At 42.4% G+C, this 144,179-nt stretch overlaps 1 protein-coding gene and 1 long non-coding RNA gene across 9 annotated transcripts; one reads left to right on the forward strand and one right to left on the reverse strand.

The window, feature by feature from the left end:
- Nucleotides 1–30,925: 30,925 nt before the first annotated feature.
- Nucleotides 30,926–56,916, reverse strand: LOC123800149 (uncharacterized). 8 transcript variants are annotated; one of them, XR_015721783.1, is made up of 7 exons: nt 56,744–56,916; nt 54,513–54,586; nt 37,845–37,930; nt 36,784–36,908; nt 33,239–33,335; nt 31,618–31,771; nt 30,926–31,122 (listed from the first exon to the last, which is right to left on the reverse strand). It is a non-coding gene; the product is annotated as an uncharacterized LOC123800149 (long non-coding RNA). The 8 variants fall into 8 exon arrangements; XR_015721784.1 differs by having other exon boundaries at nt 31,618–31,733; nt 36,784–37,930; XR_015721782.1 differs by having other exon boundaries at nt 36,784–37,930.
- Nucleotides 56,917–57,107: 191 nt separating this feature from the next.
- NUF2 (NUF2 component of NDC80 kinetochore complex) lies at nt 57,108–86,582 on the forward strand. The gene is made up of 14 exons (XM_045809719.2): nt 57,108–57,225; nt 60,718–60,852; nt 62,071–62,145; nt 63,407–63,483; nt 63,987–64,048; nt 67,553–67,650; nt 68,844–68,917; nt 69,949–70,045; nt 71,508–71,570; nt 74,127–74,264; nt 76,240–76,380; nt 77,295–77,470; nt 78,413–78,548; nt 86,192–86,582. The coding sequence occupies exons 2-14, from the start codon at nt 60,730–60,732 to the stop codon at nt 86,324–86,326; spliced, it is 1,395 nt and encodes a 464-aa protein (XP_045665675.2). The 5' UTR covers nt 57,108–57,225; nt 60,718–60,729; the 3' UTR covers nt 86,327–86,582.
- The last annotated feature ends 57,597 nt before the right edge of the window (nt 86,583–144,179 follow it).

Here is a 144,179-nt window from a genome sequence, read left to right on the forward strand (position 1 = left end):
TCCATTGGTGTGTAAGCAGAGGTTCTCAAAGTGTGACCTAGGGACTCCTGGGTCCTGGGACCTTTCCAGGATGTCCCCAGGGTCGAAAGCATTTCATCTGCCTTTTCTTTCTCATTCTCTAATGAGTGTACAGTGGAGTTTTCTAGAAGCTACATGGTACTTCGTACACTCCCGTTTTTAAAAATTTCCCTGTTGTAATTTCCACTATGGTAAGTATTAATAAATATAACCCACATAAAGCTTCCTTGGGTTCTCCAACTGTTTCTTAGAATGCAGGAGGTCCTGAGAGCAAAAAGCTTGAGAACCACGACTGTAATTGTGAACTATACGATGATTTACTTTTCTGTTCCATTGTTGATGAACATTTGTGTCTTTTCCAGTTCTGGGCAATTATGAATACTACTTCTATGAACATGTCTTTTGATGAATATATGAACCTATTTCTGATCGCTATGTATACCTAGCAGTGGAATTGCTGGAACACGAGTGTATATTTAGTTTCCAGTAGATACCCCCAGACAGTTTTCCAGAATGCCTACATCAGTTTCTAGTCCACCAGCCATTGCTAAGTTTCAGTTGGTCTACATTCTCACCAGCAGGAAGTGTGGTTTATCATTCCAGCTCTTCTGTTGATCTCGTAGTGGTATTGTATCAAGGTTTTAATTTGCATTTCTTGGATGACAAATGAAATTGAATGACTTTATATATGTATATTGACTATGTAAATACTGTTTTGTAAATTGTTCACTTATGCTATATATTTTTCTACTGGGCTGTCCATCTTTTATTGATTTGTATTGATTTATTGTTGTTTTGGAAAATCAACACTTGTCTCTTTTTTTATTTATTTTTTTAACTTAAATTCAATTAATTAACATATAATGTATTATTTGTTTCAGGGGTACAGGTCTTGATTCCTCAGTCTTATATAATATGCAGTGGTCTTTACAACCCATATCCCCCACAATATCCGTCACCTAGTTACCCCATCCCCGCCTCCTCCTCCCCTCCAGCAACCCTCATTTTGTTTCCTAAGATTAAGAGTCTCTTCTGGTTTATCTCCCTCTCTGGTTTTGTCTTGTTTCATTTTTTTTCTCTATTCCCCTGTGATCCTCTGCCTTGATTCTGAAATTCCACATATCAGTGAGATCATATGATAATTGTCTTTCTCTGATTGGCTTATTTCGTTTAACATAATACCCTCCAGTTCCATCCCTGTTGTTGCAAATGGCAAGATTTCATATTTTTTGACGGGTGCATAATATTCTGTTGCGTCTATATACCACATCTTCTTTATCCATTCATCTGTCAGTGGACATCTGGGCTCTTTCCATACTTTGGCTATTGTGGACATTGCTGCCATAAACGTTGGGGTGCAGGTGCCCCTTCGGATCATTATATTTGTATCTTTGGGGTAAATATCCAGTAGCGCAATTGCTGGGTCAGAGGGTAGCTCTATTTTCAACTTTTTGAAGAACCTCCATACTGTTTTCCAGAGTGGCTGCACCAGCTTGCATTCTTGTCCTTTTGATAATAGCCATCATGATAGGTGTGAGGTGATATCTCGTTGTGGTTTTGATTTGCGTGTCCCTGATGATTAGTGATGTTGAACACCTTTTCACGTCCCTGTTGGCCATTTGTATGTCTTCTTTGGGAAGAGGTCTATTCAGAGCCTCTGCCCATTTTTTTTTTTTAAAGATTTTATTTATTTGAGAGAGAGAGAGAAAGAGAGATCAGGAGCAGGGGCAGAAGGACAGGGAGAAGCAGACTCCCTGCTTAGCAGGGAGCCCAATGTCGGGCTTGATCCCAGGACCCTGAGATCATGACCTGAGCCAAAGGCAGACTCTTAACCAACTGAACTACCCGGGTACCCCTCTGCCCATTATTTAATCAGATTTTTTGGTCTTCAGTTGTATAAGCTCTTTATATATTTTGGATATTAACCCCTTATAAGATGATTTGCAAATATTTTCCCTCATTCTACAGTTTTCTTTATAGGAAGATTTTAAATAACAGATTCAGTGTTTTAGTAAATATCAGGCTATTCAAATCTGATTCCTCATCTGTTTTAATATATTGGCTCTTTGAGGAAATTATTTTATCAACATGATCAAAGGTATTTGTATAAAATTCTTCATAATATCCTCCTTTTTATCTTTTTAATGTTTATGAGATCTGTAGTGATATTGTCTTTTTATGACTGAAATTGATTATTTGTATTTTTTCCTTAATATATTTTTAGTTTGAAATGTTTTCAAGCCTACAAAAAGTTACAATAATAATAAAAGAATTCCCCTGTGTTCTTCATTCAGATTCTTTGTCGTTTTCCCACATTTGTCCTCCCCCCATTCTCTTCCTCTACACACACACGCACACACAACTTTTCTCTGAAATGATGCCCCAGCAGTAAAAATACTTCAGCATGAGACCACACAAAGCAAAAGGCTTTCTACTTTACACCATACCACCTTCCTAATGAGAAAATCAATTAAATATAACATTATTATCTAATTCACAAACTCCGTCCAGATTTTACTACTTATCCAAACAGAATCCTCTCTGTGTTCCAGAATGTTTTGTGCGTGTGTGTTATATTTAGTCATCACGTTTTATCAAGTTCCTTTGATCTGCAACAGTTCCTTCCTTCCTCTCCTCCTATCTTTTGACAATCTTTAAGAGTTCAGCTCTTTCATTCTACCTGGTAACTTTCAAACCTAGCCTACCTGATATTTTCACAAGGCCAATTCCATGGAAAATCATGGAATTAATGCTGTGCTCTTGTGGCAATCAGAATAATGTGCCCCCAACGATGTCCATACGCCAATCCCCAGAACCTGTGAACGTGAAACTTTACATAGGAATTTGCAGGTGTAGAGACATTTGGTACCTCGAGGCACGTCAGCAGGCACATTAATGCCATCAATCACAGGTAATTTGAATCCGTGTGACACCACTTAATCATTCCACAAATTACTAGCATCCCATGTACCATGGCCAGAGGCTCAGCACTGAGTTCAGGCCCAAGGCTGTAACCAAATCAATTTCCAAATTCCGTCTTTGAGGGACCATTTCCGGGGACAATCTTGGTTTCGACTTCTGATTCAATCAGGGTCCCAGAGGGTAAAAATTACAAGTAACTTTGAAAGTCTGACTATAATACGAAGAACTCTTAATTAGGTATCAAAACTGTTTACTGGATATATTTAAAGGCAAAATAAAGGGCACCTTATTTTAAAAAATTAGCACTGAGGTAGAAACCATGGGAAGCAGCTGTTTCCTTCAGGAGTGGGATCGCAAAGGGATATGGTTGGCCTGATTCAATGTAAAGGTTGGGTGAACAGTGTCGTGGCCTCAGCCCACCCCTCTGAAGAGGGACACTGCTAAGTGCGTGCTGGTGTCCCTGGGCTGCATGGAGGGGCACTTGGGCCTTGAACCAAGACCTCTGAGGGGCAAGCCTGTCTCGTGAATCTATCGTGGTTTCTGAGCTGCATTCCCACCTTGGTAAATATGCTTAATGCGTTGGCCACAGAATGTTCTGTGACTTGACTTTCCCGAGAAGCAAATACCAATCATGTGTCCAAAGAACAGCTAAACTGCACAATTACTGTCTTCTAATCAACAATAGAAAAATGATTGCAGATGACACTGAGTTTTACGTGGTAGGTGACTCTTTCAAGATGATTGCTAGCACATCCAGCTGAAAATAGGGTTTCAAGCAATTAGGGTTTTGTTATCCGTGCTTAATTCTCCTGGGAGAGAAAACTAAATGAACTGCTTGCTTACCCATGACTGCCCTTCCAGGACAAAAATGGTTTTGTTTTCTTCATCCATTTAGTGTTTTTTTTAAATCATCCTTATAAACACTGTATGTTAGTGATGTGAGTGACAATGGAGCAGGGGCGACAGTCCTAAGCCATAACCAGAACAGAACACTCTCCCTGCCTCCACCACTGGCAGCCTGGCCCGCGCCGCCAGCATCTCTCACTTGAGTTAATGATTTAGGCTAAATGGTTTCCATTTCTACACACTTTCAGTGTCCCGTTTTATCTGTTGTTAATGCAGCCACCCGAGCGCTCGTGCTGTGTTAAAAGCTAGGTCAGAGTACGGTCACTTCTCTGCTCAAAACATCCTGATGACTTCCGGTGTTTCTGCAAGGAGGGCACCGCTGGGGTAGCAGCCTTCAAGCCTCGCAAGACTTCCCGTCTCCCCGCCATCCACAGGCCCAGGGACTGCTACCTTTGTGAGCTCACTTTCAGCCCTTCTGTCCTCCCTCCCTCTGTCTCAGCCGCAGAACCTCTTGCACCTGCCAGCATCTGGCCTCACACCTCCCTCTCCTGGAATGCGCTTCCCATCTGCGTGGCCTTCCTCCACAACCTCCTTCAGAGTTTTACTGAAATAGGATCTTTTCTTAGTGAGACTTTCTCTGCCATTCGAATTAAAATTTCAACACAGGCACAGAACTTCTGTCCTTACCTGCTTTCTCATCTGAGCCTTTCATGAAAATCTGGGCTCCAAGAGGGCAGGGCTTTCCATCTTTTTGTTCACTGCTTGACCCCCAGCCTCTTCCAGACACTGGGCTCCCAGGTCATTAACAAATATTTATCAAATTAGTAGTTAGATGAATGAATGGTGCACAAACAAACAGATCTAATCATTATCCGATGGGAAGTGGCTCTTTTCATGTCTTTGTACCTGAACTCGTTCCTTCATAAGAGAAAGGTCTTGATATTCTCATCTAACTCATTGCTTTTTTGACCATTGATAATGAATTCCTGTTTACAAAGGCCTTCAAATTTCTGAATTAAAAGCATTGAAACATGAGATATTTGTTTTTAGAGGTAAAATTGAAAACAGCTTTTGTCCAGGGGACAGAAGACCGGGGCCTAAGGCAGGAACGAGTCATCTTGGGCGCCACTTTCTACTTCATGTTAACATAATCATGACTTCCCTTCCTACCCCATAGGATTGCTGTGAACCTGGGCGAGCATGAAAGGGTATAGGTATGCAATAAACTTTAATTTCCTTTTTTCTTATTCTCCTATCAGTCAGGCCAAAAGCTATAATGTTAATGCTGATAATATTAATAGGAGTTATTATGATATTGTCTCTGAGTGGTTAATTTAATTCTAAAATGCCAACATTTTGGTGGTGTTAGTTCCACACGGACCATTTAGCTTCACTGAGCTTTGTCGCTATCAACTCCACCCACACCCTGCTTATACAGGACTATCAGGGAATGTCAATCTATGGATTTCTTTCTTTTACTTCTCCAACATCAAGAGAGTTCAGGCTCTGATGATGGTTGATTCAGTGACACTGTACTGTCACTAAATTACTTTCATCATTAATTATCTCTATAATGGATAAAGGACTTATAAGACCTTATCGCTGACCATCAGGAGCTCCGGCTACATTGGGTGACATAAAAAGAAGTGCACAATATGCGAACTAGTTAGAAGAGAGTCTGATAGTTCGATTAGTTCTACATAGGTTTCCCTGTGTCATGTCACACATCACAGGAAATTCAACCCCATTTATAATGATTTTCCCATTATCGATAAGATGGCAACTCTGCACTTTATATGGACTTCGTACAAGTTATTGGCACTTGTTTCGCTGGGATATCCGGTCAGGAAACATTTTCTGGCCAGGACAGCAGGGTGGAGGGGGTGAGAGACACGTCAGGCACGTGGGGAGCTGTGACTGACCAGACGGACAGGTGAAAAGTATAAAGATACCATGTAGAGAAATCTTTCCAACATCTTTCTCTCTCTCTTCCTCATATGATATCATAGCAAGTAGTTTTGTGGAAATTTACCTCTTGGGGGCCTGACCACCATAATCATCCTGTGCATTTGTAGTGTTTGGAAATTCATAAAATGTCTTTCCACATCTTTATGTCGCGAGAGCCGCGCAGAATCCGTGCGCAGCTGAAGTGGTTATTTTTCCCACCCGACAGACAAGAAGACAGGCGGGGGGCTGAGCGCGGGCTTGATGAAGTCTGTGTCCGGAGGAAAGACAGAGCCTGTGTTCAGGTTACGAGAGGCTGGGAGGAAGGAGGCTTCGGAGACGCAGCTCTGGGAGAACCTCAGTTCTTGTGATCCCCAGATGCCATCTCTTGGGAAAAACCACTCTGCCTGGAGAATGTAACAATAGTAAAGCAAACAGTTGTTCCGGGAATAAAGGTTGGGTCTATTTTTAGTCCGGTGGTATGCGCAAGGCTACAGTTAAGTCTGAAGGAATGTGTTTTGCAGGATGAAGAATAAACTGAACTTTTTTGGTGCTCATTTCCCTTATCCACGCCCGCGCACTAGGGAGCCTTCACGCTTCTTAGGGCTGTTATCTTGTGCACTGGGAAGAAACAAGTAGGAGAATCAAACAAAGGCTAAATGGGAAATTTTCCTCTTTGGTGTTAAAATTGGTGCTTTACACGCACTCGGGGAGGACTTGCGATTTGCACCTCTCCTGGCCGCTGCGGGGGGTGGAAGCTGAAGATTTCCTGCACTGAGGTGGTCGCTTCCACCCAGCAGGTGTGGGCTGCAAATTTAAGGGCGAAATCAGAGGTTGAAATGCAGAGAAAAATTTTTTAGAATGAGACTTATGGGACCTAATTCTAGACCCACCCTTGAATGGTTACCTTCCCAGGTTCCATTTGTTGCGTTTTGTTTTGTTTTTCCTGTAAAATGGGCGTGAGGAGACTGGACGCAGTAGTTGCCTGGTTTAAGACGCACGGCCATAATTCTCCGATAGATGGTTTTGTGCAACCTACGGGCTGAAGTCTGGTCAGTTTGTCCAACATGTAAAGTAGGAACAGTTCGTGGAGTCGCCTGTTTGGTCTGAGCAGACACATGGCCTTGGTATCCCTTCATTCACCGAGCATACTTAGTGAAAGCTTCCTGTGGCTTCCGAGGAAGGTAATATAGGTCTGAACTATCTCTGGTATTGTCTTCTCCAAACTGGTAAGAGTGAGTTTAAAAAAAAAAAAAAAAGGTCTCCTCCAGACATCTGCTGACATCTGCTGGGGAATTATAACAAATAATGTATATTGACGGTGTCTACAAGTGTGAACGGCGGCCCGTATAGTTATGCATAACCACACATGGGGTTCTGCATTAATCCATGCTCACATCTTCTGATGGCTTTGCTTCATAGTCAGAAAGCAATAAAATTAAGGTTAAAAGTCCTTACCTTCTTGTATGCAGAATATAGTCACTCCTACAAACCGATATAATTGGCAAAACACTGAGGAAGATTGTCTACAAAGAAAGATATAAAAATGACAAATATGGGACACCTTGGTGGCTCAGTTGGTTAAGGGTCAGACTTGATTTTGGCTCAGGTCATGATCTCAGGGTTGTGAGATCAAGCCTTGCATCAGCCTCCAGGCTGGGCATGGAGCCTGCTTAAGATTCCCTCTCCCTCTCCCCTGTCCTCTGTCCCTCCCATGTGCTTGTGCTCACTCTCTCTCTAAAAAAAAAAAAAAAAAAAGCCAATAATAAGTAGGCCAATAAGTACATGAAAAAGTATTCAACATCATTAGATGTCAGAAAATACACATTAAAGCCCAGATAATTCAGTGATCCCAGTGTAATGGCTGAAGTGAAAACAAACTGACAAGATCACATGTTGGTGAGGATGTGGAAGAAACAGAACTTTTGTATGTTGCTGAAGGGCATGAAGAATGGTACAACTACTTTAGAAAACTGCTTAGCGGGTTTTGTTTCATTTAAAATAAAAAATACACTTACCCAATGACCTACCAATTCCACTTTTAGGAATTTACCCAAGAGAAGTGAAAAGATATGTTAATACAATGACTTCTACACAGTAATAGCCAGAAACTGGAAAGAATTCAAATGAATACCAATGAAAATAGATAAATAACTGTTGTTACATTCATATATTGAGATACTGATTAATCAGAAGTGAAAAAGCACAGACTAATAAATATACAATAACATGGATAAATTTCAAAAGCATTTTGAGCAAGAAAAGCCTTACCAAAAAAATATGTACTCCATGATTCCATTCATGTGAAGTTCTAGAATGGGTGAAAGAAATCTATGGTAGAGAAAAATTAGACTGTGTGCCTCAGGAGGCAGGTGGAGATTGACTGGAAGTAGGTAGGAAGGAACTTTTAGGGGTCATGGAAACATTTTTTTTTAAAAAGAATTTAATTTATTTTATTTTTTGACAGAGAGAGTGTGGGGGGGAGGGGCAGAGAGAGAGGGAGAGAGAATCTCAGGCAGGCTCCATGCCCAGCACAGAGCCCAATGTGTGGCTTGATCATAGGACCTTGAGATCATGACCTGAGCCAAGATCAAGAGTTGGACCGTCAACTGACTGAGCCACCCAGGCACCTGGTAATGGAAACATTCTATATCCTATCTGAGATGGTGGTTACATGGGCAAATATACTTATCAAAATTTATCTAATTCTCTATTTCACTGTATATAAAGTGGACCTCAATTAAAAAAAGCATCTATGCCTGGATTCAACATGAATTTCTCTTGGCTACTTCTCTGGTCTCATATCCTACCACTTGGCTTCTAGCTCCCCACGCCCCAGACACCATGCGCCTCTTGGTCCTCAAGCCCACCAATATACCCACATGCTCTTTGCACTTGCTGTTGTCTTCCCAAATATCTTTAGGGCTTGCTTCCTTGTTTTTTTCCAGGTTTCTGCTTACCTGTCATCAGGTGAGAGACCCCTGACCAGTCTCTTCCAAATATCTGTTCCTCCCCTTATCCCAGATGCTATATGACTTTACTTCATTTTTCTTCTCTAAGACCAGATACTGTATTGTGTGTTAATTTGTTTATTTTCGTCTCTTGACTAAGATGCAAGTATAATAATGGCAAGAATCTTGTTGTTGTTCATCGCTGTATCCCTGGTACTTAAAACAATGTCTGGCACAGAATGGGCTTTCAGTAAATACCTGTTGAATGAATGGGAATGAATACTTCCATGGCTTGACTTGGAAATACATTATCTTCTGGTCTAAACATTCTCAGGAGACTCTCTTCCATTGCTTTAAAATCTTTTTTCTACATCTTTTCTCTCTGCAAATGTGTCCCCTGCCTGCAGCAGTTAGGATTAAATTGTGGTGTTTTTTTTTTTGTGATTAAGTTGTTCCTCACCCACATTTTGGACTATAGTTTTGCTGGTTTACTGTGCCTTCCAGACACATATGGATCACATATTCACAGCTCAGGACCACGAGGCATGTTTTCTGTCACTGTTTGAGTTCAGATGGCATAAGCTTGAATCAGATCATTAAGTTATTGATCCGATTCATTTGCTAAATTAAAATGACTGAGCACCTGGGTGGCTCAGTTGGTTAAGTCTCTGCCTTCAGCTTAGGTCATCATCTCAGGGTCCTGGGATCGAGCCCCATGTTGGGCTCCCCGCTCAGCAGGGGAGTCTGTTCCTCCCTCTCCCTTTGCCCCTCCCCCTTCTCATCCCCTCTCTCTCTCACTCACTCTTTCTCTCAAATAAATAAATAAAATCTTTTACAAAATTACAATAAAATGACTGAAATGATCTGGCTGACCAGGCTCTAACATCTCCATTCAAGTCTTTAAATGTTCAGTTTCAGATGGAACAACTGACACGAGCAGGCATACATGTATAAAAATAAGTTATAAATATTTAAAATAGTAAAGGATCAGATATTTTCACTAGAGATGGGGGATTGGCCAATGGCTATAATTGATGGAGAGTTTTGGTTGACCATCCAGGGGTATGGTTAATCATTATTAGCAAAATGAATAGCTGCATAAGTACAGTACTTGTATTAAGTACTGTGTGCTCAAGATGAAACTCGATGAATTGTTATTAATCCCAAACACCTCAAGCCACTCTGGGACCAAGGAAGCGGGACATTAAATTGAATCTCTTCATTGTGTAGAAAGGTCCTTCTTGAAAAATAATCTGTCCTTAAACCTTTATAGATGAATTCTATAAAAGTTTTGACTTAAACGTCTAAGTTAGTGGCTCCATGAAGACAGACAGGTAATGGATCAAACGTGGCATATTGCTTAAATACATCAGAAAAAAATATTGACATTTTGGTCATATCATGGCATAAATACATTACGTGCTCTGTTAAAATGAGGTCGTTACAGTAATGGATAACATGAGTGAATGTTTGATTTGACGTGACCAACATTTTCTGAACACGTGTTGAGCATTAGGCAAGATGTGATGGATACGAAATGAACCAGATGTTGTTCCTGAGCTTGAAAGGAACACAGGTGGAAGGGAGACGTGAGATAAGACAGACACACCGGCAAATGAGTATTGTACTTAAAGTCAGACTTTGAAACACACTCACACCACATGTAGCCAACGATCAAAAAACGCAAAGGCGGATTCTACCTTAAATGTTTCATCTGAGTCTTAAAAGATATTTAAGATTTAAGACTTAAGACAGGTGAGGCCATTCCAGGTGGAAGGGACATCATCACAAAAGAAGGTGCATAGGCAGGAAATGGCATGTAGACTAGCGGGATGGTGGTAGCCCTACTTTGAGAATTTCGAAGTGGTGGAAAAATGTAACGAGACATAAGGCTGGAAAATTAAGTGGAAAGAAAGCCGTTGGAGGGCGAGGAGTTCAGACTTGATCGCATTTCCTGTGGGGAGCCACGAATGCTTTCTGAGAGCAATAGTGACATGGTCGGAGCTGTGTAATAAACAGTGGCCTCTGTAGAGGTATGTGGGAAGGAGAGAGAGAGGCACTCTACAGCGGGCTGCAGATACTACGAATGATATTTCCACCGTGTGTCACCAAATGTTCTATACTCAAAAGAGCAGAGACACATTTGTATGGGTGTCTTTATACACAGGAGGAGGCATTTACAGACATGCACATACACACACACACACACACAGACACACACACCACACTGGTTTGGCAGAGAATCAGCAAATCTGAGAGGTAAAACATTACAGTGGTCGAGGACCTGAGCTTTAAATCAGACAAAAACCTGGCTCCTTCAATAGATGTATAACTTTGCTGAAGATACTTAAATTCTCTAATGTAAAATGGAATTAAAGATATTTACTTTACAGTTTGTTAAGCAGTGAATACAATAACTCATTTGAAGGATTTAATGTAGGTTCTGGTCTATTGTAAGTACACAGAAGCTGGGTGTTGCCAATACTTCTGTTCCATTTTTACGGTTGTTGCCAAAGCAAGACCTACCCCAGGTCAATGAGTATTTTGGTAAGAGCACTTACCAGCAGCAGCCTGAGGTCTGCAGAATCAGGAAGATAAGGTCTATGGTCGCCATGATGATGGTTTTACAGTTTTAATAAAACAAGACCCACACGCTGAACACAGAATCCTCCAGTGTGTTCGGAGTTTCATTCCCAGAAACTACTCCAGTGATGGAACCCTTGCTACCTCTCCTGCAGCCTCACTATGAACTTACTAATTCGTTCTGCTGTTCTTGTTCAGGGATGATCTTCAAAGCATTTAACACAGCAGAGTTTATCAAACATATTGTTCCCGACTGCTTGAAGTTTATCCTACAACAGCTTCTCTGAGTCATGGAAAAAGTAAGCTACAGAGATTACAAGTGATTTTTAAAAAATTTTAAACAGAATTAAACAAAAAACCAACTGTGGTGGATACAATAACATTTACAACACATGAAAAATAAAGCAAATTAAAGAACTCTGAAAAGACGTTGAGGGTAATTTGTCCTCAACTCTGGTTGTTGACTCACCGCATTCTTGGTGGCAAACAGAGAGGAAACAACCAGATCTATTCACTGAAAACAGTAAGCCATGGGAGCAAAACGGAAGAACGAAGAATCATGGAACTCAGCATAATACAGAATCTTCCAGAGCGTTTAATTAATCAGAGGGCTTTCATTATAGCAGCTCATTTGCAACAAGTCCAATGACATGGATGTGGAAGGAAGAATTGTCCTAGCCTCCAGTGTAGTTGGGAAGGGCCTGGTTCCATAATAGACATCTGGTGTCCTGACCCCCAACTGTCTTCCTCTTTTCATACCCCACGACCCTCAGGTACCATGCTTTCTTTATTCACCCATCTACCTGTGGACTTCTAAGCACCCTTGCCCAGAATTCTCTTTTCCCTCCTAACTTACAGGAGTAATTCTTACAGAGTTTCTTAAAACTCCCAACTTTTCCAAGGAGCCTTCCCAGCATGTTCTTTTTATTTTATCCTCGAGTTATTATTTTTTTTAAGAGAGAGAGAAAGCGCCCATGAGTGGGGGGGGGGGGGGGCAGAAGGAGGAGGGAGAGAGAGAATCCCAATCAGGCTCCACGCTAAGCGCAGAGTGGGACACAGGGCTTGATCTTGGGACCCTGAGATCATGACCTAAGCAGAAATCGAGAGTCTGACTGAGCCACCCAGGCACCTCTCTCATGTTCTTTTTAAATACAACTGTAAGGGGGCGCCTGGGTGGCTCAGTCGTTAAGCGTCTGCCTTCGGCCCAAGGTGTGATCCCAGGGTCCTGGGATCAAGCCCCACATCAGGCTCCCTGTTCTGCTGGGAGCCTGCTTCTTCCTCTCCCACTCCCCCTGCTTGTGTTCCCTCTCTTGCTGGCTGTGTCTCTCTCTGTCAAATAAATAAATAAAATCTTAAAAAAAAAAATACAACTGTAAGACTTTGCTTCTAACACATTAGCATTGACATCCCTTTGCCTTCATAAAGATCTGATTCCCCAAGCGTATCGCAAGATCTTAGATTTCAGGAAGAACAGCTTTTATATTTTATATTGTCATCTCTTCTGAAATGCTGGGCACGACGATTATTGCATCACAGTCGAGAATGCAAAAGCAAATCATGCTATCTGTGTAAACTTGGGTATACTATTTTACCTTTTGGAAACTCTGATTCTTCATCTGTAAAAACGAGTACAATATCAATTTCAAAGCATTGTTGCGAGAATTAACCATGACATTATATGTAAGGTACTTAAAATGGCACTGGACCCATTGTGGGTGCTGAGTGAATGGCAGCTTAAACGACTTCTGTGTTCTGTATAGTTGAGGTGTAATAATGACCTTCTCTAGATAACTCCTTTGGATTATGCCCTCAATTGGTCTCAATGCGAGACATTTGTGAGAAAGAGAACCGACGCACTTGAAGACTAATCTACAGAAAGAACTGCTCTTCTTGAGGTGACATATTGTTACCAAGCCCGTTTTATGGGCAATGACTGTAGTCCATTTATGCTGCAATTTATGCTGCATATAACTCTAGTGTTACCTGCTGATTCCTTTGAGATTTACTGCAATGGTAAATTTCCAAAAATTGGAAAGAGTTGCTGGAGTGCTTTAAATGGTTATCTGGATAATTTAAAGCAAATTTTAAATGGGAAAATGCGAGCTTTGTTTTAGTCAAGTGAATTGCTGATTCTTCAGGGCTGTTCCCAGCCCTGTGATATGGTGCCGTTCTTTGGGCATGTCTTCCTAATGATGTTACCTGTAAAATAGGTGAACTTCGATTATACATCAACTTAGTCTGCAATCAGTTAACTATTAAGATTGACTGTCAGGCCAACAAATACAAGTAAATTGCATTTAACTCTATCAGAACATTTTGAAATCATCTGTATAATTCTTTAGTTACAGAAATTATATGGCATGTTGCTACTGGATTAGATAGAGGTTGATTATTTTATATATATAACGAGGATATGTATACACTCTATGTATCTCTTTTCTGAAGAAATGGCCACTCTTTCCTGAGTGATCTTACTATATATTCTTTTAAAGCACCACCAATATGTACTATTCCTGGGAGGCAGGCAACAACTAATATTTATTCATCCTTTAATCCCACTTTTAGAGCCTAGCCTAACACAATGCTGGCCCATGGTAGACGATCAATGAATGTCTGCTCTTTCAGTCAACTGTCAATTAATACATTCTGTTCCTACTCGATCCTTAACTTGCTTTGAGCATAGCATCGGTCTTTCTGGGCTGTGCCTCTGTCTCTTCTCTGAAATTCTATAATTTTAAATAAACGAAGAAGCAGAATGAAAAGAGACATTAGACACAATGGATCTCACCGTGGGGCACTCACAGATCAGCAGGCAGAACAGTCCTAGTGCTCAGCTTTCCAGAACTCACTTTTTTCTTGCCCATATTATTTTCCTCAGTACAGACAGTGACAGCATTAGTAGGAGCAGAGATAAAACCACCTTTGTTATTAGATCTGAGTGAGTGGACCAGGTCCCTGAAACATGCAGAGAGTCAGATCTGCCGTGGCTTTAATATGGTTAAAGAGAGTTACTGGACCTCATTCTCTTTTTTTAATCGACTTATTACCAGATCCGGGGATCAAAGACTCCTGTTGTTTATCTTTACTCTTTTACTTTAATGACTTCTGACACTCCATCAGGGTCCTGGAGACCCAGATGGAGTTTTGATTGCCATAAAGGATGAGCTGATAGAAAACTCACTAGGCTCTGTGATGTCCTAGGATGAGCCAAAGGAGAGGGGAGGTGATGAGGAATAGCATTGCCTCTGTTAAAAATGAGCTACCTACCCTTAATCCTTATTGCACAGATAAGGAACTCAAGACTCAGAGACCCAAACTGATTTCCTTGTCATGGGCACTGATCAAGCAGGGAAGCAGAGGTTCCTCGAAATATCGAGAATGCATATTTCTTTGGAAAAACCCTGCTTGGTGAACATGAATCTTTTAATTCCATCCCCACAGGTGCTTCTCCCAGAATCTTAGGTGCTAATAACCTTTCCTCCCCTTCGCATCTTAACAGGTGTAGAGAGATAAAAGGTAGAAAGAGAGCCCAACCTTATTGTTGGCTGTTCAGTAAAATACAAAACACAGGGTTTCTTGGTAAAGCTGGGTTTGAGATTGTGGATAAAATTTTGCGCCAGCCTGGGACCACCTCACCACTTCCCCCTAAATGCGGACATTGGCATCAGTGGAAAGAAGAGGGTCCAATTTATCCATTCCAGTGGCAAGGAAGAAGCAGGGAAATGGTTCACCCTCACCACCTAGGGGAATATCTGTCCCTGTTTGTCAGCCTATTCATGATGGCAGGAAGAAGCGAGAAAGCCCTTTATAAAACAAGGGCAGAAAGTACAAGAGTGAAGGCGAATGAGAAATGTGTTCATATTGGTATTCCATTTAATAAACCCATATCTCAAATGAAGTCACCACATAGGGAAGGAGGCTCTCAAATTTCAAATCATCTACCCCTGCTCCCTGAGTTGGAACAAAAATGAGTGGAAAGACACAGGAAGCATCCACTTCGAAACTCTGCTTTATGGGGAATAGAGAAGAATGTCTCTTCTCTGGAAGTGCACGGAAGATCAGTGCCTCCTTCTGGAAGCTTTTAGTGTAGGTCTTCATTTCTCACCTGCACTGTGGCAATAAGCCTCTCTCCGTGTGTTTGTGAAGCTACGTTTTCTGCCACATGGAGGACGATCTTCCTTTTAGAGGATGAAATCATGTCACCAACTGTCTACCAAACCTTCAGTATTTCCTTAAGAAAGTCACGCGCTCTTTCTGTGCCTCAGTTTCCTGTTCTATAAAATGGGGTCTGATGGTAATGGCTACACATGGTTTTTGTGAAGGTTAAATGAGTTTGTACCACAAAACACTAGTAAGTGCTCGCTCTTACTTTCCTTGTTATATTAAATATATATATATATATATATACTCCATACGCGGTACCCCCGTTGGTAGGTCCAGTACTGCTGAAGTTCCTGGAGTTATAGGGCCGAGGCTGGAAGTACCCAGCTCATTCATTTAGTTTAACACCACCCAATCGATCTCGGCTAGCTTGGGCCACAGGCCCCAAAGATGACCATTGGGTTTTCCAGTTGAGTCCAAAGTCTCTCTGCAAACCTGGCTTAGACTGAGGCATCCCAGGGCTAACGCTGGTCGTCTAGAAAGTGTGCCGTCGAGAAAAGGCGTGACTAGAGACACAAGCCATAGATTTAACCTTGGGGAAGCAGTCACAGCAGCCACGAAATTATCATAAATGACGGCAAAGAAAACCGAAAGCCAGACAAATCTGTGAAGAACATCTATATTGGGGCTGTGGCCTTTAAGCTTCCACTGTGTGTCTTGAACCCGTCATGAATATTGCCTCAGTGTTGGCACAACAAACCTGGCAAGGCGAGGTTGTGAGACAGCATTTTAACTGAGTCACCGTAGCTTCAAGATTAAGTGACTTATCCAAGGTCACACAGCTGGTTAGTCGCATGGCTACCAAGAGAATCCAGGTTCCCTCCACCTCTGCTTAAAGAAAAACAAAAGGCCTGCTTACGTCAGCTGTGGTGGGATTGCAGGAAGCCTTACTGTGGTCCATGCAAGGTGAGCTTTCAAGACCTGGTCCTCAGAGAGGAAATGCCTTTTTCTGCTCACCTCGCTATGTTTTACTCTTGGCAGTGAGGCCCTGAGAAAATAGGAAATACTATTAGTGTTAGAAAAGTGCCAAAGTCAGCTAGGCTCTGTTGAGTCAGTAATGCAACACCAGAGAATCAGTGGAGAGACTAAGAATAACCAGTTTCTAAGGTTCTCTGAGCATCTGAATTCGTGATCTGTAAAGCTCCATCCATAAGAATTTGGATGTAAAAAATTATAGACAAGTTCTGCCCCAGGCTTAGTCATTAGCAAGGGAGTTTTGCATAAAAGTAGGGTTTGGGGTGTTTCTGTGTTTTAACAGACCTAAAATGTTTCAAATACTCTGAAGGCTCACCACATGGATGGCACTATGCAGAGAACTAGTGAGAGGCGATCTCTCACCTCTTGAAGCTTAAATTCTAGAGGAGGGAAAATGCCACCCTGAAAGTTGTCTGGTGATACAATTTAGATTTTTTCTTCTTTGTTTCTTTTTCCCTCCTGACAGTTATGTAAGACAATAAGGTGCCTATCAGATGAACTCAACTTTCTGTCGTGCCTATTAATGTATTCCTTGAATGAACAAGCTCTTTCCTTGTGAAGGATATTAATTTCTCCGTGAAGTTGGAGTATGGAAAAGGATCCCAGAGCAAGCAACAGAAGATTTGCTCTGTTTTCACGGAGTTTACAGACGTATGGATAAAGTCATATTTGCACTTTTTTTTCATCTTTAAAGTACAAAAACTATAAGGAGGAAAATATGAAAAAGAAAAAAAATCATGCAAAATCCCATCAGTCTCACACTCAGACAGAGTCTTTTGCAGAGCAAAAGCCAAGCGTCCCACTTCATTGTGTTTATTCCAGTGTGTCTCTATTGACTGGACCAACATTGTCTTTTTTGCCCATCGTTCGCATCTTCCAGATTAAGGGTATTCTGCAGAACCCAGATGTGGACACGCTGTTCCAACCATTTCCCTACTTGCACTTCCAATATCCAAGTGTGCCTGTCTGCTGTGTCCAGTTCCCTCAGGGTCCTGCCTTCTATGGGGATGGGAGGTGGGGGAGGGATCATACGGGGTGGGGAGGCGGGCAGGAAGTAATCCGACAACAAAATGTGTGGGAGTGATGCTCTGAGAATGCTCCACGCTCCCCAGGCGTATACTGGCATGCTTTCTAGAGACAAACTGAAAACAAATAGGAAGTGATTTGAATGGTGGGCGTTGAAAGCTTCAAGGAAGCTGGTTGGAAAAAGATTTTGTATCTCGAAAAGAGAAGCACTTAGAGGTGGAATCTAATCTCAGGTTTGTCGCTAATTGTCTGTGTGACTTTGGAGAAGCCTCTCCGTTCTGGGCCTGACTTTTCCCATGTGTAGAAATGAAAGGGCTGGAGCACATTTAATGTTCTCTAATTATAAAACCACACCAATACATCAGGCGATTGCAAACACAAATGTAATCTATGATGAAATTGCTGCATGATTCTGGTCAGAAGCACTTCAAGACAGGGACAATTGGAGCATCTTTATGTTTAAACGACCCCAGGACTCAAGGTGTTTTCACTCTGTTTCTTCCAGGATCAAAGTGTCGACACAATCCTCCACGTCTATGGGTCTCTTGTGTCAGGAGACTCTAAAATCTATACATTGATTCTCTGAGTGTTTTACTTCTCATTTAAATCCACATTGAAAATAAGTGATCAGGAATAAATTAGGACAGAAGGAGACCATCTTCCCTAAAGTTAAATGGAGCTTGGGGGTGGGGAGGAAGCAGGTAGGGAGGGAGCAGGAAACTGGTGAAGAAGGCTGGGATGATTAATTAGTCAGTGGGCAGATAGAATCCATCCAATAAGGAGAGTATGAAGATTGGTTTATAGTTAGGGCACCTGGGTGGTGCAGGGGGGTAAGCGTCTGATTTCGGCTCCAGTCATGATCTTGGGGTCCTGGGATCGAGCCCCACATCAGGCTCTGTACTCAGCAGGGAGTCTGCTTCTCCCTCTGCCCCTCTCCTTGCTCATGCTCTCTCGCTCTCTCAAATAAAACATCTTAAAAAAAAAAGATTGGTTTATAATTAAGTGCAACAGCATCCTTGCTTAAAAGGAACTTTACACACACACACACACACACACACACACACACACACACACACACAGTATATCACCTAAGTGATTTGGAAATTTGTTTCAACAAATGATTTCCCCCAACCTCTCATCTCAGGACAGGGGGACAAAGAAAACTGCTCATACAGAGGGAAGAGAAGGATGAAAGTAATAGTCAGGCCAAGGATGTGGATATCCTGGTGCTGGAGGAGAGAGAGGCAGACATGTAAGTGCAAGAAACAGTGAAGTGGAAATCTGGGGAAGCAGATGGACAGTGAGGGTTGTTGGGGAAGAGCATCGTCACAAAGTCATGTTGATATTGAGAAAACTACTTGGTTAATTAGATGAATAAAGGTTTAACAATCTGAGTTGGAAAGGCTTTGGAAGGTCCCATCACCAGCCACCTTTCCTCATGTTGAAAAAACAATCATTCGTTCATTCTGCCATTTACTGAGCATGTTTTTTGAGGCTTTATCGTGGCGCAAGGACTGTTGTAGACCTTGAGAACACCAAGCTGACTATGACACAACCCTTTTCACCGAGGAGCTGTCATTCTAGTCCGGTCTAGTCTCATTTGGACAACCGAAGAAAGAGCTACAAATCGACGTAATGTGTTTCTTGGAGATACATACCGGGAGCTGTTGAAAGTGAAAGGAAGCATGCCTTGTGTGTCCGTGGTTGGGAAACCCACCAGAAGGGGACTTGCTGTTCAGGAGGGCAAGGTTGGAAAAGCCTCCTTGGTCAGAAGATTCTGCAAATCTAGAGCTGCTCTTGGGGCTGGAACAGCACCGCTTTGTTCTCTCCAAGGTGGGGAGAGGGTGGTGGATCCTCAGACTCCTGGCCGGCCATCACGTGGCCAATGGTGAAGGCAGACGGCAGAATCTAAGAATGATACTGACAGATGTGCTTTTTAAAAAAGATTTTATTTATTTATTTGAGAGAGAGAGCATGAAAGAGCATGGATAGAGGGAGAGAGAAAGAGACTGTCAAGCTGCCTCCACACCCAGCACAGAGCCAGATGGGGGGGCTCAATCTCACGACTCTTGAGAACACGACCTGAGCCAAAATCAAGAAATGGATGCTTAACTGACCGAGCCAGGCGACCCTGAGAATATTTCATTTTTTAGAACAGAAAGGCACCTCCGTGCTCTCTTATGAGGCCAGATGTCCAGTCTGGCTTACAGGAAGTTGAAGACTCCCAGGACTGGCCTCGGCCAGCCTCCTTGGCAATTCTCGACTTCGGAAATGGGGACACAGCCACTGAGAGCTTTCTGATGTGCGGCTGGCTGCCTTTCTCCGAGAACACTGACCAACTAACAACATCTTCAAGGAGGCTTTCCTCTTCCTTTTGTGAGAGCACGAGAGAAAACGCTAAGGAGACTTCTGTGCAGGGACTCCTTGGCTTTACAACATCCCCAGAGTGGACCCCTAACCTTTCTCAGTCCCTCCTTCTCTTTCGGTGCTATTACTCCCCACACGTCCAAATCCATCTTGTCTTGGGGTCTCCATTGTGTATCCTTTGCTTTCTAGCCCGGGGACTTCCTTGAAAACAGCACCATAGAATTTCAGCACTAGAAAGTGTCTCACGGATGGTGACCGGAAGTGACATTTCCAGTGAAGAAACTGAGGCCCAGAGAAGGAACAACACACACACTGGAATATTCTAACCCAACTGGGACTATACTTCAAATCGAGTTCTCTTTTCATGGCCCTCTGTCCCTACCCCACCCCACCCCACCCCCTTCTATTCTTTTTCAGGCTATACTTATAACCTCCCTAGGGGGCTAGATCCTACTTGTATATTCTGGCTATTTTCATTCTTGCATACTTTTCCCATGAAGTTTTAGTTGTTTCCTTTTTCAGACGTGACCCGAGGACCTCAGGCTGGCCTCATTAAACTGATCCCTGTGGCACCTTAAAGGACAGTCCTCCCCCGGGAGCTGTGTGGCTCAGGGCTGCTCGTCCCCAGTTCCTGCATTCCCACCAGCCCTGGCCTCCTCAGCAGGGCTGAGATGCAAGCAACTTGTGTTGCATGTGGGGGAAAATATGCGTGTGGCCACTTTGGGTTCTTCCAATGCCATTTACAATCTTTGCAGTTTAAATCTGTTCGTAGAAGGATTAATTGATGGGTTTGACTGTTACTAGAGAAGAAAGCCAACTAGTTTCTCAGGGTACCCTTCCTTCTGGGAAGTTTCTAGCCTAGTGTCAAAAGAAGAAAATAACTTAACGAATGAATGCCCTTTACAGAATTTCATTGCGGATGGGTATGAGCCGGATATAAATCTGGAGGAAACAGATAGATTAGTGGTTGCAAAGCCCTTTCCCCTCTGTGTCTGTCTTTCTGCGGTGACTTACTTAGGATCCCAAAGTCAATGCCTGTATTGTATGGAGGCAAAAAGATGTGGTTACTTTTACACGTGATTTGGGAAAGTTTAAAGCCCTCATCTGCTACAGGTTTCTCTCTCCACTGACCCGTCCTCTGGTTTAGCCTGGTAAGTTTCTCTTTTAGATGCACACACCTTGAGTTATTTAGCCAAAAATCTCAGTCTTATCTTCAGAAGAAGAATACTAAAATATACATCTTACTGCGTGTAAAAGCACTGGCATCGTGCTAGGCACGGAGCCAAGGTGTTGCATGTATGTTTCTATGATGGTGATGGTACATTCCTTCATTTGGTAAACCAGATATCCGAACCTCACCATTTACATCTAGCACTGTAGTGAAAAGATAAAGTAAGACAGATTCAACCTTCAAAGAGCTCACAGCCCCTGAGGAGACAGAGATCTGTAAGCAGATGATTGCAGTACAGTGAGGCAAGTAATTATAATGAGGGGGAACTCCAAGTTTGATGGGAGGACATCGTGCAGCTGGAGACAGACAGGGAGGGGGCAGGAGATGATTTCTGACTCCTAGAAGCCAGCAGGAGTTATCATCATATGGTGCTTGGGAGCTGCAGAAGTTTTTATCACTCATAGAATCATATAATTTTCGAAGAATCTATTGAGAAGCCAAACATGCATGATTAGAAAGAGGAACATTTTGGAAAGAAAAATCCCCGGGCTGGAAATGGGGAGCGAACAGGGCATCAGCAAACCCAGAGCGGCTTGGAGAGCGTGCAGTGGCTTGCTTGGGAGGAGAGGGGAGGGGCAGGAGCCCTGAGCACCGGGTACTCAGGGAGCTCTGTTCTCTGCCAGGAAGGGAAGATGCCCAGTTAAATGCTAGGGACTGGAGGTTAAGTGTAAATTCCAAAAGCAAACACTGAAAGCAGCCTCTGGCTACTTCAAAATACCCCCACGTTCCACTCCGCTCATAAAGCAGTGATATATTCACTATACTTCGTTTCCATCCCCACGTCTGTGTGTCATCCATGCATACCTGTAAGGGGATACATGGAAGGGAGCTAGTATGTTTTAGTAATCATTTATTAGGTGCTTACATTATGTTTATCATAACGTTACCATAATATTTTAAAATTGTCATTTACTAAATATATCATCCCAACAACAACCCAGTGAGTTTGGAATTACTAATCCCTTTTACATATAAGAAGATTGAAGCTCAGAAAGGTTAAAAAAATTAAGTCACTTGCCTGAGGGTTATAACATAACTAGAAGTATCTGAAACAGGAATTATGATCCAAAGCCTGTACTTTTTCTTCCATGATGTCATAACATGCCACAGGCTTTGGAATCGGACATATTTGGACTTAAATTCATAAAAATAAATTTCGTTCTTGTCTTGTGTGATTTTTCTTTTTATCTCCCTTTCTTGACGGTCTATTAATGAGGACTCCGGCTGGTTTGTTTTATTTATGAGTCCTCTATCAATATTTGCTTCTCTCATTTGCCTATTTTGGCTTTCTTGATAAAATGTTCTTACTGATTGAAATTGTTGCCAGGGTTTCAAAGAGAGCAGGGAATCCAGTCAATTCAATTCAACATTTTCACTGAGCAAATATCAAGAATTCAACATCAGTGACGCTCTGGAGACCCCTCTAGCCCTGACTCATAATTCTCACCAAGATATCACCACATAACATGCCATATATTTGTTCATGTGAATATTGGGCCTCTCCACAGTGGCGTGGGAGTCCCATGAGACCCGGAACATCGTCAGTTTTGTTCAAAGATGAATCTCAGGAGCTAAGTAGCCCTGGGAACTGGTAGGTGCTCTCCACGTAGCCGTGAAATGATTGAGTGACCTTTAAGGACTGAAGGAAATAGAAGGAAGCATAAGACAGTTTTTGGTCTCCGTATGTGTATTTAGTTGGGGACTCAAGACAAATGCATGAAGTTGCCAAATAGCGTGAATAGCAGGTTAGCTGTTATAAATCCGAGGTCTGAAATTCTGCGAAAGAAATGTAACTTCTCTAAGTCTCCCCACATGAGATTTCAAGCCTCTCCTCTGCCGTGTTGGAAGAAACTTTAGGTGTCTAAGATCTGATGAGAGCTTATGTAGGCCAAGACCCTGAGGGCGGATGCTGTCTGCTCTTCATTCATCTGTCTATGCTGATTATCCCTGGAACAACATTTGGTCCTTCCGCTGGGGCTCCTCCAGGACTGGCTGCTCTCTCTGCTCCTTCTTTCTTCTGCACAAACGCACAGGAATTCTTGGCCTGTTTTCACCATCTCTTAGAGACTGCCTTTGGAACTTTCTGCCCAGGTATTCTACTCATTCACACCCTCTGAGGTCTTGTCACCTTTCTTAGGCTCTGTCTACAAAACAGGGTCCGCTGTCTGCTCTTGAGAGCACAGGCAGACGTCATACCACCTTCCCACGACTGGATGAGAGAAGAAAGGTGAGGCATTTCTCTGTCTTAGGTCTGCTGATCTCTGTTCTCACCAAGTCTCTCCATCACCTTTTCCTTCTCCAGCCTGGAAGAGTTTTTCCCAGTGTGGAAGGGGAGACTCCCACACATTCCAGCTCCCCTCTGATTCTTTCCTTCAGGGTTTTGAAAAACAAAACTGGGATCAAGAGGCTCACAAGCTTTGTGCCTTTCCTTGGGATGATGAATACAGATAACTAATATCTTACATAGAAAGAAGGGAAATGGGGAACTGTCAGGGCAAAGAAGTCAATATTTCAAAAACATTATTTTACTATACTCTTCTCCTAGTAAATCTTTGCATCCCTGGTGGGGGGGGGGAGGTATTTCTCATCCAGTTGTTTTATCTCTACTTTCTGCCAAGTTGGCAGGACCTAACCTGTCCAAAAAGGGCTCTTCGGGGCAATGATATCATTGATCAAAGCAATTCGCACGAAAGCAAATCACCTGGTCTGTATAATGGTGCTAACAATCTATAGGTTATGGGTCAGTAGCCAAACTGGCTGATGTGTTGAATACGGGGATCAAGAAGCCAGTTCGTGTTCTGAGGCAAGAGCTGAACACTCTGTGGGTAATTCGATTTTATTCAAGTCCACTCAATTCTCTTCACAAGGCATTTACCCAGCATGTGCTGTATGTCAATATTTTAGTAACAGGACCTGAGCTCTGAGGGTTGGCATGCCCATCAGCCCCCATTCTTGCTCTTAGATGGCACATTGCTAGGAAGTCTGAGACGGTGTTGGTTCAAATGGCCCCACATGGGGCCAGTATTCGAGGGTTCTTCCCTTGTTGTCAGGCAGCTGTCTCCATGCTGCAGACCCCGTGGGGCTGGCTTGGTAAGGCAGGATCTCCGACGGCCACCTCTCTACTCTATGCTGCTGTCAACTTCACTTTCTACCTCCTCTCCTGTGTGGGCGCCACCCCCGCTGCTCCCCCATTATTTAGAGATTCCCCCGCCTCTTTTTTCAGTGTGACAGAGATTCGTCCCACTGTACCACGAGCCCCCTCTCTGAGTCATATGGATTCTCGAGACTTTTCTCATCACCGGTACTCACGTTGAAGTTCTTTCTCACCCTAGGCATCTCCAGGGGAGGACATCCCTGTGTCTCTCTTAGTAATGGTAACATCCCTGCTGGGTAGGGAGAACTCGGTCCTACCAACTAACTGGTCTAAGTGGCATCTGAGTGCAGCTTCCTCTCAACTCAGCTCGCCCATCACCCCCACCCAAACTTGAGGTGCCCAAGAACCTCAGGAACTTCCTTATCTGGATTTGACAACTCAAGCCCTTTGCAGAGAGTCTGCACTGGAAATAGGCTTGCTTGCCATGTTGTATTGTCCCAGTTCTGTAATCCCAATTTTCTCCTGGCTCGCTATCTGTAGACCCACACCATCCAAATTCTTGGCAGTCTGCCCATTAGGTATTTCCTCAAAGGGGGGCTTTTTCCTGAATCCTCCCAATATTCACTCCTATCTGTATCCTATCTGTATCCACTCCTTCAGATTCTTGAAATCAGTTCTTTTCCTCGTCTAACCTCTCTAAAAATGGGTTGGGTATTTGTATCTCCCACTGTCGGATTGTTCTTTCTCCTGATGGATATCCCCACAGCCAGTTACTAGGCTTAGGGTAACTTAGTCACTATTTCTTGGGTGCCTGCCCATATTCCGGGCACTACTGTTGGGAAGGAAAAGAGCTCCAGTGACTCCAAAGACCTCGTTCCTTCATGGATAAACTCTGGATGCAAATACTAGAGGAAGGCAGGAAAAAGGAATTAATTCTTTTTTTTTTCTTTTTTAGTTTACTGCCTTATTAGTCATGGTGAGTCAAACAGAAGAAATAAATGATCACCATGTTGTCTGATAGGAGGTATTGTGATTCTTGCTGTCAGAAAGCTCGGTATTTCAGAAACATTTTGTTTGGATAATTATCAGTTCTCTTATCTTTGAGAGGAAATGAGAATCATTAGAGAGGAGTGAACAGTAAGACCATTTCTTTATGTTGTTGTTTTTAAGTAGAAATACTTTAAGGAGCATGTAGGGTGCTCCATCCTTAGTTCCTGACCCCTTCAGCTGGTATTTCTATGCAGGCGTGGTTGAGTTAAATTGAATGCCACGTAGCGTCTATACTGTGGTAGAGGGTCCGTTGTACCTGGGGGCAGCTGAGGTGGGGTTAGGGCTGATGCATGTGCATAAGCTGGTTGTTTTCTTCGGCACAAACTGGGAGAAACACTTTCTTCCCTCCAACCAGCAGCTCCTGGGAAAACACCTCTTACCTACTTACAGGATTTAAATTGCATATTTTAGCATCTTTTGTTGAAATTTAAGGCATCATATCTTTAGAGTACTTCTGTGAAATGTGTGCCCTAAGGGGTTAAATTTTATCTCTGCTAATACAATGTATTATCCTGGAAAGAACCAGACATCTGTAGTCAGAAAATGGGAGTTTGAATTCCAGCTTTGTCACATACAAGGCTGAGTGACTTTAGTTTGGCCAGCCTCAACTTAAATCTCTGTTTCTTTCTCCGTAACATGAGACTAATAGTCACGTCTGTGTCATAGGTTGTGCAGATTAAGTACAATAATATCTGTGAGTAAATTCTTGAATCGAAGCTCGTCTGTTCATTATTTACCCTGTATGACATCCCACACCTCTGTCATTAAGCATTCAAGGATGCCTCACAAGCTTCATTTTTGCCCCAATTCCTGCCAACATGACATTTGATTGCATCATGCATATGGGTGCCCATCCAACAAACTGATCTTAAGCTCCACCCCGAAGTGCTTCTTCCACTTCAATAACGCAAACCCCTGGCTGGACCTGGACTTTGGCATAGCCCCTGGAATGGTAAATTCCAGCATTCCAAGATCTGAGTAGCATCTCCTGTCACTATAGCCATTATATTCCCCTAGGTTGACCTATTCCTTAACCTCCTTGAGGCTCTGTTCCTCAATTTATTCCCTTTTTCCTCGCAATTCATCACTTTCCTGGTGGCTTCCCTTCTTTTCAACCTAAATCTAGAGTGAGTCTTAAATTACTCATTAGCAAGCACTTCCGTGTCCGGAGACCCCCTCACCCTCTGCATCCACCTTGTCATAGCCAATTCATAGCCATTGACAAACAGAAATGCACCTTCTCCACTCAGACCTTTGGGCTGCTGAGCCTCGCTACAGGACATTACACACTTGTGTGTACTGTTGTCACTAGGAGTTGGTGGACTCCCACTAGGTGATGACCCCTGTACCATTTGACAAGCCTTCTACCTGTCTCCACTCAGCTCCCTCTTCTGTCCCTCCCAGAGGCTGGTCTGCACTTTCTTTAGACTTCACAGGGCCTTTCTCCACCTCTCCTACAAGTTCAGCAGATATTTCTCAAGTTTATAGTCTTAGTGAGTCTAAATGAGTCTCCCAGACGTGAAGTCCCTTACCGTCTTACCTATAAACTTACAGTTAATGTAAATGTATATTCCTCTGCCCCGAGTCTGCTTCTACAGCAAAGGAGAAGGTTCTCCTTCCCCAGTTTTATGCTTGTTTCTTCACGTGTTTTCTACATCTACTCTCCTACTCCTGTGAGGGAACTGATACCTTCACTATCCTCTTCTAACCTGTGTTTACTACCCTTTCCTTTCAAATAGGCGACACACAGGCTCTTTAATAAGAGTTGAAAAAAGATGTTCTCCTTCATCCTTGTATCCTTCTCAAACAGCACCCTGTAGCTTTCCTTCCTTCAACAGCTGAGCTTCTGGCAAGACCCAGTCATCACATCAGAACCCTCCTCCCTCCCTGCCTCTGACCTCACATTCAGTTGCCCATTAAATCATGTAAATATTTCCTATTGAATGTTTCCTGTGTTTGTCCCCGTATCCATCTCTCATCTCCCATCGTCTTTCCATTCTTGCAGTTCTCACCCAACTTGTCTCTGTTTCTCTGGGGTTGCATCTCTTAGATCATGTTTCTAAAGCATGATGTTCCTAAAACATAGTGTTTTCTCATCCTTTTTATGGGAAAAGTGCACACTCTTTCTAAGTTCATACAGGGCTTCCAATGACCTATCTGTGGGTCTTGCCTCAATGTTTCAATGTCCACACCCCTCAAAATCTGCCTATCAAATGTTTGTTTATTCTCCAGGATTCCCCTCAAAATCAACTTTTTTCTCTGGGAATTCTTACTCCGCTCCCTCTGCCCCCAGGTTCTGGCAGCTCCTTCCAGTGGAATGGGTCATTTTCTCTTTGTACTAATTCCTTTGTCTGGACTTAATGCTCTGCGTGTTTGGCACTCTATTCCATGTCTCACTTACCTCCTCCTCTAGACTGCAAGGCAAGAGAAAGCAGGACGTATCTTATCCACAGATACTTTCCTAAAACCTGACCCACAGTGTCCAAAAATACTTACTTCTTTATAAGCGTGTTTCAAGAAATAAGGGCGGGGGCAGTCGGAAGCCCAGGTGGGTCTTGGAAGACCCTATGTACCATGCAGCAGTGTTAACTATAGTACCATGCTGTGCATGACCTCTCCAGTGCTTATTTATGTAATAATTGGACTTTGTACATTTACGCCATCTTCCTCCAATTCCTCCACTTCCTACCCATCACCTCTGGAAACCACAGATCTCATCTCTTTTTCTATGGGTTTGTTTTTGTTTGTGTTTTAGATTCCACATGTAAGTGAGATCATGTCATATTTGTCTTTCTCTGTCTGACTTATTTCACTTAGCATAATACCCTCAAGGTCCATCCGTGTTGCCACAAATGGCAGGGTTTTCTTCTTTTTTATGCTAAGCATTATTCCATTGTGTGTGTGTGTGTGTGTGTGTGTGTGTATCACATTTTCTCTACCCAATCATCTGTTGATGGACACTTATTTTCTCTCTTCTTGAAATTCTGGAAAATGAGGCCCTGATTCTGGAAAGACAGCCTTTCCTAGGGATAGCAAACTCCCCTGTGTATGCCTTTGAAATACAAAGCTATCAATCCCCAGAGCCCCCAACTCCTACTATCTCCTTTCTCAAACTCTCACACAGAAAGCCTGTATTCCCCCTGCCCCAAATCATCCCATGGTACTGGACAACTAGAGGCTAAAACCCTCTGAAATTGTCAAACTACCCAGCCCCCAACATACTTAGGGTGCCTATGCTGCCTCACCCATTCCTTCCTGTGAGAATCCCAGCAAAGGCTCTGGGCTGGGCGCTCCCCTCTCTGCCTCCCACCTCCTGAACGCTCTGGGTGTTGCTACATGTGGCATACCGTGCCTTCTATTTCTAGGGATCTGTGAATAGAAACTTCTTTCTTCATGATAATCATTTCTGTGTTTGCTATCTTATCATACCTGATGAAAACAAATCCCAGGTACATTTTTAGAACAAGGTCACATATAGTAGCAGTAAGAAATTTATGAATAGGACTTGAGTCTCCAGATTGCCAGAGCCTTGTGTTTTGTATGAATGCCCTTGGGAGGTCCTCTCGTGCACTTCTGAACGGGATGAAGACCAGACGTGTATCTCTAGAGACGACCAAAAGAGATCATGAAGATAAATTGCTCTTAGGAAATGAAAACATTTTTAAAAGTTCTAAACAAATGTACTGCTCCTACGGTTTCTGGAAATATCTGCAGAAATCTAGGAAATGCTTCTGTATTGCATCCCTGTGCCTATTTGTCGAAGGTTTATTAAGAAATTGGCCGGTGCTAGACCCTGTCCCTAAGTTGGCTCATCTGGATTTATCCCGTAGGTAACGAGTATCTGTGCGAGGCACCGTGCTAAGTGAGCAGGGCAGCAAATTAGCATGTAGATGGGGCCGGTCCTTGCCTCTAGTTGTTTTCAGTCTGCCTCATACCTACACATGTCTTCAATATACCAGAACCAAAGGGAGGGAAGACAGATCAATTCTGGTCAAGATAATCAAGGCATGTTCTACATCCAAGCAATAATTTCACATATTTCCTATAAACAGTGTGTGTACCATGTGACAGAGCCTCACCTGAACTTACACTAGAAATCAGTTTGGTTGTTTTCTACACATATGGGAATGGAGATATCCAAATATCTGTCTGCACGTGTCGCTATGCACGGGATGAGAGAACCCTGCGGTGACATTCGTGGGCTTCACACCCAAGGAACTTAAGAGATGGCGTCTATTCCCTAACCAGGCCCAGGGAGAAAATGTGACACCCTTCGGAGACAAAAGGCTAAGACAAGCGCTAAAAAACTCCACATGAAAATCACACAGTGAAAATCAAGGCCCGCGGAGTGCTGCCTTAGGGCCCAGGTAGCAAAGTGATACAGAGATGCAGGAAAACGAACTTTCCCTCATTGCTCTGAAGAAGCCCATGTTTCTAGGAATACCAGGGAAACTAAAGGGAACAGAGGTTTCAAGCACATGAAGGTCTTGCCATATTGAAAGCACAGGAGACGGGATCAAGGCAGGAAGGAGCACAGGAGACGGGATCAAGGCAGGAAGGAGCAGTCCCTCTCATGTGACAGACAAGAATGACATGAGGACAGAAAAAGATGCATGAACTCATTCCTGAGCATTCGTAAGATAGAGACTCCTTGACTGGGTTGGAGGCTTATGGTCCTAAGTCAGTTTGGGACTTCAAGGCAGGGAGAGTTGAATTATTAATATTAATATCACCTCATTTGTACACCACAGGGCTATAGGGCCTAGGGATATGCTGGTTAAGTTTACCTATTAACTCGCTCATTTATCATTACAGTAGCATGCAACTACTATGTTATCATTAACTCCAGTTCATATATGAGAAAAAAAGAAAATTAAAGATTTAAAATGCCTAAAATCACAGTTATAAGTAACAGAAAAAAGCCTCAGTTTTCTGGTCTACCATTGACCTCTGTTTCATGTTGCTGTTGTTTATCAAAATGCTTTTTAAAAAAAAATTACTGAAGTGTACTAGACATACAATGTTATATTAGTTTCAGGTGTACAACATATTGATTCAACTATTCTATATATAACTCAGTGTCCACCATGATAAACACAGACATCATCTGTCACCATACGGTATTACAGTATTATGGACTATATTCCCTACGCTATTCTTTTCATCTCCATGACTTATGTTTACGGAAGTATTATTTAGAGTAGCCAAGATATAGAAGCAGCCCAAATGTCCATCAATAGATGGATGGATAAAGATGTGTCATATATATCTATAATGGAATATTACTCAGCCATAAAAAAGAATGAGACCTTGCCCTTTGTAACAACATGGATGGACCCGGAATGTATTATGTCAAGTGTTTCATGTCATTTTTGCAGAATAGTTTGGGAGATAAAAATATTATTTAATTGCCAATCTGCATGTCTACAAAATTGACTTACCTTTCTTACTTCCCTAGAATGATCTTTTTCTCCCGAATGATTGAATGAATGAACCATTTATTTTGACATTATGTCCACTGTCATGTCTAACTGGAAAAGGGGACAAAAATTCAAATATGGGAGATCTATATTATTGTACTTGAAAGAGTAACTATTTACCAGTATATAACTATAGTTGTTATACGTACAATCATAACTGCACAGTCAAAAACCCACATATAACTTTTGACACCCCCACCCCAAACTCAACTACTAATAGCCTACTGTTGACTAGAGGCCTTACTGATAAAATAAACAGTCAATTAACACATATTTTGTATGTTATATGTATTATAAATGGTATTCTTACAATAAAGTGAGCTAGAGAAAAGAAAATGTTATTAAGAAAATGGTAAGAAAGAGGCGCCTGGGTGGCTCAGTCATTTGAGTGTCAGACTCTTGATTTCGGCTCAGGTCTTGATCTCAGGGTTGTGAGTTTGAGCGCCGAGTTGGGCTCCATGCTGGGTGAGGAGCCTGCTTAAAAAGAAAAAAAAGAAAGAAAGAAAATCATAAGGAAAATACATTTACAGCACTATACTGTAAAAAATCCGCATATAAGTGGATTAGCACAGGCCAAACCCATGTTGTTCAAGGGTTAACAGTGTTTACAATTTTATGAATGCATAAAGTTGGCGTGTATATACTTGGGGTCACACCTCTTAATTGCTCAGAGATATTTGAATTTTTGACACAGTTTTTTTTTTTCTTTGCCTACAGAGTTCACAAGGACATTATAGTTTGCTATAAACTGAATGTTTGTGTTCCTCCCAAATTCATATTTTAAAGCCCTAATTCTCAATGGGATAGTATTTGGAGATGGCGCCTTTGGGAGTTAGTCAGATCATGAAGGAGCCCCCATGAATGACATTAGTGCCCTTATAAGAAGAGACACCAGAGAGATAAACTCTGTCTGCCATATGAGGATATAGCAAGAAGGTGGCCATCTGCAAACCAGGGAAGGGCTCTTACCAGGAACTGAATTGGTCGGCACTTTGATCCTCAACTTCCCAGCTTCCAGAACAAGGAGAGACGACCGTCGTTTAAGCCACACGGTCTAGGGAGTTCGTGATAGCAACCGGAACTGGCTAAGACATAGCCCTACAGTTAATTTCATCTGCAGGGACTTCAGAAAGTGAATTTATTTGAGACAAGAGATTCTTAGGCAAATAAATAAAACTACTGGTAATCTTTCTTGGAAAAAAAAAACCTCACAACATTTAAAAATTCTACCATTTTCATCGTTAATGAAATTCATGCATCTGTTATTTGGATGTTTTTCCTCTGAGGATAACAGAAAAGTCAAAAGTCCTCTAGGGAATTAAGCATTTAAATTTCCCATAAACTTTTACTACTGAAAGCAGAGTTAATCAAGTCAGACGATGAGAAAGAAAAATAATCATTGCGCAACTCAGTCTTTGTCTAAATATACAAAGCCAGACTTGACCAGAGACCTTGGTCTTTGCCCTTCCTCCTGATTTTTAAAGACTTTTCTTAAAAATAGCTTTATGAGGTATAAGTTTTATTCTAAAACTTGTTTGTCATATTCGATGTATTTCTTGAAGGGACACCTCTCGTGTGTCATCATAACTTGAAGTCCCAAACCTATAGGTATTTGTAATCCTTTCTGGTCATCCTGATAATTGAGCATCTTTAAACCATAAAACCAAAAACTGGATGAAATGTTTCCTTTAGAAACTAGGTACGTTTAAAAGCACACGTATTGCATGGTGCACTGGGTGTTATACGCAACTAATGAATCATCGAACTTTACATCAGAAACCAGGGATGTACTGTATGGTGACTAACATAATATGATAAAAAAACATTTAAAAAAAGGAAAAAAAAAAAATAAAAGCACACTTTTCCGGGAGCCCCTCTCTGACCCTAACTACTACTTTGTCACTTTCTTTCCTAGTAACAGAACAGTAGAACTTATAAATTTAGTTCCCATGAAGGACTGGCTGAGCCAATAGTCCTGAAGTTACATTGCACAGATCTCTCCTGCATTTAAACAAAGCATGCATAATAGTACTCTGCACGTGGATTTTGAGTACTTGGGAGAGAGTGCAGGTGAGAGAGAGAGAGTTTAAAGTCGTGTCGCGGTATTCTAGAGGGGAAAGAGCCCTGGACTGGAAGTCGCTTGAGCCATCTGTTGTAATGTTAGATAATATGATTTCCAACACCGTACTTGGAAAAGATGACCAGACATGACCCAAACCCAGTAATGCTGTTCAAGCCTTATCTTTGCAGACCTCACTGACTAGCGAGGCTGCATTTGACGTTATGTCACCACAAGCTTCTTGAGATTCAACTCTCTCCTTCAGCATCGATAATAACACTCGATCGACTCTCCTTTTTTCTTCTCTGATCATTTCTTGATAGCTGTGTTTGTGTGTATTTCACAGGTTTTCCATCAATATTCTTGGTTATTTACTCTTTACGTATCTCATCCACACTCATCGTTTTGACTCAGACCGACAGGTGATGACTCTTACATAAACTACCCCAGTGTGACTCTGTCCTGAACTGTGGACTCACGTATCCTTTTGGACATAGCAACTTGGATGTCCCACGGGTACCGCCAACTCACTGTGCTCAAAAGTGAGTTCATTTTTTCTCCCGAACACAGAAGTCTCCTGTGCAAGCATTTGGGCAGCATCATCCATGCAGTCATGCCAATCAGAAACCTGAAAGCAAACGTGGACTGCTTATCCCTGACAATTCTACCTCCTCATATTTTTTTTTTAAATGTTTCTCTGAGAAAGAGAGAGAGAACACATGCTAGCAGGGGGGAGGAGGGGGAGAGGCCGAGGGAGAGAGAGAGAAGCTTAAGCAGGCTCCACACCCAGTGCAGAGCCCAACGCAGAGCCCATTGTAAGGCTCGATCTCACGACCCCGAGATCATGACCTGAGCTGAAATCAAGAGTCAGGTGCTCAACCGAGTAAGCCACCCAGGTGCTCTGCAAAAAATGGTTTTCTTGTTAATAACAGCTTTATTAAAACATAATTACCACTCTAAGAAGTTCACCATTTTAAACTGCACCATGTGGTAATTTTTAGTCTATTGACAAAGTTGTGTATCAGTCGCCACGATCTAATCCCAGAACATTTATATCACACCAAAAAACCCCTCCATACCCATTGGCAGTCATTTCCTACTTCCCGGTCCCCTCAGCCTCTTTCAATGATTAAGTCTACTTTTGTTTCCATGGATTTCCCTATTTTGGACATGGATATAAATACACTCATATAATATGTGGCCTTTGTGTCTTGCTTCTTTCTTAGCATAGAATTTCCAAGATCTATCCATACCGTAACATATAACAGAACCTCATAGAAACAGAGTAGAATGGTGGGTGCCAGGGACTGAGGGGGGGGGAAGGGAAAATGGGGGGGATGTAGGTCAGAGTGGACAACTTTCAGTTGGAAGATGAATTAATTTCAAAATCTAATGTGCAGCACAGTGACCATAGCTAATAATACAGTATTGTATACTTGATATTCGCTGAGTAGATCTTAAGCTTTTTCACCATGACAACAGAAAGCTATGTGAGCTGATGGATTTGTTAATGACCTTGATTGTGGTAACCATTTCACCATGAACTTGTAGTCAGATTGTCAGGTCGTACACTTTAAATAAATACAACTTTGTCATTTTTTCCCTCAATAAAGCTGGAAAAAATTAAATAATTAAAAAAGAATGAAGTTCTACCTCCTTACATTTTTCGAAAGTGCCCCTCTTTAGCATTTTTATGTTGTGGTCCCCAGTTTGGTCACAGCTCTACGTTGTGGCTCCCTTACGTCTGGCCTGGGCTGCTCTGATCCCTTCCTAAGGGATCACTTTTCCTGCACGCTGCAACTAGACGATGGACTAAATTTGAATTCATAATATTCCCAGGCTTAAAACCCTTTGAATGCCCCATATTACTATTTTAAAGGATAAAGTCCAAGCATCTGTCAAGGTCTCCCTCTAAGACCCGTCCCCACCTCGCAAAGCTCTCACCATCCTTCTGCCTCCACACTTTTCTTCTCATTAGTTCCTCTGTGCATGATACCCCCAGGCCTTTGCTCCTGCAGTTGCATTTCCCTGGAATGCCCCTCCGACCGTTCTTGGCTTGGCTAATTCCCGTATCTTCTTGTCTAGAAAGGCTTTTCAGGGGTGCCTGGGTGGCTCAGTCGTTAAGCGTCTGCCTGTGGCTCGGGGCATGATCCCGGGGTCCTGGGATTGAGCCCCACATCAGACTCCTCTGCTATGAGCCTGCTTCTTCCTCTCCCACTCCCTCTGCTTGTGTTCCCTCTCTAGCTGGCTGTCTCTCTGTCAAATAAATAAATAAAATCTTAAAGAAAAAAATAGAAAGGCTTTTCAGAAGGTCCAAATCAGGCAATTTGTGCACCCCTATTGTAGTATTACGATACCACACTCAATTTTTAAATCTAGGAAATGCATGGCTCTCTAATCAGATAGTGGCTAATCAGATCAAAGGGAGGATTTGTCTTATTTTTTTAAATCTTTTTAAAAAAATCTTTGTTCTCTGGGGTTCTAATTGCCTGATGCATAGTACGTGCTTCATATAATTATGTTGCATTAAACTTAATTGTGACATTGACTCTGACCTTGGAAAAGTCCATCTTTCTGAACATTATTTTTCATACTTTAAAATGCTGGGGTTGGATTAGTTGATTTCTTATGTCTCTTCCTGATCTAAAATTCTGATTATATGATTCTATTACCTTCTGGCTCAGGGCAACGATACCACATTTCATATTCAATCTCCCAAACCACATTTGACCATTATCTTCTCCCATATAGCTCCTGCCAGAGCTACTGTGCAAAATGTCTTCATTGTTTACTAAGCCAGCTCAATGTATTTACAGAGGTGTCTCTTTAGGATAATCTAATTATGCCTTTATTTGTTGCCAGTGGAGGTTTATTGATTCCCTTGTAATAAATACCATATTAATATTATATTCATCTCTCTCATGGCAAAAAAAAATCCATATTCAAGTATCTTGTGCAGAAGACACCTGCAGCTCGTGCAGAGAAAAATACATGAAGCTTTTAAAGATCTCAGACTTCCAGGGCTTCCGTAGCCAGAAGAGAAAAAAAATAAGCCTTTCAAATATCAGAAAAAGCATTTCTCTCCATTTTTCTTTTCACATCTCACCAAAGAAAGGATGTTATGTGAGATTGGCCCCATTTGAAATTTTTTACTTACAATGAAATACGGTCCTAAACATGGTTGTTATAATAAGTATCACTTGAATAGATTTTTTTGGGCTTAGTACCAGGGAGAAAAAGACCAAAATGATGCTTCAAGTGGCAACCCCAGGAATTTAACAATTCGAATAACATTAGAGCTGAGTCAAACACTGTTGTTCTCTCAGTCCGTGGATTTTTCTGACTTCACCAAACTAATCAAAAGATTTCTTCTGATCCTCTACAGAGCCCAGTGCTGCAGACAGCATCGGGACACGCATTTTGAGAAAGAGAAACCAGGCCATTAAAAAAATACGGTGCTCGGTGGAACCCAAACAACTCTGCTATCTCATGTCAAGTTTCTAGCGTAGCTTTCTCATTTGATTTAATGTGCTGTGAATTTCCAGGACGCAAGGCATAAATATGCCGACACAATTACTTTTTAAACCCAAATGGGAATGATTTTGATGTTATACAGCATTTAAGGTTGGACAAGATCTTTTCTACTTCCTCCCTCCTTTTTTATTCTGAAAAGCCTGGAATTGTCAATAGCACTACGGTAGACTAGCCATCTTACTTGTGGGACCAATACGTAGATTCTTCGTGATGTGGGCTAAATAGTATTAAGGAGAGAGAAAATACCACGTGTTTGGGGTCCAACAGCCACGTTGTTCTGATGAAGCAATCCTTTTTTTTTTTTTTTTTTTTTAAGATTTATTGATTTATTTGACAGAGAGAGTGAGCCCACACAAGCAGAGGGAGCAGCAGCAGAAGAGGGAGAAGCAGTCTCCCCTCTGAGCAGGGCGTCCCATGTGGGACTCGATCCCAGGACCCTGGGATCATGACCTGAGCTGAAGGCAGATGCCTAACCGACTGAGCCACCCCAGGTGCCCCTGGTGAAGCAACCTTTGAAACCCATCGATATCATTTATTTTTACCATTTCGTCCTGGTTCAGCAGTAAAAGCACTGGTGGTAGTAATCTGGGAGAATGTGCTCCAAGGGAAATCAGGCTCTTCTTTTTGGCTTTGTTTCTCCATTTTTAATCTAGTCTGGATAATTTTCCTTTGTTTCACATAATATTTTGGAGAGAACACAAACATTTTACTTAATGTTGTCATTATTTGTCAAAGGAATCTGAGCGTATTAAGGTGATGTAGAAAATATGCAAGAATATAAAGAAGGTACACAAAAGTCGCCCATCAGCTTACCTCTGGAGGCAACTACAGTAAACTCTTGGGGTTAACCTGTGCACATAGAGTTTTGTCCTGCCTTTAAATAATACTAATAGTATATTGTGAGCATTTCCTTTCATGGCCCTTTGAATAAAAAAAGGAAGCACAAGATTTTATGTCAAAAACATGACTGCGAACGAAAAATAGGAAAATAACCTGTTCCCTTAGTGAACTTCGCTCAAGAAACAAACAAATCACGTAGGCTTGAAAAGAAGTGGGGAGCTTGAGCTACTTCCTCAAGAAGAATTATGGAATCAGCCGAGATACTGAGGGTCTCCTGTTAGCTGGGAAAGCAAACGCATTACTGTGCTATGTAGGGAGTTTGGAAACCAGATGAAATGGATTGTCACTTAGGACTATAATAACCAAAATTTTTGTTAGCTGATTCAACATACATATGTCGTTCAGAAAGGGGCCAAAACACACTCACACTTTCCCTCACAGAGCCCCCACCAATTTTAATAGAGACAAACTCAGATATTAATGGCTAACATTTATAAAATGATTACTTCTTGGCCACTGTTCAAAGCAATTTACATGGACTAACTCATTTAATTCTTAAAATGACACTTTGGAGTCAGGACAATTATCTTCCTCATTTAACAAGGTGACAGATTCAACTTCAGCCATTTGATTCCAGAGAATCTCGACGTGAACACCCGGACTCTACCTCTTCCCAGATTGAGACAAGCAAGTTGCTTTCTCCTTCCCTCTCCCCTTCCTCCCCCCCTTTTCTTTCCTTCCTTTTCTGCCCACCTCCACGTACTTGAATCCATTTTGGAAACTGTCAAGGCATCAAGGTCTCAAGCAAATATCCTGGCTCCATTCTTGGTGGATGGCATCACATCGAGACTGTGAATCATAGAGCAGCCTTTTTTGGTTCTTAAATTCCTCAGAGTATAGTATTTATAAGACAAAACCAAAGTTCTTTCTCTTGACAATAATTGACTGTCACATGGTATTATGCTCACCAAGTATCAATCTTTTTTTTTTAATCAGTTCTCCCTTTCCACAGAAATGGGCAGAGAAAAAGAAATAAAGGAGAAAGAGACCTTCATCTTGTTACACATGTAATCGAGAACAAGGAGCAAAACAAAATAGTCCCCAATAGTTTTGTAAAAATGCAATTTAATCATAACTGAATTTATGATGAACAAATTATTCTGATGGCATTTGTAACAACAAATGTTTTGTTTTCTTTATTTAGTCTTTGAGCTGGGAACCATTAATTGCCAAGTCATTAAGGCACATCTCCAAGATTGGTTTAGCTTGGAGCTGGTGTTTTGTTTTTCTGAAAAACACTGACACTGTTGTTCACCATTATAGATTTGTAGATGGGACTTCTTATTTCCTTCGTCTCATTTCTGATTGATTTGACAAAATTTATTGAGCTCTAATAATATTCCAATGCAAGGAATGAAGGGGAAACAGGACATAAAAAAAGATGAACTGCATATTGGACATGCATATCACTTAATTCAGAGTGACAGGACACGGACATACTTGTATGTATGTAACAACTGGTTAAATTCCAAATTACTTGTGTGATTGCTATTATGCATGTTAAGTAGATCATTACTTACCTTGTGGCTTCTGGCAGGAAAAAAAATCATACTTCTCTGTAAAAGAACACTCACGTTTCTGGGATAAAAGCATAAAATTGACAACATGGTCTGTTGGTGTGTTTCCCTTATCTCTATTCTGAAATTCAAGCACTGCGTTTCACAAGATCATTTTTTTAAAGATTGTATTTATTTGAGAGAGAGAGAGTGGGGAGAGGGGCAGGGAAGGGACAAGAGGACTCCATGCTCAGCACGGAGTCCTACATGGGGCTTGATCCCATGACCTTGAGACCATGACCTGAGATGAAACTAAGAGTCAGCCGCTTAACGATTGAGGCACCCCAGCGCCCCTACAAGATTATTAAGCCAATCGTATGTTCTCTGTTTTCTTGGGGTAGGGGCTGAAGGGATGACAGAGGACCTTGAAACCATAAGTAGGCAGTGCAGTTGCACAGCCCTGGAAGAAACACTCCTTTTCTAACTGAGAAGTGGATTCTCTTCGAGCAAAGCTCACTGTTTAGAATGCCAGTCTTCTTTTCTTTACAGATTTTGCATCTGGGGAGGAAAGGTCTATGGGGAAGCCAGGTGCAGAATGGCCTCCCTTCCTTTTGCATGTCTTTCCCAATCTTGGAGGGCTTTGCCACACCATGAAAGAGTGACACCGAAGAACTCAGGGAGGTCCTTTGACTGCACACGGAGGAGGGCTGTGGCCAGAACTTGGTTTGTCTCTGCTCTGCCATCACAAAGCAAGTAGATTATGCAGGGCCCTTAGCTCCTTTGTCTCAGTGTCAGGGTAGTGACACCAGTACAGGGTTCAGATTGTCATACACAATTCAGGAGCACGTGCGAAAATGCCTTGAAAACGTGGAAGCACATTGTATCTACAACGTACTGTTCTTTGCTGATGGAGACCCACAACGAACACCGAGATGCTTTCTCGTGCAGGGAAACTATCTGTGGGTCACGGCGGTGAATATTTTTGAGAAATCATGGTTTGGATTCTGTTTCCTAGAGGCCAGTCTATCTTCTGAGTCAACATCACTACTCTATGGTTTTGATCTCTGTGTTATTCTTTCCTAACTGAAAGGCAAGACAAGCCTTTTCTTCTACTAAGGGTGTCTCCAGTGTTTTGAATTACAACTGTACTCTGTCATTTTGGGGGGAATATTTGGGAGAAGTGGCAGAAATGAACCTTGTAAAATGATTCATATGTGTTTTCTTTTAAAAAAAGAAAAAGAGCAGACACACTTAAAGGAGCACACGTTACTTCAGAATATCAAGTCTCGCTTTTGACTTTATAGCATCCAATGGGGGTGTCATCCACCGTTTACATCCATCGTGTTTGAATTTCCTGTTTTTCAAGGTAATCAGGAAAACTGCTCCTCTTCTAGAGAAGCAGAAAGACAAGTAGGAAGAAGGGAATCGTGCTGATATCTCATTCCCAATGCAAGACTAACATTGATGAGTCTTGTGGGGATTAAGGCTTGGCAAACAGATGGGATGGAGGCCAATGGTCTTGTCACCCTCACCTCAGCCTCACCTGGATCAGACAGTGATGGCTCATACCTGGGGGCCATCCAGACAAATGAGAGCTAAGTTCTAAGCCACCTATTCTCAATGTCCCCAGATCTTAATCCCAAGACGCTCCCATCCTGAATATGACTGATCCTAATTCCATGCTCTGTGTTTTAGCTCCCTTCAGTTTCTCCACATTGAATTCAAAATGTCACTCCATGTTCAAGCACTAACCAGGTTTTCAAGTGTTAAACCAAATAATTTGATAAAAATATGGTGTGCTGCGCCTGACCATTCTGTCCTTCCTCAGTGTGTGGTCTTATTTTTTGACCTTGGCTATTTTAAGACGGAAGGTGCTCTCCCAGCTAACTAATGGCAGCTCTGAGAGACCTCAGCAGGATTCACTAGTCTCATGGGAGACGCAGCTTGGAGAAGGAGAATGTCACCTTTATCTAATTGGAAATAAATTTGAGAGTCTTACAAACACGAACCCAGAACATTATTAAAAACAAAGAAAGAACCATTGCCAAGAATGTTACCCAGCAAATCACTCAAGAGCCAGTCTTCTGGGACCGATAAAATCACGTACATGTGCTTAAAGCCTGTAGGAATCGTCCTGTGTCACAGCTGTGCACTGAGTTTATTGACCCCAAATACCAAGTATGAGAATAAACCTGAGACGCAGCTCATGCTATGCTGTTCATAGGAGTGAGCTCGAAGCCGACTGCAGGCCTGGTGGGAAAGACAAAGGAGTGGGTAGACCTTCTTCCCCCGCAAGTCTATTTTAGATGCTCGGCAATGGGGACAGGAATGAGGTTGAGGAGAACAGACATGAATAAAGGGTAGCTACTGGGGATAATCCATTTTTAAAAGAAAAAATACCAAAATAGGGAGGCATTATCTGTAAAGGCACTCTCAGCTCTGGTGGCTGTTTCAGATGTTGACAGGACACTTTGGGTCACCGTTCGTCTAGGTGCTTTTCTCAGAGGATGAATTGATAATCCAACTTTGTGGCCCATTTTACATAAACAACTGAGATAGACTTCTGGGGGACAAAACCAGAAACAAGAAGAATTATTTAGAATGAGTCTTTACAAGGAATAAACTGTCCTATTCCTGCTCAAGTTCCCCTTCTCTCTGGCTTTCACAGGTCATGAGCGCTGGGCTTTGTTCTCCCACCAAACACTGAGCATCCCTGAGACTCCCCAATTCAGCAGCTGAGCTAGAACGTTCGCACTGTCTGGCCAGGCCATAGATACTTAAGTAGAAATGCCTGCTTTCATTTAATAACTATCCAAATAACTACTCAAGTTCTCCCCAGGATACCTGTTCAAATGGTGTGATATTTCAGTTAGGACAGAAATCTAGCTTTCCTTTGGCATTGAGGGAACCTATTTAGAGCAAATATTTAGCCCAAATATTCCAAATATTGGCTTCTTGGTTTTTCTTTTTCTTTTCCTTTTTTCAGTTCAAGTGGGTATATGTTGTTCTTTATTTTAAAAAATTAATTTCTTTATAAAGAGAAAAAAATGAGTATTTTGAAAGAAAGTTTTCTATTTACTGGTAGCATCTTCACCTGATACAATAAAATAAGACACTTGAGGGTAGAAGGGGAATAAGTAGTACGTGAAATAATAGCTCACTCAGCAGTTAGTAATTAGTGAGCTCCTCCTATGTTCCAGGTAGATGTTGGTACTTCCTCATAACGTGCAAGCACGGCAAGACGGTTGTTAGTCCCCTTTATAGATAAGGAAACCATGCTTCAGAGGCAGGAAATAAGATCATACAGAGGGGGGATGCGGATTTGAACGCACAGTGTTTTCACACCAAAGCTTGTGTTTTTCCCACTTTACCACATTTCTTCTCCACTTATTATATTTGTTAAGATACGTATTTTCTTTTGTGAATGAGACAATATGAAGGGGCCATGTTTTCTTGGAGGTGGTTGGTTGGGGATGATCCTTCACAGTCTCCCTTCTCTTGGTGTCTGTGTCACCCTGGATCGAAAACCTCAAACACCAAGTACAACCCCTTAGCCTCTTCAGATTTCTAGGCTCCATCCGTCCTACCTCTGGCCAGGCTCCTCCGGTGTGGCCCAACCCTCCCTTTCCAATCCCTTCTGCCATGCGTTTCCTTCACGCATGCAGGACACAGGTGCACCAAGTGACTGGTGAGTGTCCTCTCTTATTCTGTCATTTCCCAGACTTTTCCAAGACTTCATTTTCCAAGACTTTTCTAGAGCCACCAAGTCTCCCAGGAAGACCCCTCTCCCTACCCCTTCCATGTTCACAAGCGTCACTCCTGCCATTTTGCCCAGGCCTCCTCAGAGGCTTCCCTTATTTCTCATGGCTGGAAGCAATTTCTCCCTCTAGTGAACTTTCACAGGCTTCTCTCTGTATATTTTGCATACACTTATCACTTTTCACATTGTAGTATGATTATTTATATTGAGTCTTATCTCACCCTTCAGAGCCAGCATCTCTACTGGATTCACTGTTCTCCACAGAGCCTAGCTTTTCCTTGTAAGGATGCTCAATTTAGAAACGCTATATATTTAAAAAGGACATCTAGTTAAATTTGAATTTCAAATCAAGTATACTTTCTAAGTATAATATTTGAATACGTACAATATTTCATGGAACATAATTATATTTTTAAAAAGTCCTCATTCCTTATCTGAAATTCAAATGTAAGTAGGTATCCTGCATTTTACCAGGGAACCTTATTAACAGATGCTCAACACGTTTATAAATGAATGGATTTCATCCTAGTGCTCCAAGTCTGACTGTGGCATCTTTCGCACTTATTGAACTAACCTCAAAGACTCATAAATTATAGACGGCTTTGGAAAGGATCAGGAAGTAATTTAGCTGGACCTTCTAGTTTTAGGATTATTTTTTAAAATGGGATCTCTCCGAGACTTGCTCCAAATCACGCAACTAGGTTATGTTCAAGTGTACCCGTCATGGAAACCGGAACTTAAAAACTTGAACCTCACTTCTGTACGTGCTCAGTGGCTCATTTGGGGGCTTCCATTTACAACTGTTTCGGCCCCTGTTTTACTGATCTTTACGTCTCTCTACACATTTGCACGTTGTTTCGAATTGTAAAGTCTTAAGAATCAGGGACTGTCCCGTCTGTTTGGTCACTGGCCAAACTTGCCTGCTAAATGGAATACAATGATAAAAAGACCCCTGAGAGATATCAACAGAACCCAGATGAACCTCAGTAGAGTGATCAAGACCCCAGTTTCGGCTCTCCTTCCCCCTCTAGCAGCACCTCTCCTCCTTCTCTCCCTGCCCTTTGGAGACTCAGCCCAGAGCACTGGGCTTATGTCCTTGTCACCCTCCTCACTCAGGCATTCCTTCCTCCCTTCAGAGCCTTCTTGCGCTCATCTAACTGCCAGGTGAAAAAACAACCTGACAAACTCATCTGAACATGGTGTTAAATGCTGACATGGGTTTAGTGGTCTTAATGGTCCCCTCCTCCCAGAACTGGCTCGAGTGTCATGCTTTGTGTGAAGACTATTGATTTCCCCTGGAGATTAACTGCTTCCTCCTGGGAACTATCACACATGTCAGTCAACCCTCTGCTATCCTTCTCTGGTTGAGGTATAATCAGCTGTTCATAAGCGTGCACTTGTGCACACACACACACACACACACACAATGACCTCTTCAAGGACAGGGACAACCCCTTATTTACACTTATACTTCCCGCATCTAATATAATGTCCATCCGCTAATAGGCATTCAACATATATTTGTTAAATAAATATTTTGATACATTTATGGAAATGGGATCCCTAGGTATGAAATAGCCAGTATAGTGACTCTTTAATGATTAGAAGCTCAAACACTGAAAACAGCCACAAAAGAAGACTTATTTTTGTCTCATGTTCTTACAAGCTGTCTTCAATTATGTCTAGCGGTCAGGCCCGGAGATTCCTTCTAAGAATAGGATCATTACTGGCTCAGGAGTGTTTACAATGCTGCACACTATAAATCCTAAACTGCTCTGTTTCTCCTAATTATTGCCTCCAACTATGTTATTTTGAATCTCTCTCTTTTGTTTCTTTAATCCCATCTTGGGTAGATTGCATAACTTTCTGGCCACCTTCAATCATTAAAACATAGATTTACCAGTTCAAAACAGGAGGGGAGAAGGTGCCCCCTACTTCCCTCTCTTATTTCTAGGCCTATTTTCTTTGAAATTGAAGGCAGGGAGGAGGGACAAGAGACTCAGAGTTCACCTTACAAAACTGTCTCTATCCTGGACCAAGGTATAAGGCATTTCTGGAATCCCCCTGGCTTGAAATGGCTCTGTCCTTTGCTGGTGGCTTCTGCGGATGTGGTGGTCTCGTAAGGAGGGAGCGCTTCGTTTCTTGGAGAGGTGTTCAATTGTCCTCAGGCTGGACTAACTCCAGCCCTGCTGCAATATTTTTTGAGGCGGGGGGTGAGGGCTCCCTCCCTTGGTCCCATGGCTGCCTGAGCTGCTCTAGAGGTCCTGCCCCCGACCCAACAACTGTTGGGTCTGTATCCTTTCATTTGGAGCCTCAGATATCATATTCTGGGTTCTCTTCCCAAGTATTTACTTCGGTGCCTTTGAGCCCTGCAGATACAGGATACGCCGGCGTACTTCCCATATTCATAATATCTACATAAGAAATAGGCACTTTCCACCATGTTACAAACATGCTCTTCCTCTGGATTCCTTCTCGAGTTTTCCTAAGGGTTCTCTCCCCACAGTGCTCTACTGTTTCCGGTGGGACCTCCATGGTGGGCCACAGGTCCTACAGATCGGCGAGGGAGAAGACAGACTCTCCCGTTGGTTGGCACCTCCATCTTTACCCAGGATTCTCTTGTGGGATACGCTTTCCTTAAGTACAGTCCCTGGTCCACAGCTGGTCAGGTCTGAGGGATGCTCCAAACGGAGTCACCGGAAGTGGCGCCCCCTGGTGCTGGTCCACGTCCCCTGCGGAACTGACGTGGGCTCTGTAACATAGCTCATTGAAAGCCGGCTACACAACAGAAAGCAAACTTCCATTCTAGCAAACCAGCACGTTATCAAAAGTTTGGGGCTTCGGCACCCTACAAAAGTTGTTTCTAAACCCATACTTTGTGATGCTTCTCTCAATTTTGTCTCTGTGTATTCACCAAGTGCCTGGTTTAGAATTCATAGACACTGTCAGTCCTGGGGAAATTTAAGACAATCCTCCGTGCTCGGTTGCGTAAAACCTTATTTTTCTTCATGAAAGAGATACAAAGTGTCACCAATTCAATTAACTTTTTGTTTGTTCTTTCTGAAGTTGTCCAGACAGTGCTTTTTAAGAGCACGGTTTCTAAGAAAAATAAAATCAATCACACGGATTCAGCATGTTGCACTCAAAGGGCATTAGTGATATAAAAATAATAAGTAATTAGTACTCAGTTTTAAAAAGTATAAATCCAGGAATTGTATTCTTCTCAGAGGGGAGCTGGCACATTTGTCCTGGCTTGAGTCCTCAGGCTATTTATAGACCCTGCACAGGACGGATTTTGGTTCATGATGTGGTGAACTGTGTTTTATGGGTTAAACTGTGTTCTCCAAAAGAGGTATATCGAAGTCCACATCCCCAAAACCTCAGAATGTGACCTTATTTGGAACAGGGTCTTTCTGGGCATAATCAAGTTAAATGAAGTCATTAGAGTAGCTCTTACTCCTATATTACTGGTGTTCATAAAAGAATGGGAAATTTGGACACAGGCACGTCTACAAAGAACATCATGTGAAGATAAAGGCAGAGATTGGAGCGGTCCATCTACAAGCCAAGGAAAAGCAGAGACTGCCAGCAGACGGCCAGCAGCTGGGGAGAGGCACGGAACAGGTTCTTCGCAGCCTGGAAGGATCCAACACTGCTGACACCTTGATCTTGGACTTCTGGTCTCCAGACTGTGTGAGACAATGAATTTCTGGAGTTGAAGGCACCCTATTTGTGGTACTAGCCATGGCAGCCCTAACACACAACACCTTTTTCTTAATCTCTTAATTTCTAAGTTCATATACCAAGAGCACTCACCTCCCGTTTGGGAGCAACACCTATAGGAGGTGAGACGAAAGAAGAGGCCAAAGCTACTGGGATTCTGTGGCCAGGCTGCCCAATATGTGGTCTTCCCGCCCTTACCTCTCCAGGCCCTGCTACCTCTCTTCACCTCATCCCCTTTCTGAGCCAAAAAGATGTCATCATCCAGGAAAAATTAATTCTAGTATATCCTTTATTCTTTTCCCTGAAATGAAATTGTTTTCTCCAACATAAATCGAGAATTCTACATTGGCAAAGTGATAAATAGTTGGGGAACTTAATAAATAAATCCTTCACTATATTATTATGAAATAAAAATGAGCATTTTTGTCTTTTGTTTTTTTTTTTTTTTTACCTATCTAGGAAAAGCCTCTATTTCACTAAGAAGGAAACTGAAATAAAAGGCAAAATATATGGTCTCTGTCCTCCTCTCCCTACCCTCTCCACAACCCTCTTCTCCCTACCCTCTCCACAACCCTCCTCTCCCTACCCTCTCCACAACCCTCCTCTCCCTACCCTCTCCACAACCCTCCTCTCCCTACCCTCTCCACAACCCTCCTCTCCCTACCCTCTCCACAACCCTCCTCTCCCTACCCTCTCCACAACCCTCCTCTCCCTACCCTCTCCACAACCCTCCTCTCCCTACCCTCTCCACAACCCCCCCTTCCCCAGTCCTGGCAGAGAGCTTCTAAAACCCTCATAATATCCTAAGCGATAAGACCATTAGGAGCATCTTTTGTTCTAATATTTGGTTTTTGCCGGGGATGTACTGTATGGTGACTAACAAAATATAATAAAAAAAAATTTTTAAAAAAAATTGGGGTTTTGACCCTAGTTCCTGACACAGGGCTCCTAAATTCCTTGGAATTTCTTGAGTGACAGGAGTATCTTTTGTTCTAATGAGGTGACTCTGGGTGGGCTCTGGATGGCTTCAAGATGAGGGCTGGTCATCAGAAAGACGAAGCCATGATTAGAAGCTTAGAACTTTTCAGGCCTTCCCCCATTCTCAGGGCAGGGACAGGGGATGGAATTGAGTTAATGATCAATCATGAGTATGTGATGAAGCTTCTATAAAAATTCCAATACGACGGGGTTCAGAGAGCTTCTGGTTGGTGAATGTATTCACGTATCAGGAGGTGGCACCCCAGCCTCATGGGGACAGAAGCTCCTGCACTCAGGACCTTCCCAGACCTCACTCTGTGTGTCTCTTCATCTGACTGTTCATCTGTAACTATTACCACAACCTTTATTACATAATAAACTGGTAAACGCGTTTCCCTGAGTTCTTTGAGCCATTTTAACAAGTTTTTGAACCTGATGAAGGGGTCATGGAAACTCCAATTTATAGCTTTTGGTCAGAAGCACAAGTGTCAAACCTTGGACTTGTGATGCTTTCTGAAGTAGGGCAGTCTTGTGGGCTAAGTTCTTACCCTGCGGGATCTGATGCTAACCCCTGGTAAATAGTGTCAGAACTGAACTGAATTGTTGGACACCCAGCTGGCATTGGAGAATTGGTCACTGTGGGGAAAAAACCCACACATTTGGTGACCGGAATTGCAATAGAATGTTGAGAGGAGAAACAGGGTCTTTCCCTTTCACTCACCTAGAAAAGAAGAGGAAATTAAAACATAATTTTACACTGGTGATATGTTCTAATTTTTGGTTCTGAGACTAGAGTGTCGGACACATACAAGTTTTCAATGAATTCCTGCTGACAGGCAGTGATGGCCAGTATATTTCTAGTCTATACAAAATCTTTGCAATATTTGTCGAGTCTGGCTTATCCTGGGGTTAGAACTTAGTTCTAGCCAGGTGGTTTGCCTTTCTGTTTTCTGTCTCCAAGTTTAGAATGAAAACGTAAGAGGGGTGAAGTAGAATGTCCTCATTCCCTCACACAACGACCCCCTTGTTGTGGCCAGGGGAGAAAGTGATTTCAAGATAAATAATTCCTTGTCAGTCAGGGTAGGAGATCTCTTAGCATAAGAGAGTTGGTTTACTCCTAAGAAATAAGGTCAAAATTATGTAAGCACTATGATTACGAATTTCTCATGGAGAGCAAGTAGTGGTTTTCTTTTTTTTTTTTTTTTTAAGATTTTATTTATTTATTTGACAGAGAGAGAGACAGCCAGCGAGAGAAGGAACACAAGCAGGGGGAGTGGGAGAGGAAGAAGCAGGCTCATAGCCGAAGAGCCTGATGTGGGGCTCGATCCCAGAACGCCGGGATCACGCCCTGAGCCGAAGGCAGACGCTTAACCGCTGTGCCACTCAGGCGCCCCAAGTAGTGGTTTTCTTAAGGAAATTAGTTCTTGGAGTGGGATAAATTATTAAGTGTGTTTTGTTTTAGTTAATATTCACCCCAGGAGAAAAACCCCCAGAGGAGAGCATGTTAATGAGCAGAACCAGAAGCAAGTGACATTCAACAAATGGCAAAAGCTCTGAGACTTCTTTTAAGACAAAGGAGGAAACTGGGAGAGCCTGGAACTTTACCCTCTTTGGAGTGACGGTAGGTCCTAGAGAAATAGGGGCTGGGAGAGACTTGGAAGCTGCCGAATTGTGGAAGAAGAGGGTTAGGTATGAAATAATATCTACCTAGGACATCTCTGAAGACCTAGAATCTTCTTGTGAGGCTGCCAACCCACCCCAAAGCCTCCAGAGCTCATGATCCCTAGAACAACACAAGAAAGCAAAGTAGTTAGGTCAGAGGAACCATCAACTAAACCCATCCCAAAGGAGCCACTCAATGCCCCATAGGCCTCTCTCACTGGTTTTGTGTGTGTGTATAGCAGGGAAGCAGGAGAGGGTAGAAGGTATCTAGGGATACAGGCCTTGCTACAAGGACCCAGGGATACAAGCTGCAGAACGTAAAGAGAAGGGGTCTGCTGCACAGGCTACAGCAATCAGCACTGATCCTACCGCTATGCTGTAGGGGTTCATTAGGTAGCACGGTGGAGTAGCGAAGGGCGGGTCTTCTACCATTGGATTGCTTGGGTTCAACTGTTGGCTCCTTGCTTTCCTAGCCATATGACTATGAGTACATTGTTGAAGTTTCTTTAGTGATTTGCACTTTTGGTTTTTCATCTGAAAGTGGGCATAGAAACTACTTCATGCAGCTGTTACCATTAATGAGGTAATGCGTGCAGAGGAACTGGTACCTGGGACATCTTTTATACACGAGTTCTTATTATTAAAGCAGTTATTTCAAGCACCAAAAGCAAAAGATATTATTAAAGCACCAGAAGCAAAAGATATATAGATGGAACATATCATAATGGGCTATCCGGAGCAATATTCAGTATTCATTTTGAATTTATATGGCCAAACTCTGTTTATCAGTTTGAGTCTGCTTAGTAAGTAGTGGGTGAAAATTGGCAGGTGAAATTTTTTCAAATACCAAGGATGAAATTAGATACTATCCACTTAGTACTTACACTGAAATTTTTTGATAAAACACACAGAGTCTCTTTCCTGAGAGAAAAGAGAATTAGTGTGTATAAAAAGATGTTGGGAACTGAGAAGTGATTTCCCTCTCAGGGTTCATTAAAGAGTCTATATTAGACTAACTCTAGAAAATAGAAGTCACTAACATTAAGGAACTCATAGGAATAACAACACAACACCAGAACGGTGACAAAAGCTATTTATCCCCAGAGTTTTCTGATTTCTGCTCACTGTCATTATTGGTTTCATTGTAACTTTCTTTTCCAAAATTTGTTATGAATAATTAATTTTAACATTCTTATTCTTTAATTTTTTTCAAGTTTTTATTTAAACTCCAGTTAGCACACAGTATAGTATTAGTTTCAGGGGTAGAATTCAGTGATTCATCACTTACATATAACACCCAGGGCTCATCACAACAGGTGCCCTCCTTAATGCCCATCATCCAACTAGCCCATCTCCCCCCCCACTTCCCTCCATCGACCCTCATTTTGTTCTCTGTCATTGAGAGTCTCTTTTCTGGTTTGCGTCTCCTTTTTTCCCCACTCTGTTCATCTGTTTTGTTCCTTAAACTGATTAACATTTTTTCTTGTGACTCCCATGAACTCCCTTGAAATAACTGGCAACACTACAGGATATTATAATGCCAACATTGGAAATACCCAGCGCACGAAAATTATATTTGGAAAAAAAAGTCACATTGGACAAATATTTTTATCAATGTCCAATTAGTTTGGGCTATTAATCCCCAAGGTGCTCTATATTAAGTGTGTTAAAACAAGATGTTGGTGTGAGAGGTGGTGGGGAGGACACTAGAGGGGCTCGAGTATAACACCATGTGTTTTATCCCTTGGATCTGATTTAGAGCTCATCAAAAATCAGCAAATGACATGTATTTTATGGCTTCAAACTAAAAATTCCCTTTGAGTCCGTAACAAAGATTATGTTTAAACCATTGCAAATGTAGAGCTCAGTTCCCAAATCCACTAACAAAGCTGAGGAATGAAGTAGATCAATAGGTCTGGAATGATTAAAAGATAATCAAAGCAGACAGCTACTTTGACTTCAATGCTGTTTTTCTTAAGCCTGAATTCTAAACATGTATTTTAAAGCCAATAAATTTAGAATCTAATTTTTTCCACCTAGAACATTGTGTTCGATGTTTATCACTCTACTCCTGTTGACTTTCAAGGGGCGTAAGGTTAACGTTAATACAACCACGCCACCCAGTGAACATGCCATGCATACAGAAATGTTACTAGAATTTGCTATTTTCTTTATATATTGGTGCATTTTCAGTAGACCTATAGCCCCAAACTTCTATATAAAATTTACACTAAAATAGTAATTGAAAAATCTATAAAAGCATTACACATTTTTACTTATTCATTCATAATGAACTACGGTTAAAATGTGCAAAGCCTATTCCAACACTTGTGATAAAGCGTTTTGCATATTAGATATAACCTGTAATGTTGCTGAGCAATACATGTTAGATGACACATTGTTTTCTCTCTTATGAAATGCTAGGCAGGCATAAAACTATGACACTCCTTTCTATGAGGTGTTATCTACATCTCTCGATACGGAGCTTCAAAGATTTTGTCTGATGCCCTTCATATAAAATGTGTGTTCATAATTTTACTTCAGCCTGCTACTCATGGTTAGTCATCATTTTTAAGAAATGAATAAAAATTATTAATAATATTAAGGGAGTTGAATAATGGCATCAATGATACAACCAACAAATCTGCATCAGTCAATGTGATGTGGTCAAAAATGCTGTCATGATCTCACATAGCATCACTATCCTCCCTTACACCCATCAGACATAGTCAGAGTGTGGTTTTCAGTTTCAAGTTCACGAAAGTTGAATAGAACACTTTTTTGGTCACCCTTCTATTTTTCTTAAGAAGTATAAGCACATGGAGAGGGAACATAAAGAACCAAAGAATATACAATCAAAATCTCCTTTTACTCTTACCCACGCCCTCCCCGTTTTCCTCCTCAGAAGCTACTACTATTACTGATTTCTCCTGTTAGATGAACCATGTTTAAAAAGGAGTAGTTCATTTCAACATTAACGGGGTGTTCAGTTTGTACCAGACGTGGTGTTAGGTGCCCAGGAATCGAGCCATTAAGAACCAGTCCTGTATAGTAGTTGAGACAGACATATAACAGCTCATTTCAATATAACATAAACTTTAATTTTTTTTAGGTATGCAAAGAATCCACTGATCTCTTCCAAATGCCACGGATCTGGACATTTCCATGTGTATCTCCCACAGGCGTCTTGAGCTTGACACGTCTAAAACTCAACCACTGCTCACCACCCAAAATGAGTTTCCCTCTATAAATCAGAATGACACCCCATTTATCTGGGTGTTTGAGTCAGAAAGCTCTCACGAAACATTTATCAGGCATCTACAACATCTAAGGACTTGTGCTAGGCTATGAATATATGATGGCAAATAGGGTCGTTCCTGTCTTCACCAAAACCTGTTTACGAGACTCTATTCTTGCTTCCTCTTACTTCTGCCCTCCTAGTTCAAGCAGTCGTCAAGTTCCACCACTTCTACTTCTTAAATTCCTCTGGGATCTATTTCCATCACACTGGCAATAGCCTCATACTGGCTGCCATCTTTTTCCTCCGGATTACTATAATGGTGTCCTAACTGGTTTCCCTCCCTCTTGAACTGGTGTCCTTGCCACTCCTGAATTGCACTTACCTCACACTAGCCAGAATCATTACCTAAAATACAAACCTAATCACCTAATCATGTCAAACCCTTCAAGCCTTCTATTACCTTTAGGAAGAACTCCTTAACATGACTAGAGTATTCTTCATGGTCTGGTCCCTGTTTACCTCCTCCGCCCCTTGTCTAGAATCTGTGTTCCCAGACTGTGCTTTCCTCTCCCGTGTGGGCCTTCACACGAGTTGTTACCTCTATCTGCAGCACTGCCTCCCCCTCCCCGGTTAACCTGGCCAATTCCTAGATATTCTCAAGCATGGAGCCAATCAGGCTGAACTGCATTTTTAAAAAATTTCTTTTTATTACCTGTCTCCCTTCCCTATGAGAATATAAGATGTCAGGCCAATTGTTAGATTGGTTTCTCCCACATTTGTTTGTTCACTATTATGTTTCTAATACGAAGCTCAGCACCTGGCACAAAATTAGGGGCTCAATAAAGTTTTTTTGAATGAAAAGATAGATTGCCAAGAAAGCCTGGAGGAAAGTCAACTAATTCAGACTATGGCATAGGTAAAAACTTCTTGAAAGACTCTCTGAAAAATAAGTAAGAATAAGTAAGAGTCAGGCAAAGAAAATCAGGATAGCCCAGACAAGTCAACACAAATATGGTCTCAAAGTATAAAACAGCCTCATGAACAGGAAGTGGGTGTGATGGGAGGTGAGGCTGGAAACTTTAATAAACACTGACAAGATCGTGGAGGTCCTAGCATGCCAGGCCATGGAGTTAGACTTTATCTTGGAGGTGATAAGAAAGATGGTTGGAAGAAATCTAAGCAGACAAGGGAAACATTCAGATTTACATTTGGGACTAATCATTCTGGCTGCTACTTACAAGATGAATTTGGGGGTGTGGGCAGGGGTGGTAAGGCTAGAGACAGCACTGAGATAGCGGAAATGAAAGGGACAAATTAAAGCTGGAATGGCTCATGCGCCCTCCCAAGTGGATCTATCTAGAAGGCAAGGAAATTATTGAAGGAGTCACCAAGAGGACATGACCGCTGGTTGACCTGTGAGCTGGACACCGGCGACTGGAGGCTCCTTACCCCCTCCCCGTCCTTGGAATGTGTGTCCAGCTTGCCTTCCTGCGCCCAGAGGCTGCTCCAAGGACACAGCCTTGAGACAGTGATGTGCTGTTGAGACCCATCTGGATTGTATACGTGACTGAAACCCACTAAGGATTCTATATAAACTTTTAAGATTTGGCAGGCAAGTGAGAGATCTACTCCTCTTGCGGCCACCCAAGACAAACCTTGTATGTAGGTTCCTTTGTTTATTCAACCTGCTACCTACTAATCTGGAGTGGCCTACCTCTTTCTTCCGTCTCTCCCTGCCTGGTTTCAGATTATACCCAGGAAGGTCCCAAGGAACTTGTGAACCAATAAATTTAAGCCTGAATCTCAAGGGAGAAGTCAGGAACAGCAGTAGTTTCAGGCTTCATGAGCAAACATTAAAACAATGAGTGGATGATACTCCCAAGGAGAAAATACAGACAAAAAATAATAACAACAAGGTTGGAACTTACACTATTTAAAGGGCAGGGAGAGAAAGAGCCAGCTAAGAAGCATGCGGTAGGTAGAAGAGAGAGGAGCAAAGCAAAGGGAGTTAGGTTTCAAAGAGGATCTGATCAGTGGTAGCAAATGCAGCTGAGAGGTCTAGAAAGAAAGAGAAGCACTTGCCCACAGCACAGGCGGGGGTGGTATATTCCATCTTCTAAAATAAGTTAAGAGGTACACGAGGAGGGAAGGGACATGGGGAGGCAGGGCATTCAGGTGTATGTTGCACAACAGCCTGAATTTTCTCAGTTAACTGGAAACAAGGCTACTGGAAATGTGTGGCCCATAGGGAACCTCTGTCCCAATGCACGGGTGCCTGATGGCAAGTAGGGAGTAGACTCCATCTTCATATTTTCAGCTATTTCTATCACCCAAGATCAAGTGAATCAACTTTTCAGCCTTACTGATCTGCTAAAAACAAAGCGGAAACAACAATTTGGAACCTATCACTTTAAAAAGAGATTTGTTTTATTTTAACCCAAAGCACGAGCTACCACAGAGCACCCCTTGCATTAAAGGTAAAGTCCCAGCTGCAGGCTGTCATTGTCTCACCGAATATCTCCATCATGTCACTCAAAGGTCTGCTCAGTCCTTACAGGTCTGTCATCCAGCCTCTAAAATGCAATCTAGAAAGAGAACATGTGACTAAAATGAGAACAGGAACAGGCATAAAAACTGCAGATGCACGTGAATGTGTGTTACGTGCTTGAAAAACACCGTTCAGACTACACCGACCCCCTTCTAATAAAGACGGGAGTTGAGGCTGGGAAGGGGTCGTTTGTAAGAAGGCACTCAAAGCTCTAAGACAGGAAACTGACGGAGGATAAATTAACGGACTGTCAAGAAGCAGGGGGTGAGGGGAAGGTGGAGACCACGAGTGTGTCGTATGCCCCTGTGTACTCTTTCCTTCAGGGAGCCGAGCTGAGGATTTACGGGATGCATTCAGGGTCAGTGTGGACAGGCACCTGGGTCAGAGGCCTTGGACATGGGGAGTTTGGATGCCGATAAACCCTGCAGTCTAGGCTGGGAAGAGAGGCAAAGGCCTGAGCACCGACAGAGAAAATTAAACAGAAGAACAGATACAGAGCATGTGAGGGGATACAGGTGCAGAAAAATACGATGCCATAGTCATAAAGAATACTAGGTTCCATTTTCTGCATAGTTAGTGTCTTTACGGATGATGATTAAAAGTCTAAGCTGAGATTTCTGCCATTCCGCCCTCTACCTCACACTGCCCAGTTAATAGGCAACTGAACTTTTAAAGTCACACTTACCCTGAGATAATCTCAATAAATACCCATTAGTTCTTTCATACTTTTAATTCTAATATAACTATCAAACTGCCATATCTATGGTAAAATTATCCCCCAATTAATCTATTACACTGTAGAGTTGTCTTGTTTTTCTTCCCACTGGGTCCATTCTATTCTTGGCCCACATCTTTTCTTGTCTGGATTCTCGACAGTTCAGACACTTGCTGAGTGCTTACCACGTACATAGGGACCAAATACAAATAATAATAAAAATAACAGCTAATATATATTGAGTGCTCACAATTCTGCCACGCACTTTACACGAACTAATTCATTTAATCTTCAAGACAACCTATAAATCAAATAGGACTATTATCTCCATTTTGCAGAGGTGGAAAGCAGCTTAGTGAGGTTAAACAACTTGCCTGAGTCCATATAGGCAGTAGTGTGACTGGAGATTTAAACCCAGCTACTGATTCCAAAGCTGTGCCCTCCAACCCTTAGGTGCCCCCCTCTTCCCTGCCTCTAAAGGAGATGTGCTCCAGGGGCAGGTAAGTATGCACAAGTAATACATTTGGTTCGGCAAGTGCCAACAAAAGGTCTTTTTTCTCTCCTTTCCTCACTGACTCTCTGAGATCTTTAAAATTCTGCTTTCCTAACCTATTTTTGAGTTTTACTACATTCTGACTTTGACATATACCTAAGTACACAGACTTAGGGGAAAAAAAGCCCCAAACTACTTAATATGAAATGTACTGTTAGAATGGGTACAGACTTTTCTAACAATATGCACAAAAAAGCACCAGAATTTGTCTACTTCCAACACAATCTTTCTAGCATGATTTTTCACTTTATTCAGTCCAGGCTCCGCATCCAACATAGGACCCTCACCAGCTAATACTCCATCCTGCAGTCAGACGTAGGTCCCATTATGGCCTCTAGCGCCCCAAACCCAAATAAAACTCCACGGTTTCTCCACCGACACTAGTTCGCTCATGTCTTGCGCTGCAAGAGTCTGACTTGTGATCATGATGAAGCGCTTTTCACTCGGGGACGTGCACGTTTGGGGAACAGTCAGTGTCGGGAAGCAGCTGGCGTGCCTGGTTACTGTGGAGAGATGCCCGGAGGGAGGGAGAAGCTAAAATCAGAACTCCCGGCTTCTACTCTAGACAGTGCCGCTTACTGCACAGTTGGGAACAAATCACTTCCAAGCCCCCATTTGCCTGCCTGTAAAAGTGAAAGGCTCTGGCCGGATGAACCGTTACGCTCCTTTCACCTCTCCAAGTCGTGCTCACCAACGCAGAATCAGGGCATTTGTGTCTGGATACTGGTTGTTCTGCGTGTGAACCATTGTGCGCGTCCTTCGCCAGTGGCATGGCCTTTCTGATTTAAATCCCTCATTTGATGACAGTATCTACTCGCCCCCTTCTTCCATCCCCTTTTAATGAAGCCTAACACAGAAGCCGTGCGATCATACTCGATTTCAAAATATCGGTATTAATATCATCACTCTGGGACTCTAGGACTTACCCTGCCCCATGGAGAGCCCCACATTGTCTCTCCCTTCTCACTCTGAGCTTAGCTCAAATCTCTAGAAACTGTCCATTCGCTTTTGCTCTCAACCTTGAGTCTCCGACATGCTCCACGCTGTAGAGCAACTCAGCAGCATCCCCGCTCCCCGAACTCCCAGCCCTTCCGGCAAATCGCTGCACTCCCACTTCCTGTGAAATCCAGGTCCGACTAGAAGCCAACGCCGCGAAAAACGGTTCCGCCTGGAGCCCGGCGTCTTCTCTCGCAGCACAAGTCCCACCTGCCTGCAGTGTATTGAGCCTTACCGGCACCCGGCGCGGCGGCCGCGCAGGAAGTGGGCTGGGCGGAGGGGGCGGGACTTCCAGTAGGAGGCGGCAAGTTTGAAAAGAGACAACGGTTGATGGTTGATGTCTGTTGACTTCTGATCGCCCCTGCAGCAGCTCCTCGGATCTTCGCCCTCCGGCGGGCGGCTGGCTGGTGCGGTAAGTGAACGCGAACGGACACGGGAGGACGGGAGCCTGAGTGCGCCGTCTCTCCGGAGGCGCGGGCCGGAGCCCGGACGCCGGGCCTGGCAGTGTTTTCGTTGCTCGCAGGGCTGGGGAGGAGGCTGGAAAAGGCAGCCCTTGGGAGATGGGGGTTCTTTTAATATAGTGTTGGTCCCAGAAACAACCTGAGGTTAGTTCGTTCTTACGAAACGATGAGTGTTTGTTGCCGCATAAACTGTGTGAGAAGAAACTTGAGCTGAAGTTGGCCAGTTGAAGCTTGTATTTATATTTTTTAACCCATTAATTTAGAAGACAGTAGTGTTGAGACGCTCGTCAACTTTCTACAGATCTCCGTTGCTCACACATCGCTTAGCCAGAGCAAAAATATCATACTTAATCTAAGAATCAAAGGATAAGAGCGGTGCATGTATGGTACCATGCGTGCATAGCACGTTCATTTTCCCTGAATGAGTTCAGGAAACTTTTTACTTAGTTTATTGAGGTTGTTTGTTTAGTCTTTGCCTCCTGGAATTTTGATTTCATGCACTAACTTGTTTTAGCAAAACGAAGTGTGTACGATATAACAGGTATTCTGTCAACATGTACTCTGTTCAGCTTCTAGGTGTTGCAAGAAACCAGAGGGATAATTAGCAGTTAATACCTGCTACTTCCTAGGTGGTCTGAGGGTCAGTCTACATACATTATTAGGTTGTTTATATGCTTTATCCCACTAGAGACCTCATACTGTTCAGTTGGAAGGTCCTTTCCCCCACCTCCCAAAAATGAATTGGAACTGAAGTTGTATTATCAAAGAAAGATAGAAATTGGATATGAAAGATGATTCCAAAAAGAAGTCTTGGGAGTTTGGGAAACATCTTGGAGGAGACTAACTTGAAACAGAAAATTCATTGATTTATTAAATATTGGAATGTTTTAGAAATCAACAGAAAAATTTGAATTTGATGTGGTGGGTAGGGTAATTGAAGTATTTTTGTAAAGATGTTACATGATGCATTTGGTGTTTATAAGGATTAATCTGATAAAGTGTGCAAGACATGTAAGAGAAGGATGTGTGATAATGATTATGAAGGTATTTTACACCTACTCTTTCTCTCTTGCGATAATCTTTTTTTTTTTTTTTTTAAGATTTATTTGAGAGAGAGGGAGTGAGAGAGCAAGCCCGAATGGGAGGGGCAGAGGGAGAGGGAATCCCAAGCAGACTCCATGCTGAGTGCAGAGTCTGACCTGGGGCTCCATCTCACCACCTCAGATCATCACCAGCGCTGAAACCAGGAGTCTGTTGCTTAACTGACTGCACCCCTATTGTGATAATCTTTGATCCAGACGTAGCTTGTTTGGGAAAAGTGACCTTTTCTACAATCTTTTGGCCAAATATTTCTATCAGTGGTTTTTAAATCTATGACTTAGATGAAAATGTGGCATGTGTATTCATGCTGAAAAGGACATTTAATATGTAAGGTGTCAGGATCTGGAGTCAGAAAGATGCTGACTATGGAATGAAAGTGTGAAATTATAAAATTCAGTAATGGGGAAGTGCAAATTCTTGCTTAAGGTTCAAGTAATTATGTAAGAAAAACGTGAAGTCCTGGCTTGGTATCAATGGGTCACATTAAAGAAGTTCCAGGAGTTTTAGTTGATTGTGTGTGTGTGTGTTTGAGAGAGAGACAGACAGAGACAGAGAATCAGTAAGTGCTACAGTTGCAGACTAGATCAGCAGTAGCCGATGTCTAGTATATTAATACTCTGCTGTAGGCAATCCAGATCTGGAGTATTGTGTTCAGTTTGAGCATTACATTTTAAGAAGACATTGACAAAATTGTTTTAGAGGAAAGTGAGTAGAATGGTAAAGTTTCTAAAATAATGTCGTATAAGCAGTGGCTCTACTTAAATTATACTTAACCTTAGAGAAGAGATGGCTAAGCAGAGATGTGATAGCTTTCTTCACATTTTTAAAAGTGGTGCCATGTAAGCAGAAATTAATACATTCTTTGTAGTTGCATTGACTGGAAATAGGACCAGCGGGTAAAGATTACAATGAACAGATTACTACACAGTGTGAGGAAGAGTTATCTAATTATTAGAGCCATACTGAAGTGGAAAAAAGTTGCCTTGAGATTTAGTGAATTTTGTGATGTTTGCACGTGTTGGCAGAAGTGCAAAGTTGTCAGTCATCTTTCAGAATGGCTTTCTACATTTATCAGAGGTTAGGCAAGTTGCTGAAGCTTCCTTTAACTGCAATATTGTAAGAAACATTAGGCATCTAAAGAAATGGATTTTCAGAATTTTGGGTCATTTCAGTTTGTTTGCAAAATTGAGTATATTCACATTGGGTCTTTTGAATTATGCTGCTTCCTCACAGAGTAGGGGGTCTGTGTGTTATAAATCGGATATTGTCAACTGAGAGGCAGAGGCAGTGGCTGCTGTGGCTGGTGCTCTTCCTGCTCTTACTACTACTGCTATTCTGCCGGGCACAGCTAGAAATAAGAAAATGAAAAGGTGTCAGCTTATGGGGGCTCAAAATGTAGTGTCAGAGTTCTAGAAATATCATCACAATACACTGTGCCTTGTATTGTAACAGGTAAATGCAAGGCTCTAGGACATGATTTCTTAACCTCATCGTTATTGACATTTGGGCTGAGTCTCCGGTGCATTGTAGGCTGTTAGCAGCATGCTGGGCTCCTAACCACTAGATTCCAGTAGCACCCCCTGTTCCAGTCCTGACAGCCAAAGATGTCTCTACACATACCTTGATATCTCCCCCACCCCCCGGGGGTGGGTGTGAAATTGTGAGAACGACCGTGGTAGGGGGTCACAGGTGGGAGTATCTCACATCTGAGGACTTTAGGGGGAAGTGGTGGTGGTTGTTGTTGTTTTAAGTTATCTCTCTGGTGATTGGAATTCCTACCAATTACAGCATTCTATTTTTACTCTATTTTTTTTCCATCTCTCTTCCTATCTGCATCTTAAATCTTATTACCCATCTCTCTATATGTACATGGAATAGGATATAAGATTAGAGTACAGTTTTATTATCCTTATGTTGATACTATTTATATATAACTTCTGATAGTGTTCCCTATATATCTTGCCTTGAGGATTAATTCTCAGGACCAATCTTGTTAAACCCTAAGTCCCCCAAATTTAACGAAGAAAAAAACATCGATCTTCAAGTTTATTCAAACAAAGTCCTCTTTCCCATATGAAAGAGAACAGGATTAAGAAATTAGAGAATAACAGAGCCATTTCAGAATAAAAGATATTTTAGGATATATATGCACATTTATAATTTAGGATATACATATGTATGTACTTTGTGTTATCTTACTAGGGTGTTTGATGATAGTTAACACTTCTATGAATAGTTCAACCTTGGCTTGTTAATTTTGCTTATATTTATCAGCTTCCAGATAAAGAGAACAGCTAGTTGTGCCATGTTTCTGATCTTTGCTTTTTCTTCCTTCAAACTAGGAGACTCCCAAGATGGAAACTTTGTCTTTCCCCAGATATAATGTAGCTGAGATTGTGATTCATATTCGCAACAAAATCTTAACGGGAGCTGATGGTAAAAACCTCTCCAAGAATGATCTTTATCCCAATCCAAAGGTACAATGTGATTGTGTTTGCATGTGGCTGATGGTATTTAAAAACAAATGAAACTACTAGGTATACAGTGTTTGCAGAAGGGTGTGTACCCTGCTACTTGATGTGGGCCAGTCATCTTAATCCAGAAGCAATCTCTCACCTAGTGTAATTTTAAAATAATGTTAAATTTATATGTGAGATGACATCTATATTTCCATTAGGAATTCAATTCCTTAATATGGTTGTTTTCTTAAAAAGAAAAAAAAAAGAACACTCTAAATCATAGACATATTAAAGTATATTAAATTTTTTTTATTGTAGTGGTGGTCTGAGCGTATCATTTATTGGTAGGGCTTGAAGGAACCTATTCTAAGTGGTTTCCAACAATAAAAAGTGCTTAGAAACAATTCTCTTTGGAAGCTTACAGATTAATTTTCTTGCATTATGCCCCAAGGGGGGGATTGACTTGTTTTGACAGGCTTCGTTCTTATTTTCTTTAGTTATTAAATGCAAAAATGAACTATTTATGTGTCACAGAAAATCCCAAAGTCTCCTTCCATTTTCCTGTGTTGGTCTTGAAGTGATAACATAATAAAATCTGGTTTAATGATGTAGAACTCAAACTTTATGATCTCAGTCCCTTTTTAATTCTTTAAAATGGAAGGAATAATCTCAGAATAATTGAACTTGTATATGGATCAGAACAGTTTCTACAGGCCAATATTGGGCAGCTGCTGAATTGAAAGATAAAACTTTTGAACATTCCATGCTACTCTATTAAATTTATACCCCCAGGATCATAGTGTTCACTTAAACTTTAACCTCTCAAGAAACCGTCGCATCTAAAGCATGAAATAAGTTTGCCCATGGTCTTTTCTCTTAAAAAATACACCCTCAGTGTGCTGTTGTGTTTGCCCCATGCCTGCCATCTGTTTTGAAAGACTAACCCATCTTCCCTAATGTGGATGGATTGCTTGGGTTGGATTTAGATATACTTGTTCTCATTCTGTATAGAAGCCGAAACAACTGATCTTACTGACCACTTATTACATCTGAGCAATCGGAGAAGTATATAGGTGTTTTAAAATTTGGAAAATTTAGGAAATATTTCAAGAGAAATATTGTCATTTTGTTACTCTTTTCTTTGCATCCGTCGTCTACGATTTGGGTGGTAATGCTGATGCTGGTTTCGCTGTAGAGTCACGCATCAGAGTATTACAAGCTGTTTCTCTGTTGCAGCCTGAAGTCTTGCACATGATCTACATGAGAGCCTTACAGATAGTATACGGAGTTCGACTGGAGCACTTTTACATGGTGGGTTTAAGATGAGGCAAAATGACTTCGTTGTGCCGCATTTCCCCTGTTCACGTTGCATACTGGTCTCAGGATAGGAAGTTCTTGGCTGGATTTTAACAAAATCAAAGGCTTATATAAAATGAACACCACTGGCAGAAGAATCTTAGGTAGATAGTGGCTTACGCTGATAGCTTCAGTAAGACAACGGTAGTAAAAGACTTAAATGACACCAGTCATTGACGCTGTGCAGGTGTTCACAGATGTACAGGCTTGTTTCCAGAGGCTAATGAGCAACAGCAGAGTCTTCACACAGTCTCTCTCTTCCGAGAAAAGACTCCCAAATTAGAGTATCAGATGTACACTAAGATTGAAAGCAATTGAAATAAGGCAACTGAGCTTTTAGCAAATTAGGTATTGCTAGTAGGAAAAGTCATTTTTCTAAATTTTGTTGTTGCTGTTAAATCCTCAGGGCATGACCTGAAATTTTACTAAAAATGTACTAACTTTAGAATCTTACCGATAGGATGACATTTTGTTTAAAAATCAAAGGCTTTGGGGCACCTGGGTGGCACAGCGGTTAAGCGTCTGCCTTCGGCTCAGGGCGTGATCCCGGCGTTATGGGATCGAGCCCCACATCAGGCTTCTCCGCTGGGAACCTGCTTCTTCCTCTCCCACTCCCCCTGCCTGTGTTCCCTCTCTCGCTGGCTGTCTCTGTCAAATACATACATACATACATACATACATACATACATACATAAATAAATAAAATCTTAAAAAAAAAAAATCAAAGGCTTTGCCACATATTTGGTATGAGACCTTGCTAAGGCTTAGTTTCTTTGTGTATAAAATAGGAATAGCACACTGTATTAGGGTAGTTATGAAAATTAAAGAATACATGTAGAATGCTTAGCATAGTTCCTGATGCAGTAAATGCTGACTTTGCCCCTTCATTCATTCATTTAAAAAATCTTTACTGAGCTTCTGCTATAAACCTAGCATTACTAGTAACAACTCCAGTTTTGTGCTAGGATCTGTATTGTTTGCTAAGTTTTAAAAATTTAATGATAAGATTATTTTGATCTTAATTTATGATTAATGGGGGGGAGGGGCGCCAGGTTGGCTCAGCGGAGCTTATGACTCTTGATCTAGGGGTCATGAATTCAAACTCCGCATTGGGTATGGAGCCTGCTTTAAAGAAAAAGATTATTTTGAGGTTGAAGATTTTTCTCATTTTGTCTAATCAATGTGTAACTTAGATTTTGTGGTGTATTACATTTAGATGCCAGTGAACTCGGAAGTCATGTATCCACATATCATGGAAGGCTTCTTACCAGTCAGCAATTTATTTATTCATCTGTGAGTAAAGTGGTTTTATTTTCTTAGACTACATACATTCATTTATTCATTGCATTAAGCTTTCTTAATGACAGGATTTTCTTAGAGAAAGAATTTCTATCATTTCCCTCTCCACTCCATCAGTACATTCCAAATTGTAGACTTCCTTCGACTAGAACTAACTGCTTCCCTCTGTAGCACTTTCAATTCTGCTTTCAATGGAAGTTTTAAGATATTCTGAATCTAAAAATGTTTGGAGGTTTTGAGTTTTTAAGGAGTCCTAGCACCTCCAAAAGTATGTGTTGTTTATTAGAATTTTTAACTATGCCTTGGTATTGCTTGAATACTTGTGTAGCGTATAGAAAACATAGAATTCTGTGCAACAGGACTATGCATGGTAGTAGACTTCCGATGTGGTCTTTGGACATTGAGAAACATATCCAGAAATCTCTTGGAAAATAAAATGCTTGTATGGTATGGTTTATATGTAACTTACAATATTCTTTCTCCACTTCATCTTCGAGGGACTCATTTCTGCCCATCTGTCGGGTGAATGACTTTGAGATTGCGGATATTCTATATCCAAGTAAGTGAGAATTTAAAAACTTTTTTTTAAAAAGATTTTATTTATTTATTTATTTAACAGAGACAGAGACAGCCAGCGAGAGAGGGAACACAAGCAGGGGGAGTGGGAGAGAAAGAAGCAGGCTCATAGCAGAAGAGCCTGATGTGGGGCTCGATCCCATAATGCCAGGATCACACCCTGAGCCGAAGGCAGACGCTTAACCTCTGTGCCACCCAGGCGCCCCTAAAAACAATTTTTAATATCTGACTTCAATCTAATATTTTACTTCTCCGTCAGTAAATGTAAGAAAAAAAAACTACAGGTGATTGGCTTTAGAAAGTGTATCTCATTCTTAAGGATGAATTTTTTTTATATCCTCTTACTGGAATTGTTTTCTTTGTAGGTCCACAGGAAAGCTGTTTTTCTGATCCATTTTTCTTAATTCCTTAACATTTAAAAGATACTCTGTAAATTTGAAAACATGAATATGAGTAACATGCAAGCTGTGATACTGCGTAGTGGGTTCATCATACCAATTTTCTCAAATGTAACAATTACTTTTTACTGTGAAGAAAATATCTTTTAGCACTGATAAGAATAGTCTTGATATTATATTAGCATGTCAATTTCTCTTAAATTTATTTAAACGTCCTTTAATTCATTTGACTCTGATAGTTACACATCAAGTTATTTTATGTTGCAAGAGATTCATTGTGCTATTTAAAAATGTTTTTTTCCTCTTTCTGATCTGCCTTTTTGTTTTGTTTATTGATTTATAATTTACACCAAAAAAAATTCACCAATTTTAAGTATATAACTAAATGAATTTTAACAAAGGTACATAGTTGTATAGCCACTGCCACGATCACGTATGGAAATTTCGATGGCCCTACGACAGTTCCCTCGGGTCCCCATGCAGTTGATTACTTCTGACCAACCCCTCTTCCCTGGCAACCGCTGATCTGCTTTCTGTCCCTGTAGTGACTTGACTTGTCTGATACTTGATATAAATGAAATAATAGTCTGTATTCTTTTGTGTCAGGTGTCTTTAACTTAGCAGAACACTTCCGAGATCCATCCATGTTAGCTGCATTTATTAATATTTTGTTTCTTTTTATTTTGGAATAGTTTTCTGTTGTAACTATAAACCGCAATTTATTTACCCAGTGACCAGTTGATAAGACATTTGGATTGTCTGCCGTGTTCGGCCATTATGAACAAAGCTGCTCTGAACGTAGGTTACAAGGCTTCCTGAGGTCGTGTGTCTTCATTTCTCTGGGTAAACACCTAGCAGTAGAAATGCTGGTTCATGTGTTAAGTACATACTTAATGTTTTAAGAAACTGCCGAGCTCTTTTCTAAAGCGGCGGCGTCACAGCATCGACAGCATCTGGTAGCTTCAGTTGCTCCACGTCCTCCCCTGGACTTGATAGTAGAAATGTTTAATTTAGCCATTCTAGTGGCTATGTAGCTGTTATCTCATGGTTTTAACTTTCATTTCCCTGATGACTAATAGCAGCATATTTTCATATGCTTATTTGCTATCCATATATCTTCTTTGGTAAAGTGTCTTTTGGAATCATTTTTTCAAGATTTTATTTTTTTAAGTAATCTCTGCACTCAGTGTGGGGCTCAAACCCACAACCCTGAGATTAAGAGTCACATGCTCCACCGACTGAGGCAGCCAGGCGCCCGTCTTTTTTTTTTTTTTTAATTGTTTGTCTTATTATTGAATGGTAAGGCTTCTTCAAATATTATAAAAACACATAGTTTATCAGATATGTATTATGCAAATATTTTCTCCCAGTCTATTACTTGCCTTTTTAATATTATAACAATGTCTTCTGAAGAGCAAAATATATTTCCATTTTGAAGATTCTAATTGATCAATTTTTTCTTTTTTCATAAAAATGATTCATAAAACCATTTTTTGTGTGTACTGTTAAGAAATCTTGGCCTCAGAGATGCTAAGATTTTACTCATATTTTAAGCATATCATAGTTTTATTTATTTACTTACTTATGAGAGAGAGAGGGGGGAAAGCACACGTATGCTAAGGGGGGGAATCTCCTCGGGTTCGATGGGTTAGATCTCACAAACTACCAAATTTTGGTAGTTCTTGGACCACATATACAGTTCAATTCAAACTAAAAATCGTTATGACAATAGGTTCAAGCTTTAGAATTCTCAGAGATTATTTTCTCACCAGAGACAAGGCTAAGAGACACTAATAGCTTTGTCATTTCCCTCACTTGTATGGGAGATTTTTCTTTCCCCAATCTACCTTTTCACTAAGTTAGAAAGAGCCTAAGCCTTCCTAGAGTCCCACATCTTCTAGGGAGCTCAGCTCCAAGTCCCAAGGCATCAGCAACTATTGTTACATGAAAGTTAATAATCCAAACCACTTGCTTACTTAGCCTGGACTTATTTTCTTTTGGTTCTCTCCCTGTCTAGTGGCTTGTAAAACTCTCTCCTTATCACAAGTCTTTAGCAGTTTGATTATAATGTGCTTTGGGGGATTTTCTTTCTATTTGTTGCTGTGTTCTTCTCCCCCTGCCCACCCCCACTTAGATTTGCTCACTTCTTTGGCTACGTGTATAGTGTCTATCAAATTTAGAAAATATTTAGGTATTTCATGTAAGTTTTTTCCACCAGTCTCTTTGTGGGACTCCAATTACACATTTGTTATGGTGCTTGATGTCCCTCAGCTCATAGGTCTCTATTCATTTTTTCTCTCTGGCCCTTTAGATAGCTTTTATTGTTGTGTCTTCACTGTCCCTAATGCATTCATCTGTCAGGTCAATCTGCTCTTAATCCCACCTAGTGTATTTTTTATTTCAGATATTTTATTTATTAAGTACGAAAGTTTGATTTGGGTCTTTTAAAAAAAATCTTCCCCTTTTCTTATAATGTTGATGCATTTCTCTGTCTTCCTGGACAAACAGGAAATATATTTATAGAATATAGAATATATTTATAAAGGCTGTCAGGAAGATAGAGTTTAGTTGGGAGAGTCCAGGGCCTCTAGAACTCATAAATTCTGGTTGCCTTGGCTTCTCCCAACTCCAGACTCTATTTTTGTGACTCAGCAAAACCCAAGAGGTGTTTGTGTTCTCCCTCCTTGCGGTACAGCCTGAAAACTCTGAAGGACTGGGCTGGTACATTAATAGGGTTCCCCTCATTTGTTTCTCTTAGGGATGGCTGTCCTGTATTGCCTGTTGTCTGGAGTCTAAAATTGGTTGCTTTGTATATTTTATCTGGTTTTCTAGTTGTTTAAGATGGGAAAATAAATTGGTTCCTTATTATTCTCTTTTGGCCAAAAATGATTTACCTTTTTTTTTTGTTATTAATGCAAAGAGAATTCTGATCTTTATATTAGAGCACTTTTTTTGCACTTTGAGTAATTATAGCATGCACACAGTTTTATTCTATGTGCTACGAGCAGAGTTATATCATAGGAGAGGATGAATTTTTATTTTTACATTGTTTCAAAGATTTACTTAAGGAGTCTTGCTTTCTATTTTAGAGGCAAAACGGACAAGTCGGTTTTTAAGCGGCATTATCAACTTCATTCACTTCAGAGAAGCATGCCGTGAGACCTATATGGAATTCCTTTGGCAATATGTAAGATTTAAATATATTTTTGTGTCTCATACCAGATTAGTAACATCACTTATGAACTACTAATCTGTTTGAAATAGTTGTCACAGATATCTAATTGTCAGATGGCTGTTAGAATCAAATTTATTTTAATATTTATGTAAGTTGCAGATTTTCGTTACTGGAAAGTGTATATCAGAATGAGATTCCCTTCTCTGTTGGATAACACTGGGGAAAGGCTGGAGTTTTTTTGTTCTAATCCTATAGCTGAGGCTCCTTTTCCTGTATTAGGAAATGTAAAGGAAGAGAAATAGTGACAAATTCACATTTTTTTCCTTTGGAGTTTAATAGATGATGTAGTCTTCTTTATTTAATTGAGATATTTGAGGTTTATGTTTGCTTTCTAAAGAATGGCCTAAAATGATGTTTTGTTTATCATGCTTGCCAAACATTGCATTATAAGATCCAGTCCAAGTAAATCACTTTAACAGATGGAAACTCATTTCATCAACAATTTAGAGAATTTGGAAAGATTATGGGTCATCCATGTGATTTGTTTCCATCTGGCCTCAGTTTTGGGTTATCATATTCTTAGAAAAATGCCAGAATAACACCAGACAATTTGAACTTCAGCTCCAGCTACACTGAGCTGTATACATAGATTCTTCCTTGCACAGATCATGTTACGTTTATACTTCCCAAACATCGCACACTCTCCAAAGCTTCGGGTGGGTTTGCTAACACACACACAGAAACATACAATTTTGCTTGGCGAATTTCTCCTCATTTTTTAAGACACAGCTCAAACATGTATCATTTTTACAAAGCGCCCCATGATGCTCCCCCCCAGCTGTTACCCAGATTCGGCTGGATGTCGTTATATTTAGTCCTATAACAAGTTGGTTTGTAGACTTACATACGTGTATCGACCCTTCAAGGAGAATGAGCTACGTAAGTCCCAGCTATAGCTACTTCTTCCTGCGTTTTACTCTTGGCACTTAGCACAGTTTCTGATGTAGTAAGAACTCAGCATTTATGCGTGAGTAAGTAAATTCCTAATTCACTCGTCACGAATGCCTGTTCTCTCTTAAAAATGCCTTCTTTCTGATGGTGAAAGCTGAGGAGTTTGTAAGCATTTTGCAGCATGTACTCAGATTTTTTTTTTTCTAAACGCATCACTGTGTTGAAAAACACTAATATGAAAATTGCTTTAATAGAAATCTTCTGTGGACAAAATGCACCAGTTAAATACTGCGCACCAGGAAGCGTTAATGAAATTGGAGAGACTTGAGTAAGTAGGAGATTTACAAATAAGATAAATACAATTTCAAGATGCAGAATGAATTGTGAGTAGTATTTGACAACCCTGCAGGCTACCTCAAGTCTCCTTCACCTTCCTCACTAAATAGCAGACTATTTAAGTTTATCTGTTCCAAAAAAAGAAACACTCTTTCTCCTTCTTTCTAACTCTTAGTACATAATATATTCTTTTGCTTTATTCTTGGAGTTAGTGAATTAGCCTGAGATGTTTAAAGCCATTAAGTTACCTCCTAAATTGTGTCTGGAAGTATTTATCTTGTATAGGTGAACAGTAATTAAGTGGACTCTCTTCCTTAAGACCAGTTAATTCTGTTAAAAGTTTTACTCCTTCAACAGAGCTTTGTTTTGTTCCTAACATACAAAGAACTCCTACAAACCAAGGGCAGAAGGATAATAGAAAAGTAGGCAAAGGCTAAGAACAGGGGATTTACAGAGGAATAAACACAAAAGGGTAATTAAAAATATGTAAAGATTATTAAACTCACTAGCAGTCAGGGAAACGATCATAAAAACCATAATTCTGTGTCGTGTCTCAAAATAGAATCTGAGAACGGTGCGCATGGCAGAGACTTTTACATGGCAGCTGCTGTTAGGAAGGACGGGCAGAGCAAAGGGAATGGATGATTCAGGAGAGAGAGGGAGAGAGAGGGAGGGGAGGAGAGGAGCCAGGCAGGAGCAGGCACTGAGCAGGGAAGGGAAGGTCACGCTCCATGTATCAGGAGCCGGGTTAGAAAAGGCAGGTCCGAACGCGGACGCATCCCCACGCAGATTCTGTGGTGGAAGGCCGAGGCAGCCCATGTGATCTTTGTTTTCTGTGTTGTAGAGACCAGGTCATCTATTTTGATTTGCTGTCACATGGAAGGATGAGAATTCAGAAACATGAAAGCAGATAGTTGTTTTTGTTTTTGTTTTCACTCGAGTCATTTGAGGACAGATGCTGTTTTGGCCTTGCCAAGTTAAGAACCCGATATATGTTATTTTCATCTGTTCTGCTGTGTTCAGTTCTGTTCCAGTTGAAGAACAAGCGGAGTTCAAGCAGCTTTCGGACGAGATCCAGGAGCTGCAGCAGTCACTGAATCAAGAGTTTCGTCAAAAAACGGTATTGGCCGTTGTGCTGAACTTAAGAATCAAAGAGCCAGTTAGCTTATCAGCGAAGATGGGTTTCTTTGGGAATAGCAGAGAACTGCAGTTTGGTACAAGTAAGCTGCAGCAAAACCCATAGCCTAGTCCCACAAACAAAGGAGAGGAATATTATTTTATGGAGAAGGAGGAGGAGGTTGGGAGGGGTTGTTTGGAATCAGAGTCCTTGGAAGAAAAGCAAGAGTCCAGACACAGAGTTTGACTCATTATATGACAGAAAAATTCTTCTTTTTGGACACTTTGGTTTTGTTTTTGCTCAAAGCTAGGGGATAAAAGCAGAAAGCCCAGCAAAGTAATTGCTCAGCTAGAGCTTTGAGAACGCTAAGAGAACCGCCTTTCTTGGGGTCAGAAAAGACTAACCTAGCACGGGGGTGGTGATGGTCTCTCACTGAGGGAGTGGCAGGGGTGGTGGCTTTCCCGTAGAGACACAGTGGAGACCTCTTACCCTGTTGGGGGCCCTCGCTGATGAGGCTTCCTGGAGTTGAGATGGTGTGGTGCGGGGTGAGAGCTCCCCCTCCTGGCATCCCTATTCCGCGTGAGTGAGGTTTCATTATATTTTCACTGTTGTTGGCTTAAAATTAAAAAAAAACAAACACAAGTTTTTTGAGGGGGGCAGTTGTGGAGGGGCGAGAGCGTGTTACTTTCAGTTACTGAAGATCTAGGGTATGTTGCTGAGCCCACTCGTGCCCCTTGTGATGGATATGAACTTCTGTCAACCACGATTATTTGTGTTGTCAAAGTTTTATGCTGTCTTGTCGACCAGAATTTTTTAGGATTTGCCTTTTTCCCGAACTGTGCAGAGGCACCCTGCACTTGGCAGGAAACCCGCAGGGGTGCTTCAGGATATTTTAAACTGTCATGGGAACTGATGGTCAGCATGTGTCACACCCTGCTTGGTCCACTAGCTCACGGTCGTCACAGTCCCAGCAGCTCTCGTTGCCTTCCTTTCCCGTCTTCGTGAAGCTGGGTCCTGGCGTTTGCTGTGGTGAAAAACCAGTACTACGTGAATGACCTCACAGAACGGGAAATGAGAATGGCTGGGTCCAATCTGATTCCACCGTGTGTGAGCTTGTGCCGTGCCCAATAGGTACACACATCCAGTTCCCAAGTAGTTGTTATTTAAGAATAAAATAAACATATTATTTTTTTCCAATTTGTATGCATGACTTTTCCAAGGGCTGCTAAGCTGTTAGGACCTAAGTACTTAGGCCGTTATTTCGACTCCACTACTCCCTAGAGGAACCGTTATGATTTCTTCTGGTCTGGGGGCAACGTGTAAACAGAGGAAGTTTGAGAATATCTGGTCTAATCCATTTAACTCCTCTCCTTCCTTACCTTTATTTTATGAGAAAGCACTGAGTGGCTAAATTTAAATCTGTTTTGAGTCATCACGGAAAACAGTTGTTGGCTTTTTTGCTTAGATTGTGCTCCAGGATGGAAATTCCCAAAAGAAGTCCGATATTTCAGAGAAAACCAAGCGTTTGGTAAGCGTCTTTTCATATAACCAGCATTTAAGGTTCGAATATTTTGTGTGGAGGAGTATTTTAACCGTGTGCATTGTTGTGGTCAGTGTTCCTCCCTTTTTCCTTAAAATGAAACTAGTTTAACCTTTTTCAGTTTAAATAAAAGAGCTGACTACTGTTTTTTGGTTTTTTTTTTTAATGGAAACATGGAAATGTATGAGGAGAGGGAAAGTCACCCAGTGGCTCACCACACCGTCTGATGTGTGTCGTAGACGACGTTTCTCTATGCGGAGAAGGTTGTCTGTGTAACGTTACATCAGAGCTGTGAGACTCTCCATGCCTCAAACCTGCCTTTTTTCGCTGAACAAAAGAGCATGAGTACTTACCACGCCGCCGTCGAGCCTCATTACCTTAACAGCTGCTTATGGTTGTGCGTCACACTGATGTCGGTCTTTCTGGAGTCCTCTTGGTGGACACTCACTGGCTTCTGTTGTTTCTGCTACTGGACAGCAGTGTGTGGGTACACACACACACACACACACACACACACACACCGAGATCTGTGTACCAGGCTGCTTTCCATCTTAGACCGAATTCCTACTTGTAGGACTTCTGGGTTAAAGGGAATACACGTTTAAAACTGACCCACCTTGCCAAACTGACTTCTAAAAAGATGCCCATTTACATTCCTACCAATAGAACATGAGGGTGTTTTTTTCCCTACCCTCTTGCCAGCATGGGATGTTTTTAGTTTGCTTTCTCTGTCTTTGTTGCTGTTATAGGACAAAAAACACCTCATTTTCATTTTGATTTTTTTGCTTCTTAGTGATTTTGACATCTTATTCAATGGTTTGTTGTTATGTCTTATTTTGTAAACTACCCGTGTTCCTGGCTTCTTTGTTGTTGTTTTTTTTTTTAAAGAAACTTTATGAATTACGGATATTAACTACTTATCTTTTAAATTCATGATTTTTTTTCCATTAGAAGGCTTATGTTTTTAATGTAAAATTTATAGACATGACCCGTATGGTTTGTGGCTTTAATTCTTATACATAGAAAACCCTGCCCCATATCTCATGTTTTTAATCCCACGTTGTCTCATTGTACTTTCATGGCTTCCCTATTAACACTTACACTGTAGAGCCACCTGAAATTCACGTTGGTGTAATGTATTCCTTATTTTTCTGTCCCTCTTTTTATTAGCAAATGCCTTCATCTGAGTAGAATTGACTATGGTTGTTTTATTATTCATTTCTTTCTGTCCCATTTAAATCTACCTTGAAACAAAATCATTGTGTACTTATAATATCAAGTTTAGTCTTCTTATAAAGGGAAGAAACGTGATGAATGTCAATGTCAGTTGTAAGGAGGTGGCCTCCGATTTTGTAGAGCATGAAACACATGTGGCTGTTTGCTAAAATGCCAGATACATTGTTTCAAACATTCAGTTTGGGCCTCTGAGTTAGCTGATCAAAATGTATGATCATTTTGTGGTTCTTTTTAGTTGACAATAATTTGTAGACAAATTACAGAAGCCAACAGTAATACATCCCCATTATAAAATACTCAAAGGACCTGTGTGTGTGTGTGTGTGTGTGTGTGTGTGTGTGTGTGTGTACATGTATGTATATAGTGAGAGGGACAGAGTCAGACACAGAAGGCCCTCTTCTCTGGGCCCGTCTCCCCTGCAGGTCACAGCCTCCCATCCCTTTCCATGACATTACGCACTCTTATATAGACGCATATGTTATCCAGGATTCCTAGAAATGGGTTTGTGTTGTATGTTGACCTGTAATTGAGTCTTTCACTTAATATTTCTTGGGAATCTTCCCATATCGATACATAGAGAGTATCTCAAAACAATGTAAATATAATTTATCAACTAATCCTTGGGGAGGAAGTTCATATGACTATTTTTTATCTTTTTATATAATTTTAGACTTGCAGAAAAGTTTTCACAGAATTCTCTGTTGTCCTTCACCTGAATTCTCCAAATGGTTTGAAATTCAGGAGAGTAAGGAAATTTGTTTAATTCAGCAGGCTTTGTCTGTGTTCTGGGAGAACAAAGATGACTTCTCACAACCCCAAGCTGCTCAGTCAAATTCAGCCACACAGCTTAAGTGCATAATTATAGCATTGGATGTACGGTGATTGTACTGTTCGTAGAGGGAATGCAGAGAAAGTGGGAACAGGAGTTCCAAGGATTAATGAAACTCAGAGGCGGTGCAGGGGTGGGATGATGGTATTTAGAAGGACCATGCTGATCAGAGAGAGATCACGTGCACTGTTCAAATCTAGGACTGGGATTAGCAGGCTGTAGGTATAGTGGGGGCTGGCAGAAGAGGACCCTGGCAAGGACAGGAGGAGTAGTACACAGTGAAGGACCTCGGATGTCCTGCTAAGGGGCTTGGTCTTGGGCCCATAGACAAATGGGAGCAAATAAGCAGGTGATCATAATTTAATTTTGCCTCCACTACAATGAGCACAGACCCAATTTCTTTGTTCTTTTCTATTACTGTAATGATAAGTTAACAATTTTATTACTATATCTAATATATAAATATGTTTTCTCAACAGAATGAACTAAAATTATCAGTAGTTTCTTTGAAAGAAGTACAAGAGAGTTTGAAAACAAAAATTGTGGATTCTCCAGAGAAGCTAAAGAACTATAAAGAAAAAATGAAAGATACAGTCCAGAAACTTAAAAATTCCAGGGTGAATTTCCTTTTTTAAAATTTTAATGCTTTTCTATATATTTTTTCTTTTTAGCAACTTTTGTTTAATTGTGTGTTAATTTTGTGATTTCCAGTTTATCTACACTTCTTTTCCTCTTAAGCTTTTTGCCCTTCTCTCTGATATGTTGCTCTCTCCTGTAAAGCAGGCATAGGGAAAAGAAGTATAATTTCAAGACATTTATTCAATGATGCAACAACTTTTTGAGACTTTGCCCTGGGTGATCAGGACAGAAATTCTCTGTTCCCCTGAGACTTACTTTATATGATGGAGAAAGGTATTAAGTTTATAATCGATGATATATTACAGGTTATATATTATGAAAACGTATAGGGTGTGCACATGTTGGGGTAGGAAGTATATGGGAAATCCCTGTACCTTCTGCTCCTTTTTGCTATGAATCTAGAACTGCTCTAAAAATATTTTTTAAAAAGCGTCAGAAAGAGAAAAAAATAGCATAGGGATCTTTGAAATAATGTAACGAGGGTAGCCTAATTTAATATTTTGGAAATATGGGGTGGAGGGGGGAAGGAAATAGAAATTGATGCTGACATCTGAAGAATAAACCATGGTTATCCTACCATATTTGTACATCGAAGACTATTGGAGGCAGCGGGAACAGCATGTGCAAATTCTTCGAGGTGGAAGGAAGCGAGGTATATCCCAGAAACAAAGCCTCATGCATAAGAAGGGGAGTGGCATGAGGTGACCATAGGAAAATAAGCAGTGGGCAGATGATTCAGGGTGCTGGATTTTACTTTAGGAGCAAGGACACACCACTGACTAGTTTAAAAGGGTGATGTTGGAGCATGATCTAATTTATGTTTAACAAGATGATGGGTTGCTGTGGGAGATGGATGGAGGTGCAGTGGGACAGAAGTAGAAGTGGGCAGACAAGTTAGCATCCTTTGTGGGGCAGGGCTTTTAAACCATCGATTAACAGAACATTTCTGGTTTATCCCTGAATTTGATATTCTAGTCATTCCTGATAATTAAGAATTATCACCCAGGAATAGACAAAGATTACCAGAACAGAAATGAGAGCCAAAAACTAGATCTGAGTATTGATGAAAAAAGTGTAGTTTATGTAATAAAAACCAGTTCTGGTTCAATTGGCTGTTCACTTAGAAGAAAAGGGAGCTGGGTCTATACCTTGCACCATTTACAAAAATAAATTCTATGTGGATTAAAACTTCAACAATTTTAGAAATTTTAAGAGAACATTTGTATAATCTTGAACAGGGATAGATTTTTTTTTAAAAAATTAAGTTAGAGAAAAGGAGACATGGAACATGTTTCTAGTGCATCTGAGAGGTAAAAGGATGACGTCAATGGCATGCAAAGAAACTAAGAGTGGTTACGGATTGGTAAGAAAAAGACAATAAAAATGAGCAATGATGTGATTATGCGATTTCACTGAAAGCAAAATCCAATTGGTTAAGAGGGTGGGCGGAGGGACAGGCTAGTGGGGAGAAGAAGAGTAAGTCTGTATTGTTACAGTGGTTGTGATGAACGTGTCCATTTTCTAATTTTAGAAGAGGAATTAATCTTTTAAAAAGAATCAGCCATAGTAATAGTTATTATACAGATGAATAGGAAGATTATAATTGGTAATACAATTGCCCAGGAGTAATTAGGAGCAGTTTGAATATTAGCAGACACGAACTCTTTTCAAATCATCATGAATAACCTTTGGAAGGTACTTCAGCGAGTGATTTAGTAAAATTGTGGTAGTTTTCCTTTGTGTAAGGATATTTGGCAATTAAGAAGCATAATTATATGTACTTAGACACATGTCAGTAATAGCGCTTTCTTACTGACCTAGAAACTTAATTGTCCTCTGCTCTTAAGCTTTCGGTAGTAAGTGCAGAAATTATTTAAGAGCAAACAGACCGACATTACTGCAGTTTCACGAGGGAGACTATCAAACTGGTTTTTATGTTTCTTTCTTTCAAAGCAAGAAGTGATGGAAAAGTATGAAATCTATAGAGACTCTGTGGACTGCTTGCCTTCATGTCAGCTGGAGGTCCAGTTGTATCAGAAGAAAATACAGGACCTGGCAGACAACAGGGAAAAATTAACCAGCATCTTAAAAGAGGTTTGTATTGTATGGAATTCTAATGTTTTTATTATGGAATAGTTTAATATAGTTGCTTGGCTTTGGTTTTACTTTGTGTTACTGCTTTCCTAAAGAAAAGCAGGATCCTTCTAGAGGGTAATAGATGTGGCAGTGTATGCTGAGCTGTAAAACATTTTTCTTCTTAAACACAGCAGTGGTAAGACCTCTGTTAACCTTCAGTGAAATGAATGATTAATTAACATGGCATGTTGCCGTGTGTATTTTGGAGGAAAGTAATGGAACTTTAAACCTGTTCTAACAGTTGGAAATGATCTTCCCACCAGTAAGCCTGAAGTCCTGACTTAAGCCTCACATCGTACCTGGGATTTAAATTTATGCCCTGGCTCCTGCCCTGAAGATGGAGAGCGAATGCCAACGTTATTTAAGTTTCTCAAGCCAGAACTTGAAAATCCTTTTTTACTTCTTAACTTTATCATAGGGACCCACCCACACTGTCCCCAGGATCACTAACAGTGCATTTGACAAAGGATTTCTTTGTTTGAGGGAAGTAGGGGTTGGAAGGCGAGGTGGCCTGAGATATTCTCTACCAACCATACGCTCCCTTGTCTGCCATCCAAAGTCAGCAGAAGGTTGAGGTACACTGCTCTTAATGGTTCTAGGGTTTCCCCTTTTCTCTTTATTCCTCCTACCTTAGTTCAGACCCAAACCCCCTCCGTCTAGCCTCGTGGGGGTCCTGTTCATTCCCAGCGTCCCCAGCACTCTGTGGTCTCCTCCCAACACTCTCCCTTCTTCTGCTCGGCTTTAGGACTTAAACGGTTTTATCTCACCTTCAAATTGTATCTTCTTAGAGCTCATCCCAGAAAATAGATGTTCATTTTGTTTATAAATCCTAATTGGTTGTGTCGACTCTAAATACTTCCCATTAACTACAGAGCCTGAATTTGGAGGACCAAATTGAGAGTGATGAGTCAGAGTTGAAGAAATTGAAGACCGAAGAAAATTCCTTCAAAAGACTGATGATTGTGAAGAAGGAAAAACTCGCCACAGCACAATTCAAAATAAATAAGAAGCACGAGGACGTCAAGCAGTACAAACGCACAGTGATTGAGTATGAACTTGTTTTCAGTTTGATGTGTTAGAAAAGAATTGGGTAAAACTAGCCCAGTTTTTCCACCCTAGGATCCCGAAACTCCTATAATTTCAACAAGGTATTCCACCTTTGGGTGACTTAAAAAGGTGAATTAATTATGCATCTTATAATGCTGGGTCTAGATTTAGAGCTGTTTTAGGCCCCAGATTTTTCCCTTTCCAGATACCACGCTTCCAGATCCTTTGCAGGATTCTCCAAAAGGGTTGTGGCAGTTTTCCTTTGCGTAGGGCTGTTTGGCAGTTAGGAAGCATCATTACCCGTACTTAGACACTGCTCGTTCAGGGCACCTGGAGGAGTGGCTGGGGCTGCATCAGGTGAGCCACTGGTCTATCTCACGGTCCCGCTGGGCTTCGGCGTTCTAGCACCCATGTTTGAGAAAAGGTTCTATTGGTTTTTTTATCCAGGTAAGAAGTAATACTTCACGAAGCGTTTTACGGCTGTTGTTAGCCAGCGTGCTGGGTATTCCTGTGGTAGAACCTTCTTCCTGTCAGTTCTAAGGATGTATTTTTAGAAACCCCCCCTCCCCATACTTCGATGAGATGTGGGTGTTTCAGCCTGTGCGTGGTGAAGATTTCCTTTGTTCTTCCTCATGCGGATGAAGACAAAGGGCCGAACTGGCGGATTTTGTATTTGCTGCCAGACTGCCTTGCAGAAAAGTTGTCCCAAGTCACATTCCCCCCGGTAGTGCATCCGTGAGCTCAGCTGGGGGTCACCCTAAAGTCTCCGGTGTAAATAACAGCCCCCGCTGCAGTTGGTAGCTCTTTGCTTTTACGTCTTGAGAAGGGGTTTAGGCTTGTCAGACAAGTACACGTGATCTCTTTGGAATCAAAATTAGAGTTTCATGTTTTTCTTTTCAGATGCTTGAGCGGAATTAAAATTTAGCTGTCTGTTTTCCTGTAGAGATTGCAATAAAGTTCAAGAAAAAAGAGGAGCTGTCTACGAGCGAGTAACCACAATTAATCAAGAAATCCAAAAAATCAGATTCGGAATTCAGCAACTGAAAGATGCCACTGAGAGGGAGAGGCTGAAGTCTCAGGTGAGTGGGTGCCCACAGGTGACTTTCTAATGGTCTCTCTTCCTCACCGCGGCGACTCTGCCACCCTCACGTTCAGGGTATTGCCGGCTCTCTGAAGTAGAAATTGACCCCCAGTTCCTTGGTTCTGATTCCATTTACAGCCCCTTCTCCATTACCCATGTTTGTTTGGATGTATGCCTCCTTCATACATTTTCCCCCACGTCCTTTCCCTGACCGAGCCAGGCATCGTGCTCTGCGGTAAGAGTGCATGCTCCATAAAGATTCTGAACTTTTTTTTAATTAATTTTTTAATTTAAATTCAATTAATTAACATATAATGTATTATTGGTTTCAGAGGCAGAGGTCAGTGATTCATCAGTCTTCTATAATACCTAGTGCTCATTCTGAACTTTTTTGATAGATGACCTTGGATAGTGATTTTAAGTAATGTCCTCTAAAAAGTTGCTGCATTTTTTTGTCCTGATAAAAGGATCTCAAAAGTATTTCTAGGGGCGCCTGGGTGGCTCAGTCAGTTAAGCATCTCCCTTCTGCTCAGGTCATGATCCCAGGGTTCTGGGATTGAGCCTTACATCGGGCTCCCTCTCTCTTTCTCTCTGTCTCTCAAATAAATAAAATCTTTAAAAAAAACAAACAAACAAACAAACTTCTCACCATCAGTGTTAAAGTGTAGGAGTTGTTACCTGAAGCAGAGTAGCTGGGGCTGGTTCCTATGCGATGAGACTTTTCATCACATCTTTGTCATCATTGCCTGGCGTTACTTCCTGCTTTCATTCTTGGCATGTTTCAGTGTATTTATTTTATCGTTGCATTAACAGTTCTCAGTTTAACGAGGACAGACATCTTCTACATTTTTGTCTTTCCTAAATGTCAGCACGTCATCAGACATCAAGTGCTTACCACTTCCTTTCTTTTTTTTTTTTTTTTTTAAAGATTTTATTTATTTGACAGAGAGAGACACAGTGAGAGAGGGAACACAAGTAGGGGGAGTGGGAGAGGGAGAAGCAGGCTTCCGGCTGGGCAGGGAGCCTGATGCGGGGCTCGATCCCAGGACCCTAGGATCATGACCTGAGCCGAAGGCAGATGCTAAACAGCTGAGCCACCCAGGCGCCCCAGTGCGTACCTCTTTCCATCGTTAACTGCCAGTGTCTCCAAGAAGTCATCTATTCCTGATACATACATTTTATCTCATTTTCTCTTACCTTTTGAAGTTTGACCTATATCCTCCATATTGCCCTGAAATGCTCTACTAGCCATCACTAAAAACAGCCCTTTATCACGTGAAATCCCATGGCCTCTTATTTTCCCCCTCATTCTTTTTCACCTCCGCTTTATTGGCATGTTGGATCCAGGTTTCTTAAAACGCTGATACCTGAGAAATATTTAAATAAGTGCTGCCCCTACCCTCCACCCTCCACATCCAATTTGCAAGGAGTTCTAATACTAAAAGCCACTGCAGACAATCCCCTCACCCATTCTCAGGACCTTGGATCCCCTCGAAAGATGGTGTCGCTACCTGTGCACGTGGAAGCATGCGTAGATGTACCCTGAGTGTGGTCTCAAGGCTTCTGGGAAAGGGAGGAAGGACAGACGGATGGAATGAAGGAAAAGAAAAGAGAGTGGCTGTCTTCCCTGCCAGGGTGGGCCAGTCTGCTGTCCTGACGTTTTATGTTGCTTCCCTTTCTTGCCACATTTCAACTACTTCTCTTTTTCCTGCCCTTGAACTGGATATTCACCAAGGCCCAGCCCTCTGTTTATCTCTAGAACGCGGGTTAGAAAGATCTTAGGAGTTATTTAATCCTATTCCCTAATCAAAGCAATCAATCAGTTAATATTTATTTATTATCACATGGTCAGGTGCAGTTAGTGAACCAGCTACTATCCGCCTCAGCACGTCTGGCCCAGCGGTCGCAAACATGCCCCCGCCGGCCCTGCGGCACTGCGTTAGTGTCTATCTCGCCAGGAACATACTCAGTTTCTAACAGCCGCGATCCTGTGTTTTCTACCTTAGCGTGTCCTGTCAAACCGCGCCTGGAATGGCGCCTTCTGTGTAGTATGTTTTTCATCAGAATTTGGAAGTTTGGATGGTCATCTCGCTCGGTAAAACTGGCTGTGTGTTAGAATTCAAAAATGAGGGGCGCCTGGGTGGCACAGCGGTTAAGCGTCTGCCTTCGGCTCAGGGCGTGATCCCGGCAATCTGGGATCAAGCCCCACATCAGGCTCCTCCGCTATGAGCCTGCTTCTTCCTCTCCCACTCCCCCTGCTTGTGTTCCCTCTCTCGCTGGCTGTCTCTATCTCTGTCGAGTAAATAAATAAAATCTTTAAAAAAAAAAAATTCAAAAATGAACACCCAACCTCCAGCCCCATAGGTCTTGAATTAGAATCATCAGCAACGGGGTTCACGAGCCAGAATTTTTTACTGTGGCTTTTGAGAACCATCGATAGGCTCTGTTTCATTGTTTTCAATATCGTCGAGCTCATCACCACCCAGGCTGTTCTGCTAGGACCGCTTTAGTGGTTAAAATTTATTTCTTATTTCGAATTTAAAATAAAATTTCTGTACTCGAGTGAACCAAGATCTCTCTGGAACAAATCTGTATCGTCCTGTGCTTAATATCACTTCAGACATTTGAAGATAATGATCATGGGTTCCTCCAACCTTTTCATCTGGGTTAACGAGCCCCAGTTTTCCAGCCATTCTTTATATAGCTTAATTTTCAGATTCATTACTACCCTGTTTACTGTCTTCTCCCCTCTGTTTCCTGTTTGTCATTATTCTGTTTAAAATGTAGGACCCAGTACTAAACATAGCCTTCCAGGGAACGCTGTGACCAGTCCCGAAGCGCAGGGCTTCTGTTAATGAAGTGTAATACTGGCTTGGATTCTCAGCAGCAGCATCTCGCCCTTGGCTCATATTAAGCTGGTGATCAATTAAACGACCCCTGTCCGTTCCGCATGTAGTTCTGTCCAGTTAAATTGTTTCACCATACTTGAACGCAACCATTTCCTGGGACTTTTGAGTCAGAATTTTACTAGTATTTCTTTTAGGCTTCATCTGTTTACTTCCATGCCAATTTCAAAGTATCAAGGTCATTTTAAATCTTTGTCTCATTCCCATCAATGATACTTCATGGCTTTGCGTCACCTGCACATTTGATCAACATGCCTTCTTCTCCAAAATAAAAATGTTGAGTAGAATTGGGCCCTCTGCTACATTAGGTATTTCTTCCTTCAGAGTGGCATAGAGCCACTGATCGGAACTTCGGATACAGTTGTTGAAGTTGCGAAGTTGTTGTAACGTTTCGCAGTCTGCATTGTGATACCCACGTGTCCTGAGCAGCGTGGGAGAGTCTAAATCCGATGGCAAATTGTGCTGCATTTTGCCAAACAGCTCCTTGTAGCTTCCTTCATAATCACCCTCCACGAGAAGGAGAAGATGGGTTTACGGTTGCCCGTTTGTTCTGGGTGCATTTTCTCTGGGATCCTAGAGATCTGCACATCCCTTTTTTCATTAAATATTCTTTCCCAGAGATCCTCATCTCTGGTGCTTTCAGTTAACACTTTGATTGAGATCGGTTTCTAAATCGGCGTCCTGCTCTGTCCAGTCACCCCACCTCTGCTCTCTACTTCAGCTGCCTGGCAGATGTTTCACATCTCATCACAAGAATGACACTTATAGAATGGCATCTGGCAGCGTCCAGCATCTCTCCTCCTCACTCTCTCTCTCCTTCCCCTCTGCCTCTCTTTCTCTCTTTCCCTTTTACTCCATTTCTTCACAAATTTCTTATGCTTTGATGGCATCAGCATTTTTCCATCCCACGGAGCTGAAATCTTGGACTTTCTTTGACAATCCTGACCCAGGCAAGCACCAAGTTAGTGTTCGGACTTTTCCAAAAGTCGTCGATACTGTTCATCACAACCCCTCTCTGTTCTACTTCTGTCCCATAATTTTGTAATGCTCATGGACTATGGCAAAAACTTGCTAAATTTCTTCCTTGACTTAAGATTATCTGCATCAGATCCACCCTGAGTGCTATGTACCGCCAAAGTTATCCTGCTAAACTAGCCCCGTGGCTGTACTTTCCTGCTTAAAACGGGAGCTCCCAGTTTCCCTGTGGTGCATTCCCTCAGTGCCTCGCTCACCTATGGCCTATGCGCCCACCGGGTGCCAGGGGCGCCACCTGACTCGGAGTCAGTAGCGAATAGGGAAGCCACGACCCTGCCTTCTAGGACTTCTAAAACTTTAGATCTAAGTTAATCATTTCCGTTATTTACGACTTACTAGAAAGTATAGCTTCTGTATGACTTTCTCTGATTCCTGGGACAGATCGTCGATCTCTCTCCTCTCTCCAATACAGTAAAAGTGCTTTTAGTCGAGTCCAGATAATCTGGATTTGTGATTTATTACAATGAAATAATGTTTAAAATTTTAAATATTTAAAATGCAGTACAAAATTTAGCTATCCTTCGAGTGCTCGGTATCCAGTCTGGTCTGGATTGTATGTTCCTTCAGGGTAGAAAGCACATCTGCGTTTTCTAGTGTGTTTATTCACAGTGTTACTTCTGGAAGGTACTCGGTAATGTATTTGGTTGATGAATTACATACGTACTTGTTGGGTAATGACTGGCTATAAAACCCCATGTATATTGTATACAGTTGAACCTCGAACAACCCAGGGACTTGGGGTGCCAACCCCACACAGTCGAAAATCCACATATAACTTCTTACTTACTAAAACCGTAGCTACTAATAGCCTGCTGTTGACTAAGAACAGCCAATTTACCCGTGTTCGGCATGCTGTATGTACTGTGGACTGTATTCTTACATTGTGTAGGCCAGAGAAAAGAAAATGGCAGGAAGAAAATCATGAGGAAGAGAAAATACATTTAGAATCCCATACTGTAAAAAAAATCCGTGGGTAAATGGACCCTCATGCTGTTCAAAGCCGTGTTGCTCAAGGGTCAACTGTCCTTTTAAATTTATCTGATGTAAAAGTGAGAAAGTTCCCCGGACCAGCACCGTCCAGTAGAACTTTCTGCAGTGATGGGCATGCTCTTCTGTCCCATTCAGGACAGTAGCCACCGGGTCCCTGTGTCTGTGGAGCAGCTGACGTGTGGTTAACGCAGCCCAGCAGCCTGGAGGTATTCGAATGTCACTTTTCTAGCCTCAGGCACCTAGTGGTCACCGCACAGACACCACAGAACCGGACTTGGAATTTAAAAATATGTCACTTTAGTGACATCATCACCGTCAGATGTACTTATTCGGTGGATTAGATATGAATTAATGATAAAAAGTTCCACTTGGATACAGAATTGAATTGGAAACCGAAACAGCATTTGCGAGGACGTGCTTGTTGCCGTGAGCACCCTCTGAAGGCTGGCTTGTTACTTCAGATGCGCGCTTGCTTCTTTTGTTGACCTGCCCTGGAGTGGGCCTTTTTTTTTTTTTAAAGTAGGCTTCATGTACAGCGTGGAGCCTAACGTGGGGCTCGAACTCACAACCGTGAGATCAAGACCTGGGCTGAGATCAAGAGTTGGGAGCTCAACCCCCTGAGCCACCCAGATGCCCCTGGAATGGGCTTTAACATGTCATTTCTGGCAGCTCTCCCTGCGGGGTTTGGTTCCTCCATGAGACCGTCCTTGTTCTTGGAAGGAACTGGTTTCTGTAGGGCTCGAAGTGGTTCAGATACTTCGATTATGTATCTTTATTTAACCACACTTAGTCTTAATAGTTTCTTACGAGTACTATCTTTCCACCAAATGTATTCAGCTTCTTTTTTAGTGAGAATAAATATACACTCCCATGGAACTGGTAAGTTAAATTGATCTACAGCTGCTGAATGTGCTGAGTTTGTTTTTTTTTTTAATGGTGTCTACACAGGCTAGCAACTAATTCACCTTGTTTTTCCTTTAAGATTGAAGAAATAAAACTTTCAAAAATGTTTGATTTATTTTCTTAGTGACTCATATTCCATCATAGTTGTAGTAAGTTGATGCCCAATTAGATCTTAGAAATCTAAATAGACTCTTCTATTTTTGTCTTAAGATTTAATAACTATCTGTGTTTGGATTTTTAGAAGGTGTTTAGCCTTAAGCATCTATTTATATTCGCCAAATCTCGAGCAATAGTTCTCAAACCTGCATAGATGCCAGAGTCCGGAAATAGTTTCGTTCTTTTTTGAAACACTATGAATTGTAATATATTAAATTATAATCTCTACAATTTGTTCAAGATCAGATAGTATCTACACTAAAATTTAAACTACGGTAAGCAGTAGCCAAACTATAGGTTTAAGAAAAATTTAATGGCAGGGACGATTACAATTGAGAACATTATACCCGTTTACTGCTTCTTCCTCCCGTTGGAAGAGAACTGCTGTTTTATTTCAGTGACGAAAACCCATCGACTTAGAATACCGCTTCTTCTTGTGTCTAGATTTGAGAATTGTTTTGTTCAAGAAAAATGAGTAATACAAGGATCAAAATTGTCCTGGATACATATGAGATAAAAGAAAGTGTTTGCAGGCCACCTGGCTTCTTTCATTATTTTATTCCGTCTCTAAACATTGTTCTCTCTTTTTTTTCTTAATTCGTAGCACATTCACATAGGTTTATATGAAAACTCATTATTGGTTATAGTAGAATTACCTCATGAGTTTACTAAAATGTCTCTAACATGGGTATTTTTCAGTCATACAGATGACTTATTAAATCTGTTGACCTAACCTTTCAGTGGTGATCGGGGCCAGACCAGAGGGTCTAGCTGTCTGCAGTAACCCAGGGGGACTTGTCTGGAGATGAAAAGCTCCAAAGGAAAGCTTTTCCTTGACAATCACAAATACATTCTTCACGTCTTCGAATCCAAGTCATTGTTACACGTCTCTGCTCTGTTCTTTCTAAGCAGCAGACTTCTTTGATGTGTCTGTACCGCCTACAGAAGGAATTTTTTTGTTTTTTAAAGATTTTATTTATTTATTTGACAGAAAGAGACAGCCAGCGAGAGAGGGAACACAAGCAGGGGGAGGAAGAAGCAGGCTCCCAGCGGAGCATGGAGCCCGATGTGGGGCTCGATCCCAGGACTCTGGGATCACGCCCTGAGCCGAAGGCAGATGCTTAATGACTGAGCCACCCAGGCGCCCCTACAGAAGGAATTTTTCAAAATGAGTAGGCACACATGTGCGTGTGTATGTGCACGTGCACATGAGATCGTTTAGGCTTTAAAATATTAATAAATAGGGACACCTGGGTGGCTCAGTCAGTTAAGTGTCTGCCTTCGGCTGTGGTCATGATCCCAGGGTCCTGGGATGGAGCCCCACATCAGGCTCCTTGCTCAGCAGGGAGTCTGTTTGTCTCTCTGCCGGCTCTGCCTGCCACTCCCCCTGCTTGTGCTCTGTCTCTCTCTGACAAATAAATAAATAAAATCTTTTTAAAAAAGTAAAATAAAATATTAAATATTTTTATTAATTTTATTTTTAATTAATTTATATTATATATATAATTTATTAATTATATTTTTATTTTATTTTATTAATTTTATTTTTATTAATTTTATTAATCATCTAAAGATGATTAGATTTCTTGTAACTCTCATCAGTTGAGATTGATGCGTGGGATAATTCCTACTCCACTTCATTCTCACTTAGGAAATATTTCTGAGTTTGAAAGCTGGCTTGGAGAAATACCATGAAGGCATCGAAAAGGCCACGGAGGACCGTGGTGCTCGGCTGGAGCAGAAGACAGCTGAACTGAAGAAGAGGATGTTCAGAACGTCGGCCTGATGGACACAGTCACTTGTCTTCCTGTAAACAGCTCACCGCCTTCAGCTTAGGTTTGGAAAGGGAACAGTTAAAGTCAACAGAAGCATCAGAAGCAACACATAATGTCCTATATCCTCTCGTAGGTTGTTATTTTGTAAGATAATGCATTTAACGTAGACGTTTATTAACTTAAAATTCAAATAACTTGTGTAGCGATTCATGTCTCTGCCCCTTGTAAGTAGTTGGAATAAAACCAAAATTGGTGCATTTGAAAGAAGTGATTCTTCTGTTGTTACCCTGGCTGTCGGTGCTTCGTTTGTGGACATCGGGGGGTAGTATTCCCGAGCATCGTGGTGGGATCTCATTTGATCCTCACTCGGGCAACTCTGGGTGCATATTTTGTGACCGCTTTATGGGTGAAGCAACCAGGAGGGTCCTGAGATTAAACAGCTGAGCCAGAATTTGAGCAGCGCTCTGTATGGTGCTGGAGCCTGGAATGTTCCCCCTGTACCACACTTCCTAATGTAATCATTTGAAAGAAAGTTGGAGTGTGGGCTTCCGCCCTTGATCCTCGATCTCTTACTCCTGCTTGAAAACTTGTCTCTACACCCCCAGCTCCAATCGCCAGCGAGACATCCACGCCACCTTGACTGCATCACGTACATTTAATTACACTTTGCCTCTTTCTCCTGAATTTCACACCTGCATGTCCAATAGTCAGTAGATGTTTTTAACCTTTTGGCATCCTGGTGGAGCCTCGCAGACCCTCTCAAAACAATGTTTTTCGCGCATGAAATAAAATACGGGATTGCAAGGGGAACAAATGAGATTCAAATAAGATTATCAAAATACTTAATATGTGTTCTGCTAAATGGTAGTGCTAACTACACTTAGTTGGAACCCCTCCACTTTCCCTCTTGTGCACCTCCCTCCTTTATAACATTTAGTTAGCAGAACTGTGCATCGATGTACCCAGCTCTGCTTCTTCTCATGTCTTCCCCCCTGCAATTTGCATTGTCCTTTCCTACCCGACATGCTTGTGACAAGCTCACCAGGCTCCCGGTCTCTACCCACCCCTACCTACTTAGGCATTAGGGCGTTCTAAACTTGCAAGCTAGATTATGTCAGTGATTTGCACAAAGTTTTTTGGATTTTCAAACTGCTGCTGGGGTGCTGTGGCGACCTCACAGGGGAACTAGGGAACAGTTGAAATTGCACGGGAAGGATAGAGATGGTGGCTTTCTATTGCACCCCACTGCAAGCTGCTAGCCCAAGGTAGCTCACAGTTCCAAAGTTAGATCGCGCTGCATTCCCTTCAATGATAACGTCTTGACGAAGTGGGTTTCTGGCGTTTGCTGTGATAATAAGCATCACGTGCTTAGGGAGTGAGCAACGCCGGTGCTGGTGTCCAAACTGACCGCAAAGTTTGAGGACTTGGACACTGCCCAAAAGGCGCACACATCCAATTAATAATCGGTTATTTAAGAGTAGAATAAAAATACTCTCCGTTTTCGTGTTATTTTTCCTAAACACACATCGTTAGGACAGAAATGCCCATGAAGTTGTTTTAATTGAACTACTTAATTAATGGAACTGGTAAGTGTTGTTTTTTTGGCCAAAGGGCACAGTGAAAGAACTTCCGAAACCGAAGGGCTTCATGAACTGAGAAAGTCGTGGGACCTCTCTCAGGACAAAGTAACTGCACGAGTTTTAACCCAGACTCCTGCCTTGTCTCGCTGCTTCTCGCCAGAGCTCTACCCGGGAGCGATCCCAGGCTAGCTTAGTGTCCCCGGCACCTCACACCTGCGTGTGTTTGCGCGCGTTTCCTCCCTTAGTTTCAGTTTTTGCTTTGTATGTTCAACTGGAGAATACTCGTTTTTCAAGTCTCAATCCAAACTACAGCTGAAATGCACTTTTAAACTTTGTCAGGTTCTCCTTTAGATCTGTTAGGATTTTCATTAATTTCTATCACTGTAATTTTTCACACATCTTCACTTGCTAGACTCACTGTTTCTTGAGGCCATGAGTGTGTCTCTCTCTGTCTCTGTTTCTCTCTCTCCCTCCCCCCCGTACTTCTAGGATAGCATAGAGTCGGACACCCGGTAGTCACTTACTCTGTTTACTTAAGGAACTGCCATTTTTCTCTCCTTGACCAAAAAATTTGCCCATCGAGGTCAAGTTTATCTAAATCCAGCAAGAAACCTGTATCTTCCATGCATTTTCACAACAAACCGCTAGTTTGCTAGCTTCACTCTCCTCCCCCCTCCCCGCCCCCCCCACCCCGACAGACAGATAAAAAGCCACCTTCAAGAAGCCCTCAGTATAGTCCACATTTAAACCTATATTTGGCCATTTCAGTTGAATACATTACAAAATTTGAAATTTTTTTCCCAAAGCCTCCTTGAATATGTATGACTTCCTTGGGCTCCGTAGCATTTTAAAGTTTATTAACCGGGCAGTGACTGCTCTGAAGAAAGGAAAGAACAGTGTGTATGTGACATAGGCTGAGGCCTGATCTCGAACGAAATTCTGCCCATATTTGGACTCCAGGCGTCTTTTATGAGTCCAGCTACTTAGCTATATGTAGAGCAAATATTTAATTTCAAATTCAACTGCCATATTTCAAGGAGCTAATCCATTTTATGACAAAGCAAGGGAAATTGAAATATGCACCTTGCAGGCTGAAGTTAATACATCTGATTTTAGCTTAACGGGATGTTTCCTATTTTTAGTAAAACCAGAAAAGTTTTATGTGAAATTCCATTTCAAATTCAGGGCCCGCCACCGACTTCAATTAAATCGGCTCTCTCTCTTTGATTGAAACCGGCCTCTCATCTTCCTTCCCATATTGCCACCAGGGGGCATAACATAGCTTGCATGACCAATGCAGGAATAACTCGATTTTAAGATTTGAAAGCTGAAAAATTTAAAGTGATAGTTACAACTTGAAAAAAAAAGTGTCAGAAGGAACCCAGAGACAATCTATTTAGAGTCAAAATAGGTTCTAAGCAGTCACTTAAAATTATTTAAAATTTTACTTATAAGGATGACTCTGTGCAAAACTCCAATTTCTGACCCTATTTTATTACCCTTTTAAGATGATTTTATCTAAATCATTCTCCTAGTGCATGGTGCTGGATTTCCAGCTCAGATTTCATGCAACTCTTAAAACTGAATTTTCCCGAGACAAGAGTTTGAGATGCCCCATGCAACGATGAGCAAGTCACTTAGGAAACAAAGCTCGATCGCCACTAGCATTGAGGACTCTGGCGGACATCCTTTTTTTCTGATAAGATGATAAAGTCAGTCTCTACCACCACATCCTCCCCTAATCCACTCATACTGCCACCACATAGATCTCCCTTTGGAGGTCCCCTTGGTCATCTCTTCCCCACTGCCTTATGAATCCTCGCTGCTCACCTCACCATTTCGGGAACAGTCCACAGCCCTTTGAAGGACAATGTTGCGATGGACGGAGTTCAGAGTAGTGCAGCAGTTCTCAGACTGCGGGAGTGTAACATTTTCCTGCGGTACTGGTCACACATGCCTTGATGTGGTGGGTCTCTGGGAAGCTACACTTGATACAAGCACACTACGTGATTCAACAGCGATCCTCCGGGATCACTTTAAGAAGTGCTGTTTGGTGATGAAGAGCATGAGATTGAGCTGGCATTACTTTCTTTATTATAAAATGGCAATAGTAACTACATCTCCAGCTCTAAGGACCGAAGGAGTTTGGGAAAACAATTAGCACCGTGCCTGCCACACAGCAAATATTCCAGGGCAGCAGGTGCCGTTATAAATACAACTGTTAGTACACGGCTCCGGGGACCAATCTGATATGCTTCCCACCTTCTCGACTGCAAACCTTCACACCTGCTTGGTGATGAATGAGTCAATGTTTGCTGAATTAAAGGATCTAGTCTGCTTGATCACAACGGGCACAAGACCCCAAAGCAAATAGTTCATTGTATTTTTGGTGCAAAGAACAAAGATCACGACAGTCTACCTTACCAGGGAAAAGCGGCAGGTAGTTCAGAGAGAAGGTGCAACCTTCCCTTGGGTCCACAGGGTGTCGCTGCCGGCTCTTCTCTCCAGGTTGAGCCGCGGTAAGGATGGTATTAGGAGATTCTCCACCTGGGTGAAATCACCTGGACGCTCCACAGGCTTACTGTCCCAGAGTTTCTGATTCAGAAGGGCTGGGGTGGGGCTCTAGAATGTGCCTTCCTTCCTTTCTTTCTTTCTTTCTTTCTTTCTTTCTTTCTTTCTTTCTTTCTTTCTTTCTTTCTTTCTTTCTTTCTTTCTTTCTTTCTTTCTTCTTTCTTTCTTTCTTTCTTTCTTTCTTTCTTTCTTTCTTTCTTTCTTTTCTTTTTTTTTAAGATTTTATTTTTTTATTTGATGGAGAGAGAGACAGCCAGCGAGAGAAGGAACACAAGCAAGGGGAGTGGGAGAGGGAGAAGCAGGCTCCCAGCAGAGGAGCCTGATGCGGGACTCGATCCCAGAACTCCAGGATCACGCCCTGAGTCGAAGGCAGACACTTAACGACTGAACCACCCAGGCACCCCTAGAATATGCCTTTCAATCAGGTCCCCAGGTGAGGCCGATGTTGCTGGTTGAGGGTCCCAGCTGGAGAAGCACTGCTTTAGGGGAATGCACCCGCAGCTGGGTTACAGTTTTTACAGATCTTGTGTTCAAGTCACTGAGAGCTCTTCTTAAAATGAAGATACTCACTTAGTCGGTCTGGGGGAGACCCCATAACCCTGCATTTCTAAAATGCTTGTGGGTGATCCTGCTGCTGCTGGGCCACAGACCACACTTGGAATATGACATTAACAGCCCCTCATCGTTGATTCCACCTTCATACCGCTGGGTTCTCTGCCCTTCCAGGCTGAGATGATGCCTGTGCGATGCTCGGCGCGGCGGCCAGGCCTAGTCAAGCACTCTATGTGTGTTTGGCCATCGTGAAGACGAGGTATTTAGCCCAGTGGCTCAGGTTGTGGGTTTTGGAAAGACCTTCCCAATCCGTGTTTACGATGACCAGCTGTGCGAACTGGGCGCATTATGGAATGGCACTGAGCCTTTGTTTCTCACCTGTGAATCAGGGATTATAGCGTCTTTAAGCTGCTGTGAGGATTAAATCAGATAATAAATGTGAACTGCTTAGCCCTCTTCATAAATGGCTATTGTTACTGGTAAAGATCAAGAAGTTGAGGTGATAAAACTGACTGCGGCCCGTGGGAGGTGAGCTTTCACGGTTTCAAAGAAATAGAATTGAAGCAGAAAAACAATTCCTACTGTACTTGGGATTCTGACTACCCACTACCAATATTCATTGATGGCCCTCAGGTCTGTCACCAGGCAAAGGAGAAAGGATTCAGAAACTACTGAGATGATTAAAGCCATCCTTTGGACGAGATTTGAAGGAAAAAACATATGATGGGAACGTTAATATCTTCTAAGAAGCTGTCAGAAATCAAGTGCATTTTCCGGGAGGGCAGAGCTGTCCCGTGGAACCAAGGCAACTTTGCATCAGTTCTGCTTCGGAGGCCGGAATTCATGTTGTCGTTAGAACTTAGTACATAATGGAAGCGAAACGATATTTGGTGAGGAAACTTCACCGTCTTCAAGGTATAACAGGCTGCCCCTCATTTGGTTCTTCCGTGAATTCTCTGCTTTCCTTGGACGGTCCCTCTAAGGGGGCTCTCACCGGGGTAGTTTTAGTGCTCCACGTCCCACATTCAGGAAACCCCTCCGTGCTGGGCAAGCTAGGATGGTTGGTCTTCCTAGACGTGTCTTATCCATGAAGCTCTGTTCAGCCCATGCTCCTCTCCCTGATTGGGCTCTCTTTACTTTCACAAAGTTTAGCCCCCTACCTTGGCTCAATAATTCTAGCGACATCTACCAAGAGTCCACGGGATACCAGGTCTAATTGGAGCGCGTGGAAAAAAGTGAAAGCATAACTTCCAGAAGTATCCATGGACATTGTCAACACTTTGGTGTTTTGTTTTTTTTTTAAGGTTTTTATTTATGTATTTATGTATTCATTTATTTATTTTATTATTACTATTTTTTAAAGATTTTATTTATTTATGTGACAGAGAGACAGCCAGCCAGAGAGAGAGAACACAGCAGGGGAGTGAGAGGAAGAAGCAGGCTCCTTCTTTTCCCCTTTCCATTTGCTTAACAAAAGGGGGGAGCTGGGATGTGGGACTCGATCCCGGAGGAGCCCGAAGTGGGACTCGATCCCGGAACGCCGGGATCACGCCCTGAGCTGAAGGCAGACGCTTAATGACTGTGCTACTCAGGCGCCCCCCTAAGGTTTTTATTTATTTTAGAGAGAGGAAGAGAGCAGGAGTCGGGGGAACAGCAGGAGAGAGAGAATCTCAAGCAGACTCTGCATGGAGCCCGACGTGGGGCTCGATCTCACGACCATGAGATCATGACCTAAGCCAAAATCAAGAGTTGGACACTTAACTGACTGGGCCACCCAGGTGCCCCAACATTGTCAACTGGTAAAGACTTTCTCTCCATCCAAATGTTGCTAGTCTTCCTTTTGCTCCAATCCTTGTATTAGTAATCCATGGCCGTGTAACCCATTAGGTCACCAGGCCCCAGATTCTCCTGGAGAGAGCTACCCCACCCTCTGCCAACACAGAGAAGGATGACTTTTTTTGCTTAAGTTTTATATTCAGGGGAAGGCAAACTGCCAAAGTTCCTATGAGTGAAGATTCTTTTCCCAACTTTCCAGAAAGGTGGGGGCGGGGTGAGCAAGGTCAGAGCCCCATGTGCCCTCCCACTCTACAAAGCATATTCCCCGGGGGTACGCGGCACTCCCTCACACCTGTCCATCTGTGGGATCTAGGCGTTCAAGGAGAAAAGCTCCCCTCTTCTACACACTCAGTCAGCGTCCCCTCCCCCCAGCCCTGGCAACACATCCCAGCCCCCCCTTTTGTTAAGCAAATGGAAAGGGGAAAAAACGCAAACCTTGGAGTTTTAGCTAGAACTTCTCCCCGCTACTGTGACCTTTAACTATGTGATGATGTACCAAGAAAGTTGGTGGTGTTCTAGGACTCTCTGTAACTATAATTTCTCTATATCTGCAATTAAAAATATAAAAATATTAAAGATTTAGTTATTTGAAAAAAAATATTTTCTTCCAAATGATGAGGGAACAGAAGGCAAGCTGAGGACAAAGCAGAAGCTGACTCCCCCTCCGTGGGATATATGTGACATTCCTCAGGCACTCCTGGCTGCCCTAAAGCTAAGGAAAGATAAACTCCAAATGGGTGAAAGACCTCGATGTGAGACAGGAATCCATCAAAATCCTAGAGGAGAACATAGGCAGCAACCTCTACGACATCAGCCACAGCAACATTTTTCATTACACATCTCCAAAGGCAAGAGAAACAAAAGATAAAATGAACTCGTGGGACTTCATCAAGATAAAAAGCTCCTGCACAGCCAAGGAAACAGTCAAAAAAACTAAGAGGCAGCCCACGGAATGGGAGAATATATTTGCAAATGACACTACAGATAAAGGACTGGTATCCAAGATCTACAAAGAACTTCTCAAACTCAATACATGAGAAACAAATAAATCATAAAATGGGCAGAAAGTATGAACAGACACTTTTTCAATGAAGACATACAAATGGCTAACAGACACATGAAAAAATGTTCAAAATTATTAGCCATCAGGGAAATTCAAATCAAAACCACATTGAGATACCACCTTACACCAGTTAGAATGGCAAAAATTGACAAGGCAAGAAACAACAATGGTTGGAGAGGATGTGGAGAAAGGGGGTCCCTCCTACATTGTTGGTGGGAATGCAAGTTGATAACAGCCACTCTGGAAAACAGTGTGGGGGTCCCTTAAAAAGTTAAAAATTGAGCTACCCTATGATCCAGCCATTGCACTACTGGGTATTTACCCCAAAGATACAGATGTAGTGAAGAGAAGGGCCATATGCACCCCAATGTTCATAGCAGCTCTGTCCACAATAGCTAAATCGTGGAAGGAGCCGAGATGCCCTTCAACAGATGACTGGATTAAGAAGTTGTGGTCCATATATACAATGGAATATTATTCAGCTATCAAAAAGAACGATTTCTCAACATTTGCTGCAACATGGATGGGACTGGAGGAGATAATGCTAAGCGAAATAAGTCAAGCAGAGAAAGACAATTATATGGTTTCTCTCATCTATGGAACATAAGAACTAGGAAGATCAGTAGGAGAAGGAAGGGATAAAGAAAGGGGGGTAATCAGAGGGGGGAATGAAACATGAGAGACTATGGACTATGAGAAACAAACTGAGGGCTTCAGAGAGGAGGGGGATGGGGGAATGGGATAGACCGGTGATGGGTAGTAAGGAGGGCACGTATCGCATGGTGCACTGGGTGTTATACGCAACTAATGAATCATCAAGCCTTACATCAGAAACCAGGGATGTATTGTATGGTGACTAACATAATATAATAAAAAAATATTTTTAAAAATGTAAAAAAAAAGCTAAGGAAAGAAAAAACAAACAGTTAACTTACAGAGCTCACAATCCTGCAAAACAGGAGTCTCCCTCAGTTTACAAATGTCTTGGCGATCTGCAAGAACAAAGCGTTTCTATCAATAACCTGGCTTCCAGAAGGGAATGTAGATACAATTAAATGTCCTTATAATCTGCAGACCATTGACAGATATTTGCAGCAGGCAGAGTATAACCTTCCTCCAGGAAGTTCCCAACTATCTTCATGTAAATGCCTTGCTAAGAGGGAAAAACAACCCTAACTTGACAATAGTAAGAATGAGTTTTCTCTAACATATGAAAATCCTTTCTCAACCTCCTGTTTTCCTTACCTCCCCCAACCCCATAGTATATAATCAGCCACCCCTCACAACCCACAGCCGCAGCTCTTTCTGCCCACGGGTCCCGTCCCCCTGCTTTAATAAACCACCATTTTGCACCAAAGACGTCTCAAGAATTCTTTCTTGGTCCTCGGCTCTGGACTCCACCCCACTGAACCTCACCTATATTCCAAAACCACATCACAAATAGGATCCAACTTTTTTTTTGTTTTAACTTTTAACAAAAGCAAACAAAATATCTATTAGCCATATTTCCAGAATTTTGGAGGCTGCAGGATGAACTGTACAGCCAATGTGATTCCAGAAATTTAGATCTGTAGATTTTGGGAAGCAGGGTTTGGCTCCCTAGTTGGTGTTCCCTTATAAGAAATACAAATATGGCTCTTTTCCAGCTCCTGTTTCTATGGTGGCTCACTGGGATTACCACCAAGCCCTTCCCCTATATATGTCTTGGCTCACTTCAATTTTTCTTTGAAACTCAAGACCAGCCCATTCTACCCTCGACTCAGTGATTTGACAGTTACCTGGCATGTCCCAAATAGTTGACTTATTTTCCAAAGGTGGTTTCAGAGTGAAACAGGCCCACTAAGTCAGTTCTGCCTCCGTCAACCCCAGGAGACATGGCCCCTCGAGGTCTTTGAGCAGATCGCTGGCATGCACGGTTAGGCAGCACCGCTATAAATGGAACAGGGCTAGGAATCCAGGTCAGAGTTGGAGTACCCACCGAGAAGTTTTCCCTAACTCTTACAGATAAAATTACTCCTCATTTTCTACTTCCCCGAAGGCTACCATCTTTTTTTTTTATCTTTTTTTTTTTTTTTTCCTGGTTACAAGGGAATTTCTACTAAGGAATTACAAACATCTGACATGGGGTTCTAGCCCAGAAACCCTGAAAAACAGGCTCCGTTTTAACTGATAACGGTACCAAATCACAGCACTCTTTTCAATGTAATGAAAACTCCATCATGTTAATTTCTCAAGAGCTGGTTGAATCTATTCTAGATATGCAGAATATCAAGCAGGCTATCTTTCGTGCTTAAAATGTTTGGTTGTAATAGTTAATAATCAAAATCTTTACGTAATGATTGAATGTAAAGACATTTCTGTTTTCCTAAAAGAAAGGTATTATATTTCAGAAATATACAACGCTACTACATTGCAAACAATAATGAACATCCCTGTACCTTCCCCTAACTTAAAAGAAAAAGCCTGAACCTGATTAAAGCCCTTTGCATAGCCCCACGATGACAAACCCCCTCACTGCTCTCAGGTAACCATTACCCTGAAATTGTACTTTATTATTTCCATGAATTTCTTTATACTTTTACTGCTTCTATGAAGCATCCCTAACAATACGTGAGCATAATGTTGAATGGCACGCTTTGTATGTTCTTCTGCAACTTGCTTTTCTTCACTTACTGGGAAAAACTTACAAGTGATGACTGTTTTGTTCACTGGTATATCCATAGCACCTAGAACAGTGCCAAACACATGGTGGGCACTCAAGTGTTCCCGGACCGAGTCAGCATTATACTTGTGGGCTATGTCTATATTTATATGTATAGCTCTTGTTTCATTTTTACTTCTGTGTAGTATTTCACTGCACGATTATATCACATACTCCCATCGAAGGACTTTAAGAGCACTTCCTCTTCTTTTTTTTTTTTTTTGCTATTACAGATGTGCTATGCACTATATAACTTTGTTTACCTTTCTCTGCACATAGTGACATTCTGGGATACATATCAAGTAGAATGATGGGCTCCCCGAAGTGATTTGCCATTTTATCTTAGTGCCAGTGACGTTTGTGCATTCTAGAGATTTCCTACCTTTTTCACACTAGGTATAATTAGAATTCTTAATGTTGGCCATTGGGGTGAATGTGAAATGACATTTCACTGTGGTTTTCATTTTTTATCTTCCTGTTTACTGTTGAGGATAAACATCTTCTCATATGTTTATTGACCATTCATCTTTCTTCTTTGGTGAATTACCTGTTCATATTTTTGGACCACTCTTCTCATTGGTTACTTTCTTTTTTTTCCCCCTTACTGCTTTCAAGAATACACGTATTTTAAATTCTGGGTACCATCCTTTGTCAGCTTTCCAAATGTCTTATTCCGTTTGTGGCTTGTCTTTTCATTTTCTTCTCCCCGTAGCATTTTTTAAAACTTGCATCGTAGTGCTTATTCCACTGAATTGTAATTTTTTAATCTATTACATCCATTAAATCCATTAAAGATACTTCATCCACCAGATTGTGGAGTTCTTGAAGGCAAACTATCACTCATGGTGCCTTGTATGCACTGGGGCCCAAAAATACTTGCGATTTTGAGGGCTCTGCCCTCAGACAGATTGAAAGCAGCATGTAGGGAGTAGTCTAGGGGTCGGTAAAACACAGCCCACGGGCCAGACCAGACTGCTCCCTGCTTTTGGAAATAAGTTATATCAGAACACAGTCACGCTTACCACTTGTACATTGTCGACAGCTGCTCTCTTCTTGCAGTGGCAGAATTCAGAAGTGGGGCAGACACCACATGGCCCACAGGCCCCAAAATACTTACTGCTGGCTGTGCCAGGGAGACACTTAGCCTGTCTGACTCCATATTGCTTCTATTTCCCTTGCTGCTGTGACCTAGAGCTTAGAAACCTCCGCTTAGCCCTGCACATTGGCATGTTACAGCTGAGATTTGCAAAAACAACTTTTTACCCACAACTACCTCGGTCGAGGAGATAAGGAGGTAGGTGCAGAAATGACTAAGTATGTCTAAGATTTACGGGAACGACATGAGCAGATTCCTGTATGCAAAGATCAACTGACCAAGGACAAAGAAGTCATGACCTTCCTCGGATGTCTACAGAGGTCAGTCGCCTTTCAACACCAACCCTCTCCCACGTCCCCCTTTTCCTGACATAAAAGAAGCTCAAATTTCATGCCCAGGGGAGATGCTCTTTGGGACAATGGTCTGCCATCTTCCTGGTTTGGTTTGCTGCCTTTCCCAGTAAGGTCGCTGTCCTTACCCCCACTTGACCTTGCCTCTTAACTTATTGGCCCATGATGCCACGAGCAGGACAAGCTTGGACTCCAACATGTGGCCCTTTACAGAGGAAGGTTGTAACTCCTGGTCCAGCAGATGAAGGTGATATACTGGGAAGCGTGAAATGATCACTTTTGCTTCAGAAGCAAAAGTGCGCTTAAACTCTTCTGTCATTTTCCTAACATCACCAGCCTATGTATGTCACACGTATGTCACAACTCCTCACCTCATCCTATTTTAAAAGTTCAATAACAGGGGGCTCCTGGGTGGCTCAGTCATTAAGCATCTGCCTTTGGCTCAGGGCGTGATCCCAGCATTCTGGGATCGAGCCCCGCATCAGGCTCCTCCGCTGGAAGCCTGCTTCTTCCTCTCCCACTCCCCCTGCTTGTGTTCCCTCTCTCGCTGGCTGTCTCTATCTCTGTCAAATAAATAAATAAAATCTTTAAAAAAAAAAAAGTTCAATAACAAAATACACAGGATATTTTTATTTTCTTCATATTTTATTTTATTTGTTTAAAAGATTTTATTTATTTATTTGAGAGAGAGTGAAAGAGAGAACACCAGAGGAAGGAGGATCAGAGGGAGAGGGAGAAGCAGACTCTGCCGAGCAGAGAACCCAATGTGGGACTCGATTCCAGAACTCCGAGATCACGACCTGAGCTGAAGGCAGATGCTTAACCGACTGAGCCACCCAGTCACCCCCAGAATATTTTTAAATAATCTAGGGGTGCCTGGGTGACTCAGTTGGTTAAGTGTCCTTCCTTTGGCTCAGGTCATGATCTCGGGGTCCTGAGATGGAGTCCCCACAGTAGGCTCCCAGCTCAGTGGGGAGCCTGCTTCTCCATCTCCCTCTGGCCCTCCCTCTGCTTGTGCTCTCTCTCTCAAATAAATAAACAAAATCTTTAAAAAAATAAAATAAAAATAATCTAAATTAATGAGGGCCCCAATAATGCCATCATTCTATCTTTAACCTGCCAATACAGAAATGGATATTATTTCATAAAAATTTCTACCAAAAATTGCCTCCAGGTTCACCAACTACTCAGGAACAGAGAAAGTGTCTTTGGATTCCTTTTTCACACCCCCCCCCCAGCTCCCACAGTCAGTGCTGCATGCAGAAGTCACTCCATAAATGTGGACTTAGGGCTGCTGATATGATACTTAAGCATGTTAGTCACCGGGTTGCACTTCGTATGAAATAATTGGGGCAGACAGAGGGAGCCGAAGATGGGGGGCAGAGGGCAGAGGGACAGAGGGAAGCAAGGAAAAAAGATGGTCCTGAAAACATTTGCTAATTTACAACTTCTGGGGCTGCTGAAACCACATTCAGATTTTGCAGCCTTTGACATTTCTGCATTTTTTCCCTGTCTTTGCTGCTGCTCCAGGACCGCAGATAAGAAACCCTGAAACCTTGCTCCGTTCTGTAATAATGAGATTGGAAAGAAAAGATCTTTTTCATCTTTTTAACATTAAAAAAAATACTAGTCAAAGCCCGGCAGTTCAACAAATATTACTCATGTCGTTGGCAAGAAGAAAAGGGTACTTTTGAATTAAAAAAAAAAAAAAAAAAAAAGGACAAGACGAACACAGAAGCATTGTTTGCATATCAGGAAAATTAATCTACGTAGGAAAGTGTGAGAGCCTGCAATTCAGAAAGCAAAGAATTAGGACAGCCCAGCTGAGAATAATTTTCTAGCCAGTTAATTTAATTGCATAAATCATTCCTTTGTTAGCAATAAAGAGATATAATTAAAATGAGATTGCCTCTAGTTTCTATTCTCTAGAAACTAAAGGAATTGATTTTGGGCAAAGCATTCTTCCAAATACCGGATCGGCAAATTACATTTACCTTTTTAGAAAAGCTAAATTATTTTGCCGTAATATCACGGTGGGTTTAATTAATTATAGATCTGCCATATGATCTTAAAGAAATAATTTATTTAATGTCCTTAGAACAGAAGTTTGCAATCATGTGTATATCCCTTTGGTAGATGGTGTGCAGATTTTTACAAACAGGTCAGAAGTTTAACAGGCAGCTGTCAGGAGGAATTGGAGGCAGTATAACGATTGTTTGGGGTTTGGATTTGCTGGCCTTATTTAAAATAAAAAACGCCACTACTTAGTATCGCATAATTTAACCGAACTCATTAAATTGGCTTTATTCTAAAATTGCTACTGGTAATTATTTGCTGTCTCTGAACCTTTGGGATTTCAAGAGCCTATAATTGTCTATTAAATAGGGGGAAATCAGATCAAAGAGGAATGCAAAAAATCTCCAACTATAAGGCACGGGTCTGCTGATCAGTCAATTGAATGTCGGAGAGAATTGCAAGCTGGGACAGAGAAAAGGCGCATTTTTATGGTAATGAACTTGAATTTTTAAAAAATGTACTAAATCCTACTTGCTTGCTGCAGAGTTTTAAAGTTCCATGGCATTCCTTGGCAACAGGGATTTGTGTGGTGGAGGGAGGGAATCCCACCAGTTTTCATGGGGCCCGGGCTCCAGGAACCCCACGTCCCAGAGCTAAGGCTGCCTTGGAAGTTCTCACCCCATGTCCAAGAGTCACAGGGGCACGTGCCCCTCTTTCCATTTTAAACTTCAATCACTTCCAGGTTAGCGCTTACTGGAGAATAGCGAGGCGCCTTGTCCTCTCAGAAGGCTCTAGTCAAGGCTTCCGTTGGATTGCTAATGTTTTCTTTCTTCAGTTAGGTGATGGTTCAGGGATGTCCATCATTATTCACAATGTAGCAACATTACATATTTCTGAAAAACAAATACCATCCTTAAAGGAGAACAGAATGTTGTGAAATGCTCAGATCTAGTTTTATGCTGGATACAACGCTCCGTGTGGCTGGCGGAGGGTTACAGTGTTGACTGGCTGGAACAAGAAGTACACCCCCGTTTATCCGAATTCCTGGCTCACGAGAAGGCAGCCGGAGGAAAAATCAGCCCAGTGCTCAGGGGACATGAGATCTTCCTGCGTGATTTCCACTGCTCCCTGAAGGTCTTCCAAGAGGCTGGACAGTGAGGAGGACCATGTAGACCCTCTCACCCTGCATGCACTCCCCAGGACAGAACCGTTGGATCTGAGCACCTTCTGCCTAAAAAGTCACAGAAGATTCCCGTCTCGACCAGGCAGTTGTGATGGACACCTGGGTCGGACTTTGAGAGTAGGGTCGAGCCCTCGGATCCCAAATGCCTGCCAGGCTTGTCACCAAACGCCACAACTGTCGTCTCAAATTCTTCCCCTCAGCTCACTGCCAGGCACCACGACCCGCACTGGCTGGTCCCTTGTCGCCCTTTCAGTGCGCTCACAGCTGGCCTTACCTCCATCCGTGTGTCTGGTCTTTGTGACTAAAACCATTGATCGGGGCAGGCCATTAACACAGCAAAAATAATTAAAAATTAATGAGAGGTTAATCAACAAATGCTCTGATTTATTTGGAAAGTCTAGACTGGAAAACCAATGTGGAGGACATGTTGCGCCTTAAAATGGTGGCTTTAGCCAAAATTGTTATGGACTCTGAATAATAGTAGGTTGTTAGGATTAGAAACTGCTCTTACCCTGGACCAGCTTCAACCTTATCACCCGATTCTGGATCATTTCTGCTAATTAATCCCAACTTCAGGCAATTTGTTCTGTGTGTTGTTTTTCTTAATCCACCTCAGTTGGGTGGAGATTCTGACTTGCTCGCTCCCCCAGTGCTGGCTGTTGGTCGTTCTGTCGTCTACAATAACCGTGCTTTCTATTCGGTAAGTTTACTCATGGGTGGCACGGATAACCTTGCTAATTGAGTGGATCAAGGGATATCCCGAGATGCAACATCCAGGTCCTTCAAACGTGGTGCCTGTCCTGAAGATACATCTGGAATGATCTATCAGCATCACCAGGTGTAACTAGAATACTTAGGACATCCCGGGCCATCTCCTGAGTGCATGGTCTGATTCGGGGACATCACGACATCCATCCTCACCACGTGGAGAAGGTTTCATACGCACCCCCACCCCCCCACCTAGATTAGCGATGCAGGAACTTAGGGTCAGAGAAGTTTGACCTCCCATGTGTAGGCCACATACAAGAAGCAAATTGCCAAGAGTTCCTGATAGCAGCCTCTGGCTGCTACTTCAGACCTGCTACTTTCCTACTTCAGACCCCGATCAGTCACCTGATGTGGACCAGGTAAGAGTGATGTGTAATCCAATTATTTTTCCATAGAAGTCTTTCGTTTTTGTACTGTTTGAAAATAGTTTAAAGATACCCACCACCCCACAAGCATTTTATGAACCATCACGAGTTTTAAGGGCTTTATCTTCGCGAGTCCCAATATGCATTATTCGCATTACTCGGTACGATCTGTCTCCATCCTAGCATTAGGCATTTGGCCGCAACCACGGGTCAAGTGCATCACCTCCTCTCCTTGGTGTTCCAGGCCATTACTACCCCCTCCCTCTTCTATCCCACAATACCCTTTCCCTGTCTCTTTGTGTGTCCTGTTCCTGCAGGAAAGTGGTTCGTTGTCACTTTCGTATACGAGAAACTCCACCTCCATCTGTGAGCTTCGGGCTGATTCACTGTTTGATCTCCAACATCCAGCACCGTGTCTGGCGTAGAGACATCCCATGACTCATTATTTTTGTTATTACTGATCGGGGCAGGGGAGTCACCCCACATCCTTGGCCCCCATGGAATCCTCATCAGATCTCTGGCCTCCTAGACACAATTCTTATCAAGAGGTATATTTCACCTCTTGATAAGAGGTGTTTTACCATGCTTCACAAAGGTCTGTCTTCATGCTAGATATATAATAAATTTTGCAAAATGAAAATCATCCTGAGCTGCACCAGGTCTTTCAACAGCTGGCAGGAGACGTGTTTCGAGGATGTCCAGCATGCTTAATACGGACATGGAAAACCGTCATGCGCCTGAGTGGCTGCCGCTGGCCCTCCTCAGGGCTGTGTCTGAGGTCCTCTATCCATGGTCTACCCTTTCCCTCGGCTTTGTCGTCTGCTCTTCTGATAACCACATGTCCAACCCAGACCTTTCTTCTGAGCCCAGACCTATGCATGTGCCTTTCTTCTGAGCACCCCCACTTAGATGTACCATGGGGACCCCATTCCAACACATACAAAATATAATTTATCATTTTCATCTCTCCTTCTTAGCAAATGGTACCACCAGCTACCCGGTTGTGCAAGACAAAAAAGAAAAAAAAAAAACCTTCCTCCCTCCTCTCTCTCCCTCATCCCCTTTACAACCTAGTCAACAAGCTAACCAACTCCCATTTCGAAATGTTTCTGGACCCAATCCTTTTCCCATCCCTTGGACCACTTGCCACATTCTGTCTTGCTCCTCTCTGATCTAGAAAGCCCAAATAATCATTATTTAAAAAAAAACTACTCACCTGCATAACAGACTCAGCTGTTTTCTCAGTACCCTTGGAATAAAGCTGAAACTCCTAAACATGGCTCTAAGGGTCCTTGATGATCTTCTTTGTTTCATGGCATTCTTGCCTTCCCCGGACCAAAAAAGGCTGCTTCCCCTCCACATGCCGACCTCAATGGAACTGTCACCACCTCAAAGACTCTCCCTGACCATCTTGGCTAAAGCAGCCCAGCTCCTAACCCAATCGGACCCGAGCTCATTATTTTATTGTTTCAGTGAACTGTCCATGCATGGGGTAATCTTGTTACTGTTTCCCTGGTGTCGGTCTTCCTAGCTAGGATTTAAGGTCCTCCTCAATGTCTGTTGTATTCTAAGCTGTGCCTCCAGATTCTAGAATAGTATGGTACATAGCAGACACTTGATAAATATTTGTGAATCTCCTGAAGCCTCCTTCATATTCTGGTTATTCATGATACATCAAACTCCATGTTTCTCCTTAGGGGCCTTGATACATGTTTCTGTTTCAGCCCTCCCCCCATCAGACACACGGAACAGGGAGCCAGATGCGGGGCTCCATCCCAGGACCCTGAAGGCAGATGCCTAACCACTGAGCCCCCCAGGCACCCCAACATTATTAAAATTATTAATAAGTATCTGCCTTCTTCTTTAGACTGTAGGGGGCATATTTCTTCCTTCCTCCCTTCCTCCCTTCCTCCCTCCCTCTTTCCCTCCCTCCTCTTTCTTTCTTTTCTTTCTTTCTTTCTTTCTTTCTTTCTTTCTTTCTTTCTTTCTTTCTTTCTTTCTTTCTTTCTTTCCTTCTATTCCCATAGCCTCGTGTAGTGCCTGGGACATAATCAGTGCTCAGGAATAATTTGTGGAAGAACGCATGAATGAAATCAATGTCTCTGCCCTGTGGGGAATTTATTTTCAGATCGGACCCCAAATAGGAAATGGCATTTTCTCCCAAGAGGGGGGCCAGATCCTCTGTCACCGCGGCATGCGGACAACCCAATGGGGCAGAACGCTGAGCTGCAACACCAGCGGCCAGATAGAGAAGCTATTCCTGGGCTGGAGAGTTAACTGGCGCACATCAGCAGAGTGCAGTGCAAGCAGCCAACATCCTTAGCAGTTGCTCTTGGAAAACACTCAGAGCTGAGAACAAACACTGCCCAACTGCAGACGGGTACTACGAAAAATCCTCACAGAGCCATGAGGACCCTGCTATTTGGAAGCATCACGCCAGAGAGACCAGTGTGGGGGGAGGACAGAGGGTAATAGATGGCAGAATCTCCAAAATTAGGGCTACATGGGAGAGGAATTTGGCTAATGGATATTTTGTTTTTCTAATTTCTTAATGAGGAAGGAATTGAGGAGCGTCCAAGCCCTATTTTATAATTGCTTTAGATGATGTTCAGGGAGTCCTTCCTCTGACGGTCAGATCCCTCCAAGTGGATATGTTCACATGTTCATACTGTAGGGTTGTTACCAAGTCTTCCCTTTTCCCTGAACCCCTATATCCTTGCACATTTGGGCTGGGTAGCAGTATGGTGACTCCAACAGTCAAACTTTTGGCTCTCAGCTTAGCAAATTAGGTAGTTTTGCTTAAAGAAGCATATTTCTCTCCAGGTAAGCCACATAAAATTCGATGGAGTCATTTGGAAGATAATAAAATCCACACAATGACTTGCCCAACCGAAGCGCACCCAGGGTGTGGTGAGGAAAGAGAATCCAGCGGGGGCTCGGGGACCCCAGGAGTTCCTCCAAAGCTATGCCGACTCAGACACCTGGCCTCCCGTCTGGGTTCTCCCGTGCCCAGCCCAAGTCCCGCTGTTTCTCTGAAGAAGGACCTCTGCCCTCCCAGCAGACACTTAACGTCGGGGTTGGCACATAAAATACAGGGCGCCCAGGTACATTTGAATTTCAGATACACAACGAGTAATTTTTTTAGTATGTCTTACATTTATATTTGTTGTGTATCTGAAATTCAAATGTAATTGGGCATCCTGTAGTTTTTATTTGCTAAATGTAGCGATCCTAATTAAAATTCATTCATCATTACAAGAAGAACACTGTTTCTCTCAGTTGTCTCTACTCACCATCACAGAAAGCCACGGAAAGTTAGACAGGGAAGTAAAAGAACCTTCCCTGAGCTTTTACTGAGTGCCAATGGCTGTCACAGGTAACACACATATGTTACACTCCTTGGGCTTCTTAAGAAGGGAAGAGAGTTGACAGCCTACTGTGTGAGGCGGCGTCTGTCAAGCTGGTGATTGGATTTCCACACATGACTTTCCATTCATGTCTTTGCCAGCATGGCAGTTTGCTGTGTTTTGTTGCATTTTTTTCCTCCTTTGGTAAGTCAGGCACTGACGAGGCTGTGAACTCGATTTTTGGAACAGGTGATCTCTCTCAGGGGCGGGACCACAGCCCTCATTACACTGGGACCACAGCCCGCATTACACTGGGACCACGAGGGGTCCTTTGAGAAGTCATAAACAACGAGCTGATTGATTGGCTCTAGGAATTTAAATATCTAGGCATTCATTTTCATTAAGCCCTTCATTGGAAAACACATAACACAGACGACTGTCACTAGAACTGTGACAGCTATATTGCAATTTTATAGCCCAAAATTTAACCAGCAGGTGCTGATTAATCCTGCTTTAAAAATCTTCCTTAGCACGCAGTTGCCCAGACTCCTTACGCTTCAAAAGGGGAGGGGAGAGCGGTCGGTGCTGCTGAGAAAATAGATGGTCGTCCTTTTACTTCTGCACCTTGTTCTTTGGGAGTTTTGATCTCAGCTGAAAGCAACCTCTCTTCCTCAGCACCAGTGTCCCCATGACTGTAGTTTAATATCTTTGAAACCTTAGAAGAGAACCACCTTTCAAAATCATCCTGCTCTGAGTTTGTAAGGACTGGGTTTAAATGTTCATAGCTCATGTCCAGACAGTACAACACAAGCCCCCCTCCGTGTACCACCTTCCCACCTGACCCCCCCCCCCATTTCAGTACCCTTTTGCCCACCTGCACAGAGTTCTCTTCTTGACCCCTTCTCCGACCTTCAAAGTCCTGCCTTCCTTTGCTTGGCCAAACCCTCTTTATACTTCCATTAACTTTCTGCTCAAATGGCGCCCTGTCTAGAAGTCTAGAAGCCTGCTCTGACCTCCACCCCAGGCTGTGATCCCACACCTGCCCTGATGTGTTCACAGCACTAGATGCATGTACACTAGAGAATACATTTCTCATATTAATTTCTATCTGCTTCTAAAAGTTTGCTTTCAGAAAAGGGAAAATTGTGAAAAACTAAAAATCACCATTCTATCACTCAAAAATACAATGTTAATATGTTAGTTAATATTACCTTCCAAACCTTTTTCTGTGTTTATGGTGATAGGTTAATTATAAGACATTTCCTCGGGTTGCCTGGATGGCTCAGATGTTTAGGCATCTGCCTTCAGCTTGGGTCATGATCTCCAGGTCCTGGGATCAAGCCCCACATCGGGTTCCTGGCTGGCTCAGGAGGGAGCCTGCTTCTCCCTTTCCCTTGGCCTTTCCCCCTGCTTCTATGCTTTCTCTGTCTCTCTCAAATGAAGAAATTTAAAAAAAAATCTTTAAAAAACAAAACAAAAATTTCCTCAGTTCTCCACCTCTGTCTGTATTCTGGTCATTTGCAATATGTCTTTGTACCTCCTTCTCCCAGGAGGTGGGGTCTCCTTTCCCTCCCTTTTGTCTGGGTTGACCTTGTGAACTTATTTGGAAAACAGACTGTGCCAGAAGGGATGACGTGCCAGTTCTGAGCCTTGTACCCTTCCCCTTTCTCTCTTGGAACCTCGATACACCATGAGAACAACCCCAGGCTGGCCTCATGAAGGATAAAAGAACATTTGGAGAATGGATGAATCAGTCCAGCTGAGGCCATCCTACACCAGCCAGCTCCCAACTGACCAGCTAATCAAAGATCCCTAAACAAACCCAGTGGAGATAAACGTAGTTGAGAAGAATTGCCCAAGTGAGCCCAGCCTGAATTGGCTGCAAAATTATGAGCTAAATAATGGTTATTTTAAGTCACTAAATTTTGAGGGGCTGCTTGTTATGCAGCAACAGCTTACTGATACGTACATATTTTTACTGTAGTAGAAATCACACCAATTACAACAAATTTGTATCTTTCTTTCCCTTCAACATTTTAATCATAATCATAATAGAAAATTCTGGCCAAGCATTAGGTTTACCACTATATGATAGTCTACTCTATGGAGGTAGAATGAAACCTTTCCATTTCCCTATTTTTTATATCTAGATTGTTTTTTTTAAAAAAATCTTTCTAACAGAAAGCAGAGTAATGGATATCTTTAAAGTAGAAGCAGAATTACCAGGCTAAAGGCCATGTGAACATTTTGAAGGCCTTGGCTACATATTGACCAACTCCTTTGCAGAAAGGTTACAACTCTCTGCAAAGTCACTGGTGCTACTCCAAACAGCTCATTTTACCACAATCTTGCCACAGTCCAGTGTTACTTTGAAACAAATTGCCAATTTGGTGGTCAAGACATGCATCTCATTCTTTTTTATTTTTTTACACGTGAAGTTGGAATGACGTTCTTTTTTTATTAGCTATTTGAGTTTGTTCTTTTGCGAGTGGGCTCTTCATGTATGTTTCTCATTTTTTTGTTTGCTTATTTGTTTTTAGTAGCTGGGTGTTGATTTCTACGTCCCTTGTATTAACAGCATATATTGCCAATAGCTACTATTTACTTAATGACTAATAAGGAGCTACATTGCACATAAAGTATCTCATCTAAATCCTCACCAAAAAAGTCTTTCAAGGCAAATTGTAGAATTCCTCTTTTTACAGATGGGAAAACTGAGGCCTGGAGAAATTCAAGGTTATAGAAAGGAGGACCAAGTTCTAGAGCCTGGTTTTTACCCTTAGATACTACTACTTCCCTTTGTTCATCAAAGTCGTGCAATTTTTTTTTTTGTTTTGTTTTGTTGTGTTTTGTCCTAACTTGTTTGTTACCACATTATAGAGAGATTATATATTTACAGGTTCATCTGTCTTTCCCACTCAACTGTGAACTTCTTATGGTTGGAATTATATGTTTATACCTCCTGCACCTGACATGGTTCCTGGATATGATATACATCCCACAAACACTTGTCAAACTGAATTCTTTGCTCTCACATCAACACCGATAACGTGATGGCCCAAGTTTTTGTCCGATAGACTTCCATACATTAGAATCGCCTCTTCCCCAACCAGCTGTTATACAATAAGCAGGCTAATTACGTTAGATTATTTTACTTTGTCAATTTGTTTTTCCAGAATGAGGTGGTAACTGATGCCAGATCCATGGTCTATAATCATGATTGAAAATAAATATCACTGGGTTTCCTCATCCCCCCAAAGCCTATGATCTTAAACCACCTGAAGTAGAAAGTCTTTCACAATACTCTTGAACCCTCTTCCATACGACAGGAATTTGGCTAAAAGGACATTGGTGGTTCCTTTCCCCGCCCCTCAAAAACTGTTAATGATCAATCCTACTATTCCTTGAAAAATTGTTCTGGAAAAAAAGAAACTTAGTTACTAAAGACAAGACCTGTGTACAAGTTTCTTGATCTATTGGTCACTTTGAAAATAAGGTCCAAAGTTATGCTTGAGAGAACATCAAGCTAACGTAATGATACATTACACGGGTGATTCACCTTACAATACCAATTTAAAAACTGTGTGTGATTCTTCTGGTTTTGAGTTCACCCTAAGTTGGTCCAATTTTGACCTTACAAAGGTGAAGTTCTGAAAAGTTACAAACTTTTCAGAATGCCAGATTATACCCATTATTTCTGCGGAAGGTTTTGGAAATCCTTGGTCAAAACAAAGAAAATTCTGATCAGATTCATAAAAGGGAGGCTTTCTGATCCACATGTGTTTGTCTGTGGGTGCAGTTAAATCTCCTTGGAAACAGGAAGGACGATGCCCACATACATTTACACAATGAAATAGTTACTCGGTTAACAAATGAGTCCTCACAGGCACGTACTAAAATTTGTGTGTATTTGCTTTCTAAAGCAAATCAAAATTAAATAAGCAAGACTCTTCTTTCCTGGTGGGACCCCCAGCTACCTTGGGGACAGACTGACAGAACTGCTAGCTTCAGCCTCGGGAAGAGTTGGAATCGCCTGGAAATGCTGAGCCTTGCCTTTGTTTGAATGGGCTGCACCTGGCACTAGTATTTTAAAACCCCCTGGAGAGAGTCACCAGTTTTTTAAAAGCTGAGCAACAACTTGCTGGGCTCCAAACTAGGTCAGTGAACAGAGAAGGTGGGAACTTTCTGTTAAGATCAACTTCTCATTATATTTAATAACTGTTTCAAAAACAAGGCTGGGGGCGGGGGGCATGCTGACAGTGAAGGAATCCACTTTCTTAGACGAATGCATGCAGGATTTCTCACACGGAAAACCACCTGGCTCCAGAATTCTGAAGTCTGTTTAATGACACTCCTTTTCATTTATGTTTCACAGGAAGGGTTATTAACCGGTAGATTGGAATCCTCTAGCAAATATTATTTTCTCTTAAAGGTGTTTATATTATAAGTTCAGAAATATGTAAATAGATCAACTCGGTGGCATAGAATAAGTAGCCTAGAAAAAAGATTCAAATATATAAGAATGTATTAGATGATCACTGTGATATTTCCAAATGATGGGAAATGGGCAGTGTAGATATCAGAGGCTATTTACCCATAGAAGCTAAATTCCTTCCTTGTACCTTGGACAAAGGGAAATGCCAAAAGAACTAAGCATAAATGTCAGAATTACAAAAATATGACACAATCTTGTGTTCTGTTCTTTATTAATCCTACACATTTCCTTACATATTTATTTCTGGATACTTTATACTTTTTCTGCTGATGTGTAAGCACAGGATATCTTTTTTGATTATAGTTTCCAGCTGATTTGTTAGTATCAAAGAAAGCCATTTACTGTTAATCTTGTATCCAGCCACTTGCTGAATTCTTTAGTAGTTCTGATAGTTATTCTTATATCGGTTGAATCTCTTGGAATATATATATATGCCCTTTTGTTTATTTTATTTCGTTAGCTATTAATTCCAGAATACTGTTTAACTGGTGATGGCTGCAGGCGTTTCTCTCATTTTTAGCTTTAGAGAAATACATCCATTGTCTCGTCATATAATTTTACATTTGTTACCAATTTCTGTCTCATGCTTTTTACTGTTTTTAGAAATTTTCATTCTATCCTATTTTAATTAGAATATTTGTTATGAATTGCTGCTTACTTTTATTAGATACTTTTTTTACAATCATTGTTCAATGTTTTTTCTCTTAAATAACATGAACATATTTAAGGTGAAAAACCACTGAACAATAGCTTTTTAAAAAATGCACTTAATAAAAATATTACTTTTATTACATTTATTACATTTATTACATTTATTACTTCTTTTCCTCCAACTTAACCTTGGAATACACTCCACTTGATCATCAATAATTTTTAATGCATTATATGACTCTTTGTTAATGTTTTACTTAGAATTTTAAAATCTAAATTCATAAGCGATATTGGGCTACAATTTCTATTTTGTGCTTGCTTGTGCCTTTTCTAATCTTTGACAGTGTATACAATATCCTCCCATAATACTGGCCTACTCAAATTTCCTATTTCATCTGGACTGTTTTGATAATTTAGTTTTTCTGGAAATATGTTCATTGCAGGTATGATTTTCAAATTGTTATATTACATCATTTATATATTTTAAAACATATTTTAGTTTTAACAGTAATTGTAAACCTTTCTTGCTTCTGAATTTGTATCTTTTTATTCCCCTTCTTTTTTCTCATTTTTCTCCTCTTTAAAATAAGTGTTTACATTTTTTCAAATTGTTACAGCTTTGCCATTGTCTTTTGGTTATTTCCTAGCTTGGCGACATTGTTCTTAAGAGAGTGTTGGCGTGTACTTTCTTTGTGGCCAACTGCACATATGTGTTGTCCTTCTGTAAGATACAAATTTCTATATAACCATTAAAACAAATGCACTATTTGTGTCAACCAAAGTATTTCCTTATTTATTAGGCATCTACCATGTGTTGGGCATCTATGAAGTGCCAGGCTCGCAGTGGCAACCAAACAGATATGCTCCCTGCTTTAGAGTTATCTTTTCTTTTTCTCTTCAGTTTTTATTAGTTTTAATGAGATGAACTTTATATAAACTGTTCCCACTTAAAGCACACAATTAGATGAATTTTGACAGATGTGTGTACCGAAGAAACCACAACCCCAGTCACGATACGGGACATTTTATCCTTCCCTGGAGCTTCCTTGGGCTCCTGTGCAATCCATCTCTTCCTCCGCTCTGGCCCCAGGCAACCACTAATCTCTATTTTGACACTGTAAATTATTTTGCATCTTCTAGAATTTTCTATAAATGAAATCATACAGTATATACTGTTTTGTGTTTAGCTTCTTTCATTTAGCATACTGATTTTTCAGATTCATCCAAGTTTCTGTATATGTCAGCAGTTCCTTCCTATTTATTGCTATGTGATATTTTATTACATCTATTATATCTATATATTATATGGATACATCACAGTTTGCTTCTTGATTCACCTCCTAATGGACATTTGGGTTATTTCCGGTTTTTGCTATTACAGATAAAGTTGCTATGAACTTTCATGTACAAGTGGTTGTGTGGACATATGTTCTCATTTCTTTTGGGTAAATAGGAATGGAGAAGCTGTATCCTATGGGAGCTATATTAGATTAATCTTTATAGACAGCACGATGTTGGATTTGGGGTTTGGAACCAATATGTGATTTTTTTCCTCTAACAATAAAACTTAATCCATATACATTTATGGACCCAACTGATCTATAAAGTCTCATTTTATTTTTATATGTTTCCTTCTTATTTTTCTACTTAGATATTTTCCTTAATAAGTTTTTCCCCTATTGTAGCATTTCCCAACATACGTTCTATAGAATAATAGTCCTATGGAGATGCTGTACAAAAAGTAGTTTTTGTAATCAAATACATTGAAGACGTTTCTTCTTAGAGATTTATAATTTGTATTAGTATTTTAAGGGCTCTGAGAAGTCCTGTTTAATACTCTCCAATGGTTTCCCATTGCTTTTAGACCAAATCCTAGACCCTTAGCACAGCCTGTGAACTCCTGAAATCTGGTTCCTACCAACCCCATGACACTCTGTCGGACTTGATTTGTTCCGCGAATACGCCAAGTTCTTTCCTGCCTCAGACGTTCACACAACAGTTCCTTTTGCCCAAGGGTTCTTTTTCTTGCTTCTGCACCTTAGATAACTCATTCTTCCACTTCACAAGTCAAATACCATTTCACTGGGGGAAAATTCCAGACTATAGATCAGGTCCACATTATATATTCCCAAAGCATCTTGCGCTGTTCCTCTGTAGCACTGGTTATAACAACAAATAATTAGTTATTGTATAATAACTTGATTAATGGTTGTTTTCTTGGATGGGTTGTAAACTCCATAAAAGCAGGAACTTGTCTGTCTTGGCCATCAGTAGAGTTTCAGCATCTGCCTTTTCTATACGAATAGTAGGCGGCCCGTAATGATATATCGAGCCCATCAAGAATCCAGGCAATTTCATTTAACACGACATTCCCTAAGCTTATTTGACATATCTCTTGCTAAAATCCCATAGAATTCATACTCAGTCGATAATGCTGTTAGGAATGCAGCTCTGTAGGGTGTGTGCTTGTGTGTGTGTGTGTGTGTGTGTGTGTGTGTGTGTGTGTTGCTAGTAATTATCTTATTCACTTACTCAATAAATATTTATTGAGTGCTGTTATGTGCTAGGCACCGCAGCTCAGAAGCACTGTGGTTCTGTGCCCATGTAGTTTACCTTTTAGTGGGGATGGGCAGCCAACGAATGTCTAAAAGTAAATATGTCCAGTGAGAATGAGTGCTAGTGAAGAAAAAGAACAGAGCAGAATACGAAGATAGGAAATGGGGATTGTGCTTTAATTTATACAGGTGGTCAGGAAGGACATCTTCCATAAGGTGACATTCGACAGAAGACCCAAAGGTGAGTAAGCTGTGCTTGCTGCTCTCTGGGGGAAATCATTCCCCATACAGGGAACAGCAACAGCTAAGTGCCTGAGCTGGGAACTCATTTGGCCAGGAGTTGAGTACAGCTATAGTGAAAGGACTGACTGATGGGGGCGGGGCGGACATGAGGTCACAGAAGGGGGGTTGGGGGCATGAGGTTGTGCAGGACTGTGAAGGCTCTGCTGGGAGCTTTGGCTTTAACTCTGAAGGAGAGGCAAAGGTATGGAGCAGAGCAGGGATAGGATGTGACGTATTTTAGAAAGGTCATTGGCTCTTGTGCGGAGAGTATCAGGAGGAAGAAGGAAAATTGTTAGGACTCTCTTGAAAAAGATAGATGAAGAATGTAGCTAGGGCTGTAAATGGCACAGAGGGTGGGAGAGAGCAGGATTCCCTGGATATGCAGTGTAGGAACACCAGGGAATAGGGATTAGGTGTGGGGCATCAGAGGAAGACAGGAGTCAAGCATCATTTGAAGGATTTTTGGCTTGAGCTGCAGTACAAATGGGGCCACTTGTGAAGCTGGAGGAAGACTGAGAATGTAGGGCACCTGAATTTGGGTTGATTTTGCTCAGTCTGAGATGCCTATTAGAGACCCAAGTGGAGATGGAGATTAGCCATGGTAAGTCAGGGGAGAGATCAGGGCTAGGGGCATAAATCCGGAGGTCAACAGTGTATTGATATTAGTTATCAATATTGGGCGAGATTATCAAAGAAGTAAGCACAGATCAAAAAGAAAAGGAGTCTAAAGACTGAACCTTTGGTCCTTTCAAGTTATCTCACCCCCAGTAGTTAAAATTAACAACCTCGCTATATAAGAAAATGGAATGCGCATAAAAAGGTTTTCTCCCTGTCTTCTTGATTTTTTCTATTGTGTGAGAAAATTTTGTCTTCTTGTTCCTTATTTAAAATGTATTTTCAGTAATCATTTAGGTCAGTATATACTCACAGCGTTTTCTTTTTCATCATTTTATATTAATTCATTCTTCAATGGAAAGCACACGGATTAAAGTATTTTCAGCACTGGTACATAAACATTCTCTCTCCCTAGTCCTTGCGTATCTGAGAGTATCTTCTTCCTAACGTGTGAATTACGATTTCACTGAATATGGACTCCTTGAATTATAGCCATTTCCTTTATACTCAATAGTTATCTATCTATGGTCTTCTAGTCTTCAGGCATTTATTGTTAAAAGGAGAAATCTGAGCCCCTGCTTTCCCCACCCCCCTCTGTAGTCAACTGTTTGTGTTTGTTGGCTTTTATTTATTTATGTTTTTTTGGTTGGTGTTATAGTTTTTTGTTTGCTTTTTTTTTCTGGCTGGAAGCTCATGGGGTTATTTCTTCACAAAATTCAACAAGTTACAACGATATGTTCAGGTCTTGATCTCTGTAATGATTTTTTCAGATTTTAGTATTAAAGCTATACTCCCTCCATAAAATAAATTATAGAGTATCCCATTTTTTATCATTTAAAATACTTTAAACAATACTGAGTATAAAGGATAGAATTTAATCATTTTCCAAATTCTTCTGTTACATCTGGTCCTATTCAAATTATTTACTTCTTCACAGGTCTTTTCTTATTCATTTACATTTTATTAGTAAATTATGTGTTTTCTGTAGGTTTTCAAACAAGGCTCCACAGGGCACAGATTGTATTCTTTCCTAATTTTCAAAATCTCTTGTCTCCTTTTCATTTTCTGATTTTTGTATTTTTACTCTCTCTTTTTCCCATTAAACAGGATTTCAGGAAGCTGAGTTTTTAAAAATAGTTCTTTCAAACAGATTTTGGAGTTATGAATCCTCTCTAACTTCTTGGCTTTGATTGTGGCATTTACCTATATTAGTCATCTCCTACTTTGTTTGAATCCATTTGTTCCTTTTTTAAAAAGACTTATTGATTTATTCTAGAGAGGGAGAGCAGGAGTGGGAGGGGCAGGGGGAGAGGGAGAATCTCAAGCAGACTCTGCCACCGAGCCTGGATCCCAATGTGGGGCTTGATCTCAGGGCCCTGAGATCACGACTTGAGCTGAAACCAAGAGTTGGATGCTTAAATGCCACCCAGGCATTGCACTTTTGTTCCTTTTTTAAAGTTCTTAGGTTGAGTCCTAAGCTCCTTTGTCACTAGTATTTATTTAAAAATAAACGTTTTTATTTTTATTAAATTTAAAATAAATATTCAAATAACATTTAGTAAGTTTTCCTTTAGCTATTATAGGTTATAATATGAATCAAACTCTCGTTTTTTACTCGGAGTTTCAATTTTGTCCGTCTTTTGGATCAGTGGTTTTGTAGGGCTACTTAATTTCTGAAGAGTTAAAATCTCTATGCCCATTTTATTGAAATAAATTATAAAAATTTCTCTCCCGAGAATTGTTAAAATTGTTTTACGACAGTTACATGGTAGATTTTTGTAAATATTCCATGAACATACGAAATAAATTTACTTTCTCCTTTTTTTAAGGATGTAAATTTCTCTCTTTCTTTCTTCACACACACACACACACACACACACACACACACACACACACACACAAGTTCTGTGTGGGTGAAACTTAAGTTTTATTGTATCATGCTGTTCCCATGGCCCTTATACACTTTTGTCCACCAGCTCTGTTTGATTATGCACTTTTTGTACAAACAACCAATAGAAGAAAGGTAAAGGTTATGAACAGGCATTTCACCTGAAAGGGACTCATAGAGCCAATACAACCATGGAGAGATGTTTACCATCATACATGCAGGTCAAGATCACAATGACTCACCATTTTATGCCTATTGTACAGACAAACATTTACAAGTCTACCATGTCAAGTGTGGGGGAGGATGTGGGCAGGAAGGACCTCTCACACAGTGCTCTGTTCTTCAAACACCAGCTTGGCATCATCTTTGAAGGTTAGATCGTCCCCTACCCTATATACGTACGCGATAGGCACTCTTGCCATAGCTCTAACAGGACACACGTACGAAGTGTTCATAGCAGCACTGGTTGATAAAATCAAAAACTTCTAAAATCCCCAAAATAACCAACGGGAGAATGAAAGGATGCACTCTGGTTCGGTGGAATATTCTATGACAATGAAAACTGTAAGGACAGACAGCTAAATGGATGCATCTTAGCAATAAGATGGCAATAAAAAAAAAATTCCTCAAGGATTTCATACATGGAATTCATTTGTATAAAACTAAGGATGAGTGTGTGTGCATGTGATTTAGGAAAATATAAATCGAAGGAGATTATGTAAAAAGGGGACCAAGTGTGTGATAGGTACAGGACTCAGAGTGATCTTTATGTCAGGTGGGGGAAAACAGGGGGTGGGGTAGAAGAGGGACATATGGTTAGATGTAGGTGATTGCTGCTTTCTTACCAGTTATTGTGTGTCAGGATTCTCAGGTGTTAGTAATATAAATTAAAACTAATGAATGAAATATCCAACTAACTAAATAAAAGTAGGCTATGAATGGATGAACGATGAGAACTAGGAGTTATAAATAATCCACTTTTGTGAGCCTGAGTTCAAATAAAAATAATTTTAATAATAGTATTACATCAATAATTTAATAATTGTGCTTTAAAACAATTGACATGCAATTTTCCTCTTTCATCTGTTTGTTAACTAACTTTAAACATTACCTGGTTTGATATTAATATTGACACCAATTTTTTTTTTATTTGTTTGCATTTGTCTGGTACCTCTTTGCCTACCTCTGTGTTTTCAATGTTCTTTTCTAAATTCGTTTTAAATATGCATCTTGTAAAAGGATGTTCCTTAAACTTTAACATGCAGATGAACGACACGTGGCTCTTGTTCGGTGGGTCTCCGGTAGAACCTAGGAGTCTGCATTCTAACAGGCTCCAGGTGATGCTGACGTTGCTGGTTCCACGTACTTTGAGTAACAAGGTCGTAAACAATATATAACTGAGCTTTGTTTCTTTGCTTTTTTAATTTGAGCTTTGTTTTTACACCAAGAAATTCTTAGTCCCTGTAATTTAATAAGAGAATTTGGCATATTCACATTTAAGGAGAGCAATGTGTATACTTGATTGTAATCTTTCCGTTCTATTTTATATTTAATTAAACACTTCATGTTTTATGCTCATTGAATGAAGTGACTATTTATTCACTTTTTTCCTCTTGTTTGGAAGTTCTAGAATCATTTTCTATTCACCTCATGGTGCTTTTCTCTTTCTCAACACCCACAATGTATTGCTTCAACAGAGGTTTAATAAGTGCCTACACTTCACTTGTTGAGTGTATTTCTTTGCTCTTCTTTGAAAACAGAATGACAACTATTTCCTCCTTCCAAGACACTGTTCATCTGTTGATTCCCCCACCCCAGAAAAATGAGACCTTTAGACTGTTTTTCCTTTTCCTCTCTTTCCTGAGTGGGTGATATCTTCATCATTCATTCACCCATCCCCAAGATTTACAACCCCTAGGTATTGCTGAAGTAGTTGTATACCTTTAATTTCAAACTATATTTAGGTTTTTCTTTGCTGGATGTGTTTCTTTTCTTTTCTTTTTTTTTAAAGATTTTATTTATTTATTTGACAGAGATAGAGACAGCCAGCGAGAGAGGGAACACAAGCAGGGGGAGTGGGAGAGGAAGAAGCAGGCTCCTAGCAGAGGAGCCTGATGTGGGGCTTGATCCCAGAACGCCGGGATCACGCCCTGAGCCGAAGGCAGACGCTTAACCGCTGTGCCACCCAGGCGCCCCTGGATGTGTTTCTATTCTAGGAATTCTAGTCTCACAATGAGGCTGCTCCTGATCCATCATTCTGTCATTATTCTCTTACACTCAATTATACATATTGCCAGGTTTATCCCTTGCTCCTTTTTCCTCTCCTTTGTACCTTCCCCTAACTTAAATTCTTCCTCAGGATTCGTTTGCTGTCTAAAGTCCTTTCCATTAATATTATTCTCAGAGTATGCAAATGGTGTATTTGTCTAAGGTCTTGTATACTGTTCTCTTATCTTTTTTTTTTAAAAAAAGATTTTATTTATTGAGTGAGAGACAGCATAAACAGGGGTGGGGGTATGGGCAGCAGGAGAGGGAGAAGGAGACCACCTGCTAGGCAGGGAGCCTGGCATGGGGCTCCATCCCAGGACCCTGGGATCATGACCTGAGCTGCAGGCAGATGCCTAACCAACTGAGCCACCCTGGCGTCCCTCATTCTCTTATCTTAATAGATAGATGAGTGCTATCTTGGCTGGATATAGACTTCTTGGGTTGCCTCTACTAAATTTCAAAATTCGAAACTCGAATTTCAAGTTCTAGGAAGTGCCTGTGCTTTAATTCACTTTCCTTAAGCGCTCATAATATTATCACCAGCATTATTTTGTTCACATTGCCATCTTCTCCAAGACTTCTTCACCAGTAGGAACTTCGTGCTTGGCGCTTGCCTTGTTATTCCTCTCTTTGGCTATTTGTTTTATTCCTGCCTCGGGACATTGCTCCATTAGCTCTTTGGGCTCAGGCTCAGCTGCCATATGCTCTACACGGGGTCAGTATCCATGATGAAGCTGAAAGAGTGATGTCCATAGCTACGGGCCAGTGGCGCAGTGGCCAACAGGTCATCCCCGCCCCATCTCTCAGCTCTTTAAACTCAGATGCCAGATACTTCTGCAGCTTTTCAGGACCTGAGGAGACCAACGGTCCTCCCAACACCACTTTCCCATGTTTGCTCTCCTCTTTCTCTTGGGGGTTCATGCTACAGGAAGAGCAAGCTCTGTCTAGGGGGGTTCTTGGGGTAGAGCCAGCCTGAATTTGGGGTGCAGAGCACACTGTGGTGCACCACAAACAGTCAGCAACTTGTCAGATGCGTCACTTCTGAGAAGTTCTAGACCCTTCAGCCTGGCACTAATGGGCTTTCTCCTCTTTGTGATATGAGCTCCTCCCCTCCATCTTCTTACAGACACCAAGAAAATTTACTCTTTCCTGCCCATGCCAAAGAGAAGGTTTTGCATTTCTCCCTCAAATTATACGTTCTGACCGTTTCTATTTATTAAAGCTGAAAACATACTTCAAGGCTTTACTGCAAAGCCACTTTCCTTATATCTTCATATGGAAATAATCTCTCATGTAACTCACATATATGTATCACTTCCTAATAATACCTAATACTTGAAACTTACTTAGCACTTCTACTGAATTTTAATTTATCAGGCACTATTCTAAACACTTCACATATATTAATTCACTTATTTCCTGCCTAGTCTGTTTTATCCCTTCCAGTAAAAGAAAATCCATAATGTTCTTGAATGAAGTTCATGTTTTAATCCATCTTGGTGTCTCCTCAATTGCCTAGCATAGCGCCCTGCCATGGTGAACACATTCAATAGATGTACTTCTGAAAAAATGGATAGCAATCGTAATAATGTGGATTGACTTTATAGTAATACTTCCATTAGTTGAGAATTTTGAGGTCTTACCGCCTATGTCACCAGAGCAAGTTCTGATTCAGTCAAGAGAGTAATCTGGCTGCCATACCGCTATGACCAGTCACCCCCAGAGGATCACCAACACCAGGACACCCACTACACTGATCACCAACCCAGAGATTGCCTCCAAGATCCAGGCATCATAGGCAATTGTCTAATCTGATTGGGCAAAGTCATCTGGTTACTTAAATTATATCACACATCCAGGTGTTTAGGGTTCTTTTTTTTTTTTTTTAAAGATTTTATTTATTTATTTGACAGAGAGAGAGACAGCCAGCTAGAGAGGGAACACAAGCACGGGGAATGGGAGAGGAAGAAGCAGGGTCCCAGCAGAGGAGCCTGATGTGGGGCTCGATCCCAGAACGCTGGGATCACGCCCTGAGCTGAAGGCTGACGCTTAACGACTGAGCCACCCAGGCGTCCCCAGGTGTTCAGGGTTCTAACATGATATCAGTGTAAAACAAGTTTTCAGAAGATATTCTTAGGAAGGAGTGCTTCTCTCAGTATCTTAGGCATTAAAACCAAAGAGCCTTTGCTGGTATGGGTCTGCCATGTCGGACTGTAATCAAAACAAAAGTCGTTGTAATATTTGGACAAATGCATCAACCTGTTCTCCTCTTTTCTGTTTCTGATACAGTAGATAGTGGAACATAAAAGTTCCTCTTTCTATTTGCAACAGAAGGATCTGTATTATCCCCTTGCTAGGAAATTATGGTTAAAATGATTTGGAAAGGAAGAGCAATCCTAATCGTCTGGTAAAGTTCATTGACTGATTGATTAATTTATTCTGACATTAGTTGCACCAGCACCTAGTGAATGTCTGCTTTGGGTCCGCTGCTGTGGTAATAGCTGAGACTTCACATTTATGTCCCCCTGCTGGATCCAGTTCCTTAATCTGAACTGTTAGGGATGTTGGTATAATTTTGGCTCTTATCACTCAGACTTCATAATTCTTTCTATTTTGTCACTCTTAATATTTATATGACATCCAGTGAGTGATTGATCTTCTACAGGACCCTATGGTCACTCACATTTGCTTATCACCAGCACATAGGGGGCAATCCCCAGATTTATGGCTGCCAATAAAAGTTGTTACCAAAAGTACAGTTTCTTTTTTTTCTGTGTGCTAATTTCTAATAACTCTTGTGCATGAGAGCAATTACTGACAAAAGTCAGCCTCTGTTAATAGAGTTTATCACACTTCATCATATATCCTTTGTCGCTGGAAGCATTTTGACAAGCCCAGGGTTAATTAAAACCAAGAAGACAATAAAATACACCTAATCAAACATTACAGGTACAGAAATCAATTAGCAGATTTATAGCACTTTGGAGGTTTCCATAATGTATAAAATTCAAAGAAAATGTCGTTTCCATTTCCTCAAGACAGTGTAATTAAATTTCTAATTGAAACTATTTTTCAGGAGGTAATGCATAATCCACCCAAGTTTGATTTGCATTAAAGTCGGTCTACAGAGGTTGAAAGAGCCTGAGAAATTAAAAAGATCACTGAGTCATTTCCATCACTGTTATTTTGCCTACTTGAAAGTTGGGCAAAGTGACACTGTATAAAAAAGGAGAGGAGAGAACAGTGGTGCTTTGCATGATAAAGACAATAAGTGAAGTCATCTTGTATCAAGGACCTCTGTCTTTCTACAGTGGGGAAAAAATCACCGAAGGAGATTGAATAGCTCAGATCATTCACTGGATTTGTCAGCATCGTTAAATAATAAATCTGACTTATTTGTTTTCTCTAACTTGACTGATTGTTTTGACTGGATTGATTGCAGTGATGCATGGCTTTGGTATCACGTAGATGTGGCCTTAAGTAAATCACATCCTTCTGCAGTTTCATTCCCCACACAGTTAAGTTAAATGTGGTGCCGACCGCCATGCCTGGAACATGGCGTCTCCATGGGGAATGGGCAAGAGGATCAGATGGACAAGGTGTAGCTGTTGAGTGTCTGCAAGGCTGTGTTCATATTTTTTTGTGAGCTAGCTGAGTGATGGGCATGTCCGAGGCTTTATTCCTTAAGCCACTTGTGAGAATATTAACAAAATGTCTTCCCGCCAGTTAAACATAGAAATGATCATATTTTTTACCCTCCACCCAAAATTATCTCTGTTTTGAAATTCTTGTACAATTGACATTTAATTTAAAGACCGCTTTGTTGCTTTAAACGTCTTTTTCCTTTAAGTAAGGACTATCCTCAAATGTAATTATTATTATTAACAACAACAAAATAACTTGTATTTATTTCCTTAGCTCAGAACCAAACCAACCCCATTTTTAGGCTTTTACATTTAAACTGTGAACAAATCAAAATGTACGACTCCTTTAATAGAATGATTACTATCGAACAAAGCTCAAGTTCAAAACCAGACTTTAGGTATTTCTTTTGGTTTGTGCGGCTGCCCCTGAGGTCGTACCCACATAACACCAACAAAAGCCAGATAATTTGAATAATTTCATGGGAAAAAAATCAGAGACGGTTTGATCTCACATAGACAACAGTTAATATTTTGCAGTTAAAAGTTGAGATACAGAGGCGCCTGGGTGGCTCAGTCGTTAAGCGTTTGCCTTTGGCTCAGGGCGTGATCCTGGCGTTCTGGGATCGAGCCCCACATCAGGCTCCTCCGCTATGAGCCTGCTTCTTCCTCTCCCACTCCCCCTGCTTGTGTTCCCTCTCTCGCTGGCTGTCTCTCTAACTGGCTGTCTCTGTGTCAAATAAAGAAATAAAATCTTTAAAAAAATTATTAAAAAAAAAAAGTTGAGGTACAGTGATGACGAAGTAAAATGGATGAAAGTTCCAAATGTGCGTAAAGCTATTTTTAGTCAAGTGAAGGCAGATATAATCATGTTTTCATAAATCAGATTTTGTGCTTTTTCTTCCTCCTTAATGTTGCCTGTTTTCTGGCCAGTTCATTGTTTTGCACGTGTTCGTTTGAGAGGAAAGAGGCATTCGAAGGGTACGAAGGAGTCAGGGAATGAGCTGTGGTGGCTGATTCCACTGCAACATGGCCCTAGGTCCACGATGGTGATGTTATCTGGACTTGCATGGCTCTAGGTCAGAGGTGCGTCAGGAACACACTTAGGTCAAAATTGGATTTCAAACTCGAGCTGTTGGAAAATCTGTTATTTTCCTGTATCCCTAAAGCTCCTCTCCCAGTTCTCCGCTGGCTCTTCCTCCTCCTTCCACTGCTTAACTATGAACATATGTTTAAGACCCAGTCCTCGATCCCCACTCTTGTTTTCTTACACTCCCTTCATCTGAGACATCTTCTGTTCTGTGGTGTCAACAAACTTACTTGCAAATAACAAATTTATTTCCTATGGAGTCCTTGCTCTTAAGCTTTGATCCTGCTGTACCACCAGCTGCCTGATAGACTTTCTGCTCTCTTCTGGTATTTTCTATAACAACCAAATGAACGTCCTCTGCCCAACTCACTACTTCTGTTGGTGATGTCACTATTCCTAAGACAATGGTTAGTCTGATTTCTAAAATAAATAGACAAAAGAATGCAAAATGACTCAAAGTCCATTGAAGTTTTCTCTTTACATAACAGCACAGGGTGGGGAAAACAGGTGTGCTGGGTGGTCCTTCTCCACAGAGTCCTTTTAGAGACCCCAGCATTGACTCCAACCCAGGCAGGTAGGAGGGAAGAAGGGAATGCAGGATTGCCTGTAGGGGGTTTCAAGGATAGGGCAGTACTGCATAATCTCTGCCCTCCCGATTGGCTAGGGCTTAGCGTCATGGCCACGCCCCCTTCCAGGGAAGCTGGGAAATGTAGTCCAGTTATTTGTCAGGGAAGGAAAAAGGAAATGGGTTTTGAGGTGCAGCCAGCAGTCCCTGTTTTATCTACCAAATCAGGTCAAAGCGAATTCTGCTGTATTCTTATTTCAAGTATAGCTCATTACACCACCCATCTAGTCCTAGCTCTGCCACACGGCCCAGGCTCTAACCCCCTCACCTCCCAATTACTATGCTAGATTTCAAGGTGATCTCCACCACGACAGCCTCTTCCCCCTCAGTCCGCGCTGCAAACTCTTCTCATTCTCCTGTTCCTTCTGTAGCTTTCCGTCGCTTTCTGTCTTCGTTCAAATCCTTTAGCAGCTGGTTTGTCTAACCCATCAAATCTAGTCTCTCTGCCTGGCTTTTGAGAGCTGATGTAATTTAGAAACTTCTCTTCCTACGTCAGGCCATCTTGATCACCTACTTCTGGAACTTTTAGCAGCGTGTACAGTGCCACTCGGTTCAGTCATATAAACTTTGCTGTTTGGAGTTGTTTAATATTATCTGAGCTGTCTTCCCTACTGCGCTGTAAGCTCTTTGAGAAAAAGAGGACGTCTGGCACTTTTCTGTCTTGTCTCCCATATAGTCCAGCATGTTGCTCAGTACATACACGATTGGTTTCCAATAAGTGCGTGTTGATGAATAGGCTTACTCTGAGGAAGAATTAGTCATTATACAGATCTTAGGAAATTGGGATCTCTAGAAGTGCCAGTTATATTGACAAATCTTTGTTACAAACTGCCAGTTATTTATGGAAATCTATGCTTAATTATAATTGGTGACAAAGTCTCAACATAACCAGATATAAACTAAAGACACTTAGAAGATCGGGGAAAGTAATTTCAAGTATTTCTTTCATTAACTCAACCAACAATTTAAATTCTGATCCTTGTCCTGAAGAAGCTCACAGCCCGGAAGTGAGTTTGGCGGAATTCTAAGATGATGCCCCAAGATTCCTGACCCATCCCCTCCCCATCCCATGTACATGTTCTATCATGCCCTCCCTGTGTCAGTGGGATCTGTACTGATGATGGCATAGCTCTCCTGTGATAATGCTGTATCACATGGCAAAAGGAATTGTATGGATATCATTAAAAGTATCTAATTAGTTGACTTTGAGCTAATCAAATTGACCATTATCTGTAATGGGTCTGACCTAGTCAGGTCAGAGCCCTTAGAAGATACTGGAAGAGCCTCACTGTAAACAGATGATAGAGGGGGCCACAGGGCTCTGACCTGAGGGCAGTGTCTAAGAGCAGAGAGATGTCCCCAGCTGACAGCCATCAGGCAAGGCAGGACCTCAGGTCCTTAGAGTTGTAACTCTAAGTAACTGAATTCTGCTAACCATCTCAGTGTGCTTGGAACAGAATCCTGAGCTCCAGATAAGAATGTCACTCTGCTGACACCTTGATTTCAAGCATGTGAAACACTGAACAGAGAACCCAATTGTACCAGACCCAGGTCTGATGCATGGGAACCGTAAGATAATAAATGTGTGTTGTTTGCGGCCACGAAGTCTGCGGTAATTTGTTATACAGCAACCGAAAATTAATACACACATTTCCTACAATATGCTATTTAGTTTCTATGAAATACAGTTTTACATGTGAGCTTAATCATTTTGAGATGTTTATATATTTTACTTTTAAGATCTGGATTAATCACAATACAAGATCTCCTATCAAACAAACACATTTGTGGACTCGAAGCCACCAAAGCCATGACTTCCATTTTCCCACCGTTGAGTCAGTTAACATCTGACCTACGTCAAGGAAGCATAGGTTGACATCACCTAGTCTATTTCCAAAGACTTCTAAAGAGGATGGTACCACCCAATTATCAGTGTTTTATTAGGAGGTCACTCCTTCTCCACTCTTCCCTGCTTTGGTAGCCATATTGTGCTGACTTCATATTTTCTCTGGGTAACCCACTGGGTTAAATATTCCAAGACTTTTTGGAGGAGAGCCAAGCAGTCTTCTTTGCTCTTTAAGAGGAAAGTGGTTTAAAGGAAGCTGCTGCTTAGCAAAGCCATTACTCTGTGCAGAACAGGCATGTTTCCAAAGTACATTAACAATGCTAATGAGGAAACTAGCCCTGGAGTGCAGAGAGAGAAAAGGAGGGAGTCATTTTGCCACAGGAAGCAGCCTCTTGAGGTGGAAAAGGCTATGGAGGAGGGTTGAGATAGGTGACCTCCTTGGACTGACTGGCCTTGAGAACTCTCTGAGATTCAGTTCTCTTATCCATAAAATGGGAGCATGAGCCAGAGGATCTCTGAATTCCCTTCCCACGTTGCTATCAGTGATTCACCCAGTCACTGATAAATGGAGGGAGAAGTGAAAGAGCTCAGTGGGAAAGGCAGAATGCTCAATGTTCATATAAGGCCGGTAGTAATTGGATGTATACTCTGAGACCAGTTCCCACGAGAAGGCAGACACAAGCTTGTCTTTGGCATCTTGGCAGCTCTCTGTCTTCCCACTGTTGAAATTCCTTAAACTGAAATACCTCACCCCTGCTCCCTTCCTCTGGCTTTTTCCATTCTTATATTCATTATTTCCTTAAATATTCCCCATACTCCTTCCAAGTTGAACTGTTCGCTTTTTAAAAAATATTTCCTATACTTGCCCTCCTGTGCTTGGCTTCTGTGGGACTCCTACCTGGATTGCTCTCCTTTCCATGTGCACCTGGCAAATCCTCGTCATCCATTAAGGTCTAAGTCTCCATAAAGCTTTTGCAGCTGGCTCTTTTCTCCACCCAGAGATGACTGAGCTTTCCCCCTTTGGAAACTGCCTTATGAGCTAGCCTTCTGTGAGCGCAGATCTTCTACCTTGTATGTTATGGGTGCATTTTCTGTTCCTCACGCTGAAATCATAGAGATGCAGACGATTGAACTGAGTGCTTCCTGAAGCCAGGCCTGAAGTATAATTCATATTAGCGTGTTTGTCCAATACCATCTTGTCTTCTTGTCATTCTTTTTCCTGTTACTACAATGCGGCAAAAGTAAGCACGTAGGCTCTGGTAGCATAAATACGTTCTCAGGAGGTCTTCCTGAAGAATATTCATAGTTATAAGAGTCTAGAGAGCAAAAGCTATGAAATTAGCCATGAACCTTCACAGTGTAAGCAGAATGAGGGGTCCTCAGGAAAAGAAAGACAAAACATAGCTTTCTTGACACAAGAAAAGTCATTTTAGGACCCTGGTCATCTTGCGAAAGAATGTAAGAACAAATAGCCACTATCAGGCCAGGAGATTGCCTACTCATATCATTGACAATAAATCTATGATAAAACTCCCAGTGCTGAGTCAACATAAAGATTGACCTGATGCTCATTCTTGAGATATCTTTGCAGGATCTAATCCTCTCTGCATACTCAGACACCAGACCAACAAGAACCAGAAGATTGGTGTTGTCAACCCTTGCTGGTCCTCGTGACTTTGACCTGGACTCTGTCACTTTATTTATTTTTTATTTTTTTATTTTTTTAAAGATTTTATTTATTTATTTGACAGAGATAGAGACAGCCAGCGAGAGAGGGAACACAAGCATGGGGAGTGGGAGAGGAAGAAGCAGGCTCATAGCAAAGGAGCCTGATGTGGGGCTCGATCCCCTAATGCCGGGATCACGCCCTGAGCTGGAAGCAGACGCCTAACCGCTGTGCCACCCAGGCGCCCCTGGACTCTGTCACTTTAAGATGACTTTCCCCCCAATTCCATGCTGTCTTCCCCATTACTCAAGCCCCTTCATGAATATGCATGCACCCTTAGCTTAAAACTTGCCCAATTGTGTAGTTCAGGGAGACACTGCTTTGGGAAACATCCCTAGTGTTCTCCTTACCTGTTGAAAGTAAAACCCCTTCCTTTTCCCATTCTTTGGCTTAGTTGTGTCTTTTGGGTCAACACCCACCAAAAGGCCAACCAAGTTTTAGGTACCAAGAGGGGTCTTACAGGAGCCTGACTGTTGTCCAAAGAAACAAAGGCTTAGAGAGACACACATTCAATTAGAGACTCCAAGTCCTCTCTCTTGACTCATATTTCAGTAGGTTGTTTCCCCTTCTTCTCCCATCCATGACACTGCGTCATCCCTGAAAATGGCTCAGGGCTGCTCTGATCCCTGAGGCCAGAGTATCTTCTGAATGAGGGAGACACTGGCTTATTTCTTCACAGGTGTCACTCCCAGCTGGTGCCTCCAGACTTCGCAGAATCTCAGTGACATGTTATTCCTTCTCAGGCCATGGCTCATTGGCAGTGCTTTTCCATTTATCGTTTCCAGGTTCAATACTGTTATAACTTCTCTGGTTTTTTTGTTTTGTTTTGTTCTTTCTTTTTCAACTTAGAGCTGCAATTTAGAAAAAAAAATGTTGTGAAGGATAGCTTAAATAGTTAAGCAGAAATTGCAAAGACTAACAAATACAGGTCTAAAAACGTAAAAACATCAGGAAGAAAATGGAAGGAGCTAGAAGAAAGGTGGAGAACACGGTCAATGCTGCTCAAAGTTACGTAAGCCAGAAGCTCTACTAAGTACTTCTCCATGGTGCCTCACTTCATCTTCAAGACAAATCAGCAAAATTAAACAATGTGCCCAAGATCCCATAGTTAATAAATGATGGGATTTATTTATTGGGTTTTGGATCAAAGACTGTTTGACTCCAGAACCCGTGTTCCTTGTACCACACTTTGCTGGGGAAGAAAGGCTGGATATGGATCAGGTAAGGGGCTGGTTGGAAGAGAGAGGGAGAATGACAGGTCTATCTCCTGGTCCTTGGAGTTCAAACAGCATAGCTGAGCCACAAGGCACGCTGTGGCATCCTCTAATGTCTAGCTGCTGTGCTGGATGCTTGGAGAAAACAACCGGTGGTCTTTAAAGAACTCAGTATAAGCTGATAGGCTTTCCTGTTTCCATTTTCTTTGGTTTTCATGAGTATCTAAGTAGGCATGTTGGTCCAGAAGTGTTGTCTCAAAGGGCTCTCCTTTTCCCTCCCTGCTAAATGTGACATTTTCACTTCTGAAAATCTGGAGCGTCCCATCCACCCTAAGTGGGCTCTTGAGGTTAGTGTTCTCAGACTAGGAGGTATGGGGAGACGTCTCAGCAGAAAATTAGGAGTGGAGTCAGCACTGAGCCCCCATCACTTGGTTTCTGATATTTCCATAGTGTACTTGCCGCCACCAATCCCAGAACTTCTTAGCCACCTAAAGTTTAATTTTGACTTGTGGGGGTCAGAAGAATAAGAGGAAAGGAAAAGAAAAGGTGGTTTGTTCACGTATGATTCATTCAACAGCTCTGCTTTGCTGTGGAAGGAAACACAGATGAATTCTATGCTCAGTCTGCTCTTGGGTTTGCCGGTGATGCTGAGATTAATAACACAGGTTTAAGGCACTGGACTCAACAGGATGAAGTGTCTAAATACAACACAGAAAGCAGGCGCTGAGCATTATCAGGAGGAGAAAACAGCGGGCTGAAGGAGAGACGAATGGCGTAGCTGAAAGAACACAGAGAAGACCTGGAAGTGTCATCTCCTCCCCCCGAGCCCAGGAGCTTGGGCACCAGCACCGGGGCTGTCGGGGGTGGTGTCCCTGGAGCCTCAGTGACATTTGCCTGAGAACTGTCTTCCGTGCATGAAACAGAAGCAAGTGATCAAGAGATTGTATCCAGAGACAAAACCAAAGCCAGAAGAAGGCGGGCAGTTGTCAGACAGGGTTGCCAGGCAAGGAGTCACCATGGCGACAGGCCAGTGGTGATGTCCCTTCTTGGAGGACCCCTAGTGCAGTGTCATAGGCCAGCTCTGGAGCCAGACCTCTGGGCTTTGAGTCCCAGCCTCATGCTTTATTCTCTGAGTGACAGAGAGTTGCGACAGTTCCTTGACCTTCCTGTTTTACGATCGCCTCGTCTTTAAAGTGTCAGTGATTATTATGCCCCCCCCCCAAGAATCCATTGTGTGATGAATTGAATTAACAGAGGGAAAGACTAAGAGTGGTTCCTGTCCTGTGGGAAATGATAAAAAAAAAAATGTTAGTTACGATTAGGTATTTCTAGTTAAGGCCACCTCTCTAAATATAGTTTGAAGGACAAGTAAAGTTGGAGAATAATTTTCAGATCTATTCAGCTCTTTGTCACGAGGCACTGCCCTGCCTCCCCCCTCCCAGACAGACAGCCGAAGGGAAGAAAAGAGAGGAAACAAAGCAAAAAGGAATAAAAGGGCCTAAAACACCCTTGAGCGGCCCTTCTCTGAGAATTTCCTTGGGGGTCTGATTGTAAAGAGGGGCACATGAAGATTGCTCGAAGCACAGGGAACATGCGTGTTGACCATCTTGTTTGAAATTCACGGGCTCTGTCAACGCGCTTCTCGTGCCACAATCCAGGTTCCCTGAGTTCCTCATGAAGAATAAAAATTCTTTTCTGTCCTCTCCATCCCAGACTCCAAATGCTCCTTTTTTTTTTTTCCTTCATGAAAGCAAAACTCCTGGGCTACTTCCCCTGCAACCCCAGCAATGCGAGCGAGCTTTTGTTCCCACCGCTGGCAGCGTTTCTCTTTCGCTTGTCCCCTCGCCCGTCGGCAGGTCTCTGAGCTGCTCTGCTGTCGGAGATTGCGCGGCGCTGGTGGATTCAAGCCACAGGGCTTCCTTCGCGAGCCAAGTGCAGAGAAAGGATCCTTTCATCGCTGCAGCCTCGTGGTCAGGTACTCCCTGGGGGGCTCCCCGCAAAGCGTGGGCCCTCGGGCTCTTCCCCGGAGTCTGCGCCTGTTGCCTTGTGGGGTGGGAGGAGGAAACAGCCAGCCAGGTCAGCTCCCTCTGCAGCCCCTGCCGGCTTTGGTGCTCAAGCCCAGGGAAGTCACTGGTCTGACCCCGTCCTCCCTAAAGCCAGCCTGAGTTCTTTATTAGTGAGCATGAAAAATGCCTCAGTCATAGCACCAGATGGTACCCAAACCAATTTGGATCGTCAGCTGAGGCCTACTCATTTCCAAGGACTTGGTCTAACATCAGTGCTATTTCCCTTAGTGCCCATCCAGCCCTAAGAGATGGTTTTGCTGAGATGATTTTGATGAGAAATAATATTTTCCTCTACACAGGCCCACAACATTACTTCTCCTCGTCGTTATGAATTCATCCAATGAGCTTTCATTGAGTGCCTGCTGTGTACGCTAGACATTTTAGGGTGTACCAAAGAGAAATCCATTTCTGCTCAACAACTATCTGTTGAAAATGTACTGTGTAGGCCCCGAGCACTATACCGATCGTGGGCATATAAAATCACTAAGGTGAGGTACTTGTCTTTAAAGAGCTCATAGTCGTAGAGAGATGAACAGTCCGGTTACATGGTGAGTCGCTGATGTGAGGCAAGGTGACCCAGCGCTCTGTCTCACCCTCTCTCATGGTTGCTACTGGAACTGAAACCAGAACTGCACTTGGTATGCTGTCCTCTCGATCTCCCGAGAAGAGAAGTTGGCAGTAGAAGTAACCCACCACCTATGTGGGCTGCACTCGCAGAACGAGGTCATTGGGGCATCATTGGAATCAGTGATTTGGTTCTCCACTGCCTCGCTACCCAAAGAGTGGGCCATGAACCAGCAGTGATAGCATCTCCCGGAGCTTGTTAGAAATGCAAGTCCCACTCTAGAATTGATGGATAAGAACCCGCAGTTTTAATAAGATCCACACAGAAGTTATATGCCCTTTAAAGTTGGAGAAGCACTGCTTGGCTGCTCTCCAGGTACTTCAACAATGATGGCGGGCTTGACGAAGGATCGCCACATTTATTTTTTCACCAAATATTTACTGAGCACCCACTCGCTTCCTGCTGGTTACATCATCCCTTTATACAAAAAGAGGTGTAGGCAGTCCCTTACACATAGGCCACTGAGTCTGGGGTTGTGTCCCTCTGACATGAAGGCCACAAATGATTGGATAGGGATCAAAAACCATTGTTGACCAGCCCGTGAACTTTGCCATCTCCTGGCAAGGAAACTCTCTGCAGAAGGGTTGCTTTATACCACGTCGCTAACCCAGTCAGAGGCATTTCCTTAGTGAATTAAAAAACTAGTTAGAACTAGGTAGAATTAGAGAGACACACAGAAATAAGCAAGCAGAAACCATTATGTTAAAAGTAGATAGAGCTAGGAGAGAAAGGTACAGGGAAGGCCACCATTTTTAAGGGTTTACTTAACAAAGTGCTGGGACCTTCCCATACCTGACCTTTCATCCTCACAGCATCACGGAAAGGAAAATGTTATTCCTGTATTTTCATTTTTTAAAATTTTTAAATCTTTATTTACTTATTATTTTTTAATTTTAATTTTTTAAAGATTTATTTAATTTATTTTTTGAGGCGGGGGAGGAGCAGAGGGAAAGGGAGAGAGAGAATCTCAAGCCTCAAGCACACTCTGCTCTGAGGGCAGAGCCTGACACGGGACTCAACCCCACCACCCTGAGGTCATGACCTGAGCCAAAACCAAGAGTCGGATGCACACCCAACCACACCACCTTGGTGCCCCCTGTAGTTTTAAATGAGCAATCCAGGGCTCCGTAAAGGGGAGAAATGTACCTATGATCACTCAACTATAGGCTCGTACAGTCAGAATTCGAACCCAGTTCCAATGGGCTTCAAGCCCCGACGTACCAATCTTTTCATATTACCTTCCTTCAGCTTACTGCCTGTGTTTTTGTCCCAGTCTTTCCCTGGGTTATTGTGGGGCCAACCTTGTTTCGAGGGCAAAGTTATGCACACGACTCACCCTCCAGAACCAAGAAAAGGGAAAGGCTCACAGTCTGCAAAGAGACTTAGGAGAGCCTCTTCCTCATACTTGTTCATGTAAAGAACAAGAACAAGCAGCCTGAAGATAAATTGGCTTGTTCCGTTTCTTCAAGGAGCTTATAATCTCTTTGAGGAAGAGAAGCCTGAAAAAAAAAATTGGTCCTCTAAGTTAGACTGTGCGAGGTTCAGGAACTTTACGCGGGTGGGAGGATGTTAGCAGGGCCTTAGGAGAAAGGCTGTAGGAAGATGAAGAGATAGGGGATGATTCCAGGCTGGAGCTACAGTTTGAGCACAGGCAGGAAGGCACCCGCGAAGGTGCAGGGGGCAAAGGTGAATAATCTGCTCTTACGTCTCAGAAGGGTTTCAGAAAAGGGTCTCAGAAAAGGGTCTACTTCAGGCTGAGTAAATGCCGCTATGTTCACACAGCTGCAAGGAGCCTGCAGACCTGGTAGGGGGTGAGGGAGAGGTTGCAAAGCATCAGAGTGAAACTTGAAGAGGGTCTAAACAACTAGAATAAAACTATGAGCCAATGGGTCAATGGGTGTGGCTGGACAGCAGGTGTATGTGAGTCAGGGGAAGTGCCTAATAATGGGGTCTATACCCGGGAGAGTGGGTGGATGAGGAATTAGGTTAATACAAGTCACCTTCTGCACCCACACTGCTAAGATGGTAAGAGTTCTAGAAGCCGGTGACTTCCTAGGCTTCTTCTTGGGTGAGGTATGGTTCTACCATATCGGAATAAGTATTTAAATATGCCAGAGACTGTTAGTGCTTAACAAATATCCATGTGCTCGCCCACATCTTCTAGCTTCCTAGGAGCTGGGTGTGGCCAGGGCTTGGGTTTTGTCCAATGCAACACAGGCAGAAGGGATGTAAAGCACTGACTTCTGGGCTTGGCCCTTAAAAGCATCCCATGCCTCCCTCAACTCTCTCTTGTCCTTCTTCAATGATTTGGAGGCCACATGTCCAGACAGTAGAGCTGCCAGATGGAGGAGAGCCGTCTGATGGACATTGGACTTGAAACATTCATGCTGAGCTGCTGGAACTTTGATGTTTGTGGGTTATCACAGCCAGGTCCAGCTTACCCAAATACATTTATTTTCGTGTTTATTCTATATAAATTCTATTTTTTCCCCCACTAAGCAGTCAGCCTACTAGGTTTGTTTACCAATATATTCCCAAAGATTGCTTCATCCATAATAGGTGCTCATAAATATTTGCTGAAAGAGTAGATGAATCATTCTATCAGTCAATGAGATGCAGTTGGTATGACAATTTCATCTTAATTTTCCACTCTTTGAAAGCATAGAGTTTTTGGACTTTTTACTCTTCAAAGTTGTCTTGACTTCAGTACTGTTTTCCTGGAGTTACCTGAATGTTTGAGATGAGGGGAAAAGAGTGAAAGGTGTTAGAGTAGTTTTCTCCCCGTTCTTCATCCTCCTGGTGATCATCCCAGGGACCATACTCCCCAGGGGACATCCTTGCTGAAAGAACCAAACAAGTCAACCAAAAGGTCCCAGCAGAGCCTACTGTGGGACTGCCCCTTGCCCATTTAGAGATTGCAAGTTCACTCATCACCAGAGAAATGCAAATCAAAACTACAATGACCTATCACCTCACACGTGTCAGATTGGCTTGTATCAAAAGGATGAGAAATAACAAGGGTTTATGAGGATGTAGAGAAAGGGGAACTCTTGTGCACTGTTGGTGGGAATGTATATGGTGCAGCCACTATGGAAAACAGTATGGAGGTTTCTCAAAAAAAAAACTAAAAATAGAAATATCATACAATCTAGTCATTCCTCTTCTGGGTATTTACCCTAAGAAAATGAAAACACTAATTTCAAAAGAAATATGTACCCCAATGTTTATTGCAGCATTGTTTCCAACAACCAACACACGGAAGGCACCTAAGTATCCATCCATAATAAATGGATAAAGGAGATGTGTTGAATGTATGCAGTGGATTCCTGCTCAGCCATAAAAAAAAGAAAAAAGCTATGAAAAGAAATCTTGTCATTCATGACAACAGGAGGGACTCGGAGGGTATTATGCTAAGTGAAATAAGTCAGACAGAGAAAGAAATGCCATATGATTTCACTTATATGTGGAATCTAAAAAATAAAATAAATGACCAAACAAACCCTTAAATACAGTGAAAAACTTGGTGGTTGCAAAAGGGGAGGAGAATGGGGGGGGCAGGAAACACGTGAAGAGGATCAAGAGGTCCAAATTCCAGCATTAAACTAAATCAGAGGAATGAAAAGCACAGCACAGGGGACAGAGTCAATAATAGGGTAATAATGTTGTACGGTGACAGATGGTCACTACATTTATCATGGTGAACATTTCATAGTATATAGAATTCTCCAGTCACTATGCTGTACACCTGAAGCTATTATAATATTGCATGTCAACTATATTCCAATTAAAAATTAAAAGATTGGGGTGCCTTGGGTGGCTCAGTTGGTTGAGTGTCCAGCTTTTGATTTCAGCTCAGGTGGTGGTCTCAGGGTCATGGGATTGAGCCCCACATCTGGCTCTGCACAGCTGAGTCCTGAATCTGCTTAGGATTCTCTCTCTCCTTCTCCCTCTGTCCCTCCTGCTACTTGCACACGCACACATACACACTCTCGGAAGGAAAGAAAGAAAGAAAGAAAGAAAGAAAGAAAGAAAGAAAGAAAGAAAGAAAGAAAGAAAGAAGAAGGAAAGAAAGAAAGAAAGAAAGAAAATCTTTAAAAATTAAAAAAATCAATAATCAGAAAAAGGACTATCCATTCAAAAGGCTTTTTTCAGAAGAACGTCACAAATCTCTGTACCATTTTATTTGCCTAACCTACCTGCCCAATCGTATCAAGATACCTGAGTTTGAAGATACATGTTATACCAAAGACTGCAGCAGGGGCTTATTTCTATGAGGCTCTGATTTGTACTAGAGATGGAGTAAAATCACAAACTGTGATCTGGCTTCAGAGCAGAGGAAGAGACTCCCCGCTGTGCGGCCACTTTTTTCCTGTCCTTACATGTAAATTTTACCCACTTAGCCCCTCAACTGGAACAAGATGAGGATTTGTTTGTTTTGCAATTAACGGAGGAGTGAAACCTTCTAGAACTCTAGGCTTGGGGGACCCTTGTTTCCCACCAGGCCTCTCCTCCATCCTTCCTGCGAAATGCCACTAACCCACACACCTGCTGAGAGATCGGACCCCCCCTAAGGTCTGTTTGGAATCAGTGGCCTAATTTTTTTGAACTTCCAAATGATAATATAATAATAGCAATATGAATATTTGTTGGTAGAAGTGCCTGGGGAGCCTGGGAGCACATCCATGAAAAACTGCATCGTTCTCTAATTAATGCATGTCCCCATTTGAGCCCCAACGGAGGAGTTGTATATGTAGTCTGGAGAGAAGTCATTTAACCAAACTTTGATAATTTTTTCCCGAATCCATCCAAAGTGGCCCCGCAGTATCAGAGCATATTTGAGACGTTCCCTTTCTGAAATATGCAGTGGATGCCTTGTTATTGGGGTGGAAATGAAAGCAACCAAATTTGCCAAAGAACTGTCACATGACCTCACTCGCAGTGGGCCGGTGGTGTGAAAAGCAGAGCGCTAAGCTCCAGGAGAACACCACTGGACTGAAACTACGTTTGTGCCACTAACTAGCTATGCGACCCTGGGCAAGTCCCACAGTCCACGGGATTGTCTTTACTTTTGTAAAATTGATTGGTTCCACTCAGTGATCTGTGGGGTCTTTTCTAATCCTAGCAATCTGAAGTTTCCTGGAAAGCTTAACACAAAACAAAGCAGTGATGTATTTGTGTAGCGGAGAGGAAGTGGGCCTGACCTGCTGGGTCAGCATCCAGGTCCCCGATGAGTGTTCTCTGCTCCCCTCTCTCCCTGTCTCTCTCGTGTGTTCTTTCATCGTCCATCTTCACCCAGACAAGCTCTGCTCCTGGGATCCTCTTGTTTGTTCCATTCTTCCTTCCAGGGCTCTGGAGGGTGGAGAAATCAGACATCAGGACTTAGGAATTGGGAGTAAAATAAACATCAGACGTCCCAGCCCGTTCCCATCTGCAGCTCCTCCTGGTAGCTGGAACCAGCGAGAAGGGCTAGTCCGCTTCTGAGCATTCACAGCATAGGTTTGGGGAGGCCAACCTCCTGGTTCATTGTGCACTTTCCCTCGGGACCTCAGAGTATGGGGCCTCTGGTTCTGGAGAGCCGTGAGACCTTCTGGAGTTTTCTGGCCTGGAACCATCTTATTTCCACCCAGTCTCACCCTGACTTTTCAGAGTGAAGAATAGACGTAAGCAGCCAGATTGATTGAATCGCTACAAGCTGGGGTTCCATGTCTAGTGTTCTCGACATGCCTTTAAAAACTAGGCAAGGAAGAGAGCATGGTCAGTGCCCTTCCCCCTGTCCTGGGCAGTCTGAAGCCTTCGGCTGTAAGTATGTCAGCCGTGGAGAGCAGGGGCCCCCGGGAGGGAGGGCAAGGGCACACACGCCTGCCTGGCTCGGAAAGAAGCTGTTGGAAGCTCGGGCATTTGGAGGAGCAGGTGGCCCTCTGGGTTGGGCAGGTGTCTGACCGCATCAGCCCGGTGGTGGCTCTATTTTTCATTGAAATCTATCTTGCCTGGACTGGCTCCACCCTTGCAGCCTCCTCGCCCCCTCGCCCCACCGGCTTGCACCATCACCTGCTCTCTGCCTGGATTGTGCAAACGCGCTTCTGCTTGCCTTTCATCCATTGAGAAGATCTGCCGTGGAATTCATTTGAGCGATTGGGAGGCGCAGCCAAGCGGCACCACATGTGGCAGAATCTGTCCCTGTTTTTCTGCACAGTGGGGGTTTTAAACTTTTTTTGGGGGGGGGGCTCATGCCTGCAGCTCGGCTTCCTCCCTCACAGAGCAGTCCTTGGCAGGGAGCTGCAAGCAAACACTTACAGGGTCAACCAAATTTCAGCCTGTATGGATTATACCGTTCAGAGGTTGTTTTTTTGTTTTCGTTGGGTTTTTGGCTTACAGAGAGCATCAGGAATACACAGCTGCAGAGACTGTGCCACACGGCTCAGCCGGCTCTACTCACTGCCATCAACAGCACACCGGCTTTCTTTTCCTCCTGCTCTAGGTGTTATCACCGGGAGCCACGCGGATGCTCTGGGCCCACCGGCCCCCTCTCTAGTACAAGCACAAAAGCAGCTGCAGGGGGCCAGCGTTCTGTCTGTGTGAGGCAGCCCAGGGGGAAGCAGGGCAGGGAGGGGGAAGCGAGGGCTGGGAGGTGGGGAGAGGGGAGGAGGGGTGGATGCAGCGAAGTCAATTCTGTTGATCACTCACGCAGTCATTCTGAGAAATGAGATTCCATGCTCTCGGGCCAAGGCTGCAACCAGAGCGCTGGACCCGAGATAGACAGTTTCTTCTCCTAAGAATTAGGGGTAATGTGTTCAAGTCAGTGACAGCACTCTGTCTGGGAACAAGCTCCCAGCTGCCTCTGGTGTTCCCCTGGGGAACCCTGACCTCCATAAGGGGGTGGAGAGCCAAGATGTAGGCAACAGACAGGGAAATTAGGGTAGACGGGACGAGACAATGAAAGGACCCCAGGAAGCATAGGGTCAGACCCTACTCAAGACTGTCTGTGGTTCCCTGTTGCATAAAGACTGAATTTCCAACCTCACTGCACAGCGATCATCGTGGTGAGACCCCAGTCCTCTTTGCAGTCTTATCTGCTGCTTCTGCACCCCGTGTGCTCTTCCCAGGCCACACACACTTCCCACTCCCCAAACAAGGCCAGCACTTGACTGCTACTGGTTTTGCCTATGTTTCTCCCTCAAGAATGTCTGAATATTTCTTCTCCACTTGGTAGGCGCCCACTCCTCTTTCCCCTCGTGGCCCTGGTGTGATCTCCTCGTGCCCAACCCCCTGCCCCCCAGCTAGCATCCTGCTGCTCCCAGGCCCCCTGGGCTTTGTGTCTCTCAGTTTCCCTCAGCACATCCCCACCTCAGCGTCCTGCTGCTTTCTCTCCCCATAGAACACGAACTCCGAGCTCCAAAGGAAGCAAGGACCACCTTTGAGAATTCCCAGCACCTAGGTCAGGGCTTGGCACACAGTAGGTGCTCTGTGAATGTTTGTTGAGTTATTTGAAAAAAATTTTTTTAATAAAAAATGCATGCAATGCTGAGTGGAAAAAATTCAAACATGGAATATACAAAATAAAAACTAGAAAGTTTCCTGCTCTCTCCATGCATTCATATACATGCACCTTTGTGTATTTTTGTTGTAGTTGTTTATAGAATGACTCAGAAAATCCAGCCATTTTTATTGCTTTAAGTCACCAGTGTATCAGAAATGTCTTTTCCATGTCAATGCTTTCAGCCATGCATCATTCTTAATAGGTTTGTAGTATTTATTTTAACATTATTAAGGGTCGAAGGATAGATACACTGTGCCCCAAGGGTCAGAGGTCACCATGGATTAAGAAGAAGAAGGCTCAGTGGAGGAGGTAGACTAGTGTTTGGCCCAGAAGGATGGGCAGGATTTGGATAGTGGAGAGGAGCGGGAAGGGCGTGGGCAAGCAGCTTTCCTAATGGGGGCGCCAAGGGAAAGGCATACGTGGTGTATTGGGGGGTGGCGAGGGGATGGGCAGGCTGTCGGTTGGTGCTGGGCAGCCGTGAGACACGAGGTTTGCAGATGAATCAGGCATGGATTGAGGAGGGCGCGGGATGCCTGAGGGCTCCGGATGGATCCCACAGATGTCGATGGTGGAATCGTGATGCCGGACATTGTCTGGTGGGATTTGGTGCGCAGGGTGGACTGGAGAGGAAGAGAATGGATACAGGGAGCTGTTGCCAGTGGCGAATGGGAAGGGAAGAGCAGGCGATTAATTTTTGGTTGAGCCCCCTCTCTACCTCCTACACTGCTAAACACCCTACCTGCCTTATGTCACCTACTCTTCTACCGACGCCGTTACAAGGCCGTGGTGAGCCGCGAGTCAGGATGAGGGGGCTCAGATCACGATGCATATGGCGCCGAAAGCCTTGGTTGGGAATTCTGAATCCCTATCTGATTTGCTTAGAAGCCTATGACCTCTCACGGTGGGGTGCTGCTTCCAGGCCCTCTGAGGGGATCTGTGGGGAACAAAGACAGTGTCTGGGGAATAAGGGACTATGACTAGGACTCACAAAAGGGCTTAGGGTGGCTTCTGTGAGTTTGTGAAGGGACCCAAGGGGGTGGCTGTAAATTTTGAATTCCGATGTCTTATGGAGAGAGGCGAGATCTCGTTCCCCAAGATACAGGCTGCGAAGTAGGTCTTTTATGACCCTCTGCCCCCTCCCACCCATCCCAAGTTTTAGTGGATTTTCCTCTTCCTGACATTCTTTGCAAAAAACCCCAGTTCTCTGCCACACACGGCCACTGAATTTGCTCCAACAACGTGCCCTTTGCAACTGTTTGTCCCAAGGTCTCCGTGCAGTGACGGGCGCTGTCAGCCTCCTAAGACAGGGACGAGAACGACAGCATCACTGACGCCCATTCAGAAGCAGGGGGTGGTTGGACCTTGCCACGCCCTTCACCTTGAACCGGAACGTCTCCAGGCAAATCCGAAGCCAAGGGCCACCTCCAGCGCTCCTTTGCCCTGAACTTCTTTTGTTCAACGTCCCTTGCATCTCGCACTCGCACCTCTAGAGGGCACTGTTTGCCTTGAAATGAAGTTCCTTAACTTTCCATCACCTTTCCCTCTGGAGTCTATTGTTTTTGCTAGACAGGACTTCGTTTTCCTCAAGCACGGTTTTCTTTCCTTTTGTGCCTGTGCGTTTGCGTGAGCGCGTTTCTCCTCTAAACGGGAGTTTAGCACGTATGAACGCGGCAGATAATTGCTCGGACCAAAGCCTGTCATTGTCTAGGCAGCTCTTTGGAAAGCGCTCTCCCCCGCTGTACTCTTCCCGCGCCCCTCCGTCTGACCCACGGTGCACCTCCCCCAACCCCAATTATTTCAGTCCGGGGGTCACCGTCACAGCTCTGCCAGTGCGTCTCAATCCTGCCTCACAGCTGCCGGGCGGATGCAGCCCGGGCTCCGCACTCATGGCAACTGAGCCTTGATTTATTACATCCCTTTCCTCCGTCCTGGTCTCTCCTCTGGCGAGACTGCTGATCAGGCCACATTTTCAAATTGGTTCTGCTCTGCAAACCAACGTCTGGAAGGGACGGTAATTTGGCCCTCAAACCCATTTCGATTGTGACCTCCTTCACTCTGGTGCTGACCTCTGTTCTGTGGACGTGTAAGGCACCCGGGTGCCCCCTTCATGGTGAGAAGGTAGGTGGCTAAACATTGCTTCCCCTAGCCTCTGCCCAAAATGCACACACGTGCACACACCCGCACGTGTGCATACACACACACACACACACACACAAAACACACATATGCACACATGGGAACCCATGTCCCTTGGCCATGATGTCTGCGCCGGCACAAGCACTTAGGACGTCTGAGCAGCGCCAAGTGCCAGGCCGGCTGGGACATCGTGATCCCCCGGGGCCTGGCAGTTTTCGCTTTTCATGCTGCACGCAAGGGGCGAAAGCCTGGGTCTCAGGAGTGGAAATTAATGTCGTGGGTCTTGGGAAGGGAGGGATGCGGGGACAGCAGAGCTGGCTGGATGGGTTGGTTCTGGGTGGAAGGACTGGGCATTCCTTGGATCTGTGCCCCCGGGAGGGGCTGGGGGATGACCTTTCCCGATGCTCACCCCCGGAGGGGGCGTCTTTGAAGACCAGCTTTGTGGAAGTGGCAGGATGTGTCTTCGTGGTTCTCTTCTGTGTCCCCCCCCCCCCCCCCCCCCCCCCGCCTACCACCCTCCTCTGGTACTCCAGCCCATTCTGCCAAGAAGACATCCTGCAATCCTAGGATGTGAGTGATGGAGCCGAGAGAGCTCCTTGTGTTACTGCCCTCATTTCACAGGCGACGAACCCGAGCTCCTCCTCGCTGAGGGTGCGATGATAGTACTTACAGGGACCATTTATCTGTGCTTTTCTTATGTACCGGGCATGATTTTATAGACGCACTGATTAGGTTAATCTTGATCATATGAGGATACCATTTTATAAATGGGAGACTAAGGTGTGGAGCAGTCACCTTTGTTAAGTTAACACAGTGAGCGAGAGCAGAGCCTAGCGTCCGGTCCAAGCTCTCAGGCTCTACAGGTCAGGCTCCACTATTGTTTACTGATTGTGCGCCAAGGGCCAGGCACTTTAGAGATATTATCTTAAATCTCCACCATCAACGGGCTATGCAGATAACACTCCGATTATACAGGTAAGGAATTTAATTCCCAGAACTATAAAATGACTTGATATAGGCCGCAGAGCCCATAGGCAGCCACGCTGGGATTTGAACTGGGTGTGTTAGGCTCCAAAGGCCGGGAGAGCTCCATTGGTGACAGGGTTCCCTCAAGTGACTCAAAGTAACTCAAAGTAACAAATTCCCTGGGGAATTTGCATCTTAAAAGCCAGCACTTAACCAGGAACCATGGCTCTTGGTTGGCACAGTTGTCGAGATACACAAGAGAGGAGTAAGGGGGTCCAGTACTTTGTCCAGTGTTCGAACTTCTCCTCAGCCAAGCCTCTCAGCTGGGCTCTGGACACGCAGCACAGAGGACTGAAGCAGCAGCAAAGCCTGGCTGCACGAGTGCCCCTCGCTCACGGGCTGTGGTGGCTGAGGGAGGCACGCACCCAGGGCGGGCTGGAACTTCCTCGGTGTAATACGGACATGGCGGACATGGCGGTGCTAACTCCCTGCACCTCACACGTGGTGGAAACCACAGAGAGAACAGACTGTATTTCTCCTTATCTCTTGTGGTTTGGGGTTGAGACCTGTATCTCATCCCAGGGCAGCACTCTCTCTACCTACTATGGTGAACAGGGTCAGGGTGAGGGGAGTGGGGGGAGCCCTCTGTAGACCCCCACGGGAAGTCAATGGGCTCAGTCTTTACAGGTGGGTGAGTTGGTATAAACACCTCGTGCTGTCATCGAACCACTCCCCTCTTGCTTCAGGACAGAACGGGTCGGAAATCGATGCTTTCATGTCTGTTTTTGTCTCTGGACAAGGAGGAGAAATTGGGCTATTGGGGTGATGATGGGAGACTTTGGTTGGCACGCCCTCCACTTCCTCAAAAATAGAGCATATTCTGCCGAGATGAGACATCTTAAAGGTTACTACTGTATGCATTGTGACACATAAATAGCAATTTTTATTCTGTAACAGTCCAAAAATAGATTTTTTTCACTCGAGATCTAAAGTAAAACCAATAAAAATCTCTTCATTGCAATTCAGCTAATGAAGATACATTCATTGGGTCATTGCTACCCAGCTGTATTCTTTTTAGATGAGTAACCCATTTAAAAATGTCAATCTGAAACTTCATAAAGCTTCCTGCTTGCCTGTGGAGGGGTCTCTCACTAACATATCCCCGGAGCAGGTATCTTGCCCCCCCAGCCCCCCAGCAAGTGCTCGAGCATAATGCACCTGTGAGGAGCGCGGAGGCGATGAGGCTGGAGCTAAGCCCAGTACGTTTGGTGGCAAATGCGCGTACGCTTGGGACGCGCCCTGAAAATTATAAATCCGTGATACTGCTGTTAAACCCAGAAACTCTTTGAGTTGGACGGGACTGGTGGACACACACCTTTGTCTAACTTCGAGTCTGTTCTGTCGGCACGTGTTGATGGAGTATGACGGAGAGATCAAGGAATGTGTTGGTGCCCTGTGTCCCTCTCTGCAGTCACCACATAGTCTAGAGCCCCGCATGGTGCCCATCGCATAGTAGGCTATCAAAGTGTGATGAACGGAGGCACTCTTGCCAAGTTTCTTCTCGCCTTTTTCTTAAATACAGCACAGAAAAAGGAGCCTTCTTTCCCCTCTACGATTTACTGTGACATCAGGAAATAATAACCAAGAAAAGTGGTTTCACCCAGACATTACACACTCTGTGTGTGTGTGTGTGTGTGTGTGTGTGTGTGTGTGTGTGTGTGTGTAGATAGGGCAGACATATTCCCCGGCCTTAAGCCAGTCTCTGTCTTGGACTTGTACTGTGTCTTTGGCAGCACTTAAAGGTGTTTCCATCTTTAGAAAGAACAGAGATCACATCTCTTGAATTTCTTTTATTAACTAGACTTGAATTCGAAGAAGGACATTGAATATGAGTACCTCTTATCATGAATTGTTAGAGTTAGTCTCAGATCTTTCCCTAGCAAATCTGTCTCTTTTGATCCTTGTAACAATGAAAAAACAAAACAAAGCAAAACTGATGCGGGCAATGGAGGACAGTGTAGATTCCACAGAGGACTCCCTCAGTTTCCTCACCTAAATGCTCTTGCTCACCTGCCTGGGATACCATTCCCACACTTTTTCCTAAGTGAAATCCTCTTCCTCCATTACCTATTGCAACGGAACTGACTTGACTCCGACATCTCACCTCCTTAAACTCTTGCTGCATTTGGTTGTGCCTTTAAAAAAATATA

Source organism: Ursus americanus, chromosome 2 (genome assembly GCF_024610735.1).
Source record: "Ursus americanus isolate L20-20 chromosome 2, mUrsAme1.1.p, whole genome shotgun sequence".
Lineage (NCBI taxonomy): Eukaryota > Metazoa > Chordata > Mammalia > Carnivora > Ursidae > Ursus > Ursus americanus.

What these genes read in the sequence shown, in the direction of transcription:
- NUF2 (XM_045809719.2), top strand. Translation starts at nt 60,730, where the DNA reads ATGGAAACTTTGTCTTTCCCCAGATATAATGTAGCTGAGATTGTGATT. An exon ending in TGCGGATATTCTATATCCAA is followed by an intron (nt 64,049 to 67,552) that starts GTAAGTGAGAAT and finishes TTTCTATTTTAG; the next exon opens with AGGCAAAACGGACAAGTCGG. An exon ending in ATGAAATTGGAGAGACTTGA is followed by an intron (nt 68,918 to 69,948) that starts GTAAGTAGGAGA and finishes TGCTGTGTTCAG; the next exon opens with TTCTGTTCCAGTTGAAGAAC.